The 125022-nt window shown below is 37.1% G+C and overlaps 1 protein-coding gene across 1 annotated transcript; it reads right to left on the bottom strand.

Annotated features, from left to right (window-relative positions):
* Positions 1-37171: 37171 nt before the first annotated feature.
* Positions 37172-121086, bottom strand: LOC135079845 (arrestin homolog). The gene is made up of 11 exons (XM_063974462.1): positions 120852-121086; positions 87359-87408; positions 85557-85721; positions 81781-81901; positions 80902-81049; positions 74663-74813; positions 54821-54882; positions 54257-54320; positions 43134-43242; positions 39652-39793; positions 37172-39087 (listed from the first exon to the last, which is right to left on the bottom strand). The coding sequence occupies exons 2-11, from the start codon at positions 87388-87390 to the stop codon at positions 38558-38560; spliced, it is 1524 nt and encodes a 507-aa protein (XP_063830532.1). The 5' UTR covers positions 87391-87408; positions 120852-121086; the 3' UTR covers positions 37172-38557.
* Positions 121087-125022: the final 3936 nt, after the last annotated feature.

The raw sequence follows: 125022 nt of genomic DNA, 5'->3' as shown, positions 1-125022 counted from the left end.
TGTATACAGGGTGTTAGGTAAATGGGTATATGAGCCGAGACCAGCCCATGTTAACATAGTCATATAAATACTATAGTGGTGTCAGAAAGTCTGGGAAAGGTACCATTATTGAGTAATCAGCTGATTCAGTTTTAGTCGCCAAATTGCGTCGTGACACCCCTGAAAATTAATAGTACGACAAACTAGCGTAGATAAAACAAATAACAGAATTCATTATAATTTTCTGCCTAAAAATTTGTCTCTGAGAGGCAAAAACCTTAAGCAATCCCCCAGGAAAATCAGTCCATCTAAAAAGATTTAGCACAAGTCAAATACTCCCTTACCTTATTTGATTCGATTTGGATTTTGGATAAGTAAAAGTAAACAAAGTGGTCAAGAATTTATTTTACTTCATTGACTGTAACTTACTTATTAAAATAAACTGAATAATCAGGACCGTTCATTGTGGACGTCATTCGGCTGAAATGAATGAACGAACGAATCATTAAACTTGATAACTTTGATTAAGGAAAATGAGACATTGTAGGTAATCATCTAAATTTTATCATCGTAAATCACGATATTGTGTACTAAAAATAAGACACCATTGAAAAAAAACCTTAGGCATTAAAGAAATGTGTCCAACGCACTGTTTTATCTTTGAAGGATAACGAAACGTCTTTTTTTGTTGAACAATGGGACCGGCACGTGTAGTGCGAGTGAGACGCAAGAAGTAACGCACGGCGGCTTTCACTTGCAAGAAAGAGTCGGAAGATCATCGCGGCGCAGGAGTAGGGATGTGTAAGGAGGTGACATTGAAGGCAAAAAATCGATTAAGATTTTTCACGTGTTCAATAATAAATCGTTGAAGGATTTTTTTTCTACAAACAATAAATTTAGGTGCCATTAATTCATTTCCAATCATTAATGGAGACGACATGTGGTTGGGGTTAAGTTTTCATTTCATGATTGACTAATGAAGGTCGAGTCGTCTGGGGTCAAAGTGTCGTAATTACAATCCAGGTGGTCAGTACAGTAGTCTTGCCGATTGTCTATCAATAGCCTATCGAAAGGCCACCCAATCACTCATACTATCGTTAATAAAATATCATATTTTCTAAGAAAAATAACAGCGTTTATCGCAAATTTTAATTTAGCTAAAACATTTCCAAAAGCATGGCAGATTACGGTTTTCTTAATTTACCAAATAAAACTGTGTTGTTTTTTTTTTTCAATGTCTTCTATCAATGCAATGGTATCGTTAAACTAATTTAGACCCATCGATAGTATGAGCGATTTCAGATAGGTAGGATCTATCAATTAATCGATAATTGATTTTAAGACATTCCTATTGATTACTCAGATGGTTTTCAAACAATTTGATATTTTAATCGATTTTTTGTAATATCAATATCGATTTTAGGGAAAAAATAATGACCTCGCACTAGTTGCACCGCGCATGCGCCATGCGGCCATGTTTATTTGTTTACATTATTTTGTCAGTAAATAATTTGCGTTCGTTGCGATGTTTTGTTGTTGACGTTCTGGATAATTAGATATTCAAATAGCTAAGTAATACAGTGAAATTATGGTGATGTGTGTTGAGTGGTGTTGGTGCAATAGGACTTTGTGTCTTCTTTAGTGTGATGAACGATTTATGTCCGGGAGACCTTCCGTTCCACGATGCCTTGTATCTTAATGTTTTCGCGGGTGGGTGAATCGACACCACCATACCACCGAAGGGAGACCCGGAGATCCCGTTCTTGAAAATAGGATTTCACTACAAGAACCTACCCGGTCACTTGAAAGCGTGGGAAGGTGAATAAGTGAGTGGATGGATGTGATAGATGTGTTGCGATTCGTTTTGTGAATTAGAGTGAAGTGTTACCCCCTGAATACCTTGGATTGGTTGCAGAGTCAATAAAAAGAGGTAAGTGAAGAATTGGTTCAAAAGTAATAATAAAAGTGGGCGGTGCCGACTCGCGTCAAAATTTGTGAATGAAATACCGTTTGACCAGGCCTCCGTCACTCGCCTATGCCGGCCGAGATAATTACCTACAGCGCGCGACAACTTCAAGTTGCAAATCAGTCATGGCCGCCACGCGCCTGTGAGCACACGCGTATTTCTACACGCTCGGTCGATCGTCATCACAATCAAGGTTTATTGTTATCCTTCTTTAATGGAAAATCGTAATATTTAGGAATAATAATTAACTGTAGTAATTTAAATAATTAATAAAAACTACACTTTTTAAATAATTTTGAATACTTATGACAAAAAACTGTAGCAAAAAAAATATTTTAGCTAATATAAACATTAACTTTACTTCACCGTGTCTATTTTCCGACACTACACCTTTTAAAACTGTTTGTCCAATTTTAAATTATCGCAAAACTGAAGTTTATTAATAGGTACTTTAGAGATGGTACGATTATACAAACACCACTAGATTAAAGTTTACCAATCGTAAATACAATAAATGCTTCTTAAAATTAAGTTTTTATTTATTTTACTTTGCTTATACAACCCTGACGCTTGAGCTGTGAGGTAGATCAATTCTGAACACAAAAAAATTGCGCTCTTGTGAGCGTAGTAGTAAGGTGCGATTTCGAATGCACCATGTGCGTTGGATATTTTGCATTATTATTATTACCGTTAAAATGTCGGCATCTGATCCTACACAAAGGAGTGCAATTTCTGTTGCTACTATTATGTATTCTGTGGTTTGACCACGTTTGACCTAGGAGGGAGTTGCGCGATCGTAGGGCTGTCCAAAAATTAAAATAATAATAATTTATTTAGTTTTGTATGGGAATATATTTTTTATTAAATATCACGATATCCACTTTTTGACACCACTATAGTATTTATATGAGTATGTTAACATGGGCTAGTCTCGGCTCATATACCCATTTACCTAACACCCTGTATAATGTACTCTATTAGTATTGAAAAGTGATATAAATTATAATTTATAGTACAATTCTACAAAATACATCGGCTGTCGCTTAGTGTACCCAGAGCTTAAAAGTGTAATTTTTTGTAAGAGTCGTTAATTATTCTTTAAAATTTTCTCCATAGGTTTAATGAACAAGTGCATTTATAACGAGCTTTTTTGTAACGTCACCCCTATTTTACGTTTTTCACAACTTTTTGTAGTAAAAAATTTTGATACCCTGGAAAAGCCCCAGGCAAAAACTAGTTAATATAAAATGAAACTTAATACACAAATTATCCTATTTAAATATTGAAGTTTTTTTTTATTTTTTATGCTAGACAAGGCAGGTATTTGACCGCAATCGCACCTGGTGTTAAGTGAGATGCAGTCTAGGGTGGTACATAAATCTGCCCTGTAAGTGCCTATTCAATCTCGCCTTAAAAACGCCCGGATTATAGTGTTCAGGAAAAACAGCAGCAGGCAGCGAATTCCAATCCCTAGCAGTTCGCATTATAAACGAGTCGTCGAAACGCTTAGTGGGAGCTGGTGGAATGTCGACAATGTAGGGATGGTACGCTAGCTATCATCTTACAGATGAAACAATTGATAGATTCTATTGTTCCTCGTAGCGCCCACGCGCCTTTTGATAACCCAAAATAAACATGGCGACTACAGCCCAGAACTTTTTTCAACTAACTTTCAATTACCGCCCATGCGCCTTTCAGAAGGCCATATTATTAAACTTTGTCTAGATTTTTGAAATTTCGCGGCTTAAAGAAATAATTTAATTCGATTTCTGAACGAAATATTAGGGAACAGTTTCCGGTATGCTACCATTGGCTGTCACAATTGACAGATGGGATTTTTTGAAAAATGGCCGGCGGTATGGACGGCTCACTAACACGTAGTTAGTAAATCGCATTTTTTTATGATAATCCGTGGTTGTCGAGTATGTTTTTATGCAAAAAGTTGCTAACGAATAGGTATTACTTAAATAGAGATAATTACTTTGCATTTTTAGGGCAGAAATTCTGCGAAATCTTGGTTTGAAATAATATGTACTTTGTGAAGGCGGTTGGGTCGAAGCTAGTACTAAAAATATCATAATATTTTTAGTTTGTGGCTTTGTGTTATATTGGTTTATGGAATATTACTAATATAAAAATGCAACTTATCTTTCACTAATAATTAATTTAATTAATTAATTATTTGTCGGCCGTTTGGTGTAGTAGTTCTAAAAGGGACTACTATGCCGAGAGGTCCCGGGTTCGATTCCCAGCCGGGCAGAAATTGAAATGATGAATTTTTAATTTCTGTGACGGGTCTGGGTGTTACTAGTATAATATGTATGTATTTAAAACGTATATAATGTAGTATATCCGTTAAGCGAGCACCCATAACACAAGCATATTAATTGCTTACTATGGGGCTAGATAGCGTTATGTGTGAAATTGTTCAAAAATATATTATATTTATTATTATTATTAATTTAATACTCTTTACACTACTAATTTTTTGTATTATTTAATTTTACATCACTTAATACTTCCTTTTAATCTAGTATTTGTGGCCCGATGGCCTTTGTAAAGAACAAAAGGTAGACAAATAATTGAATTTAAAAACACATGCTAATATAATCATAATTATACCCTGAAAGTTTCACTTCAAACCGGTAACTCTAACACATACGAATTTCAACTCAAAATCTTGGGCTGATAGGACTATAACTAGATGTCCTATAAGAAGAACGGTCGGGTCGTAGTTAAAGAGGATCCAAAAAATCCGTGGGCGCTACGAGGTTAAACTACTTTAACTATATTTTTCCCCGAGATAGCACGACTATTGTGTCTTTATTTTTAATTTGGTTACTCTCCTAAAACCATTTGAATATAGTAGGTACCGTTTTAATCCAATCTGGTTTTTGTTATTCTGCGATCATAAATCTAATATGGCGTCGAATATTGAGGCAATAACTCTCCTGGAGAATTTTTATTGTTTTCTTATTATCGGCAGGCGCCCCCGGCAAGACGTCGCGATGTTTTATACCAGCGGTCGGCAACCTTTTGCAAGGGCCACAATACCGGTAAAATAGTTTGGGTAGGTATTGCTTACACAAAAAAGTGACTTGCGGGACAGGAAAGTTCTTGAGTGGCGACCACGAGCCGGAAGACGTAGCGTGGGCAGGCCTCCCACTAGGTGGACTGACGATCTGGTGAAGGTCGCGGGAGGTGCCTGGATGCGAGCGGCGCAGGACAGGTCTTTGTGGAAATCTTTGGGGGAGGCCTTTGTCCAGCAGTGGACATCTTTCGGCTGAAACGAATGAAGTAAGACCGGACCGCGGGTTGCCGACCTCTGTTCTATACAAATTGGCTGGTGGTTGGGAAACTGAAGGTTGCAAGAACAACAGGTCCCTAGGCAATGTTTGCAATTGTTTGGAACTAACGATAACGGGGGATGGTAAGTCTTGATTCGCAGGTGGGACGTGGTGGGAGTGGCTTTTAGTATTAAGGCTTGGTTGCACCATCTTACTTTAACTTTGACAAACGTCAAAATTCTGTCAAACTCCATACAAAAAGCACCGGTTATCGCAGTGGCGTAGCGTGGCTTTTCGCCGCCCGGGGCCGTCCGGAAATCCGCCGCCCTTTATTTTAATTATAAATATTTTTTTTAAAGTTTAAATATTATATTGAATGGACTTCACGTACACTATTCACCTTATTTGTTGAAAGTCAAAATAAACTACCACGCACTGCTTCAGAAGGAAAATACATTAAAGAGAAGCAATTGCTTGAAACCCACAGGAAGTTTGATTTTCTTAAATAGCTCAGCTTTATTATGTAACACTAGGTGTATAACAATAAACAATAATAACAAGTATTAAAGTATTTATTTGTCAATTGAGAATAAATATTATCTTAAATTATACAGTGTGAGTCACGTTAAAGTGTACATATGAAATTAGGTGAAACTAGACCTATTTTTATCGGCAAAAAAGAGGTCAAAATTTTTTTTAGATTTTTTTTTAATTTTTTATAGAATTTTTTTTTCTTCCAATTACTTATTGTAAAGAAAACGTAATAACTTTTAAACTAAGAGGTATATCCTGATAAAATAAAAACAGTAATAATGCCAAATAACAGACAATACTAAAAAAGTACATAAAATACCCTTAAAATGCCAACAAATAATAAAAAATGACACTTTTTGAAAAAAAAAACCTGCTTTTAAATTCGTGTTTTTTTGGTTATTTGATAAATTTCTCCAAAAAATGCCCCTATAACAGGTAGTTTTTATTACTTTGTATTATTCTCTATCGTATTACCTTTGTAAAACCAAAAATCTCATGTCTCTATCCCTATCACAACGTTTGCAATGATCGTTTGAACTAAGCCTCTCCGGGCGCGCCATTCAACGCTTCGTTAACAACGAAACTGAAAATGGCAACCAACAACGTGTTGGTTATCAAGAAACATTTTTCAAAGTAAAAACAAAGTAATAGTAAAACAAGCAGTAAAAATCGCAAAGTAAAAGTAAAGTAGTTTCATCATCATCATCATCATCATCATCTCAGCCATAGGACGTCCACTGCTGAACATAGGCCTCCCCCAATGCTTTCCATGCAGCCCGGTTGGTAGCCTGCGTCCAGCGTCTTCCTGCTTCCTTTATGATGTCTTTACTTAACTTTACTTTTAATGTGACCTTTTTGGAAATTGTGGTATTGTGTGTTCATCGCGGGATGCGAGTATTCGCGGAGTACACAGGACAGGACATTATGGACATCCATAGGGAGAGAGGCCTTCGTTCAGCTAGCATTGGACTTTCTTTGACTAAAATGATGATAAGGCATACTTAAGTGCCACTTGTGGTCTAAACTGAATAAATATTTTTGATTTTGATTTTGATAATGATGATGTATCCTCTTGAATTAAATGTCTGACTTCTTTATTAATGCTTAATGTCTATGTAAAAGTATGCAAATAATTACTTAAACTCTCGCTATTTACCTACATAGCTACATTTTACACGTAGCTATGTAGGTAAATAGCGATATATACATATATAAATATCAATCTTCTTTAATTTGGTAAAGTAAAGTAGCGATTACTTCGTCGCAAACAATAAAAACAATAGAAACAGACAAGAAACGGAAACATTTTCACTTATTCCTTGAACAAAAACAGAACCAATTCATCTAGTTTTCTCAGACTGTTACATAAGTAGGCACGTCTAACAGAATGTTTGCCTTGGGAAAGTTAACCAGATGAGACTCATTTACTTGAAATGTGGTGGATGTAGGATATTAAAAACGTTACACAAGTTCATGACAAGATAGATCCATTTCACTTAGATGTTTGACAAGGGCTAAGGCACAATAAAATTATATTTAGTAGGCTGAGATGGCAGAGAGCTTACAGGAAGCAATTTACCAATGTCCCGAATGTATCTAGTGAGTAAATGAATCTCGTGGATGGTTACAAAATTAGAAAATCTTTCATTCGTTCGTTTTAGCCAAATAATGACGTCCACTGCTGGACAAAAGCCTCTCCCCCAAGGATTTTTATAGGTGCTTGTAGCAAAGTGGAGACAATATTTTGGTAATATAATGAGTGAATGATTGATATGACAAGTGACATGACGAGACTATTATGTAGAAGTTATAACAAACACCCTGACAGAGGTATTTTTAAAATAAGATACCTTTAAGATCCTTTTTAATCTTATTATATTATACTTTTGCCACACCAACGCCTCGAGACATTACGAAATCGACATGGAACATGATTCTACTCCATTATACTTTATTATTGAAGCTAAAGCTATAGTAAAAGCTGTAAGCTTCGGTTAATTGACGGAAAGCTCCATCTGCTACCTAATAAAGCTTTTAATATGACCCTGTCTAGACGGGAGAGCTTAAAATATAACTTGTCACCATCAATGCTAACGCTTTTATTTACGTCATATGTAATTAATCATTTTATTATTGATTATATTGGATAAACACACTAGCCTTCATACACGTTTATAGACCGCCATTTACTTTTACCATTATAGTCCTTTAAGTTTGGAAATGAAGTTTTGAAAGACAGTGTATTAGAAAGAAAGAAAGAAAGGAAGAAAGGAAAAAAGAAAACATGTTTATTCAGTATCACATCAATTACAACAATAAGCATTTGGATTACATGCGAGTACATCTATGCATATTGCATATGCATGCTAAGTATACATAGAATCTATAAAAGCGAAAGGTCACTGATTGACTGACTGACTGACTCACTCACTCATCACGAAATCTCAGAAACTACAAGTGCTAGGAGACTCAAATTTTGCATGGGAGTTCCTTTTAGAACATAGGTGGTAAGACGGGATTTTGCAAAATTCAACTCCTAAGGTAAAACGGGCTCCACGCGTACGAAGTCAAGTCAATGTTGACATTATTATATTAAACATCCTCAATCCCGGACCATAAGTTCGTTCGTTTGTCCCCTAAGGATTTCCATATTAATATTTTTTCTTGGACTAATAAATTATAATCATACCCACATAATACAATAATAACATGGACGTCCTTTCACCAGCTAAAAATAGAAAAGTACTAGGTATTACAAGTTGTTATTAACGAATCCTCTTACATGCGTAGGACGGCATTATTTAGATTTTAATAGGGTTACTTATACTATCAAAACAAAACGTGAATAATGTGGGTTTTAAAAACTTTCCATTTACATTTTTGTTCGTTTCAGCCAAATGACGTCCACTGATGGACCAAGGCCTGTTCCAAGGCTTTACATAACGACCGCTGCGCTGCCCGCATCCAGGTTCTTATAATAAAAGACCAAACCACAAAACAACTGTCTCAAAATAAGGGTTCAATTCTCAGGTGGAACAAACAAATTGGAAAGAGGTCCCAAAGTGTAAGTAATTGAATACTGAAATATGTCGCCTTAATTCTCTTTAAAACATTTATCTTACGTATGAGCCTATATTGTAGATAAAACCTTCCAACATTCAATTGAATTATTGCTTTATTGATTTTGCTCGAGAGTATTACGGTACATTTCATTTTGGGGTATTTCTGGGAGGATGATAAAATCACAAATACATTCTATGTAAACTGAACGAGCGAAATAAATTTGATATGTGACGCGAGCCAAGTCGAGCAATTTATTTGGTAAAATTGCTACAAAAGTATCGTAGCATCGCATATTGCTACGAAGTTGTCGTAGACTCGTAGCCCGCCAAGTTTTCGTAGTCTGCTACGAAAGTACGGAGCAATGCCATGCTCCGAAAGTACGCAGCATGGAACTTTGAAAATATTTTTATAACTCGACTACACTTGGAAGAGACATCCCTTTTATGTGCATTCTTAACTGTTTCAAACTATCAACAATTTTAAATGTTTTGGAAAACATATGCCCCTATATCCATGTACAGAATTTTAATAACCTGAGAAGGGTAATTTATTCTAAGGAGCCAGTTTGCCTAGAAAATGTCAAAGTAAGACATGAATCCTTGAAGCTTTAGGTTCGCAAGAGTTCTGAAAATCGAAGCATGGAATTGCACTTAAGGCTAAGCGCATTTTAAAAGATGCAGAAAAGCGCTTACTGCAAGTTATGGGTGGATGTCACCCATGTGAGTACAAATTTTTCAATTTCAGATAAGAAAGCGAGACGGCTTGAGCATGACATAGCATAACATAGACGTCGCTTGCCTCTCTAACTGATGTATCTGACATTTTTTTCGAAACTGAGTTATCTACACCATCTTAATCAATTTTGCAAGACGAATTGATCTGTCTAATCGCCTGAACATTTTGCTCAATATCAGTTACGTCAGTTAGAGAGGCAAGCGACGAAGAGTATGACAGTGAAATAAATAAAAATAAAGAAAAACTTTATTAACACAGTATTCATTGTAACAATTCAGGTCAATAATGAAAAAATAGTAAGTAGGTAACACTGTGCTAACAGGCTCCCTTCAGAATTTATTGTAACACGCTCGCAAGGGGTCTGTCAAGACGCTAATCTTCCACGGATGTCGGAAACTCTTGTCATCGGTACCCTTTCGAGGATTCGATTATTGTTCATTCTAAAACATTCGTTGTAACATCTGACTTCACAGGAAACTCTGTATAGCTTGTGAGTGTGGCTTTTGAGTTGAATGATGATTAGTTTTCACTCTATTAACATATTGGTAGTAACAATCGATTTCATATGACACTCAGGACAACTGTGAGCGTTACATTGCATAGCTTTAACCCTCCGTGTGGGTGGGGGTATGACATACCCCAATATACAAAGTGATAAAATTATAATTGAACATTTTTTAGGTGGAATTTAATATTTAATATTGATTATTTACGTATTCTAATTAGGTTTAAGAAAAGCTCTGAGCTGAAAATATGTATTATAACATTTTTACCATAAAAAAACAAAAAGACACAATTTTCGTTGTTCTTGTAATTTGGGAATCAGTTTCTTATGTATAATTTTTAATTAGTGCCTTTAATTATGACAACCGTTTTTATTTAACAAAGTACAAGATATTTACTTATAATTTAAAAGTAAATTAAAAACTGGAGGGTATAAATTTGTTTTGATCATTGGTTTTCAATTTACCACAATTCTGATGAAAGAAAATGAGTATGCTCAATGCATAAAATGGGAGCGTAACATTTTTATTTATTTATAAAATATGTTATTCCATTTCACTAGCCCATAAATTGTTCGTTCGTTCGTTCGTTTCAGCCAAATGACGTCCACTGCTGGACAAAGGCCAAGGTTTTCCACAATGAACGGTCCTGCGCTGCCCGCATCCAGGCTCTTCCCGCGACCTTTACCAGATCGTCGGTCCACTTAGTAGGAGGCCTGCCCACGCTACGTCTTCCAGCCCGTGGTCGCCACTCGAGAACTTTCCTGCCCCAACGGCCATCGTCTCTACGAGCTATGTGCCCCGCCCACTGCCACTTGATTTTAGCAATTCTGCGAGCTATGTCGGTTACTTTGGTTCTCCTGCGGATCTCCTCATTTTTGATTCGATCACGCAGGGAAACTCCGAGCATAGCCCGCTCCATCGCCCTTTGGGTGACCTTGAGCCTTTTTATGAGGCCCATAGTAAGCGACCACGTCTCAGATCCGTATACCATCACTGGCAACACGCATTGGTCAAATACTTTCGACTTGAGACACTGCGGTATTTCGGACGTGAGTATATGGCGAAGCTTCCCGAACGCTGCCCATCCGAGTTGGATTCGACGATTGACCTCTTTCTCGAAGTTGGACCTACCTAACTGGACTGTTTGTCCCAGGTATACATAATTATCAACAACTTCGAGTGTCTCTACACTCGAAGTTGTTGATAATTAAGAGACTCTTCTCCAACCTTCAGAGGAGTGGGTGCAACACGGACATTAGACATGATTTTTGTCTTGTCCATGTTCATTCTGAGGCCCACTTGTTGAGAGGCTCTACTGAGGCCATCGAGCATTGTGCCTAGATCCTCCAAGGTCTCAGCCATGACTACGATATCGTCCGCGAATCGAAGGTGGGTGATGTACTCGCCGTTGATATTTATGCCAAATCCGTTCCAGTCCAGAAGCTTGAAGACATCTTCCAGGGCGGTGGTAAACAGTTTTGGAGATATGACGTCTCCCTGTCTTACCCCTCGCTGCAACTGGATAGGTTTCGAGTCCCGATCCTGGAGGCGGACCGACATTGTGGCGTTTTTGTACAAACCCCTCAACACTTCGATATATCGATAGTCAATTTGGCACATTTGGAGAGACTGTAGCACTGCCCAGGTCTCGACCGAATCGAAGGCTTTCTCATAATCCACAAACGCCAGGCAAAGTGGCTGATTATACTCCTCGGTCTTCTGTATAATCTGCCTTAGCGTATGTATGTGGTCTATGGTACTAAAGCCTTTTCGGAAACCGGCTTGTTCGGGAGGCTGGAAGTCGTCGAGCCTGCGAGCGAGACGATTCGTAATGACTCTTGAAAACAGCTTGTAGACATGGCTCAGAAGTGAGATGGGTCTATAATTCTTCAACAAGGTTTTGTCACCTTTTTTGAAGAAGAGTACCACCACACTTCTGTGCCATGTCGTAGGCGTTTTTCCTTCGAGGATGACGGAATTGAACAGCTTCTGAAGAGCCCTTAGTACCGGCGTTCCGCTTGCCTTCAAAAGCTCAGCCGTGATTCCATCATCACCCGGTGCTTTGTTGTTCTTCAGCTGTTTGAGAGCCATTCTAATCTCGTACAGACTGACGTCCGGGATATCTTCGGTATAGTGTCGGGTCAGTCTAGCTCTTGGGTCTTCGGCTAGATTTGTGACAGGTGCGCGTACACTCGTGTATAATTGTCCGTAGAACTTCTCAACCTCTTCCAATATCTCCGGCCCCGACGAAATGGCTCTGCCATCCTCTGTCTTCAGCTTGGTCAGTTGACTTTGGCCAACAGACAGATCTCTTGCGAACACTTTAGAGCCCTTGTTTCGCTCAATCGCCTCTTTAATACGGTCTGTATTAAATTGGCGCAGGTCGCGAGTCAAAGACTTGGAGATCTGTCTGTTGAGGCGCCGATACTGAGCAGCATCTTCAGAGGACTGCATAACCAAGTTCCGTCTCTCTTCCATGAGTTGATTGGTGAGGTCAGAGATCTTTTTGGTTCCTTTTGAACGACGGGTTTTAAAGAACTTTAAATTGTATCACCGAGTATAAATTGTAGCCCATAAGTGTATGTTCACATACATCTTCGGATCTCAGTACTAAACTTCCACATTCGCACTAAAAGTCATCTCATTTGACTAAAAGTGCTTGAAAATTTCAGATACCGTGAAAATCACGAAAAATATTATTTGTATTGAATTTTATTCAATTAACAAAGCTAAAAATATATAAATTACACCAAAACTGTTAGATTATTTTTAAAACTTTTTAACAACGTCCCGTACCAGGTGGGGTGTGTGACACCCACACGCACTTTAAAGGCATGTAACTCAGTTGGTAGTCACCGCTGGACTGATTTTGCAACGCTGATAGAAGCAGCAGCGCCATAATTCCAGCTACTGAGAATTTCAAATTCAGCACTTGCAAATTTTTTAAATTATGGCGATTTTTAAACGACTGGGGTGTGTCAAACCCCACCTCGTACAGCGAGGGTTAACGTCGAATTAGGTACTTAGTTAAATTTAACATTCTTCGTCTTCGTTTCAGCCAAATGACGTCCACTGCTGGACAAAGGCCTCCCCCAAGGTTTTCCATAATGAACGGTCCTGCGCTGCCCGCATCCAGGCTCTTCCCGCGACCTTTACCAGATCGTCGGTCCACCTAGTAGGAGGCCTGCCCACGCTACGTCTTCCAGCCCGTGGTCGCCACTCGAGAACTTTCCTGCCCCAACGGCCATCGTCTCTACGAGCTATGTGCCCCGCCCACTGCCACTTGATTTTAGCAATTCTGCAAATTTAACATTACATCGTATGAACGTGACTTCCGCCCGTATTCACAAACGATGCTTGCTGAAGTGAAGCTGCAAATCGAACGCACAGCGTTGAATAGAGCTCTGTGATTGGTTCTTGTGTCACCCTGTGCGTCCACGCGCACTGTGAGGCCTCATAGTAAAATTTGTGAATACGGGCGTTAATACTAAAAAAAATCATTAAGAGAATAAACGAAACTCATAAAGTTACCAGGAAGGTGCCGGATGCAGGCCACTACCAACCGGGCGATATGGAAATCATTGGAGGAGGCCTATGTTCAGCAGTGGACGTCCTGTGGCTGAAATGATGATGGATAATGAAACGAAATATTATTAAGAGGTTTATTGTGCAGGTTTACAAAAGAGAACAATATAAAGGTGGCGCGACATAACGGTGCTGCCGAACGAATGCAATATTTGACGCTGCCTTTGAAACGGAATCGCTGTCTGCCCTTACTATTGGTGTACTCAGCTTTAAGTTCTTGCTTCTATTTTATGACGAATTTGAGTGAATGCAAAGCACAGAGCTAAATAAGTTGATCAAATGCTCACAGTAATGCTTATCAAGCAAAATGATAAAAAAGATTACATATCTGGTTGTTTGTATTTTAACGAATGCAAATGTGTTGTTTCACATTAGGAAGCTTGGTAAATGTTAGTAAAACGTTCGTTTTAAGTACCAACCTACCTATAATTAAGTTTTGGGGATTTTATGTAATATAACTGAGACGTCCGTTTTACGTTTCAACCGCTGAATCAAAATAATTAGTTCTGATGTCGCACGCTGCCTAGGTATACCTAGCGTTTAATAGGATACCATAGCCTAAGTATGCAAGTAAGTAACGTGCGTCATAAGAAACCACCACTATTACGAGATACGATATAAAGTAGCTCGTATAATATAGTTCAAAGTTCACACGAGCTAAGTCACGTGTAGAGCTTATTCAAATAAATCAATGGTAGAGGTCACGTTACTCTCACAAAGGCCAGTGTGAATGCATAAAGCGCCGCCGGGACGTCAGCATATTGCAATACTGGACCCGTATTATTAAACTACGCCCGTATGAATAACTTGAGAATGGATTCATGCTTGTAATTGGTATACATTTTTAAAGTCGCAATAAAGCTTGTAAGAATTAAAGTTTACATAATATTCGTTGAGATTGGTTGAATTTCGCAATATTGGAAAAGAGATAGTAGTATATTATTCAGTAGAGTAGTAGATACTTGAAGACGAACTTGTATGATTCAACATAGATTTTGCGTACCACATAGTATTAATGCATGTTGAGGACTAATACTGACGCATAGGGTAAAAACCGGATACTTTCTTCAGTGGGATACACTATGTTAGGCATAGAATTTAAATCAAACATTGTTTTTTGTCATATTCAGAATAATTTTGATTGAGTTAGCTATTTGATTTTTTAAAATGATAGCCAGAAGAATCATAAGGCTAGGTTGCACCATCGTACTTTAACTTTGACAAACGTCAAAAATCTGTCAAACTACATACAAAAAACACTGGTTATCGTTATACACTCGACAGCAAATAAATCGCACCACCCGCGACAAGCATTTTCAAACGTTAGCATCCCTACTTCCCACCAATATTGGCACCATTTAAAAGCCTAGTTCTAAACTTCATTTTATTAAAGGAAAGGTTTTTACCCTAAAAATGTGTCTTTACAAGGATCCAGAGTCACTTTTTCAAAAAATAGGTAGTTACGCTATAGCCATTTTTTATGACTATAAAACTGTTAAGTTGGGATTAATCGCTATCCATCTGTTAAAGAGGACACGTGTGATCGTTATTTGGTTTTATGACCATAAAATTTGGTCTAATTGATCCCAGAGGTGAGCCCAAAGTGAGGTCTTTTTTCAAGTCACATTTATGGTATATGTTAATCATTTATTAAGAAATTAAATGTGTTTTTCTTTAAGGATATTTATTGGGCTTTCAAATAACACCAATATTGTTGGGGCACCATTATTGTGTCAAAAGAAAATCTTTAAAGTTCGCGTCGCGGGTGGTGCGATTTATTTGCTGTCGAGTGTAGTTACGGTCAAATTAAAGTGGTGCAACTCGGCCTAAATATTGTTCTATCCTTTGTTACGTTAAAATAAAGGACAAATAAAACATATCTACCAAAACACGTACGATTCACGATACATTGCAGGGCTTTGATAATATAATGTTTTATGCGAGTCATACCCATGGGTGGGTAAAGGATTAAGATAAATTAGCCTGATAAAGTACCCCTTGTTTACCTGTGTACAATTTAGGGATGTTATGGATATGTAGTTTCGGTTATGGATACGGATACGGATACGGATACTGGAATAATATTATACCGGTTTCGGTTACGGTTACTGATATTTTTTTATTTCAGATATCCGAAAGTTTCGGTTACGGTTACGGATATCTGTGCTATAGAATGCAAATTGCAATAGTTGTCCAACACGGTTAATTCATGGCCGCACACTTTAAATCGAATAAAAAGTAATAAAAAAATAAAAATTGATACTAGATGGCATTATAAAGGTAAATCAGGCTTTTGTGCCTTTACATTAATGCTATACAAAAGACAATTTAAACTGCCTACATCCGAAACTATCCGAAACTTTTGAATCGTAACCGATTCAAAAGTTTCGGTTTCGGATATTTTTTTATTTCGGATATCCAAAAGTTCCGGTTACGGTTACGGATATCCATAAAATCCCTGGTACAATTATTGTGGAGAGCCCTTCCATTAGCTAGATAAAAATACACGTACATTAGCAATGTAATTTAGTATGACATCGTCATTTTTTATGTATTTTTTGTACGTATTTAGTACGTCAATATAAACCTCTAATGAGTTTATATCATAACAAGGTGGTATAAGTACCTAAATTATACTGTCACTTGGACAATTCTTATTAGACCCGATTCGACCAAACTTTTATCCGAGAATAACTCCTGGTATAACAGTTTCAGTAGGTGGGAAATATGACAAAATTGACGACTTATTTGAGATTAATATTTACTTTTGTTTGGTCGAATCCACCCTTAATAGAATAAGGCTGAGTTGCACCACCTAACTTTGACAGTAACTATAACGATAACCGGTGTATTTTGTATGGAGTTTGACAGATTTTTGTCGTTTGTCAAAGTTAAAGTAAGATGGTGCAACCCAGCCTAAGGCTGCGTTGCACCAACTTACTTTAACGTGCTTTAACTGTGACCGGTGTTTTTTGTTTGGAGTTTGTCAGACTTTAGATTTTTTTATAGTTTAAATACAATGGTGCAATGGATTGCACCATTTTATTTTTTAAGGCTGGAGTCTTAATGATCAATAATTAAAAAAATCTCTGGTCTATAAAGTTATTTATCATTTTTATAGTTTTCAGAAGTTGTAATTTTGAACGTTTGTTATCTCTGTATAATGTTGCTTGAAATAAATTTTAGAAACAAGTATTCCTGAGATCAAAGGGCCGAAATTAAATAGGAATATTTGCGTCCTTCAAGCATAATTTTGTTTTTAGTGTTGTTGTTGTTCGTTAAGGGATAGGCACAATAACAATTTTTATTGTAGCGTGTACGCAAGAAAATTGCAAGTAACTAAAAAAGTGTAGAGATTATTTCGGATACGAAGTTTTTGAAAGATTTATTCAATGGTTCACAATGTTTAAGAATTACTACTAAATTTTATTGTTCTTGAATTCAAGAGTAATTTCAAAAGCGAATAATATCCTGAGGGTTCTGTAGTTTACGAGAGTTTTTGAATAGTTTGCATCTACATACGTACGACGCTAACGCCCGTATTCACAAACATTACTATGAGGTCTCACAGTGCGCGTGGATGCACAGGGTGACACACGAACCAATCACAGAGCTTTATTCAACGCTGTGCGTTTGTTGCTTTACATAAGCAAGTATCGTTTGTGAATACGGGCGTTAGTAAATTAAGTGTCATTTGTGTCTTATATCGGCTTATTGTTGTGCTGTACGGAACCCTAAAACGCTGTTTTTAATTATTTATTATATTAGCTTTCGACTGTATTAATAACAAAGTATTATTAAGCTTTGTGTAATATCGCCTACAAAGACATTCTCAACAAATCACAAGGCATTTCCTACGTTGCCAAAGGTCCGAAACATCTCGTTTAATTCAATTTGTTACTTTCGGATGTGTTATCTTGACCACAGCCTGAACAGAACAGATTGCAGACATTGCCTTTGTGGTGCGTCTAGACTGGGTGAATGGACGCGGCAAACTCAAACTAGGGTGCCGCGCGAGCACGTTCGCCCAGGTGTGGACGCACAATGGTGCGTTCTAAACACTACGCCATGAATTTGCTATTGTAATGCAATAGAAAATTCATGGCTTAGTGTTTAGAAAGTAAAAAGAACAATTCTTTGTAAAGAACTGGGTAAACAAAATGTTATGGTACGGTTTATTCGCTGATGACCATGATGCACTAACTCAATTAACATAATATAAGGAAAAATTTTTACTAATCTCTACTAACAAACTATGGATAAAAGTCTGAAATAAATTATTTATTATTATTATTACGAGTATTTAAAAAGTGGAGTAGTTTTTTAGTATTTACCTTTTCGGAAAAATATGGACATTTTTGCTAAAAAGTAATATGTATATTTCCTCCTTTTCTATCTGAAATCTTCAGTACAATTTATGTACGGAAAACTGTCATAGAGACCAAAAACATATTGTGTTCGAATGAAGTGGGGAGGCTGATTTCTCTCTACTGTGGACTAGCCGAGTGAGGATTAATAAAATTCCATTAGGTATAAGTCTACAGGGAATGAAGAGGCTAATCTCATCTCCGACGAGTAGGTACACTAGTACAGTTGGAGTCGTAAATATTTATACCTTTATTAGGAAACAAGTACAGTCAGCGTCAAAAAGTTCGTGACACCCAAATGCCAAAGTAGCCAAAAAGATCACAACACGTCTTTGTTACAGTTGGAATAATGTTATATTGTCAACTTTTTGGCCACTATGGGTATTGGTACGAACTGTTTGACTTATCTCGTAGTAAATACAGGCTATTTTCCAACAAATGTATAGTCTGATGTGCGGTCGACTGTACAAAATGGATGAGTGTAAAAGAACGATCAATTTCAAATCGCTTGCTTGTATCTATGTACAGTCACATGCATATTAGACTACACATGTTTATTGCAATATAACACCTCTCACCACTAAATAAGACACCATAGTTTAGCTTGATTTGCCCTCATCTGTACTTAATTAAGTCAATTACTTTCGTAATTACAATTCTGTGGACATCTCAGTGTATGAGTTAAGAAATGTGTCCTTAGAGACAAAATTATGTTTCTGATATTATTTCGTACCTGAAATAGTCTGCAAACTGCGGTAACCTATGTACTAACTATAACCATTAATGTGGGGACTATTCCTATAAAGTTAAGTGCAAAACACTTTAACTGCAATAAGGTTGAAAACTCCAAATCTGCCTCTACCTCTGGCAAATCTAAAATAACCAAAATACGTGCGAAAATAGTAACTCTTATTGTACCTTTGCTGTGCAATATTCAACTCTATTCGATCCAAGGGGTTCGTGACTACACATAAAAAGGGCATTGTCAAGCTTTTTAATCGGCCGTCCCAAAGAGCCCTGAATGGATTCGCGCTAATACGATTTCAAGCGGTAATGTTGGACGTCGTATTTCACATAAAGAAGGTTCGTAAAACCACAACTGAGGTTTACACGGTAGGGATCCTTCTGAAAGACAAATCATCATCATCATTTCAGCCATAGGACGTCCACTGCTGAAAATAGGCCTCCCCCAATGACTTCCACATCGCACGGTTGGTAGCGGCCTGCATCCAGCGCCTTCCTGCTACCTTTATCAGGTCGTTGGTCTACCTTGTGTATGGACGTCTCATGCTGCGTTTTCCGAATGTTTATTACTAAATGTTCCTAAACCTACTGTTATGAGATATAAAGATATTCGATAAAGATGAAACAAATCAAGAAGATGAGTTCTTTATAATTAATGTTTCATGACCCAACATAAGCGGTGTTTCTTAGCGGTTCTATCAAAGAACTGTGATAGATCCATAAGATAAGACTGAGGAATTTCGCGATTCTAATTTTGCCAGAAAGCAAATGAAGTTTCATAGTCAACTCCGTTTAAGGTAAGTTCCAGCCTTGCTTTGTACTTCCTACAGACGTAGCGGTCCTTTTACATTTTACTACATTATGTCTAAAGCACTTTATATAGTTCTCCTTGGGTTTACGTCGGTTTTACCGTGCTCGCGGCCTTCGTCGCTATACAAACTTGTGATCTTTATTGAATTATATTTTTATGCTACGATAAATCCTAGTTTTAAATAGAGATTAGGGAAGCTTTGCGATGTGCCAGATAACCATAAAATGGACGTATCTACTTCACCTTGGCCTTATGGACTCCATTTAGCGCAAGTCTGGATATAATGCCTATATCTGGCTTCAAGACGATCTGGTGAGGGGCGCGAGAGGTGCCTGGATGCGAGCGGCGCAAGACCGGTCTTTGTTGAAATCCTTGAGGGAGGCCTTTGTCCAGCAGTGGACGTCTTTCGGCTGAAACGAACGAACGAACGTGGCTGCAAGTCGTAAGTATTGATTTCCAATTCCAAGGCATGCATTTAAAGGATAGTGTTATTAACGTAGCTTATTTTATGATGTGTAAATAACGATGTGTTAGCCAATTGTTTAATTTAAATTATTTTTGTTTTAATTACATTTTAGAAATGTAAAAATTTACTCTATGTGAGCTTTTAAAATGAGACAGCTGTAATTTGTAAACGTGTCAGATGGATTATTGTATCCTACATTTTTATGTTAGGCTGAAATATTTTGGACATAAAAACAAAAGGTAATTAGTTTTAGGCTATTATCTAATACTGAAAATTAAATTATAACTGCCTCACTAATCTCCAAATAATTACTTTGAATTTTTTTACTCACGTCACTATGACATTGACGAAGGGTGACGTGCTTTGGACGCGCACTATACAAAAACGGTTGTTAACGCTCATAGCAGACTTATCAACTAGGAAAGGGATCAACACTGTATCGCCCATCGCCTTTTGCGTGCGACAGCACGCGCCTCGCGATTTGAAATTGCGAGGCGAGGCGTTTACGTTACGGTGCGGATAAGTGTGCGTTGCAGTATGGAGTTTCATGCACAGAATACTCACCGCTTCGAGTTGATACGGTGACGATCCCTTTTCGGGTTGATAAATGTGCGTTGTCCTTTATACAAAGTGTTTGAAGCGGTTATTGTGCAGCCGCAATATCGCCTGTTTAGGACGCTTGCGGTTCGTGTAAAATTTACAAGCCCGCCGCAGACTGCGTGCGACCGTGTGTGCTAAAATAGCATTAGCAGCGACTTTGGGCAAGGGCGCTAAAATGCGATATGGGCTCATATTTCGAAACTGTATTGTTACAATTAAGACCTAAATGAATCAACGTGATGCAATAAAGATATCTATGACTATATTCACATTGATACGTGGTGGGCTTAAACTATAGTAGGTAACTAAGTCTGACTAACTTTGACAAACGTCAAAAATCTGTCAAACTCCATACAAAAAGCATCTGATAATGTTATTGTTACGGTTAAAAATAGGTGGTGCAACTCAACCTAAGAGCGTAGTGCAAGTAATGCAGAAATATTAGCTCTATCGATAGTTTCAGATATCGAAGAAATTATGTGACTAAAACAAAAAATATGTTTTCTTATTGTGCCTCCTTGTCGAGACACCCACTGTAGACAGTTCAACAAAGATCCCTCTGCAGATAAATGACTTATCTGGCACCATTTACGTTTTTTTTTTTTTTATGTGATAGGACGATAGGATAGCAGACGGATCACCTGACATACAAAAAGTTTTGTATTTTGAGAATACGTGCGACACCCACAGGACTTAAAAGTATTTTAGTGGATATAGCAAAAGGTGACTTACGGACAAATACAGCGAACTTTAGGCCTCCCCAACCCGTCTGGCCAGCGTGGGTAGTCTAGGCCAAACTTTCCATTTTCCTTCAGTAAATTAGGTTATGAAGAGTGTTTTCAATCAATAAACACTTTAGTAAACCGTTTGCTTTAGGCATATGACTTAATTTATTTTTTATGCAAAAAGTAATCTGTTAAAAAGACAGGGTGCTGTCAGCGGCGCATCTACATAATATAATCAGCTTGACGGGGACAGATTATGATGAATTTGAAGGAATATGGAGCGAGCAAACAGAGTAAGGCTTTAAATTGAATTTTCGGTACATAACAGAATGAAATTGTAAATAAATGTATTTAGAATGAAGTAGGAATGTTAGAAAAACAATTTACAGAGAGAGACGTTAGGGACAACAGCAAATTGCATCTCGGGCATTTTATAATGTTGTAATATGGTATTTTGAAACAGAAATTAATTGTGTCTATTACAAAACATATAACCTCCTCCTTTTTTGAAGTCGGTTAAAAAGCTAAACGCGCGACGAACACTGGTTTAAAATGACATTTTCCCTACTAAGGCTAGGTTGCACTATTTTAATTTATTTAATGGATTTGATTATGCTATTATTATTATTATTATATTGTAATTGATTATTTTAATGTGTTTGGACATGTATTTTGAAATTTGTTTATTATATTTTATTTTTATTTTATTCTGAAAATGTATGATGTTGGTAATCTAATTATTATTATTTGAATTATGGTAAAAGATTGGCACTACTATTATATTGGGTTAGCCTGTAACAATAGTAAATGTGTGTGTATGTAAATAAATAAATAAATAAAAATAAATAAATTTAACTTTAACAAACGTCAAAAGTCTGTCAAACTCCATACAAAAAACACCGGACTAGATTAAAGTCACGGTTAAACAAGGTGGTGCTACTCAGCCTCAATGTCAATTTAATTGAATGGTCAACGCTAGTTTAGCTTTTTGCATTTTATGGGGGTCTGACTGATGTGCTAGATTCTACATGACATGCTCCTACTACCATATTTTTATTGCAAAATCGCTCCAATGAGGGTTTTCGCGATTGAAAAACCCGCCAGATGGATTGCCATCTGCGATGCGTGCCAGACGCGAGGTCCAAATGCTGCATGATTGGTTATTTTTGACATGACATTGACAGATATGTCAAAATCCACCAATCACGCAGCATTTGGACCTCGCGTCTACGTATTGCCATCTGGCGGATTTTTCAATCGCGAAAACCCTCATTGCAACTACATATACATAATACCACCAGTGTTTACCTTCACGTCCCGTTATCTGTACATAAAATATCTCCCTTCACACATAAGCATGGTTTTATTTCACGTTTCCAAGGAAGCAGGGGGATGGAAAATGATTGAAACCGAGTCCCGGGGGTGATACGACAGGAAATAAAACCTTCACACGTGTATGGCAAAGTCAAACTCTGTTTTATACAGCGGTATAATAATCTTAAGTCAGTCAGTGTCTAAGGGATGGGAATTGTACGGGAGAGTGTTTTTGTAACGTGAAACGTCAGCAGAACTTCAGATGTGTTTCAGATTTGTATACAATACATGCTTATGTCGAGGCCATGGATGGATGAGCGTCGCTGTCGCTGGCGGCAGGGTCCTCTGGTTAGAGATGGGTTATACTAGGTAAATTTGATACTAGGTGCACCTATTCCAAGTATTTATTAATACTCGATCCAAATACCTGTTCCACCTAGTACGTAGTAATTTAGCATACTTGACGCGACTAGTGCGGACTAATCCAAGTAATATGACTTTAAAATACAATTTTCTTTGAAAAGATACAACCGTAGTATGAATAATGCAATTTGAAATTGAATAAAAATATAATTCCTCCCTTCATACTTCAACAGGCTTTGGACTGTCGACTTAAAAGTTGGCGTATTTAAAAGATATCAATTTCATAAAAATATTTACATACTTTTTTCTTATTTACATGAATATGGTTTGACTACGTTTGTGTGCGTTTGCTTCATCGCGCTCAAATTTGTTTGGTCAGACAGAGACGGAGTGAATCTCTACGTTCGCACATAAGCTTAGCGAGAAATACTAGGTGCGCGTAATACACGACTACGGATTACGCAATAATAACCTCTATTACTTTCAGGGTAGGGTCGGAAATCGTGTAATTTATAAAATACTAGGTGGATCAAGTATTTTTTAAAATGGAATAGGTGCCGCCTAGTACTGTAAAATACCTAGTGTGTGGATCTGTTCTAGTAAATACGTCTCATCTCTACCTCTGGTACAGGGTTCATGGCGTAGGTCTCAGGCAAAATGAAATCCACTCGTAGAAATTATTAAGCTCGGTATATTCACGAGAATAATTACAGTACAGCGTACTAGAGTTGTATCGGAACTGAGTGAACCAACGGTCTTGCTATAGGAACGTCCGACCCGAGTGATAGTTGAACACATACTGCACTAGCTCAACGATTCCCCCACCAACACGATTCCGTTCTCGTTTCGTCACTCAATTGACTCGATCGTAATAACGTTACGGCGTTCACTCACTTCCGGTACTACTTACATTAATCAATTTGAGAACATATTGCTAAATTATTGCAAAATTAAGAAAATAAATTATGAAGACTGCGACACATAATAATACGAGATGTAATCCCTCCCATGCTGCTCCCATACCTCAGGTACTGACTGAGTTAAGCATTAAACTTATAGAAACATACAGGATATAAAAGTATTACTACTGGGACTGGCAGGGAAGAACTAACAAAAGGTGTTATGTTTTTGATGGCTCCAAAAGTAGTAGTAAGTAGATGATGTAGGATTTATCGGACGTCCTCTGCTGAACATAGGCCTCCCCCAATGCTTTCCACGTTGATCGATTGGTAGCGGCCTGCGTCCAGTGCTTCCCTGCTACCTTTACGATGTACATGGATTTTAATTTGTTTTAATTTTGAACTTTTTTCCCAATTTAAAGTTGAAAGAAAGAGAGAAAATATTTTTATTTAGTCCAAATATGCTTAGACTACTTACAACAACAGTAAATTAAGATCTTGCTTTTCCAACAGTAAATTAAGGTCGATGTAATACGAAATCACAATTGGAGAAACTTGCAATTTGGTAGATTCGATACTTTACAAAGAGTATTGGCCATATTCTCTGTAGATTACGTAGCTCGTGGACCGATGACATCATAAAGGTAGCAGGGAAGCGCTGGACGCAGGCCGCTACCAATCGATCAACATGGAAAGCATTGGGGGAGGCCTATGTTCAGCAGTGGACGTCCTATGGCTGAAATGATGACGTAGCTCGAACATCCCACGCACGACACACCAGACAGCGCCAAAATGTGCATCATCTCAAAATGAAAAAGGATAGCACTCACAGGAATTGCCAGAACTTTCCGAGTTCACAAATCCTTATTATTTCCTAAGTAATCCCAAAAAGTAACTGAACAATGTCATAAGATAATGTCATAATGGCGCCGTCGATAAAGTTGCGAAGTGCTCGCCACGTCCCTTGGGATAGAGCTGCATGTGTCGATAAGTTCGGTACTCGATAGTCATGAAATATTCATATCGACAGTCGGCAAAATCGATAGAGGAACAAGGAATAGGAGATATTTCAGTAAGGGAAGAATAGAAAGGATTACAACTTAGATTATGAGAATAATATGATCAAGAAATTTCTACATTAGAGGAGGTGCTTTTCGGGTTTTCGGCTTTGAGTAAAATTCTTCTTCTTCCTCGTTCCCTCACTGATGGGGATCGCGACCACAGATAGTGTTCCGTAAAATTACCGCAAGTTTATTCTATTATTAAGTGTTAAAATACGCATTTGAACTTACCTTTGTGAAGAACGATCCTTCTCCATCCAGGTCTCGATTGAAAGTGATGAAACTGCTGGCCGGGCCGCTTTTATGATGATTTCGCTTCTCCACTTCAAACCAGCAAATATCAGGTAGCACTTTTTATAACATAAAATTGCTCGGACACATAGTATTAGCGTGGAATATTTTTCTCAGCTCCATAATTAATTAGTTAATGTCGATGTTACGGTCAAAGTGATAAATGTGAAAATTATGAATAATCGCCGGTTATTATGAATAATTACCGCATGTAAATGTGATTAATATGAGATCATAATTATATGTGTGTATAAAACTAAATAGGCGGCTTAAGGGTGGCCCAAGGGCCACCCCCGCCGCACCTTAACCTATTTTTCACTTTAAATCAAAACATTATGTTATAGCATCATGGAAAAGTAATATTATGCAAGAAACATTCCAAACTCATTATGCCAAATTATATTAATATGTGATATCAAAACGTTCAAAAGTTTGGCTGTACACGAGTACGTACACAAGATGTTGATCTCTTTTATGAAATTTGTTAGTACTAAGGTTGAATTATTAAATAATCACTGTTAAATGTGATTAATTTATCACTTTTACCGCGACTGTCGGTAATTATTCATAATAACCGGTTATTATAAATAATTTTCAATTAACCGTAACATCGACACCAGGGATGGATTAGCGTCGTTGTCACCAGCATCCACTCAGTATATTCACGAGAGATACAATACATAGCAATAGAGTTCTCTCGGTGCTGAGTGAACCAACGATCTCGTTTTATAAACGTCCGTCCCGATTGATAGTTGAGCACAGAATGACAGTATGGCACTGACTCAACGATTCCCCCACCAATGCGATTGCGTTTGCGTTTAGTCACTCATTTGACTCGAACTAATAAAGTTACTGCGTTCACTTACTTCCGGTACCTACTACACTAATCAATAGATCTTTTAACACGTTGAGTGCGAAACCAGGTCTATAGACCTTGTGTACGTCTCGCTTACCGTGCGGCTAAGAAAATTATAGTCTTCCTTGTCGTGCGAAAGGCATAACTTCAATTGGGTCCGGTGTAGGAAAGTGATGAATATATATCTATGATGTATTCTTAAAATAGAATCCAATGATGTACCTACCTTAATACCAGGTTTTTAGACCTGGTACCGCACGGAAGTAATAAAATGTCTTCACAATGCGAAACCAGGTCGAAGCGCCTTGTACCCTGCGCACCTGGTACCGCACCCCACGCTAGCTTCATGCAGCCAGTGTTGCCTCGCATTCGTAAGAAACGCACATATCGACATGGCGTCAAGAGAAACAAACAAAATCAAAACTGCAAATTGATTATAATTTAATTTGATACACGATTTATTGCTAATTTAAATAGTTTTTCGTGACAAATATTTGAAGTTGTAACTAAATGTTATTAAATAATATGTTTTCTTTAAATATAGCTTATTTAAGTATTTATGCACGTATGTCTTATTTGTAAAATATTTAGACTAAATGATTAAAATATCTTTGTTTGTTACTTTTTTAAATTTTTATTAAAACTTAATTAAAACTATCGATATTTGTATTTCACATCCCTAGAATACCCACCAGACTTCCCTACTTCAGTGCGGCACAGGGTGCATAAGCCTTGTATTTTGAATATAGCTATAATTTTTATACTAAACAAGTAATTCACGAACGCCTTCAGGTGTATGTCAATAAATGCATTATTATTAATATTCAAAGAAAAAAAACACAATATCTATTAACATGTAGCCAAAAATAAAATTAATATATCTTAAATATTACAAGGTCTTTAAGCCTTGTGCCGCCACAATGTAAGTTTTAATACCAGGTTTACCGACCTTGTACCGAAGGAATGGAAAGTATTAGAAAGTTACTGCCGCAGCAAAGGTGTTAATATTATCGCTTAATTATGAAAAAAAAATGACGAAAACTAAAATAATATTTTGACATAACGTTTACATACAAAGTTTTACAAATTCATTATTGTCATGTCTGATTTTTGTTCCAAAAAGTTTATTCAACTGTCGATGATAATATCGACAGTAGCACATCACTAAATGGGAGTAATTAAGTCGGGAGTCGTGCGCTGCCTTTAAAACGAAAGGTTTCATAACCGTTTTACTGCAATTCATACTTTACGGTCTTTTAATGACCTTAGGACCTCTGGCTGAGAATTGAAATAAGTCAATTGGTCTCTTTCTTGAGAAATATGAAATGTACGTTAAATTTTGTTAGACAAATTCTCTGAGCTCATCATCATCATCATCATCATGTCAGCCATAGGACGTCCACTGCTGAACATAGGCCTCCCCTAATGCTTTCCACATTGATCGATTGGTAGCGGCCTGCATCCAGCGCTTCCCTGCTACCTTTACGATGTCGTCGGTCCACCTTGTAGGTGGACGTCCCACGCTGCGCCTTCCGGTACGCGGCCTCCATTCCAGAACCCTGCTGCCCCATCGGCCGTCAGTTCTGCGCACTATGTGCCCTGCCCATTGCCACTTCAGCTTGCTAATCCGTCGGGCTATGTCAGCGACTTTAGTTCGTTTACGGATTTCCTCATTTCTGATTCGATCTCGCAAAGAAACACCAAGCATAGCCCTCTCCATAGCACGCTGTGCAACTTTGAGCTTCTGTATCAGGCCTATAGTGAGAGGCCACGTTTCCGAGCCATAAGTTATCACTGGTAACACACATTGATTGTAGACTTTCGTCTTCAGGCATTGGGGTATTTTGGACGAAAAGATGTTACGTAGTTTCCCGAACGCTGCCCAGCCGAGTTGGATTCGACGATTGACCTCCTTCTTGAAATTGGACCTACCTAGCTGGATCGTTTGTCCGAGGTAGACATACTTGTCGACAATCTCGAGAATTGAGCTCCCAACTGAAACTGGGTAGGGCGCAACATGGATATTCGACATAAGCTTCGTTTTGTCCATGTTCATCCTCAGGCCTACCTGTTGGGAAACTCGATTAAGGTCTTCGAGCATTGTGCCAAGATCTTCCAACGATTCTGCCATGACCACAATATCGTCGGCAAACCGAAGGTGAGTGATGTACTCGCCATTAATGTTTATGCCGAATCCTTTCCATTCCAGGAGCTTGAAAGCGTCCTCCAATGCAGCGGTGAACAGTTTCGGAGATATAATTTCGGACAAATTCTCTGAGCTATTTTTATAAAATGACACAAATTGGATAACGTTTTTTCATAGTCAACTCTTTTTTAACAAAACGGTATATTAATCATATTATTACTAAAATAGTCATTTGGCTAAAACGAACGAACTGAAACAGAAGCATAGCTCGTTGTGGTAAAAAAAGAGTTTGACTAAGTAGGTACTTTTTAACCAAATCTTTGCGGAAAAAGACAGGCAAATGCAAGCATAGGTCATAGTTTAGGTAATGAAATAAGCATACCTTTTACTAACAATAACTAAGTAAAAGTAAAGCAAGGCTTTTCCTGAAAACACTTGATAGGAGTTTTTTTTAAATGTACCAAAATTCTGTCCCATATTTTTCCTAGTAAATAAATAAACCCTTGTTTTATGATTAAAAGTAAGCACTTTTGAAATAAACAGTACCTACATCAAAATGTTTGAATGTTATTGAGTGCTATTTTTGAACACACAGCATTCATTAAAACGTCAGCAAACAACGACGCGTTACCGAATATTGGACATTTACAAATAAAAATGGCAGTCGACTTGCTGACAAATAACTCCCCCAAATGTAACTGGCAATTTTGCGAACAATTTAATCTCAGTAACATTGAAACTAAGGCTGAGTTGCGCCACCTAACTAGTCTAGTCTAGTGGTAAGACCACCTGCTTCAGACGCAGAGGTCCCGGGTTCGATTCCCAGTGGGGGCAGATTTTTCATTTCGGTTTGGTTGGTGGAAGGGCTTGTTCTAAGTCCGCCTGGCTAGCTACCACCATCTTACCTCAGTCTGTCGCCATAACAGCAATGTTAACAGCATTGTCGTGTTCCGGCAGTTAGACGTAAGCCAGTTCCTCCGTGGTTGAGGATTCCGGGTAAAGCTCACTTCCACATTCGGCCTGATCGTCACTTACCATCAGGTGAGATACAGGCCAAGAGCTACCTTTTTTATGTGACAGGAGTTGTGAATAAAAAAAAAAGATCGTTACTTTAACGTTAACCGGTGTTTTTTGTATGGAGATTGACAAATTTTTGACGTAATATGGTGCAACCCAGCCTTACTGTTTCTTGTGAATTTGTGACTGTCAGTATACCAAGTGTACATTAAAATAATATTTGTTTAGGACACTGAGATGGATAAAATCTAGGTCTAGTCTAGGCGCTCCGGATACCTTGTTACGATAGGCTGGGGTTTTTAGGTAGGTACTTAAAAACTACATAGGTTGTTTATGCCCTGGGAATACCCTAAATATTTGAAGTGTTTGAAGGTTTATGTTTTAAATATTTACCTTGTGTTACTTCGATAGTTATGTATAATGCAAGTTGATAAATAATAACGAGTGGACTGTATAAAATTAGAATCTATTCGATATAAATTTACAATGATAAGGAGACCGTTTAGTGCAAAGTCGTTGAAAAGAGTGCAGCTCACGAACCGAACATTGCTCGTTCGTTCGCTGAACGTTCGCCGCCCGCTCGCTTCTCCCTCTGGTCAAACCGCCCGCGGGCAATGTCTGTGCGTAGACAGTAGTAGACACCTTGTATTATCTTATAAAACAATACTTTTATTTACGCAATTTGTTTTAGAAAATCATTCACCAGTCATTGCCAAATGATGACGCAAGTCGTTACGGTAACATGTCATACACAACATCGATATAACCCACGTTGCCCACGCTTCAACGTCAATGTTACCCATTTTACCCATATTTGTGTTAATTAAAACGCCAATACAAGATGTATATGAATTAAAAATTCCGGTTCTAAGACAGTAAGCTATCCCCGGGACCACTTAAACTTCACTGGATCAACAGGGTGGGTTTCCTTAGAGCAATGCTGCTCAAGCTTTTGAAGAGTCGGGCCAAACGGTGGATTCAGTCGATAACGACGGGCCACTTACATTTCCTATTTCAGTTACTCTCAGGACGAGCGCAATAAAAACGCAATTGTTAAGATCAAACCATACTTGCGCGGGCCACTTAAAATTCTTGCGTGCCTGGGGTTAACCAGCCTTGCTTTAGAGGAAAAAAAATCAGCTCTAGTGATGTGAAAAAAGTGGGATTAGTCCCATCACTATTTCTATGCTTTTCCGTGTTGTCGCAAAACTATAAGATTAATAAAACTAATTTCGCGGTCGTGTGGGTCACGTGTCCTGATCGCTGGTTCCGCTCACGTGGGCAAGTTTCAAAGCAAACAAAATTATACGGAATCGAGTTATGCTCACAACTTAATTAGTTACGTATTTGTTGGGAAATATACGACTAGGTGTTTCTACAGTTGCGCTTGACAATGTATGAGAACGTACTACAACAATGTGCATATTTCTCACTAGGGGCCAACCGCGACTTTGTACGCGTGGATCCCGTTTTACCCCCTTAGGGGTTGAATTTTAAAAAACTTGATTAGTGAGCACCTACGTTATAAAAGGAAACCCCCATGCAAAATTTGAGACTCCTAGCACTTGTAGTTTCTGAGATTTCGTGATGAGTAAGTAAGTCAATCAGTCAGTCAGTGATCTTTCGCTTTTATAGATTTCATTAGAAACAATCTTGCTTTTATTTTGTAATAGAGATAGGACACCACCAATCAACTTATTGTTTTCCATGAGCTGTCAAAGCGCTATTTCTCCATAGAAGAATCATGAATATTATACTCCTGTGTTGTGACACTACACATCAACAGGGTTGGTTCTTTTAATTCAACTAAAAATGAACGAAAATGACTGATCTCACTCATAACTCTTAGTTTTCTATTAGTTAGGCATTTGTTATACTTAAATGGTGACAGTCTCCATTCTTGACTGAAAACTCAGTCTTTACTTAATTATTTAATTTATCTGTTCAGCGAAATTATTTCGCAGAATGCACTTTACATTCCATTTTAATTCATTTCCTTGAATAGTTGGATATTTCCAACCCCATTTCCACTCCCCGGAAAGCGTAAATCATAATTAAGCTGTAATTATTATTTTCCGGCAGACATTTTACCCGTTACCTGTAGGAAAGTCGGATTTTCGTTTTGTATTTTGTTTCGTTTCGGTTTGCCTTTGGGGTTTATTAAGACTTAAGTTTTTTTTCTCTCATTCTCTCCTAGATTCTTAAACCTATGTATTTAGTTGCAGATATCAGGTATCTTTTTGAAAATAATGCGTTTAGAGTTCGAGTTATTGTTGGTTGTGGAGCAACAATTATACTTTATTTTATTTTAATCTGTAACTTCCACTACATCATCATTTCAGCCATAGGACGTCCACTACTCAACATAGGCCTCCCCCAATGCTTTCCATGTTGATCGATTGGTAGCGGCCTGCGTCCTAACTTCCACTAACTGAAACTATATTTGACTTTCAGTTAACTCTATGAGTCGACGCGGGAGCTACGTTAGATTACAGACTCAAGATGCTGAGTTACCCGTAACCAGTAGAATTTACCCACTTCCTTGAAAACTATACAGAATCAAAATACCATACCATTAATCAAATAATAACACCATGCCCTATTATTACAACTACCTAGGACGTCATGGATTTTGATTGATTAATTTCATTGTTCAGCTTGATATTCCTTCGTCCGTTCCAATCCAGTAACTAATTTGACGAGTTTCAAATCGTGCGACCCAAATGCTGATGCGAAATAGCCGCGTGCAAATTACATGTCATTAACATCAATTTCAATTTTCCCCGGTTCGTGTTAGTCCCACAAAATGGCTGACGGGTCTGATTGATGGTTAACGCGTGAAATGTTTAGGCCGGCCTTAAAGATTAACAGAATTCAAAAATGTTCAATCAGTAATCGGAATAAAATGATTGTGCTCGAATTTCCCTTTTCAGTATCAAAAAGAATCATTTAAAAGAGATTATGATCTTTGCCAGTCAGGAGATACGACTATCTAATTATGGTACTCTTACAGGATATTGTGCTTACGGGACTATTCCCATCTCTCGTTCCCACCGCTGCAACTCCTGTGTAGCCAGGATCTACAGCTTGACCGCCAATAAAAACCTCACCAGTGAAGGTCAAGTTAGTCCCGGGGGAAAATTAAACTGTCATTGGATCCGCAACGAAATAGGAGGTGTTCGATATTGTCCTTCTAAAATGATAACGATTGTGCATAGCACATGCATGCAAGAATATTTAGAAACAGATTCCATGAATCTATGTCAATTGTTCGTATGCACCTTCGTCTCTGTGTGAAGTAGGGCTTACAGTTTCAAAGAATAACAAAGACATGAGACGAGTGCAACCTGCACTCGTCTCATGTCTTTGTTATTTGAAGACGTTTCAAGTAAGCTTTACACAATCAATTCTTTTTAACTAACTGTTTTTTCAGGAAGAACTACTCCAAAATTCCTTTTTTTAAATGGCAATTGAGTAAGCTTTAGATTTAGTCGATTGGTCAAAGAGATTGTAAAGTAAATTAAATAAATTCGCACGTAAGCGTTTATTTTTTAACTGATTGCAAAAAAAGAAAAAGAAGTTCAAAGCTCAAAGTTTCGACTTGGAACTTTCTATTTTGGTTGCAACGGCAACTGAGATTGCGGTACCACAAAAAGCTTAAAAGCTTTGTATCCGGAAGAGATTACGGTTAACCACAAAAGTTTTCTCTGTTTCTCCTGGATCTGAAACTTTCAACTGTCTTTGACTTTCTTTTAAGGTTTATTTGATCAATTAAATTCCGGCAGTTGATCTGAATTACCTACCTAGTATATTTTCTCGTACATACGCATAACTTAAACAAAATTGAATGATACAAAAAAATGCGTTTGATATTTTTACGATGAATTTGTTTGTTTTTGACAATTCAATTTGAAACGCGTTCATTTCAAACGCTCCATTGCAAAATATTTAGTGTTATGTTAGCTAGAGCCGACTTTGTTTTTTGTTTAGTTTCCATTTCAATTGTCAAATAAAACAGTCGTTTTGTTTCAGTAAAAACTGTTTCAGTGGTTTGTTTGATTTCAATTTAAATGAAACTTCCAACCATTTTAAAATACAAAAATGTGTAGGTACCTACATAGTTCTTTGCATCGGCCATCTCTTATTCATACTAACTTTGTGACCACGGCCTTAAAGCATAAATTCTTTACTGACTCTCAGAATTCAAATTTTGCATCCAACAGCTGCAGCATCCAACATATTTCAAATATTTGGTGCAAATATTGGACGGATTTACCCAACTCTAGAAATTTCATCTATCAAAAGCGAAGTAAAATAACATAAATAAGAAGTTGCACAACAATTCACTCAGGTACCGAAAATATCTCAGCTGTGGGACCGGGTAACTTCGCCGGTAAACTCTGGAGGAGTTGGCCCAACTTTGTTCTTTAAGCTAAGTGGGGTAGCCATGCCTAATTGATATTTGGGATTGAGTTCCGTTTACGGGACGACTCCAACTTCTCGTTCCCACCGCTGCAACTCGTGTGTAGCCAGGATCTACAGTTTGACTGCCAATGAAAACCCAACCAGTGAAGGTCAAGTCTCGGAGGAAAGTTAAACTGTCTTTGGACCCGTAACGAAATTAATCAAAAAATATTTTTTGTTTCTCTTTCACTAATCTATTTTGGGAAAAAAAAACAGGAGAATTGACAAGTACCTTCGAATTTAAGGTAGTTTTAAAAATGGAGTAAGAATATAATAAGTAAAAGATAATCATTACTTTTTACATTTGAAAAACATGTTAGATTTCTATTGATTTTCCTGTAAAATCATTTATAACTTGTCATAACATTAATCTGGACTTCAAACAATGTTTGACCTAGTTACAATGAATTAAACTACTCAGACTGAGACGACCTACTAAATCTACTTTGAAAAGTTGGAGTATAAAGGTCAATACCTTACTGAAGAGAAACTTCAAAGTTTGGGGCTCAGCCTTATCTGCTCAGATATTCGACCTACGAATGCCTTTTTTATTTGACTTAGCTCAAACTTCAGCTTAGCGACTGTTTCTTAAGTAGGGTCCTAGTAACACTGCGATTGGTTTCGATCCATTGTGATACAAACACCTCCAAGTTCTGCATCTATTATACAGGATGGCCTAAACATTTTTGCAAATAGCAACGCTTGATTTCTCGAAAACGTCTATCTTATTTCAACTAGGTTTTTTCCCAAGTGCCGCGCCTCTGCCATTTAACCGCCTCGTGGTACCTATATCTTTTTTACAAGCACCTTATGCCCGTTTTCACCATCAATCCCTAATTTTTAAGTGAAAAGAAAATTTATGTTTTGTGTTACCATAGGGGTCACTTAAAAAGTAGGGATTGATGGTAAAAAGAGGCATTACTTAGTCTCTTTATAAATGATAAAATCACAACGCTTGGTGGCCCTACATCCAGCTATTTTAACTTTTGGAGATCAGTGACGCTAATCTGCACTTTCCAATTTGTTGCAAGCAGCACTTGCTTTAAGCCCGCACTATACTTGCCATAGTTAGCTCATCTTGAGATCCTGCAGTTAGTTGTTGTCTCAGACAGACTTTCATGTTACTTACCAGTTAGTAGTACTTTAGATTTTGTGTTGTATAAGGTAGATGAAGTATATGTACTTATTCTGTGGTAGGGGTACAAGTTTGAATGTAATTACTTACCTATATTTGTACTTTTACGGGGCGAATTGTTTGTTAATTGTTAATACTAAAGTAAAATATTGTTATTATCATTTCAGCCTATGGCAGCTGAACGAAAGCTACTCTCAAGAAGCTTTACAAAGGCTCAATAGAATGGCGAAATTCAATGACTGGTCAGGTTTTTCTTTAGGTACGCTTTTGTTGACCTAATAGAAAAACTGTTTTAATATGTATGAGCTTTACCTAGTCTAGGATTGAAAATAAATAAATACGGGATTATTCCCAGTATTCCTAAAGGCCAAATTTTGAAATCTGAAACCAATTGAGTCTGAAACAAAATACCTATAGACTAGATAAATCTAAGTCTAAACAAAAGAATGTTTACATAAATACTTACTATTTTCTGGAATGATATTAATATTCATAGTTCTTAGGACCAAATTCAAAAGTCGGGATAGTTTAGGAAAGGGGAAAAATATACAATCAAGATAAATCAATCCATAAACAATTTTGAGCTTTATTTACATTATATACAGACACTGAAATCGTAGTATTTTTAAGTGTTAGATAATATTTTGATAATTGAAATCCGGTGAATTTCGATTGACAATAAAATGTATTACTTATCTTAATAATAACTTTAAAATATACCGAATCTGTTTGATAAAACCAGAAGTGCTATTGGATTAAAAAGTAACAAGACAATCCATCATGGCGAATTACTTCCCTATATTATATTAAAATCTAATACATTTACGGTGAAACAAAACTACGTTATAAAACATTACGATAATTGCACATGCTAGTACAAACTTGTCTACCTACGAACCTAACACTTTAGATTTTAATAAGCGTAATATCCATTCAGGCTTTATTTGGCAAAGGCCGTATCTTAAGACACAAGCGAGTGGTGTACCTTAGAGATTCATCACTAAGGGCTACTTTAGATACGCATTTTTTTTAAAGATCAAACCAAAATTGAAGTGAAGTGACCGACGACATCATAAAGGTAGCAGGGAAGCGCTGGACGCAGGCCGCTACCAATCGATGAACATGGAAAGCATTCAAATTGGGGGAGGCCTATGTTCAGCAGTGGACGTCCTATGGCTGAAATGATGATGATGAAGCCAAAATTACACAGCTAGCGTCTAAGCCAGTCGTGGTCAAAGCTTGAGGTATGGGAGCGGTACGGGAGGATGTTTTTGGGACGTCAAACGTCAGCGAGACTTCAAATGTGCTTCAGCCCCCCTAGACAAAACGCACTTTTTGATCGAATCGAAAATCGAATCCGTCAAAACTCCATACAAAAAAGGGGCTTTTCGACCACTTTTCGACTGGTTTGCGAATATAATAAATTTGCACTTTGTCTAGACCCACTGTTGTTTGCTCTGTCACGTCATATTATGACAATTTCGCCCCTCTCGTGCCGCTCCCATACCTCCACTGACTGAGTTAGTGTTTATAGCACGACGTTAAAACGCAGCGTTTTAACACTTTGACGCACGCTAAGAACGCGTTCTGTAACTGTTTGATAAAGCTTCGTTTTGATATACATATAAGCTTTCACGTGCGGTACATTTCACGTTCAATAAATAGCGAATAAGTACGCGTGTATTTGAGGCGTTCATTCTCTCTTGCTGCTCGCCCAAGTCACATATCCCTGTTATGACAAAAGATAAGTACGCCGTACGTGTCGATTATTTTATATTTTGCGACAAAAAATGTCTTGCCTGCTTTTCTTAGAATGTCAGTCATATTGATTTAGTTAGCGTCATTTTAAATGTAGGTATCAATCGCATGTATGATACATAGAATCTCTAAAGTACACCATCGCACAAAATCTTACTTACAAATTGTTCAAACGTTTACTTTGGAACTTAGCAGTTGACATCACCACTAAAAAATAAGACCCCACTTTTAATATGTTATCATCAAAATATGATTGCCCATAGACTCCGTAAAGGTAAGGTCGTTTTCTTGCTGCCTTTTAATATACTAGATATTTGTTAAAGTAAAAGTCTACTATTACGGAGGGATGAGTGTGAGTTTATATCAAACGTCCTCACTAGCGAGCGCGTGAAAAAAATGTATGAAAATTTTAGTTCTTGAACGTTCCCGTAGCGTAGTGGCGCTGTGCAATCCGTGCGCTCACTAGTGAGCGCGTTTGATGTAAGCTCACAGTACACTCAGCCCTCTGTTAATTGATAAGTATTGGAGTTGGAATAAGGTAATGATTCGTTTTTAAAATTGTTGGTGTCAACTGCCAAACTCGCCTAATTGTATCATCAAATACAATTGCTTAGTAAATGCAAAAGTAATTTTACACGTGGCAATCACTTACACTACTTGACTAGTCGCAATTCGTTCTTCAGACAATTTTGTATTGACTAAATTACATAATTATATTTATGTACAAAGATATTGATAAAAACGCTAGATAATTTACCAAATTTATACTTCTTTACATACCTGAACCGTCAATAATTCATATCACGATTGCTAATTTTAACTATAATATAAAATCTTTTTTGTCTAATATGTTATCAATTTATCATTCACATATATAAAATTGCTGTTAATATTTAATACTTTACGAATTTTGACTCTTCCAAGATTTGAACCAGTAACATACTCGTAGTAACCACTGATTTTGTAGCCAGGTTGACGGCGAAGTAATATTTATCATATTATTTCATTGCGGCAAAAATATTCCAATGTAAAAAAATTAAGACTGAAAATTTTAGCATCGTTAAAATAACAGATCATTTAATTTCATTTCACAATAATAAGTTAGTATTTTGAATGAATAATAGCATTAGCATTGCAGAAAATAACTGAAAATTTTTTTTCAAACCTGAACCTCAAACAAACTGAAGGTTTCTCATTATGCGCCGAGAGCCACTTGTGTTTTTCTCGCGGAGAATCTTTTTGTTTAGTATGAAAACAATATCCAGTATGATTCTAGTAAGACCTAAAAATCACAAACGAAAGAAAATATATTTTTACAGTAATGTTATTCTAGTTTGTTTCAAAATTTCATGCAACTATTACTGACTTCGACTTCGTTTACTAACTCACATAATTCATATAGAAGCTTACTGTATTCAGTGTGATTTGATCAAACATTGAAAATAAATGGAGTGGCTAGTTTTTGATCTAGATTTTTTATTGCAGCTACTGTTTATTTAGGTTATTTGAATTACAGTAATATTATCAAAAATATCTGAATTTTGTAGTTGGATTTATTTATTATTTGGACCTGTACGAAAGCCTCGGGCATTTGGAATATAAATAAATACTGGTATTGCTTGGTGAAAATAGTGATAAAAATCTATAAAACGTATTCTACCTACGTCGTGCTTATTACAAAACTGTTAAATATTTAAAATATCTACTTACGTTTCATACAAAACTACGACTGCCGTCTTCTGTCTATACAACAAACAGCTCTCTTTAAATTCTCAGCAAAACCAATCTTGGGGCTTTGGACCACAGTTTTATCTATCTCTACAACTGGCGTCTTTGGTACATCAGTCTTTTGGCCGCCATCTCCCACGTTCCCTTCCTCGTCGGATCACGTATCTGAACCTTGATACTTCACGATAAGGTCCAATTCAGCTTCACTGGGCTTGGCGGCTCGCACTTCGGTGCCTTCGAATTTTTTGGGCCTTTCCATCTTGTTTTCTATATTGACCAGAACATCAGCCACGCATCTATGGTCTTCGGGCGATTTGACTTCTGCATCGTCACCGAATGCTGTTTCTTTGTCGCCGTTGTTGTTTTGCTTGTCTTTTTCTGTCTCTCCTTTGCTGTCTTCCTCTTCGCTGTTTTCTTTTCCTTCTAAAATCATCTTTGGGGTTGACTCTTCGATGACGCTGTCAGTAGGCGCTTCGTTGATGCAGGAGTGAGTGAGCGTGAAGGGCAGTTTGAGAGACACTTCGCCGCCCATAGCACTGAGTGTCAGTTTGACTTTGACGTAGTAAGACACGTAGATCGCGAACACGTTGCGGTCTTCGGGACTGTTGTTGCAGACAACAGTGGAAGCTAGACTCGCGCCAGATTTTGAGTAGGAGTCTTCTAAGGCAATCCAGTTTTTAGTCACTCCTGGGAACAAATTCATTTTTGAGATTTTGTTAATAAACAGATTTCCCAACAATCTTTGATACGTAAACGTCTTATGTTTAGAAGGTTAGTATTATTGTTTTGGCACCTTCTTTAAAGTGATGTGCACACATAAGTGAAAGATTAAATCGAAATAGAAAGTGTAACTTTGGTTTTACTCTAAGTGTCTGCTTAGCTTACTCGTACAGTGACATACCACGCTAGTAGTGTTAAGAGTAGGCGCACACCGTTGATTTTTAGTTGGCCGATAGTTGTGCCCGATTTCAAATTGTATGAAGAATTGGCCAAATCGAATCGGCGTAGTGTGCGCACTCCCATACATGCCCATACTGATCAACAGCCCGACTAAACTATTGGCCGACGAAAAATCAACGGTGTGCGCCTACTCTTAGAGTCTTCTGTGCTACGTGTGTTACGTCTGGGAATCAACCTCAGTTGTTACAGCTCTCATGTTAGAAAAAGTGATGTACCTACCTACAACTACATAGGTACATATTTTTAAAATTTGATATTTATTATTACTTTATTAATCTAGAAGCGTCTTACCTCTATGCGGCGTGAGTGTGTAAGTATCGGTGAGGGTCTGGCCAGGCAGCACGGGGGTTCCCCCGCACTTGACCACCGCCACCACATTCTTGAACTTGCCGTTGGAGAACATGCACACGTCCACGTGTTGGACCACTAGTGTCTAAAGAAGAAAGAAGAATACTGTAAGATTAAAACGTACGAGTCTTCTACGAGTTAAGGTCATAGACTTATCAACTCGGAAAGGGATCAACACCGTATCACATTTCGCGCGCTGTCCTGTCAACCGCGAGGTAAAGCGTTTACGTTATGGTGCGGATAAGTGTGCGTTGCAGTATGGAGTTTCATACAAAGAATACTGATCGCCTTGAGTTGATACGGTTACGATAACTTTCTTCTTTTCTCCTTGAGCTTTTATTTATTCACATTTTTGGTTCTTCAGTTGACTGAAGATGTAAGAAAACACTTGCAAGGTGAAGTTAGATTATTCTTCGAAGACGAAGACGAGGCAAGCGGTCAGAGTTTTTTTTAAAATTATTTTGAGTTTCCCCTTTTTTACCAAGCAATGTTTTGAACATTAGATAAAGCCATTTTTGTTCATAGTTAAGTACACTGTACATGTGCTGTAAAATTACCAACATATCATAGTATACCATGAATGAACTATGAACGTCCATGACCTCAGGTGAATGCCCGGTCCGGTATGTTCATATAGGTAGGTACTTAATTTGTCCTTATTATTCAACCTTTTATCAAAATTAGCGCGAATCCCTAGTCGTCTTCATCATCATGAAACTAATTACATTACTACAATTTAAGTATAGAAGTAATGTATGTATTTGAAATGAAATACAAACACTGAATATGAAGATGAGAATATGCATAAAATATGTTGAAATACTGCATTTTTCACAATTTCCATAATGCTTATGAATTTAATACAATAATGTGAGTGTCCACCGCTTACCTCGTCTTGAAGAACTGATAAATTATGTATGAAAGTAATAATATTAATGTGAAGTACTCAACGAAATTAACAGTTTAATGTATTACTTAGACTATTTTTTTATGTTATGGTTATGATACACGCGCAGATGGTAAGTAATTAGCTTTGTCCCTAAACACTTGTTGCTTAAAGTTCATAATGCGATGACAGTGTTGTTTTTCATTATGACGATCGCTTTATTAGTCCAACGCTGTAAAAAATAATGTGCAAAAAATATTTCAAGGTTAAATTTTTTGCATTGTTGCGTTACGTGGATTTGAAGCACTAGCAGCTTTGCTTTTTCTTTTATTTTTTGGTGCTTTTGACAGAAAATATGAAAAACACCTGATTTGATGCCGTTAAAAAGTAAAAAGGAGTTCGGAGTTTGAAAAGTTTTTCTGCGTAGATTTAGTTTTAAGTTTTAATATGGATTCATATTTACGAGAACAAGACCTAAGGGAAACATTATTATAAACTTTGCCTTTAAATCTCAAACAAATAATGCTACCCAATTAAAATAGGTAACCTTAGAACAAACTTCTGAGATTAGAAACATAAATCGTCTTCGTAAGTTGAATTTCGGAATAAATATTATTGTTTTGGAAGATTCTTCATTCATTAATTTTGTCTATTACAACGGCGGAGTAATTAGAAGTTGGAGTGTAATTTTTGATTTAATATTTTGATTAGATTATTGAGAGGTCTATATAAAATCAAAGATGGAATATTTGAATTGCGAACCGTTAATTTTTGGATCGACTATGAATGATAATTTTGTAACTAACGACGAGTCTCAGCTTAACGTGGTTCAATGTATTTTATTTATACTTTTGCACATAAAACTGTACAGTGACGGATTTAATGCCAGGTGGCATTCTCTGCCATTCAAAGTAGTACCTACCTAGATACACAATATTTTCCAGTGTGATGCATATTTAAACACATAAAACTTCCTCTCTTTGTCTGTCTATTGCTGAAAACTGAAAAAAAATCCGTTGAGTAGGTACCTAGTAGAATTTTCAGTGGTGGCTGCTTTTGTCAACTGTCAGAATGTATGGGAATAAAACTGGCCTCACTGGCTAAGATTGACGGTGCCTCACTTTTTTGTGCTTACTATCCATCTCAGCTTTAGTAACCTAGGATTATGAGCATGTAAAGATAATTTCCAAAACCATAATAGACATCGTTTACAATTATCACTGCTATCATGATTGGTGACAAACAAACAAGATAAACCAATGGAGATAGCTCATTAATTACACGGTCCATTCCAGCTCCCATCGCCTCTTATCAAGCCTAATTGATGCTGCCATAATCTCATCTTGCCCCTAATAGCTTTAAAGCAGCCACATTTGCTTGAGTCGGGACAGACAATAATCTGATTTCGTGTGATATTAGAGCGATTAGCGAGTTAGCCACTGTAAGGAGTATGTATTACGCCCGTATTCACAAACGATGCTTGCTTAAGTGAAGCAGCAAATTGAACGCACAGCGTTGAATAGAGCTTTGTGATTGGTTCGTGTGTCACCCTGTGTGTCCACGTGCACTGTGAGATCTCATAGTAATGTTTGTCAATACGGGCGTTAGATTGAGTGGTCTGAGGGCTTAGTGTGAGTTCACATCAAACGTCGTCACTAGAGAGCGCATTAAAAATATATGAAGATTGTAGTCCTTGAAAGTTTCCGCTAGAGGCGCTGTACAATCCGTCATACATTATATCACTTTTTTACGCAGTCGACAATGCGTTTGACGTAAACTCACACTACGCCCTCTGGTTTCAGAATTGAGATTTTGTTTTGAGCGTTCAAAAATGAAAAGTTCATAATTTTTCATCCTTGAGTAGACGATGAGCAAGCTTAAGCTGGAAATCTCAATTTAGAAACGGCCTATTTTGTATATTGTTTAGATCAAGAGTGTACAGGAAATTAGCAGTGACTCTCTGGTACGATAATTTAGTTAGCAGAACTTGAGAAACACATTATTTTAGATCGTGAGGAATTTCATTAGATAAGTAATAATTAGTGTGCTTCGTCCGAATTATGAAATCGATTCCACTCTATAAAAAACATGAAACTGATGAAATGTAACTAAGTAGATAGAGTTTGTTACTACAAAAGCTTGGAAGACTGGAAAATGAAGATTTTTGCTGAAAAGAAATGTGAAAAACCATAAATTCAATTTATGCCCTATTTTAAATTCTACTTTTATTTTTTGGAGTGATCTTGTTTTCTTTCTTGTTACACCCAAATATTACAAAAATTATAAAATAAACTATACAGGGTGTTTGACAGAAGGTTAGACAGGCGGAAATGACCTTACCTATACACCCACGAAGTTTTTCTAACCTTTCGCCAAACACCCTGTATACTTAGGGTGGGTTGCACCATCTTAATTTAACTTTGACAAACGTCAAAAATCTGTGAAACTCCATACAAAAAGCACCGGTTATCGTCATAGTTACCGTCAAAGGTAGGTGGTGCAACTCAGCCTTAGGCAGTAATGTACCCAATGTACTGACCTTAATGCGCCGCACCGTTTTGGACGAGTTGTTGGCCACCACCACGCTAACGCCGATCGATTCCCCGTGCGAGTACGTCGCCTTGTCCAGCCACGCTTCCAACTCCACCCTGTAGATTAGATTTTATGATTATTACTTGTTTTTGAAACATAGTTATTACTAACTAGCTTTCCGCCCGCGGCTTCGCCCGCGTGGAATTTTGTCTGTCACAGAAAAACAATATCGCGCGCGTATTTGCTCACCGTTTAGACCTACCCTGGACTACGACGAACATTTTAAGACCAAAATCAGCTCAATCGGCCCAGCCGATCTCGAGTTTTAATCAGACTAACGAACATCAATTTATTTTTATTTATATACAGGGTGTTAGGTAAATGGGTATATGAGCCGACACTAGCCCATGTTAACATGGTCATATAAATGGTATGGTGAAGTCAGAAAGGACAGTGCTAATCCATGTATGGAAGTTGGACCAAGTGCTGCCCAGAATGAAACGATAGTGCATTTTGTTCCTCAGGCCAATACTAATTTGTAAACCGAAGCGCACTGAAATCTATCCCTGGAGTTAGGAGAAAAAAAGATTTTTGTTTTGAATTATTTACATAAAAAATATCATCGATGTATACGTACTACGCATAAGATTTCGCAATTGTGGCATTCAATAACACTTGCTACGTTGAACTTAACCATACTGCATCCGTACACCTTACTTTAGTACGACTTCGACATTCTTTATAAGCGATCAAGCGCTGTTGCAGTAGTTTGGTTACTTGACAAAAAATAATTATTTCCAAAATGGAGCAAGAAGTTTTAGCTTACAATAACTTCAATAATCGATTGTAATACACCAATAAATTGATTTTTTGCAAGTATAGAAAACTAAAACTTCTTGCTTCATTTTGGAAATAATGAATTTTTTCAACTTACCAAACAATTAAAACAGTGCTAGATCGTTTACAAAGAATGTCTAAATCGCACTAAAGTAACGTGTACGGATGCATTATGGTTAAGTTCAACATAGCGAGTGTTATTTAATGCCATAATCGCGAAATCTAATGCGTAGTACGTATACATCGATGATATTTTGTATGTAAATAATTCAAAACAAAACTCTTTTTTTCTCTTAACTCCAGGGATAGAATTCAGTGCGCTTCAGTTTACACATTAGTATAGGCTTGAGGAACAAAATGCACTATAGGTTGATTCTGGGCAACACTTGGTCCAGACCCTGGCACTATCCTTTGATATCATAATTATTATTTTATTTTTTTTCATACAAAATAAATTTTATAAAATCCGACTTGTATGAAAATTAAAATAATTAAAATGAAGATATCAATTTTCTGACTTCACCATACCATTTATATGACCATGTTAACATGGGCTAGTGTCGGCTCATATACCCATTTACCTAACACCCTGTAGATAGATATAGATTTAATACTTAGCTTAGGGTCTACACATTAAACAGAGAACGAGCAGCAGCGCTCTCTGAAAAACATCAATCCTGCCTGCCAAGCGTGGAGATTATGGCAAAACCGTCCACTAAAGTGGAGGAGGCTCATAGTCCAGCAGTGGACAGTAAAGGGTTGTTGATGATGATTATGATGATGAATATAATACTTATCATTAATATACTAAAATAAACGTCAATAGCCCAATGGTGTTCGTGTCGGACTGGCCGAATCAAGATCCGAGGAACGCTGGTTCGAATCCCGCCGCTGGACTATTATGGTGAACCCACTCGTAGCACAAGCATTTAAAAGCTGATGAGTTTAAGGGACTATCAGTAATTTGTGTCAACACACCACACATACTACCTGGCTGATGAAAGAGATAAATTCATGATTAAATACCGAGTCAAAGCTTTAGAACATTTAACTTTATAACATTGTCTACAGAAATGGTTTTCGTTGAGCATATTTCTCGGTGAATTGTAAAATGTATCACGTTATCAGAAAATTGACCAAGTTTTATCTACAGTGACAATCTGATTTTGGTTAGTCGACCAGCACATCAGACTTTATATTTTTGTTGCAAAATCACATCTAATACAAGCACATAAGATTCAATGTGTTTAGGTACTTTGAAGCGCTGTCGTCCGTACACACAACAAACTTTGGGTCGGTGTAAATTTGCGGCCATTTGTAATATTTCGGAACTTTCGGGATGTTAAAAGCTCTAAATCTATTGACTTTAGTTTTAATGAGAATAAATTTTGTAAAACAAAACAATTGGTTGTGATTATGATAATAACATGTTAAAGTAAGTCGAATGTGATCATTTGTTTTTAATTGATTGGGCAGTTTTGGGTCATGCCAGATAGTAAATGGCCAAGTTGTACCTACTTAAATAAATTAAGCATTGAAATAAACCTAAGATCAACTATAATTAAATAACCTGTTTTTGAAGTTTCAATCAATAGTGTTTTTCATTCATTTAGTTAGCCAATGCATTCTACTTTATAAAAGTCCCAAGTAGAAAAAAATTTGTCTCATCCTCCACACAATTTAGTACGTTAAATGAAGCGTTATATTCCCTAAGCGTCCACTTAGGGGGCCTCGTACTTTAATCAGGGGAACGAAAAGGTGAAGCAAAGCGAAATTATTAGAACAAAGGGCAAAACAGAGAAATTGAATCTTCTCGCCCAAAGAACAAAACAAGTAATCAAGAGAATAATCATAAGACTTTATTAAGTTTGATCTGTGTTTGATGAAATATGACCAGTTTTTTGTCTTCTCATTATTTTGATATTAAACTTTAACTACTAGAGTACTCGTGAGTGCTTCGTGACTGTTTTGAAGTAAAATTCATCACCATCATCATTTTAGCCACAGGACGTCCACTGCTGAATATAGGCCTCCCCCAATAATTTCCAGATTAATCGGTTGGTTCCTGCATTTTCGATTTTGTGTCTATTATACCTATCAAATACCTACTTTCATTGTAAACCCGCATTACATCCAATATTCAAGATTCCTGCTTTTCATTGTCTTCTGCTGCGACCTAGTCACCTCACCATACATCTTCGAGCCGGATTACGAATGTCGAGCGGAATAAAATTCCGCTTGGCGAGCACGAGCAAAACACGCAGCGGCGAGGTGAATTCAAGGGCGTAGCAGACAGCGAACGTGGCAGCGATCCGTGGCAATTTGAAACGGGAATATTTCAAACTTCAACAACGGTGACGTCTACAGTGGCGATTATTCAAGACAATCCGTGGCGCCAGTACCGGATTATTTCATCAAAACCCTGAAAAGGGGCCTGCAGTTCATATTCGTGAGTTCGTTCCAATCACAAGCGCATTTCCTCTCCTCACTTTCACTTTCTAAATCAGTGCAGTGATTATTTTACCTGTCCAAGTATCATTCTAACAATTATCAATTCAATATTTTTAAAGTAAATTACCTACCTCTGACATTTTATCGTAATAATATTTGCACAAAGTAACGTTCCTTTAATATTCTAAACAGATAGTGCCTACGTATTTACTAAATTATATTGCATTCCAAACTTTCAGAGGCACTTAAACATTTGATTTGCTTCCATTTCTACCAAGCACCAAATCGAGATTGTTGTTTTTGCATTATAATCAGGTGAATTTTGTGTACATTACAGTTATATTGTCCCGAGCGTGGCGGAACGCTCGAGCCCGCGCATGCTGGCGTGGCTGCCGGCGCTCGGCAGTCCAAAGGTCACAGCCGCGCTCGCGGTGGCTCAAGCACGTGGCGCGTGCCGTGCACGCTTCGCATAGCTTCTACACGCTTCTTTCACTTCATTTTCATTTTAAGTATCATTCCAAAGGCTTCTCTCTTTATTTGTTTTTTTCTTCACGCCTTTTTTATAAAGGAAATAATTTTTTTTTTCTTCACTAGCTGGCGAAACATTGGTAAAATTCTCTTCTAACCTTTCTTCATTTGCACAGTTGCCTTTATTATTTACATAATGGAAGATTTAAAATCATTAAAACGCACTAGAGCATCTCAGAAATCAAAGTTAACTATTTTCAAATCTTATCTTGAACCACTTCTTGCTTGCAAAGACTTAAATGCCTTACAAATTCACGAAACAAACATTCGCTTAGCGAAAATCCAAGCATTATACGATGAGTTCGATAGCATTCAAACTCAAATAGAAAATGCAATCGAAATTCCAGGTGACGAGTTTGCCGAACGCGAGACCTTCGAACGAGCTTACTTTGGTGCCATCGCAGCGGCTCAGGAGCTGCTGAGCAGACACGCGACGGTCGGGCCTGTTTCTGGGGCTGACTTCGCGTCGGTGCCAGGCTCGGAGGTGGCAAGTGCTGTACCAAACATTAAGTTACCAACAATTAACTTACCTATTTTCACTGGACGCTATCAGGACTGGTTAGAATTTCACGAAACATACACATCACTAATCCACACAAACTCATCAATACCAAACATACACAAATTTCATTATTTACGAGCATCTTTAAGGGATAACGCTGCTCTTATTATTCAATCTTTAGATTTTTCATCAGAAAATTATAATGTTGCTTGGGATCTCTTGTGCGACCGTTACAATAACAATCGCATTTTAATTAATAATCATGTTCAAGCTCTGTTCAACATTGACTTTGTTACTAAAGAATCTGCAAGGGCCTTACGTAACATCATAGATATCGTAAACAAGAATCTACGATCCCTAAAAACATTAAAGGTACCTACAGACCATTGGGACATTCTAGTCATACACATTGTATCTAACAAGTTAGACCCAGCAACAGTACGCGATTGGGAAGTTCATCGTAATACAATAAAAGAGTTACCAACTTTGTCTGATTTTAACAATTTCTTAAAAAATCGGGCTGACTTGTTGGAAACTATGGACGAAAAACACTCACACTCACAACCGTTACGACGACACAGTGACGTCACACATGTTAGGCCAAAAACATTCATAGCGAATCAAGACACTACAAAACAAACACAAATTCCATGCCCTATTTGCAAAGGTTCTCATTCAATTTATCACTGTATGAAATTCAAATTATTACCAATTGAAAGACGTATAGACAGGGTTAAACAATTAAAACTTTGCACAAATTGCTTGCGTTCAGGGCATGATGAGAAACGATGCAAATATGGGACATGTAAAAGGTGTTCGCGTAGACACAACACTATGTTACACATAGATAACAAACAGGCCACAATCCCTCAGCCACATTCACAAACAGAATGTGTAGTACTTCCTGCAATGCAAAAACAAAGGGAGACCGAATCATTTTCACAAAACAATCAATTAGACACAAATAATATTACACTTTCAACAATGCATTCAGGTCAGGTTTTATTATCCACAGTCCAAATTCATATCACAGATAAATTTGGCAATTTACACAAAATTCGTGCCCTTTTAGATAATGGCAGCACGTCTAATTTCATCACAGAAAACTTACAAAGACAACTCAACATTCCATGCTATTCAACTTCAATATCCGTTCAAGGATTAAATAGTCAATGTTCCAAAATTACTAAGAGATGCGACGTAAATATTTCGTCCCTCACAAACAGCGGTTACACAGCAAATGTAAATTGCTTTGTTGTGCCGCAAATAACACAATTAACTCCTTCTAATTTCATCAACATAGATCATTTCAATATTCCCCCTCACATCCACCTCGCGGACCCTCAATTCAACACTCCGTCTGAGGTGCAGATGTTGCTGGGCGCAGACCTGTTTTGGCAGGTTTTGTCAAACAATCGAATACTATTAGGTAAAAACATGCCAACCATAGCTGAAACAATGCTTGGGTGGATAGTCTCTGGCCAAGTCAGAGGCAAACGCTTTCAAAACACAGTCAATTGCAATTTCATTCAAGACACTGAGCTCGAAACAAAGCTTAACAATTTTTTTGCGTTAGAGTCAGTTGGCACTACTCAACAATCCCCTTCTGTGGGTGAGAGTCAATGTGAATCAATTTTCACCAAAACCACTGTCCGTCAACCAGACGGCAGGTTCATGGTTACCATACCATTAAAGGAATCTCCTAACTGTCTAGGAGACTCCGCCGAGCAAGCTCTTTCCAGATTTCATGCATTAGAACACAAATTCAAACGAAATCCCACATTCAAACAAAATTACGTAGCTTTCATGAATGAATACATTTCTCTAGGTCACATGTCAGAAAACACAAATCCAAACAACACTGAAGTTTCATATTTCTTACCACATCATGGGGTTTTGCGAGAGGATAGCACAACAACAAAACTGAGGACTGTTTTTGATGCCTCTGCAGTTACAAGTACTGGCAAGTCATTTAATGATATTCAGCACATAGGTCCTACTATACAAGAGGATTTAGTTAGCATACTAATTCGATTCCGCCAGCATAAGTTTGTTGTAACTGCAGACATAGAAAAAATGTACAGACAAATTTTAGTTTCTGAAAGCCAACGCTGTTTACAACAGATCTTTTGGCGCTCAGATCAGTCACAAGAGGTTAAACAATACAAATTAAATACCGTTACCTACGGTACAGCTTCTGCGCCATATTTGGCATGCAGATGTTTAGTGCAACTTGGCCGCGACTGCATAGATCAAAATATAAGCAAAACAATCCTATCAGACTTCTATGTAGACGATTTAGTCACTGGTCATTCTGATGAATCATCATTAGTTCAAATATGCAAAGGAATAATTAAAGAATTAAATGGCGCTCAATTTAACTTACGCAAGTGGCATACAAACAGTCAGCTGGTACATAACGAAATTGTAGGCAAAGACAGCAACGAAGACTTAGTAAATCTGAGCAAAAACGAGTACACAAAAACATTAGGCTTACAGTGGGCTACCAGTAAAGACTCGTTGTTATTTCCACTATCACTAACAGATGTACACAAAACAAAAATAAACAAACGCACAATTTTATCATCAATCGCTCAAATTTTTGACCCATTAGGTCTAATTAACCCCTGTATGCTGCAGGCTAAACTTATATTACAAAATCTTTGGGCCAAGAATATTTCATGGGACGAACCATTGTCTCAAGAAATTAAATCTCAGTGGAACTGCTTTATACAACACCTACCTGAATTAAATAAAATTGAAATACCACGCAATGTTTTGAGCGATAAACCTATTAGAATTGAATTACATATCTTTTCAGATGCTTCAATTAAGGCATACTCTGCTTGCGTATACATACGCTCAATTTCAAACAATGGTGTTGTCGCATTTCATTTATTGTTAGCTAAGAGCAGAGTGGCCCCACTCAAACAGAAACTAACAATGCCTAGACTGGAACTTTGTGGGGCTCTTCTAGCTACTCACTTAGCAAAAAAGACTGAAAGTTCCCTGAATTTAACTTTAGATTCCAAATATTTTTGGTGTGATTCAACCATTGTGCTAGGTTGGATTAAGACATGTAACAAAGATAAACTGAAGTTGTTTGTTTATAACAGAATTACTCAAATTACAGAAAACTCAGAACCCTCCTCCTGGCACTACATTCCCACAAGTCTCAACCCTGCAGACATAGGCTCCAGGGGATTAAATGCAGCTCAGCTCAAAACTTCGACTTTGTGGTGGGGAGGTCCACAGTTCCTTCAGGAAGTGAAGTTTATCACACCCACACAACCTCAAGACATACACATCGAGAACTCACAAGAAACAAAGTTTCAATGTCATTTATGTGCCAGTGAAAGCCACGAAAATACTTTCACGAGTAGTTTTTCAAATTACAGAAAATTACAACGTATTACAGCTCTGATACAACGGTTTATAAATAATTGTAAACATCCAAATAATAAAATCACGGGCCCATTAATGACATTTGAACTTGAACACGCCACGCACACACTTTGTCGAATAGTGCAGCAAGACACGTTTTGTAAACAATATTCATTTCTTAAAAACAATAAACCACTTCCTGCCAAAGATAAACTACTAAGTTTAAATCCATTTATCGATGAGGCAGACCTCATAAGAGTTGGCGGAAGATTAAATAATTCAAATTATGACACAAATACAAAACATCCAATTTTATTACACGCTTCTCACAATGTTACAAGGTTACTTGTTCAACACTATCACACACTTTTATTACATGCAGGTCCACAGTTGTTATTAGCAAACTTAAGACATAAATTTTGGATTATTAACGGACGTAATCTAACGAGAAAAATAACACGTGATTGTTTAAAATGTTGCAGATTTTCAGGTAAAACTTACCAACCAATCATGAGTAGCCTGCCTGCAGAGAGACTGCATTCAGACTATCCATTTAGTAACACAGCTGTGGACTATGCGGGGCCAGTTCTTATAGCCGACAGAAAGGGCAGAGGTTGTAAACTTAAAAAAGCATACATATGTGTATTTGTCTGTTTGGCAGTTCGTGCAGTTCACATCGAGCTTGTCACCGACCTGAGTACACAAGGCTTTCTGTCAGCACTCAACAGATTCATAGCCCGCAGAGGCAGGCCCGCTGTAATATTTTCAGACAATGGCACAAACTTCGTAGGCGCTTATAACGAAATTTCTAAATTTTTAAAAAATAACTCTAATAGTATAATTACATATTCAGCTGAGAAGGGAATTATTTTCAAGTTTTGCCCAGCATATAGTCCCCACTTCAATGGCTTAGCCGAGGGATCAGTAAAATCAATAAAATATCACTTAAAGAGAGTATTATCACTAACTCATCTTGATTATGAAGAACTCAACTCAGTATTGGTAGAAATTGAAGCAATATTAAATTCAAGGCCTCTCACTCCTCTCTCTAATGATCCTTCAGATCTAATCCCTTTAACTCCGGCGCATTTTTTGATTGGACGAACAGTAACGATGTTGCCTGCTCCCCAGGTACAAGATGCTCACATCAACACTCTCTCAAGATATGCAAGAACACAATCGCTGAAGCACCACTTTTGGAACCGCTATTATATGGAGTATATTTCAGAATTACAGAAGCGAAGTAAATGGCGCAGAGATGGCGGTCAACCACAAATAGGAGAGATGGTTCTGATCAAAGATGACCGCCTGCCCCCCAACCGATGGCTGCTGGGTCGAGTCACTGCTGTCATCCCCGGCGCCGATGGTGTCAACCGTGTGGCCGACGTCTACACTTCATCAGGAACAATGAGGAGAGCCTACAACAGGCTCTGCCCTTTACCAACATTGGAACCAGACGTTCCAAGGGCGGCAGTATGTTAAGGCGTCTGTGTCAGCGCGCACGCACACAGACGCACCGCCGCGACCGGTTCGAGGAGCCCAAGCTGCAGAGCGGCGCGGCGCTGCCCGCCCCCCATTCGGGTCTCAGAGCGCGACGCGGGCGCGTCGATTTTGTGTCTATTATACCTATCAAATACCTACTTTCATTGTAAACCCGCATTACATCCAATATTCAAGATTCCTGCGTTTCATTGCCTTCTGCTGCGACCTACTCACCTCACCATACAATCTCAGTATATCAACATGAAAATATCATCCCTATAAACTTCAGATAGCTTGGACTTTCTCATACGACCCCTTACTAATACATATTTAAATTGGTTTCGCGGCTTAGCCGTGGCATTAGTTTGGATTTTTCTACACGAATATAATACGTTATTTTTAAACATAATTGAAGTTAACAGAGAAAAGAACGGTCTACAAGATAAAACAAATAAATACAAATTGATAGCACCAAAGGCGGCCAAAACAAATGAAACTCTTGTACGTGACAAACGTTCGCCGAATTCTTGCAAATTAATTTACAACGTTCGTAAGAGTTGAAATGGGTTGAAGACGACTTGACAGAAACGGAGTGAGATTTTGTTCTAACTTTTATTCAAGTATTAACCTTAAAATACATTTTGTATTTTAATTCTATCGTGTAATTTTCAACACAATTAAAAAGCTTTTGATTGCTGGTGTAATTGCACCTTTAGCATTTAATAGACTTTTGGCTACTTAGTTTTATATCATCAATGTATTTTTACTCGACTGCGCCAGAAGGAGAGTTATTTATATTACATTGAAACCTTTCTCGAAGTAATTACATAGTACCCAGAACAAGATGTATTATTTATTAAATATTCATATTTTCTCGGTAAATAAGCATTCACGAGGTTTCTTTTAATAAATAAGCATAAAATTAGATCACAAAAAACCTTTACACCTAGCGATATTGACTTAGCAGTAATATAGGAAGGTAGGTACGTAAGTAACAATAACTCAAAATATTACTTTAAAAAAATTAAGCTATTTTATGAACTCGAGATATTGAATCGATCCGTTGGAATTTGTAATTTGAATTTCAAACACTCCATAATCTGTAATCACACGACAGTTCCAGGATCCTACATTACTGGATTCCTCAAAACTGGATTGCCGTGAGAACGAGCCCTAATAATACGATTTTACACTAGGGATGTAGTATGTAAAGTACCTAAGTTATTCGACCTCAATTCCAAGATTGCAAAATTCGGCTACACCCGGCTGTGATCCGGATAGAAGGTAAGGTAAGGATAAGCCACTCAATCACTGACACGGCGGCTGAACCAACATCATCACTGTCTAAAAACGCAAAAATCCACGCCAATCCCTTAATGCTTCGCCTCAACGTGCGGGGTTTTGTACGGATTAGTGAAGTGATTTCATTTTGTTCCCTACAAGTTCGAAAAATCTGAACCTTTATTCACTCTTTTCTATCTGTGTTGGTACAATATCCTCCAAAATAATCCTATTTTATTGCTGTAAAAAGTTTTCAGGAGAACAGGAGTATGTACTACCAAGTCATGAGTATAATCTAGATTTTATTATTGACTAATAAAATATTTCGAATAAATAAAAAAATACACTGTGTGTTGCGTCGCATGGGTATCGAAAAAAGAGCTAAAGGAAAAATAGGATGTTTTAATTTTATGATCTGTGAATTGTGGACCTTTTATGAAAAGTCGTGGTATGTAAATGGTCCTAATAAACAAAGGAGAATAAGAAATGAACCTACCTTTCATCGGAGAGCGGGAAGGGCTTTTCCATTGCTTATGGGGAATGAAATAAATCAGATAAAAGCGAGATAGGCTGTTTTGGAGTTGATGAATTCTGGACCTTTTATGTAAAGTCGTGGTATGTAAATGGTCCTAATAAACAAAGGAGAATAACAAATGAACTTTTACCTTCCATCGGAGAGCAGAAAGGGCTTTTCCACTGCTGCCCTCGGAGGCGCCGGCTCGACGTTTTCTGAAACAAGTAGTATTCCAATAATTTACCTCCTATTTGAGTTTGAACAAGAAAAACATAACCCTCCTTTTGCCGCAGTCGGGTAAAAAGCGGGTTTATTTGACTAATTCGTAACTTATTTGCTACGTTTCGTTAAAAAACAACACGAACTGAACGCGGTTTTATTAATACATCTAAATTGAAATCGCGTAGCAGATATCTGGGATTTGGAATCTGCGGGAGTTTTGGAATTGAATAAAATAATAACTGGTTTACTGGATATTGCGTAGGTACAGAAGTTTCGTTCTGTTATTTATCAGGTAAAAGTTTGATTGTTACAAAAAGGGCCCTATTCCGTGTGGGTTTCATTTTCATTCCATTTTCCATCGACTGTACGGTCGGTGTCAAATAAAGCTTAACACTTCTTACGTAGTTGTAATAGATAAGTTCTAAACAACAAAAATACACAGTCTTATTTGAAACAGATCCGATATTTTGATAAAAAAATATATAAAACTCACCAATTTCAGCGCTTTTCGTTCGACAATTCTCATCAGTTTCCAATTTCGATTTGTTTTTGAGCCTGCAACAAAAACATTGAGTATTTTAATAAATCATCTACTAAATCACATTTGAAATGAAACCTTATTACGTTGATTTATGGCATGAATTACACTTTTTACTGAGTCTTTCATTCAAACTTATTTGATAATATAACCGGAAATCATTTTCATTTCCTCTGTGTCACGCCATTTTATGTGTAGGCAGGTGATTGGAGTAATACTCGCATATTTTACCTTTAAAGCTTTACTTTTAGCAGCTTTTATGAAAGCTGTAAATCAGTTTTCCTCGTAAATTTTACGAAATTAAAATATGTAGTATGTTTTTGCTGTAGATTGTTTCAGGATTTACTCCTGCTTTAGCTAAAGCTTTAGGAGTAAAGCTTCTTTCGGTGGAAGAAACTTCTATAATTTTATATTGCTTTTTTTATGCTTCTATATTATATTAAAAGCTCCAAAAACATGTTAACCCTTGGTACTTAACATGTTTTTGGAGCTTTTAATATCTTAAAATAAATAAGTACCGAACTATCCTTTAGTCATTTAATCAATTATGTCAATTAAATTAATGAAACAAAACAATCTAAAATGATTCATTTCATTGACAAAATTAAAAGAGCCGTTTAGTTTGTAGCATATCGGAGGCTGAAGAACGGTGAATTTGAAACTTTTGACGTCAGAATCTAACGCAGTTTTAGTAAAACCTATCCGCAGTTCGACCATCCGAAGCTTGTACCGACGACAGCACATCATACATCATCGTATATCTTCTGCAGTTGTAAATAGGTGCGAATATGCAACAAAAAGGTTGTGCGATTTACTGTACAAACCGCGCGTTCCGCTGCAAACGCAATTATTTCGTGCCCGCCTTTGTGAAAAGCGAATTGAACGTTTGTTTTAACCGCTTCAGCGTACTATCAAAAGAACAATTGGACTATGAGTTAACGATTTCACTTTAATAAAGGTAGAGTTTAATAATAGAATAGTGCTTTGCTGCCTCTTTATTATTGTTACATTTAAATGTTGATACAAAATTCCACCGCCGCTCGACTATTGTGGTGAGCCCACTCGTAACACAAGTAATTATTTTGCTTACCACGAGGGGCTAACGAGACAATTAGTAATTTGTATTAAAAAAAAGTTGATGAGCTGAGCACGCTCAAGCCAAAAATATATCAGAACCGGGCCTTAGTCAAATTCGCTAACTGATGTTAGATATTTTTTTATGCAAGACAAGGCAGTTTGACCGCAATCGCACCTGATGTTAAGTGAGATGCAGTCTAGGATGGTACATCTCTGCCCTGTAAGTGCCTATTCACTCTCGCCTTGAAAAGGCCCGGATTATAGTGTACAGAAAAGATAGCAGCAGGCAACGAATTCCAGTCCCTAAAGGCATTATAAAAGATATACCCTTTGCCTTACAAGACGTAGTTAAGGGACAGTGACGTTTTGACAGCTCACAAAAAGTATACCACTAGAGGTGATTACCCTATTGACTGGTCCAGTCCAAGTTTCCTAACTCAAGAACAAGCCCCAACAGGACAAAAGATGTTCAAGAGTTAACCTTCCCAACTTCAAAGCGAACTTGGAGTGCTTGTGGCCCACAATAGGCGCTCGACAAAACTTTTGCCACCGTAATTAGACTAATTAGCAGGATTTAGAGCTAGAGTGATTTGTGTTGTGGTGGGACTTAGAGATAATGATAAAAGTTGTCTTTACGGTGCCTTGTATGTAATTAAGATAAACGATTGTGGATTACTGTTGAGAGAAATCGCGGTATTATGTAAGCCACAAACAAATCTATGATAATTAACTTTAATTTAAAATAGTAAGACACGGGTCTTAACGCGACGTTTATTAATGAGTTACATTATGTACTCACGGCTTGACTTTTCGGCTGCGATGCTGCAGCCGTGGTCACAAGCAGACTAGCGGTTCGCGGCGTCGTCCGTTCTTACTATTTTAATTGAAATGGAACGTGAAAGTTTAAAATCTTATAATAACTTTCATGCTTATTTCTTTTATTATTTTATAAACGTTCTTTTCCTGCTGCCATGAAAAAACAAGAGGTGATCGTATTAATTTCTTGTTGAATGGTGGAGGCTTGTTCCAGCAAGAGACTGCTAGAAGCTGAATGATGATACTCTGATATCTCTCTCTTTTTTACCTCGATAATACTATTTTGTTGTGTTCCGGCAGTTAGAGGTAAGATAGCCAGTTCCTCCGTGCTTGAGGATTCCGGGTGAAGCTCGCTTCCACCTTCGGCCTGATCGTCACTTACCATCAGGTGAGATACAGGCCAAGAGCTTCCTAGTTGTGGATAAAAAAAATCTATTACAAACAAGAGAGCAAACACTCGTGAGTTTAACGTACGACCTTGGTTCGTACCTACTCGTATAATGAAACGACTGTCAACTAGATTTAGACTCAACACAATTCAAGCCTTGATTAGTACAATTTAAATATTTACAATCACAGGCTGAATTCTGTTCCTAATGTAGAGTCGCATATAAGCGTCGTTTCATTCCAGGCTAAAATATTTAATCGCAAATTTCAAACGCAAAGGTTTAGGTAAGTCTAAATAAGACGTCCACCTACAAGGTGGACCGACGACATCATAAAGGTAGCAGGAAAGCGCTGGACGCAGGCCGCTACCAACCGGGTAACATGGAAAGTATTGGTGGAGGCCTATGTTCAGCAGTGGACGTCCTATGGCTGAGATGGTGATAATGATGATGATGAAATAGGAACGGGCTAAGACACATGAATTACGGTAAACACTGTGGCATCTTAAAATAAGAGCTATTTTGCAGCAAAAATGTCTGATGTGTTGTCGGACTGTACAATAAAAACTGTTTGCTATGTTCTCGTATTTACAGACTCCGTGTGAGCAAACACAAAGTGATCGTTTAATAAATTTGTCGCCATTTTCTATAGTCCCCTTCATTGCTTATATTTTGTCTGTAGAAACTTTCACAGCCTAAAGTGAACAGCTACTTCAACTTTAGTAGTTTTCAGGCGTTGTCTAGCATTTTCATACCTACTGTTATTAGTAATTTTGATTAAATAAGCCTGACTTACTAATTTTGGGCTAGATATCATATTTTCCTTTGTAAATATTGTTCTATGATATTTTTTATGTAGTATGGGCTTACTCTTGATAGCAGTTTCACTCAGGGGGTGCATTTATGCGTCATTTGACATTATGATGGAATAAGAAATGTTTTAACTGTCACACTAATATCCTAGGCCCGAAGTTAACATAGCTTGTAATGTAGCGATTAAAGTTCTGCCTATCAGTAAGCATCTTCTTGGTCTCTTATTGCAGGCTTAAATCTACAAAACTAACCAAAATAACCTTTACTTCATCAGGTTTCTAAGAAAAAAACTCAATTTAAGACTGTTACTCCCCAATCTATTTTTATCCTACTCCTTTACAAATGTACATACTGATCTATCTACCCTGTGGCCACAATCAGCGTGTGGGTGTTTACAAACACGCCAAAGTCAAACAGGACTTCTCTGCTCCCTCGGGTCGTCGAACCGGCACTACGCTGGGCTTGATTAAACGCCGGACCCGAGGGAACGGTCGAGGATTTGCGCCAAGATATTGTGGTTCTAGCATTATTAAATGGCTTGTTGAGGGTCCTGTATATTCTATTTTATGATATCATGGATGCTAGCTAGTACAGCTTCTGACTGTGACTTTACATAGGTACGTGAATTTTATAAAGAATTCGAAATAAAAAAAACGCTATTTCATAGTACATATGGGACTATTATGATGCGGGCAGCGCAGGACCCTTCATAGTGGAAAACCTTGGAGGAGGCCTTTGTCCAGCAGTGGACGTCATTCGGCTGAAACGAACGAACGAACGAAGGGACTATTAGTTGGGTGTAGTATACTGTTCCCTCGTGTGTAGCCAGGATCTACAGCTTGACCGCCAATAAAAACCTAACCAGTAAAGGGTAAGTTTCTTATTTCTTAATTCTGATGTTTGAAGACTTACTTACTTCTATATCAAATCGTATAATATTATAGCCAAACTGAATAATATGATTTTGTTAGTAGTGAAAATGAATCTTATTAGTCTCTTTTTATGCACTTTATTTAGTACATACTAAGGCTTAATGAAAAATCTTTGGAACAACCACGAGCGTGCTCTTATCTCGCGTTCCGTTTTGTCAAAAGTTGTACGGAATCCTAAAAGGATTCTTTATAAAGCAATAGATATTAATATGATTTTATTAGCAAAACGCTTTGAGAAGCGTCTTTGGTAACATTTTCTAGGAATAGCCCGCGATTCTATTTGCTATTTTACAAAGATTCTACAATGTGAAAGATGCTAATAATAATGCATTCCAACGAAATGCATGTCGATAACTTCAGAGAATTTAATAAAGAAGCGTCGTTTATCTATTTCTCGTAAAGGCAAAATGTTACTTTGAAGAGCATAAAGTACTAACGTGCGTCATGCAGATAACTGCATACTTGAATGCAAGGCTGATTTTTATTATATTTGATTACTTTATCGACGATAATAAAAATCGATGGCTAATGGCAATTTGATTGGGTAAAGCTTTTAAAGTTACTTATCAACTCGATATTATCATAATATGTTTTGTTCGATAAATACAGGTGTAATGGTACACGTAGACACACAAAAAGTTATGCCCGTTTTGACCACCATTCCGTAATTTTTAAGTGACTCCTATGAAAACAAAATTCCTGTGTGTTATAGGGGTCACTTAAAACTTAGGGATCGTTGGTGAAAACGGGCCATGATTGTATTTCAGCTACAAAACCATCCCTTTTAGGATCTAACAGGGTTTCTTTACACCTTAACATTCTTATTTACTTCGGGAATAAGGTATTACGGCATTTATTTTTGTCAGTTCTTCTTGTACATCATTTATGGAACAGTGCCTCGGAAAGCTTTGTAAAACACCCTTCAGCTAGGTGGAGTAACGATTTGCAAAAGTTCGCTGAGCAAAAGTTGGATTGCATTGTAGTTAGACCTGTCATCCGCTTCGCACTGGAGGGAAGTCGAACCTTACTTCGAACTCCTCCTATGTTCTTCTGATTAATTTCGTTGCGAATCCAATGACAGTTTAACTTTCCTCTGGACAAACTCGACCTTCACTGGTTGGGTTTTTATTGGCGGTCAAGGTAGATCCTGGCTACGCAGGATTTGCAGCGGTGGGAACGAGAGGATGAACTTGGATGGGAAGACAAGCCGAAAGACAAAGAAAAATGAAAAATATTCCAAATTCAGGGAGGCTTACATCCAGCAGTGGATTGTTACAAGCCAGTGATGATGGTGAAAGTTTAAAATACTAGCTTGAAACAAATGACATGAAGACATTAAATTGTAAGGCTGGGTTGCACCATCTTACTTTAACTTTGACAAACGTCAAAAATCTGTCAAATTCCATACAAAAAGCACCGGTTATCGCCATAGTTACGGTCAAAGTTAGGTGGTGCAACTCAGCCTAAGTATACATGAGAATACAGAAGAAAGAAGAAGGTGGACCGACGACCTCATAAAGGTAGCAGGAAGGCGCTGGATGCAGGCCGCCACCAACCGGCCATTGTGGAAATCATTGGGGGAGGTCTATGTTCAGCAGTGGATGTCCTATGGCTGAAGTGATGATGATGATGATAACATAAGAATACGTTAACGTGAAATTCATCTCGAAAAGGGCAAAGTTTGTGTTGATTTGATATTTCATCTGGTAGATTTAGTCCATAAATTGAAGTACGAAAGTTATCAGAAAGCAATCGAAAGTAAGTAAGTATATCTCTGGAGAGCGAATGTCACTTATTTATATACGACCTCGCTAGGTGTTGGTTTGTTTAGGACGCGCGCAAATGTAATTTACTTTGCTAAGGTTGAAACTTTCGTTATTTATGTTACTTAGAAAGGCTGAGTTGCACCACCTAACTTTGACCGTAACTATGACAATAACCGGTGTTTTTTGTATGGAGTTTGACAGATTTTTGACATTTGACAAAGTTTAAGTAAGATGGTACAACCCAGCCTTAGAGGTTCATTGTCAAAGCAAAAGGGGCGTACGTGGGGCATACGCGGGGTGTGTATGAGACTGGTGCGTTCCGTGGTCTCTTGGCCATAATAACATGAGTACGCATAAACTAAAGTAGGTATGACTAATAGGAATTAACCATTAACTACTTTTAATCAATTTAATGCAGACATAAACTACTTTTACTGCCGGTTAACAACACACATAAGGCTTAGCACGCAACGGAAAGCTTGGTATCGTTGAAATAAAATCTAAAATTTGGTAGTACGCAGAAAATTATTTTTTATTCCTGTACATTGCAATGTTATTTTCATGTGAATTTTCACTAATCAAACATGGCATTCCTTTTGCTCGCTGGAATGAACTGAAACAATTTGATTATGTTACGATTCAATTTTAGACTAGCCCATTAATAAATTGAAATCTATACTAATATTAGAAAGCTGAATAGTTTGTTTGCTTGGACCCGCTAATCTCAAGAACTATACTGATATTTGAAAAAATCCAAGTAAAGAAAAACGTTGCATAAATGGGAAATATTATTCAAACTATTTTCACGCGTATGAAGTCGCGGGCACAGCTAAGTACTTACGCCCGTATTCACAAATATTACTAGACGCACAGGGTCACACACGAACCAATGACAGAGCTCTATTCAACTGTAGCAAGCATCGTTTGTGAATATGCGTGTTAGTCACACTATAAAATTGCTATAGGTAAGGATAATTTGTTTGGCTTCAAACGAACATAAAGTACGTTTGTTAATCGATTCCATACCCCGCTTTGAAAATGTTCTGAGCTGCCAAGTGCGTGAACGCCATTAAAACTTGCTGGCTCTTTTTTCCTCTTTACTTGGCAAGTGGATACGGATTTCTTAATACATTATTTACACCAATTTCTTCATTTACGGCTTTGACCTTGACCGTGTTAGTTAGTCCTGGCAACGACATTGGATATCTGACTGTGAAATTTGGGGCTTCGCCAAATACGATCTTACTTTATTCCTTAGTTAGTACTTAACAATAGCTTTTGATATGACAATATCTCTTATTTGGATGATTAAACGTGAATACAACAATAACAAGGTCTGTAGAATATAATCTAGATTGTTGCGTAACACGACAACACAATAAGTTGATGTCGTCGGGTTTGGGGGTTTGAATCCCGCGAGTGTTTTGAACATGGGAATTTATACTTATTAGTCACGGAGGTATGTATTTTAATATACTTATCTAACACTAAATTAGTAAATTTTAGGATGTTTATTTCGTTATCTAATCGTGTTGCTTTGGAGGTAAAGTATTTAAGTGTCTATATCCGTAGTCTGATACCCATAGCTTACAAAGCTTTGATTAGTTCGGGACTAGATGGCGCAGTTTTAATTGTTGAAGGATAATTATTTATTATTATCTGTAAAGTAGGCAGATTTATTACTAAAAAACACCCAGTCATCTAACTCGTATTCTATCAACTATATCGTAACTATGTTAGTATTTTATTCATAACTAGGGGCCGCCCACGACTTCGTACGCGTGGATTCCGATTTACCCCCTTCATCTATCTTGCGTTGTTTAGATTTTTTCATACAAATGTTTTTCCCGCTAACTCCCGTTCCCGTGGGAATTTTGCAATATCCTGTTGTAACTAAGCTTTAAGTTTACTAAGGTACCTGCATGCCAAATTTCAAGCGTCTAACTTAAGCGGTTGAGATTTTTCATACAAAAGGATTTTCCCGCTAATTCCCTTTCCCGTGGGAATTCCTAAGTATACTATAACCTGCCCAGGAGTATGAAAAATAATTGTACCAAGTTTCGTTAAAATCCGTCGAGTAGTTTTTGTTTCTATAAGGAACATACAGACAGACAGACAGACAGACAGACAAACATTTTACTGATTGCATTTTTGGCATCAGTATCGATCACTAATCACCCCCTGATAGTTATTTTGAAAATATATTTCATGTACAGAATTGACCTCTCTACAGATTTGTTATAAGTATAGACAAGGCAAGAATCAAGTTTAGCACGGTAATACTATCATACAGTATTGTAACTTCATATAAACGGACGAGACGCGAGCTTTCCTTCGAAATTCAAATCTCGGTATGCGCTCGACATGCAAAAGTCGGGGGTGTCGCGAATGTGCCACAGTAATAAACGGACGATGTGTTTTTAAACAGTAAGCGTTCTTTTTTTTATAAAAATAATTACCTATTTATACAGGTTGTTAGGTACATGGGTTTATAAGCCGACACTAGCCACATGCATATAAATGGTATGGTAAACATCATTTTTTTTTTAGTTTTCATACAAAATAAAATTTATAAAATCAGATTTGTTTATAAATTTAAATTACATATTAAAATGATAATATCAATTTTCTGGTTTCACCATACCATTTATATGCACATGTTAAAATGGGCTAGTGTCGGCTTATAAACTAATTTACCTAACACCCTGTATAATAATCAAGCATTTTGTACACCTCAGTCGAGAGCGAGACGCATACATTTTACGGTCGTAAAATAAGATTTGTTACTAAATCTTAACACAAATATATTTTTTTAATTAAATCTACTAATCACAAAACAACATGCATTTTTATGCTATTTCATTCACAAAGTATTTTGTTTGTCAAAATAAAATAATTACAATTACAAACTACATTCACAAAACTAGATAGAAATTCAAAGTAGGGAGATGTAATTAGAATGGATACTGCAGGTGAGCAACCCTATCGCATGTTGTCATACCGTGACGTTCTGCGCGGCTGTTGACATTTATTTCAAAAATATGGCTGAGTTGGAATACTGTATAGATAGTATTACCGTGAGTTTAGTCTTTGCAGCAGCACAATGAAAACTACAGAACTCTTTCCCAAGTGGAAAGACTTGTGTCGTTTTCTTGTATGGAAAAGATAATACGAGTACTTGTCAGGTACTTCTTTCAGTAACTCCATTATACCTCTGACGTCATTAGTACTATGTCTCGGAATTTCCTGACGTCATGAGTATGTTGAAGAGTATCGCCGGCAACTTATTGAGTAAGTTAGTTCACTTTAACATTGTTTTGGTATTAGTTGGAGGAAATGAGCCTTCCTCATTACAGCGCCGGAAGTCGTGTGATGGAGGCAATAGAATCTTGTGTAATAGTAATAGAGATTTGTCTTGAAAGCTTTTTATTATGGGAATTAGTTTAAATGGAGTAAAAGCTCAGAAAAATGAAGAAAGTGCGCTTTTACCCTAGAATGGAAGTAAGAACTGAACTTATATGGTTGTACGGTAAATAATATGTTATTGAAAAATCTACACCTTGCATTATTGAAAATATCTTAATGAATAGAGTTATGAAAGAGGCTCTTTGATAAGTAGAACTCTTTTCTCGCTTTAGAAAATAATATGCACTTACCTACGACAGTTTTTCATTCTTCTCTGAAACTTCTGAACATTTGCTTGGTTTGTACTGTTCTCATATTAGGTATCTACATATTTTATGTGTTAAATGATCTATATGCTATTTCTATAAATATAACTCTTCTTTACTCTTTAGCTTTAAAAAGTAATTATACGCTTACGCCTAAAGTTTCATACTTCAATTACTTGGTAAAAGCACTTTGCCAAATAAAGGGTACGAAATGAACACAAAGCGGTTCGCTAACTCTATTTATGGAACAGGGACTAGACATCGCTTACTATTTATTATTAGTCTTCTCTGAACAATAATAAGATTTGGGTATTTTCAAGGCTAAAGTGAAAAGGCACCTATTTATTTGTACGAGTACATAGCTAGTTTGTACTGCCCTACACAAGTACTTGCCTTTATATATTTTAAACGTCGAGAGGGTAAATATTTGTATAGCGTTATACAAGTTTTTGTTCCAAAAATCCCGTGAGAGTGATTACTTCAGATAAATAAAGACTACAGCACAAAATATAACAGAAGACAAACTCCATACTAAACGCGCTCGAGCCACGCACACATAGACATCGCTCTAGCAAGACTGTCTTGGACGAATGCGAGCGCGACGTGGCGCGACAGACGTTCGCCACACGTTCGCTGTGGTTCGCTTGAGTCACGCGCCGGTCAACCGCCTGTGATATTATTTTGTTTTGCGAAATTGACGAAAATTAGTGAACAGAAAAAGTCGTATTATAATTGTTCGGTATTTGGTTGCTTACTCATCATTAAATACCGAATTTTCATTTTTTAAATTACCAGTTGATTTGGGGAAGTACCTAAGTAAGTTATTTATTTGAATTTCAATTGAAATTGAAAGCCAACTCAATTATTAGGAATATCGAATTGTTTTAGAGAGGTTTTAGGAATTATTGGATAACTAGCTTTTGCCCGCGGCTTCACCCGCGTGAAATTTAGTTTGTCACAGATCGTCATAAATTATAGCCTATATGTTATTCAGGGTTATAAACAATAATACTGTAAAGTTACATCAAAATCCGTTCAGTAGTTTTTACATGAAAGAGCAACAAACATCCAGACATCCAAACTTTCGCATTTATAATATTAGTTGGATAATAGTGTCAACCACTCAACTAAATACCACTTCCTTCTCGTGTATTTGTTTGCAAACTATTACAATAATAACGTACTAAATATAAATAAGTATACGTGGATATCTGTTATTGTCTTTCTTGCATAGTATTAAGAGTAACATTTTTCTATCATAACGAAATAAACGCAACACATGACAAGACAACCCTAGCGCGACGCCCGAGCGTGCGAGCGAGAGAGGTATGCAAAGCGAGGTACATACATGAGTTTACCTTCTGTTATATTTTGTGACTACAGGATTAAAATACATATATTTGAATGTTCTGTTTGTGCTGAAATAATAATTATGTCATGCTTATAAATAATAAATCAGGGTTTCACTTTAAATGCATAACATAATGATTTATACATTTAGATACAGGGACTTTAGTTACTAAATCATCGTGCTAGATAATTCAAGATCACTAATTTTCAGAACTCAATGAATTAGAATACCAGTTGGGCAACGCATTAAGCTGTCAAAACAAGCCATAAATCAAACTATCAGCTCAAGTGATGAGTGGACTTTGGCTACTATCAATTATACGCAGCACAATCACAGGGTCCGATTCTAAAAATATTATCGTCAGTTTCTGATTAAAATTACTACTACTACAACTTCTGTTGTAAAGTAGTAGTACGTTAAGAATGTCACTTACTATAGAGATTTATAGAAAAGATATTAAGCTAAATACTGAGATATTTAGCTTGTTGAAGTAGCTATTTGAAATCAATTTATTTACATTTAAAGTTATTTACATGATTACAGAAGCTGGACTAAAAGTTAAAACTCATACACAAACATGCTTAATTCGCCTTAACGACTCCCTTTAACGGCTGACGATCTGTCAAAACGAATAATGTTCTCGCTCAGTTTCTAAACTCTATTTTTACTTATCCAATGTTTTGACAGGTATCATGTTGTCCATCAGTTGTTCAAAGGAGAGCAAAATATTCCCGGAATCGGTCCCTACAGAAACAAAACATGTTACGAAACGTCTATTGAGGCCTATGATTAGATATCCATGCTAATATTATAAAGCTGGATTGTTTGTTTGTTTGGTTGGTGGAACGCGCTAATCTCGGGAATTACTGGTCCGATTTGAAAAAATATATTTTTGTGTTGGATAGTCTATTATATCGAGGTAGCTCTCCTTACAGATTATACAGTGTGTTATTTTTAAACTTACTTTATCAAACAAAACAAAAACTATAACTTTCCGACCTAAGTAAAAATACTTATTTGAAAAATATTATCTTTCCATACAAATTATCATCAGCAATCAGTCATTTAGTATAGGAAAGTATTTTTTTGAGAATTTGATATAAATTGGTCCTGTAAGTAGTAATGTTTGAATAGTAAAAGCGACTCTTTTTGTTTGCTCAAATATAAAAACATCCTGTATAACATCAGGCTAACACCAAAAGAAGTGGAGTTTAAATGAAAAATGTTGCAAAAACGGGAAAATTTTAACGCGCATGAAGTCGCGGGCACAGCTATGTTTAGATATTTATTGTAATCAGTGTGGCCTCGGCAGCTTTCGTCAGTGTTTACTATTAGACGGGTTTACGGGTAAAACGGAGTTATTATTAATCAGCTTCAGAATTCATATCAATCATTTTGTAGCCGATGTTTGAATAGGTTGCTGGAGAACGTTTTAATTTTCAGTGAAAATTATTAGATTGGTTAAGTTTGTCATCAATTGTATCGATGGCTAATGCTCAGATATTCTTAAATTTTAGGGAAAAGAGTTTGATAGACTAACGCCGGTTTTCACCATCAATCCCTAATTTTTAAGTGACCCCTATAGTAACACATATTAACAGGAATTTTGTTTTAATAGGTGTCACTAAAAAGTGTGGTGAAAACGGGCATAAACCTTAATTGTGCTAACAATTAAGAAAGGCAAGACTAAAGTAGAGTCACTAAGCCTTAACAGTAAAGGCACACAGCAACAGCAACAGCAGCAGCAGCAAACGACGTACCTAACACCCGTAATCACAAACATTACTATGAGGTCTCACAGTGCGCGTGGACGCACAGGATGACACACGAACCAATCACAGAAATACATTCAACGCTGTGCGTTCGGTTTGCTGCTTCACGTAAGCAAGCATCGTTTGTGAATACGGGCGTAAGTATCGTCGCCAAAGTGCGGATTTCTATGATATGATAAGTCGTCTGAAAGTACAAGTATTTTATAAAAATACATGGAAAATAGTGTGTCGCGACGACACGCTGCTGCTATGTAGAATCGACTACGAACTAGCATCTAAGGTATGTTTTTTGTAAAGTGGGTGTAAATATTTTGAGAACTTTGAAAGTATGCAAATAGTGGGTCTGTTTATTTGTTTATCTTCTACCTCTCTTTGTTTATTTCATATTGAGATTTTGCTTCGATTTTCTGCCGTAATTCTGGTCCACCGTTTCGCAAGTGTTCACCTGAGTGAGTCCACCAACAGAAACATGTACACAACTTGAATGTTGACCTTATTCTATGCACATTTTGAGCGACTTTTGCAGTGCAACTCAGATGTGCTTTTGTGAAAGTTCAGCCGAGCACTGTAGCGTAAGAATCTTGCATTTGGATAAACTCATATGCATTTATCAAAAGCAGTTAAGGTTTCTAGATTTAAATGGTACCTACCATAAGAGAAGCTTTGGGATAGTGGAAAAGTTTATACGGTCACTGATTGCTGCTGTTAATCCCAGTGGAAGTAACTTTTGGTGTGACATAATGTTTGTCCCAATGAACACAGAACCGAGTCGCGTCTGAGTCGAGTCCCTAACAAATTAACCGCGGAAGCCTTACTTAAATCGATCATGTACTTCATACACCCCCATTAGCTTCTAAATGAAGCTATTATTGTCCTATTAAAAGTATAATTAACCAAAAAGGACTTTTAGTTACCAAGCGTAATGTTTAACGTTGTTCTAACAAAGACGCTTTGGGCTTCCGTAATTTGGTACCTCAGTAAAATTGCTTAAGTTATTCGAGTCAAAACTTTTAAATTAATCACCGCGATGAATTTTTGTATTATAACGTAATATCCCGGGGCCTCGACCTTTAAAAGTTCGTTGTCATGTTTGTGTCATTTATTTTTATTTATGCATAAACAAGGCTTTGTTGTAGCTCGTTTTTCTTTCAGATTAGCGTTTATCTCGTGTTGTAAAGTCGACATTTGGCTCTAAATTTTGCGATAAAATAAATTGAAAGCCCGTACACGCGTTCATTCCAGTGCGTCTATTGGTATGTTATTCCAATTTTTTAAAAGTGTTTCCTTTAGCATCATGAAAGAAACATATTGAATGATTCTGAGAAATGCCGGCAGATCCTAAGTCAACTTTTTCAGTCAGAAAATACAAGGGCGAGTTAGGCAGGTACAAATGTAAAGTCTTGTAATTGAAATATTTAACCCTAATCACAGTTAATATTTTTATAAGAGAACGGCGTGCTAACTATGAAATATTAAAAGACATTAAATTACTATCATTGTGGTCGAACTAACGATATTAATAAAGCTTAACTAGGTCGTTGTAAACTTTCAATAACTATTATTATAAGCCAACCACAACTTACATATTATTGTTTATCAAGGGAAAGTACACGGAAAGGCAATTTAGTGGTAATAAAAAGGGTAACTCTAGGCATTTGAAACTAAGTGAAACATTGACCCAGATAATCCAATGTTAAGTAAGCTCCAAGGCAAAAGCTTTTCGATAATAATGTTTACTTAGAAATGTGTAAATAGCTCTGCTAACTTCATATATGTACTTATGTACAAACGACAGCATTTCATACTAAAATCTGTAGCAGAGGTGTGATTTTGGACAAATATCATAATCCTACTAATATTATAAATGCGAAAGTTTGGATGTTTGGATGTTTGGATGTCTGGATGTCTGGATGTTTGACTCTTTCACGCAAAAACTACTGAATGGATTTTGATGAAACTTTACAGTATTATTCTTTATAACCCTGAATAACATATAGGCTATAATTTATGACGATCTGTGACAAACTAAATTTCACGTGGGTGAAGCCGCGGGTAAAAGCTAGTATTATCATAATATCATAATTATAATCATGTGTATCTCTTTAATTTTCTAGAACTCTACTTAGCATTGGATCAGGTACCTACCAGATTGATTTTTTTTAGCTTTTTTTGTAACTTTTTAAAGACTATTGATTTGTGATAATAATATTCCACTTTTAGCTCTCCAGGTTAACTGACCGTTTGTGTTACGAGTGGGACATCACAATAGTCCAGCCCGGGTCAAACGGAAATCACACTAGCGACCCAATACCGGAACTCTCAATCGTCTCAACCAGCCCAACGGTTTCGGAATCGGAAAATGTTAGGTTTAAACATTTTCCGATTATACTGGGAATTTGGGACACGTTCTTTACAAGCTACTGAAAATAAATTGAATTTATTTACTAACGGAGTCCTTTATGTGTCAAACTTAAGTGGCAGTGGGTGGGGCACATAGTAGAGGTGATGGCTGTTAGGGTAAAAAAGGGTCTCGAGTGGCGACCACGGGACGTAAGACGTAGTGTGGGCAGATGAAGTACCTGGATGCAGGCAGCGCAGGACCGTTGGTTGTGAAAATACTTTCAGATGAGGCCTATTTTTTTATGCAGAACAAGGAAGGTATTTGACCGCAATCGCACCTGATGTTAAGCCTAGGCGCAGACTACCGATTTTTAGTTGACCGATAGTTGGGTCGGGCTGTTAATCAGTATGGAGATAAATGAAAGTGCACACATTACACCGATTTGGTATCAGCCGATTCTACATACAAATTAAGTAGGGCCCAACTATCGGCCAACTAAAAGTCGGTGGTTTGCGCCTAGGTTTAGTGAGATACAGTCCTTTTAACAGCAGTGGACGTCATTAGGCTGTAGTAAGGTTTATAATAATGAAGAAAAAAGGGCGCTATTTCCTAATATCCTCTCATGAATCGTACCAACCCGGTAGTATTCAGCGGAGTAGGATAATCTGAATTATTTATGCTCTGGCGAGCGTGCAGGCACCGCGGTCGCCCTAAAAGGCCATTCCGAAATAACACACGTGTGTGAGGAATGCCCGCTGGTGTACAGGGTGTTGTTTTAATATTTATGAAACCCTCAATAAGGGACAGGGAATAATAAAATTTTTTGAAAATCAAGATTTACAAATCAAATATTTGAATGTTTATTTGTGTGGAATAAATTAATTTGTATAAATTATGCTCAAGGAACTTTTACATATCCTTGTGCAAACATACAAGATAAACATGTTTAGCGTTAATAGTTGCGTCTCAAACTAAAATTTTAATAACTTGGAACATTTGACAAGAACTAAGAAGAAGCACCGATAAACGTTTTCACTCTTGGACAGTTAGACTTGGACAATTTTGTGGGTAATTAGTGAACTTTGGGTAAAGACAATGGTTGACAGTAAACATACGCTTATTAAAATGTAATTTACGTCTTGATCACACCCTATATTGTCAAGGGTCTGACCCAGGGAAAATAAAATGATGAACCCAAGGTAGGTCTAAAGATTATTGTATTTTCGAGTAATGAGAATTGCTCCCACTCCTGCATACCAACTACCAAGTCATTTGGTTTCAATATTGACTTCCTGGGAATTTCTTTTTAAACTTTCATCACTAACACATAAAATGTTAATAGTGTGGTTACCTTTTACTTAAAAAATACACGATGAAAATCCCAACATATTCAGTTTATAAAGTAGTAGAGTAGAAGTAGTGTAGAAACAGTGGAGAAGTAGGTACCTAGTAGAGTAGAAAGAAACAAAATAGTCGATACTGATTTACGAATCTTTTGAGATATTAATGCCCGTTCTCACCATCAATCCCTAATTTTTAAGTGACTACTATGAAAACACAATTCCTATTATGTGTTACCCTATGGTACTATTTTTATTATTACCCTATGGGTCACTTAAAAAAATAGGCATTGATGGCGAAAACGGGCATTAAGTACCTACCTATGTGTAAGGGATTTGGAACATCCAATAAAACTGGGTAACAAGATTCAAATAAATGGGGTACCTATCTGATATTCAAACAATATTTCTGTTTGTATGTTATTTGCTTCAAAACCGGCACCCATGTCTTGCCTCGAGGTGAATCTTCCTTTTCATCTGTAAACACGCTCTAGCATTTCTTCGCTTCTATCCCTTACTAATTCAACACGCTTAAATATTGTATTAGATAAGCAGGAAACGTGCGTGAAAACTCAAAGGTCACGCCTTGACTTAACGTCCACTATTTCGGTCTACTTTGACATATTAACGCGCTTCCTCTATTGTTTACGTGTATCAGGTATACGTAGTGTCGTAGGTAAAGATAGGAGTGAAAGCAGAAATCAATCACTCTTCTAAATAACTGCCATCGATTACTAACCAACTCTGTGATCTAATGGTAAGATCAACTGACTAAGGCTGGGTTGCACCATCTTACATTACCTTTGAAGAACGTCAAAAATCTGTCAAACTCCATACAAAAAACGGTTATCGGTAAATTTACAGTCAAAGTTAGGTGGTGCAACTCAGCCTAAGACCCGGACCCAGAGGTTCCGGGCTCGATCCCCAGTGTGGTCAACATTTTCTACTCGGTTAGTTGGTGATAGGTAGTGGTAGTAAATCGTTCTAAGTTCACCTGGTTAGTTACTACCACCCTACCTAAGTCTGTCGCCATAACAAAGAACGTTATCAGCATTGTTATTTCAGCAGTTAGAGGTATGATAGCTAGTTCCTCTGTGGTTGAGGATTCCAGATGAAGATCACGTCCACTTTCGGCTTGATCACAATTCACGTTAGCTGAGATACGGACCAAGGGCTTTATCGTTGTGAATAAAAAAAATACTTGCCACAAAAGCGAATGGACATAGATATCCCTAGCATTAAAAACTGACAAGTTTATGAGAAACTTCAAGAAGCTCGTAAAGCCCTGAAAGTCAAGAATTAACTAATAGACATTAGACATACAAAGCTCTCAGGAGATGAAACGGGTCTAAGATTTCTATATGTATTCTACACTAAAGTTTGGGCATTACCAACTCACAAGAGATTCAACTTGTAGTAGTTAGCTTATTTTAAATGTTATAAATGTTACTAACGACAACCAAGTTATATTTAGTCATGGCCAGTAAAAGAAAATCCCATCAAAAACAATACTTGTCAAAAAAACCAAGTCTCGCAACTCAGTTGTTCTACGGTAAAAAGTTGTGAGATCCATGTAATACCAAGTCCAGGCCAGGAAATCTTTAACGTTTTACATAAATTATTGACTTGGCCATCGCACTAAATAATTTAATTTACACGTGTTTTCATGCGATGGCCAAGTCAATATATTTATGTAAAACGTTAAAGATTTCCTGGCCTGGACTTGGTATTACATGGATCTCACAACTTTTTACCGTAGAACAACTGAGTTGCGAGACTTGGTTTTTTTGACAAGTATTGTTTTTGATGGGATCTCATTTCTTTTTGTATTTTGTAGACAGCAGTTATGTATCTAGAAAACTGGACCGAAATTGAAAAATTTTACTCGACTTGGCGGTTGCACTACCGTGCCCCCAAATATCATTTCTTTTTGTATTTTGTAGACAGCAATTATTATGTTTATGTATCTAGAAAACTGGACCGAAATTGAAAAATTTACTCGACTTGGCGGTTGCACTACTGTGCCCCCAAATATTTTAGTTTTTCCTTGATTCATACACCAAACACTACTTATATTCCAAATTTGAAGCTTCTAGGTCTGCTAGAAGTGCCTTAGAATTTTGATGATCGGTGAGTCAGTGAGTCAGTGAGTGACAAAATTAAGTAACTTTGACCCGTTATAATTCTTAAACTACTGGTTCAAATTGAATGAAATTTTAAATATACCGTGTCTTTACAATGCCTGCATAGCTAATGAAAATTCAGCCTTCTAGTTTTATCCACAACGAAGTTACAGGCGGTCGAAAATGGCCTGAATTGCTTCGAGAAAAGGATGGTACGGCCGTGCCGCTTTTTTGCTCGACTTGGTGGGGGCACTGCCGTGCCCCCAGATGTAATGAATACTAATACGAAAGTACAAACAAAGGCCCCGACTTATTAAGAACAAGTTCAACAAGTATTCCTATGTAGTCTTTTGACTTCTAAAAATATATTCAATCATTAAGCATTCAAATAAAAATATACATTTTCAGAGGAATTCCGTAGGAAGCGTCTATTCCTGTCGATATAACGAAGGCTATTTTCGTACGTATCTTATGATTTTCACCACACTGAACCATCTTTTAAGTTTCCTATAAATCCTGTTGAAAATCGCAAACGGATTCTAGGAACTGGATAATGTCGTAATTAATCCAAGACTCCAAGTAAGTATTCGCTCTTTGTGATGAAAACTCTGATGTTCTGATATTGATGTAATAAAGGAGATGAAATTTATGAAGCAGTCGGAGTCGAATTACTCAGCTTTCATTCAAAGTCGTTACAAATGGGTATAATTTCAGGGAAATCCGTTGTAATAAAGACAAATGAAATTAAGACTGTTGTTGATAATTTCCGTTGTTTGCATTCGGTGCTTTTGACGTGGTATAGTATAATACATAATTTGTACATTTGTGTAGATATTTTTAGAGCTACTCGTACCTACTTAGTATCTGTTTTGGAATATGAAAATTGATTTTGAAAATGTCCTACACAGAGTGTAAGGGACTGGCAAAAAACAGACTGTTTATTTCAGTAAAATTTCCTGGAAATACTCAAAATTTTCTTTCGATTCTTTTTCATCTGTATAGTTTATCAATTCGAATAGTCTTTGAAAATATGCCTGAATACGTATTTGTTAAACTTACACACTATACAGCCCAACGGAAATTTACTTTACTTATCTTGTTGAGATTGATACCCCGTTTCTAATTTGACCTTCTATTTAACTGTGAACTTTATTTATATGAAACTAGCGGCCGCCCACGACTTCGAACGCGTGGATCCCGTTTTACCCCCTTAGGGGTGGAGTTTCGTAAAAATCCTTTCTTAGCGGATGCCTACGTCATAAAATCTACCTGCATGCCTTTCAGCTCGGTCCGCCCAGTGGTTTGGGCTGTGCGTTGATAGATCACTATGTCAGTCAGTCAGTTTGTCAGTCAGTCACCTTTGAGTTTAGAAGTCAGTTTGTCAGAAACTTTGGATTAGTCTGACTTACCTGAGAACGTTGTGGTGCGCCAGCGCACTTAGCGTGTGGTGTGGCGAATGCGTCAGAGGGAGCGTCGCCGCCGGCCGACCTGGGCCCTGCAGGACCCGGATGCCCATCCTGACTGTGTTACGCCGAGACACCTTCTCATCTGCTCTTTCTGCTGTGGGGCAAAGAAATATTGAAATTTTGATTCTGATATCACTTTATCACTTTTAAGGTATCAATAGGACTTTTCTCTACTAACTTATTATTTTTGGGAAATCGAGAAGATAAACTGCTACACAGCGCAGGACTGTTCATTGTGGAAAGCCTTGAGGGAGGCCTTTGTCAGGCAATGGACGTCATTTAACTGAAACGAACAAACGAACGAAACCACTAAAAAGATCGTTTAAATATAATATGATTCCAATGGTAAATAGAAAGTAGATAATTAATTGCTTAATTGACAGGACATTAGTTACTAATTTTGACCTACTTTCAAACCATGTTACTTAAACCTCTTTAACATTCGATTTTTAAACATCCATAAAAATAATAAAATGCCTAAAATGTATGTCCAATTCCAATCCCATGCCGTAACCTCAATCCGTATTTATCTATAGGGAAAATGTGAATTAACTTGAAATGAAATTTTCGGTATTTAAATTCGGCATTTAAATTTTAAAGTGTTGACCAGTGTGTAAGCGACTACGTCCGAGAATAAGCTGGTCTAAGATCCTCTCAAGTCCCGACAATCCCTTAGGACTCCTCTGGTACCTAGTTATTCCACGTTGTTCCGGACTAGCAAATGGCAAGGAACGGAACAACACGATCCGGTCGATCCCTATAGGGATTGGAAGTCTTACTAATTCTCTCGAGGTACATGAAGAGAGAAGATTCGCACAATTTGCTGCATCTTTACCTCAAAACTGTTAATTTACAGATTCTTAGCGTATGTAAATAATATTATTCGTATTTTTTTAAAGATTTGTAATCTACTAGGAGTGGGTTTGGCACATAGCTAGGCTGGCGGTAGACAGGGATCGACTTAACTTTCATCGAATCTTAATTCGGCAGTCTTAAGCTTACACCTCACAGTCTTAGGCTAAGAACTCATGGTGCGATTTTCACCCGCGCCCGCGGCGGTTGCGGGCCCGCAGCTTCTGTAGAATGCAGATACTTATGTAAAAACTAATGCCAGAACTCACGACGCGGTTTTCGCCCGCAGGTTCGCGGGTGCGGTTGTAATCGGGTTCCGCGCGGGCGAATACCGCCCGATCGGCGGGCGACCATTTTGTACCAGTGACTTAGCACGTGAGTTCTTAGAATAACAGCGTCGTGAGTTTTGAAATAAAACCGCAGATCCATAACCGCCGCGGGCGCGGGTGAAAATCGCGCCGTGAGTTCTTAGCCTTAGGCCGACACCCTTAAGGTTTAGCCAAACTGACGCGATAAGTCGACGTGCTTCAATGGCGATCTGACTTAAAAGCATTGACCTTGGTACTATTACTTATTCTGTGGCATAAATCGCCATCGCTCCACGCCGGCTGATCGCGTTGGTTTGGCTGAACCTTTAGGATACAATACTTGCGTCTCATAAATTTAGATTGTTAGTCACTTTGGGACTTAAATCTAGTCCTTATTTGTCCATTGATCTCTGCTCAATTCATCATTATGTCGACAAGACAATAAATTGAAATACCCGCAGTAAGACAACCCAATTCAAGGTAAAGCTTTATTTTGTTCAGAAGAGGTCGGAAAGCTCAGGCAGCAAACTTTGGAGCTTTAAGTATTGACAGAGCTTATGAATCAGCCGTTTTGAATGAAAGACAAACGAGATGTTTAAGAAGGGAATTTGACTCAGGAACTCGAGAACAATGAGTTGTGGGATATTTGACTCAATATCTTTTTAATAACTTATGCAAAGAGTATGTTTCTAATGTTAACATCTTTGTTCAAATATCTTCTATCTTCTTCTTCTATATAAATAAAAATGAATTGCTGTTCGTTAGTCTGATTAAAACTCCAGAACGGCTGGGCCGATTGAGCTGATTTTGGTTTTAAAATGTTTGTCGTAGTCCAGGGTAGGTCTAAACGGTGAGCAAATAAGGAAAAATTGCGATGGTTTATTTATTGCCTTTAAGGCGGAACAGAGTTCGCGGGGTCAGCTAGTAAGAAATAGAGTCTATTTATTATAATCGTCAGCAATTAAGTATACTTAAGTAGAAAATATCAAATAGCTTAATTAAGGTCGTATATTTTAGTCCAAACCAATTAGCAATGTCTGTGTAGACACATCGGATTACGAATAAAATCCTCCCTTTCATTGCTATTTGGTTCATTATGAGGGAAAATAAGATATTTATATGACGGATCGATGTGTACGTAATGGATGACAAATTAGTTATGTACTTTCGTGCAAAATAAATTGTTTTTCTTTTTAAAGTGTTTAAATTTGTGTGTGATCATAATATGAGTTTTTTTTATCCACAACGAGGAAACTCTTGGCCTGTATCTCAGTAAGTGACGATCAGGCCGAAAATGGAAGCGAGCTTCACCCGGAATCCTCAACCACGGAGGAACTGGCTATCTTACCTCTAACTGCCGGAACACAATAATGCTGTTAACATTGTTGTTTATTTCCAACCTTTACAGGACCGTAGACATTGAATTTTGAAATGCGATACGAAATCTTAAACGTAAACAGGGTAATTTAAGCCAATCAGGCGTAGTAAACTACTACTCGTAAATCCATAGCTATAAAAACGGTATTTCTCTAACACAAAACAAACAGTTTCAAGGACAGTTCTATGCTTGTAAACCTGTATTTTGGTGGAACATACTCAATCACAGATATGGATTAGAGTAGATACAGCAAGTTGCTCGTCAAAGCGTGCCATTCCGATATGTCCAAATGGACATACATGGTCGAGTGATGTTCATGTAATCCGATTACAACAATCGGTTACGATAATTTTACGAGAACAGTAGTACGAACACGGTAGAAAGAAGAAATTATTTACGGATTGAGAATTGTAATTAACAGCACAAGTAACAAATAAATCAAGAAGTTAGGTCAGTGATCGCAGTATAAGTCTATGTATACGACGGCACTGGATTTTGTCGTTTAGAAATATCTTCAAAACTAGGTACTATGAAAGAAAACGTATTGGCAAAACTACGCATTTTTACATTTATTAAATATAAAAAGCTTGAGTTAGTCTTTATTTTATGAAACTAGGTCAGGTACTAGAATATTTAAAAGTATGAAATTAGGTAAGTAGGTATGAATTACTAGTAGTACTATTTAACATAATGGAATAACGATCATTACTTTCTTAAACATCAGGCACAACAAAAATATTATTTGCAAATTAATAAGAAAATTAATAATGTAGAATAACGTCTACCGCTACAAAATTATTTCAATCCACAGTCAGACTAGCTATAAATTTAACAAAATATCAGTTTTATCGGAATTAATTAATTTTCGAATCGAGTCACACGATATCTTTCGATGACTTTGCGAATGCAGTACGATGATACGATTACTTTTACGTTGAGGCAATCACTAAAATTCGCTAAAATGACACTAATGACGTTTAAAAAGTGGCACGCTCGGCTTCATACAATTTTTGACACATGCTGCATCTATCCATATCTGTGTACTCAATCCTGTATAGAGTTTACAACCAGTGGGCCCACTAGCAACGTTATCCGTAGTTTTGAATGTTGCCATCTCTTTCACGTAAAGCGAGATGTGAACATGAGCGAAAGTGACAGATAGATCGGAACCTCCGTAAACGGTATTAGAGAAAAGCCCTGCCGTGAGCAAAATACCCTTCCCAGTCCCACGTTCATGTTTCCGAATGTACAAACGACGGCATAATAAGGTAAACACTGTGGGTTCTTAAGAAGTTGGAATAGGAGCGAATTTGCAACAAAAGTTTGTGGTCTGAAGTGCCGTTACAAAGGCTTTGAAAGCTCTGAATAGACAGCTTTTGGGCTGCGAAATCGCTCCATCATATATCGCATCTACAAACCGGGGTAGATTGTAATCAAGAGTCCATTTGGATAATATTGAAGGTAAAATGTATGTTATTGTTAAGTCCCAAGGACGTAAGGCTGTTGAATTCAGAAAAATCACAAACATTGACACTGCTGAAGCTTTACCTCAATAATAATAGCATAATATAAAAACTCATAAAACTCATTTTATTTTTGCAAGTAGGCTTTTAAACAGTACTTTTACACGTCCCAGTAACAACCCTACTACTTCGGTACAATAAAAGGGCCAGGGATATTTTTTTCCCAGGTAAAGTAAGTATACAGGTGTCCCAAAATTTGCACGTCACACTGACACCGGAGGTAAATGAGCTTAAGACGCATCTAACATGTATAAAGTTTTATGGTATGACCAATTTTATTTATTCATTTCCATAGATTAAGTTTGATGAGTTTTGACATACAATATGACTCATATTAGTAATTTTTAAAAATGGACTTATGAAACTTTTCTATGGACATACTAAGCTTGTTTGATGCGTCTTAGACTCAGCTACCTCCAGTGTCAGTGTGACGTGCTAATTTTGGGACACCCTGATATTACGGCTTGATAGATATGCGCAGGATAATGCCCTTATTGTAAAAGTTGGACTCATGAATAAAGATAAGGTTTAAAGCCTAACAAAACCAGTATAGGCCCTAGATATTTTAAACCAGCTTTATCTTCAGATTCCAGACTAAAAATTTAAACCACAGTATAATAAAAGTACTTTGAAACTAAGACAATCACCAGATTTAACAAAATTGAAGCCGTTTATAAGGCTTAAGTACAGTTTGAATCAAGTTTTGAATTTCGTTTAAGAGAAACCTTATTGAAGAACTCTGTAATTGCCAATGTAACTTATTTGTAAAGAAAGACATTTTAGCGGGCAAAGTTGTCATTCAAGTTTAATTTGCTCGTATACAATAGTGAGAAATTAACTGCAATCTGTGAAAATGTATCTGAACTGTCTAGGCTTTTTCAGGCAGGCAGGGTCACAACAAACGAATAAGAAGTTTTGCCCCAAGTAAAATAAACGACAACGAAATTTTGCGTGCGTTAAAAAGAAATACAGAGAAAAAAGGCGTTCGGAAATTTTTATACAAGAAAATAAAAATATTGGAAAATGCATCTAATAAATCTAATGAACATTATTTTAAAGTTTAAACTACAGGTCTAGTATATAGCTGAGGTAGTGCCTGAGGTAGGTACCTACTCGTATAAGAGCGGCATGGTAGGGGTGACATACGAAGTGACAGAACTTACAAGTATGAAGCACATCAGGGAAGGGTACTCGCTGAAAATCAGCGTCGGGACTTTCACATAAGTCCCGAGTATCGCTGAGCGGGCGCCTTTTTGGCTCGGGATCTTTACTGGTCTGGCTGGATTATTTTACTGTTTTTTATTTTATTATTTTTTTCTTTTTTTTCTTCTTTATGTACCTTTTTACACTTGTAATTGTCATTTTTTGTCCCGTGCCAAATAAAGATTTATTATTATTATTTATTTTTTGCATCTTTCCTCCACCTTTTTTATTATTATTACATCTAATTCTAACGTCTTGCTGACGTTTGACGTCACAAAATAACCCTCCCGTGCCGCTCTCATACCTCAGGCACTGTTATGCGCCAACCCTGTAGATTTTAACGCGCGTTTAACACCCGTATTCGCAAACGATGCTTGCTTAAGTAAAGCAGCAACTCTATGCGAAGTCGAATGCACAGCGTTGAATAGAGCACTGTCGAACTATTCACAAACGATGCTTGCTTAAGTGAAGTAGAAAATCGAACGCATAGCGTTGAATAGAGCTCTGTGATTGGTGCGTGTGTCACCCTCTACGTCCACGCGCACTGTGAGACCTCATAATAATGTTTGTGAATACGGGCGTGTGATTGGTTCATGTGTGTCACTGTGCCACTAAAGTATTGTCTATGAATAGATTTTTGGGACCCTGTGCGTCCACGTGCACTGTGACACCTCATAGTAATGTTTGTGAATACGGGTGTAAGTTTTATTTGTAAGGGGTAAGATTATAACCAGAGTAGATACAAATGAGTAGGTCATCTTCATAGAAACGCACCGAGCGCGGTTTGTATGTGACCGAATTTTGTCAGTGTTTGCGTGCGCGCCGCATACGTATATTGACGTGCTCACATACAAACCGCGCTCGGTGCGTTTCTATGAAGATGACCTACTCATTTGTATTTACTCTGTTTTAACTTACCAATGAAAGCCCGAACATCGTAAGACGTCCCGATGGGCGCGCCGTGGTATTGCTTGGCTGGCACCAGCTGCACGCTGGGAGGCGCCAGTGGTGTGAGCTCCAGATGGAACGGGAATGTGTTGGCTCCTAACCTCTTTATTAGAGCATCCTGAGAAAAATTATCATCATTATCTTCTGTCTATAAAATACTTACTGCTATAGGATCATCATTAGCATTTCCAAGACAAGTATTAGAAATGGGTGTTTACCAATTAGAATGCCACAGTGAGCTCTGGACAAAAAACAACAGCATTGTTATACATTATAAATGAACCAAGAAACTACTTTAAAACATTTTCAGAGTGCTTATTAGCGCGAATAACCTTATTTTGTAGGCTCGCACTCCTTGTGCATAATTACAGTTAAAAAGATTGTATGCGTGTTTCAAGAGGTGTCTGGGTTTGGCCAGCCTTGGCGTATTTTTTCGTGCGTTTGATTTTTTGAATCGCGTAAATTTGCGCGTGTAAGCACACGAGCGTAAACTGCGTTGAATAATGCTAATTTGAAAGAGCCCTTAGCATCGAAAATCGGTTATTTAACATTTTTTGTTTAGGCGATAATCAACATGCACCATGTTCTAATTTTTAGAGTATATTATTATCTAACATACGTTTGCGCAGTCCCATAGCCCCATAAACGGGACTATCTCCACCTCTCGTTCCCACCGCTGTAACTCCTGTGTAGACAGCTTGACCGCCAATAAAAACCTAACCAGTGAAGGTCAAGTTTGTCCCGGGGGAAAGTTAAACAGTCATTGGACTCGCAACGAAATTAATCAGAAGAACATAGGAGGAGTTCAAAGTTAAGGTTCCATAGCCCCATAAAGGGTTTCGTCTTTACCTGTAAGGGTGTGTTGGGTTCCCTTTCGTGGTTGCAGTGTACAGGCCATATCTGTGCCAGGCTCATGATGGCTTCGTTGCAGAACTTGAGGCCCATGACTTCTTCATCTTCTCTGCCATACCTGTGAAACATGGACGTTTGTAATACAATTTTGTAATTTTAAATGTTAAAATTGAGTATTTGTATGAAAAGTACTACAAAACTAGGGACTGAAAATCTCTGCCTGCTGATATCATCTTTCCCGAACTTTAGGCCTGGGCTTCTTCAAAGCGAGAGTAAATAGGTTTTTACTGGGCATGTATGTTGTACCACGCCAAAATTAAAAGTTAATATTTTAGTATTTTTGGTTTAAAACTTGCTGTAAGTTTATATTTTTTTGGTTTTTTTACCTGACTCATAAAAAAAACATTTATTTTTAAAGAAGGCTTTTAAAAAGCACATTTACACGTCCCAGTATTTACCCTGCCACTGCTTCGGGACAATAAATGGGCCAGTGCTGAGAAGAAGCTGCGACTACCGATAACATCCATATTTTTGTTTATCACGCGGAGAAATATACTGACTATAAAAATACTGTTATTATACGGCAATAAATAGCCATAGAAACATAACAGTTAATACATTACATAATGAACTCATAAGATTTTACTCTTTACACAGAAACAGTGGTTCTGTCTACGCCAATTAGCAATTCCTGCATTTGCAAATTATCTCATCAGTTGATATCAAGTTTAACTCTATGTAAATATGTAATTAGTCTAATATCAAGTTCAACTGGGAATATCTAATTGGTTCGACGGTGCCAATCACAATAATGTTCCACGTTTGCATTTCTGGATGTGTTTATTTAATCATGCTATGATCAGCTCTTTGATTCAGGGGTTAGAGTTCTCTCTTGCTAACATGGTTTTGGTTTGCAGCTGTGAAAGATTGGTGTTAATAAAATCACTTAAAGCATCCATTAGTTCTGCGACCAGTACGTACGTACGATAGTCTTAGCAATACTTTTCATTCATATTCATAAGTAATTACCGTTATTAGAGTCGAGTTGTGTGTTTTCTGAACAAAACAAAGAATACTTAACCGATTTTGACGAAAAAGTGACTTTGAGTCCCGAGAAAGGACACAGGATAGTTTTTATCCCGGTTTTCGCGCGCGTTGGTTTTTCTATGACATACAAAATTTGAAGCGGGTGAAGCCGCGGGCAAAAGCTAGTGTCTATCTATTAAAGAATCTGCAATGGCTATGGGCAAGGTTGAATCAGTCGAAGGCAACGGCTAACGGGGCCACGGGGCGCCTTTTGCTGACATAATGAAGACAACGTAATAACACGATAGCTGTGTTTTCCTCGTATAAAAATACTCGAGAATATTTATGAATATTAGCTTTTATCAATACGCGCTAAGAAGCCTTAAACATTAGGTACTTTATAAGCAACAAAATATTACCATATACCTTTGTAAGAATTTATAGTGTTCTTTTAGTGAGTTTCTCATTGAATTGCAAATATTATGTAGGTACTATGAAGGTATTACGTACCTTCATAGTACCTACATAATATTAAAGAAAAAAGTAGAGTATAGAAAGCTTAGTATGAAAATTAGATAGTTTAGTATACGTGATAAAATCTTATAACTCTAGTTCGTGAATATAGACTTGCTGATTTGGCAGAAATTAGGGCTTTTGCGCAGTATATTAGGTAAAAGGTCAAGGAGAAAAAATATTGTAGTTATGTAAGTAAGTAAGTATTGCCAAGCAACACTATACTAAATTGTTACTTTTTTATCTGTAAACTATGAGTATGTTGACAGGCCAACCATAATTACAAACAGAAATAGGTTATTTTTAAACTGTCATCATATCATGGGATTCTGCAAAAAAAAAACTGCCCTGCAATGGGTATGATACTAAAAATCTAGGAGTATTTTTGAGATGATCCAAAGATCCAAGAACTCCAATAACATTTGTGGCACTTTGCTTGAGTTTGAGTTGAGTTTGGAGAATCGTTTCGTAACAGGTAAAGACAAAAGCTGTAAACTCCGAAGAAGCAACCCTGAAACGTCGAGCGTTTATCAAATGGGTGTGCTCTAGTATTGACGTAACAACGCGATAAGACGAGCTGCATTCAAATTATCTCTGCTTTATCAGAGCTAATAGAGAAACGAGAGGGAAGAGCTTTTGATTTATACTGTTTACTACGAATTTAGTAGCGTTTACTACGTAGTTCAGTGGCGCTTTCGTAAGTATTCTTTCAGGTTAAATAACCAAACGAACATTAAATGAAACATTGATGTTTGACTTGGAAATTAGGAGTCGCCATTCTGAAAATATAGGGTGTGTGATAAAAAATGCTTTACGAGCAGTATGATACCACTGTCCACTAGTTTTTATGAGATTGATAAGATTATCAATTAAAGGTACAGATAAAATCGTCAGTTGTCAATTATTACCAAACCTAATTAGTATGATTACATAATGACTTAGGTACCTAGATAATGAAACTAATGAACCTATACGGGATAATAATTATAACTAAAATATAAATCCAAGTATATTACTTATTTGAAATCGTGTCTGTTTCTCAAAATAACAAGCCAAATAATTACTTCTGAACATAACCCAACCTCATTAACAAAAGAGTCTAATATATCGGTAACATAATTATTATTATAACACTAAAATTACTCTGTAGAGTATTAATAATTCAAATTAAATTAACTTTTAACTGGCTCTAAGCGGCCATTATGCAGTGCGAAATGGATAAACGTTTCCTTCGTCCAAATGAATATAAATGACTATTTGGGAACGTATTCCGTTTTGGGAGGTAACGGTCAGGGCCTAAATAAAGAGTGACTTTTGAGGGTTAAAATAGAAAAGGTTCGCGATACGCTTCTAAATGCGGCCCTGGTGCCAATTTAACCCTGAGTGTAATGAGAGACTGATTTATACAGTAATTTCTTTCCCTCTGTATGTTTTTTGTTTAGGTATAATTTTAGATACTAATACATATTATAATGTTATAATGGGGTATTTTTAGTGAAAAATTGTTGACTAGCTAGCTAGCTAGTCAACAATTTCAGCTAGCTTTCCGCCCGCGGCTTCGCCCGCGTGGAATTTTGTCTGTCACAGAAAAACTTTATCGCGCGCGTCCCTGTTTCAAAAACCGGGATAAAAACTATCCTATGTTCTTTCCCGGGACTCAAACTATCTCTATGCCAAATTTCATCAAAATCGGTTGCGAGGTTTAAGCGGGAAAGCGTAACAGACAGACAGACAGACAGACAGACAGACAGACAGACAGACAGAGTTACTTTCGCATTTATAATATTAGTTGGGATGGGATAATGGGGTATTTTTAGTGAAAAATTGTTGACTAGTTTTTTGTCCATATTTAGTGGATTTAATATGTAGAGAAAAAATTGGTATTTTATAAAGATGACTTGCTTGACTAACAAGTGCTATTTAAAACATTATAATCAATCGTGCTCACTAACTTTGTAGTCCTGTTCACTGACCACCAAGCGAGACCATCGTCATGTCCACGTACCAAGTAATAGTTGAACTATTTATTTGGAACGTCAATATGCTCAGAATTTGACTTGCAACCATCTAACTATCTAAGGCTGGGTTGCACCATCTTACTTTAACTTTGACAAACGTCAAAAATCTGTCAAACTCCAAACAAAAAGCACTGGTTATCGTTATAGTTGTGACCGTTAAAATTAGGTGGTGCAACTCAGCCGTAATAGTTTTGTCGTAAAGTTTGTAAACAGTACCTGAATGTCAAAGTAACTTGTCCATAGAGCTTCTTGTTCACCAGGTCTTCGGGGTCTACGTGCAGCACACCCTGTATTTTGTCTATGGCTCCGTTCTCCACTATCAGGTCTCTGGACGCCAGGTAGAGGGTTAACTTGTTGTTTGGCGACGATTTTTTGAACACCCTGTATGAAAAAAAGATAATTAATATCAACGTGAACTCTCTATATGGCAACAGTATCAAATTAAATAGTGTTTTCGTAGGTGGACCGACGACCTGATAAAGGTGGCAGGAAGGCGCTGGATACAGGCCGCTAGCAACCGTGCGATGTGGAAGTCATTGGGGGGGAGGCTTATGTTTAGCAGTGGATGTCCTGTGGCTGAAAGATGATGATGATGATGTTTTCAATTTTATAACAGTGTTAATAAATAATTACCTACCACATTATATTGGCAACAATATCTCTACCTAGGTATATCCTAAAAAGCACAACTTTCCAAAAGTTCAACATAAATTATTTCTAATACCTTACTTTATTATCTTCAACTTTATAGTTCAAAGTTTCTGCCACATCAATATAGATGAATGGGGAATAAATTCAGGTAAAACAAATAACACACGTTATGTCCAACCCACGTTATGAACTGTTTTGAAGTACTTTCATAATAATATTATTTACTATGTACAATGGGAAATAAATCTCTATAGATACCAATTACCTGCTAACAAAATTCATAATCGTGAAAGTAAGAGAATGGATGGAATGGAAGTTTGACTTCATGCACAAACTACTAGATGGATTTTGATGATACTTTGCTATTTTTTAGATTATTAGCTTATAGTAGGTACATTACATGTATAAGCTAATAATACTTTAAGCTAATAATCTACAGAATAGCAAAGTATATTATGATTCCTGCAAGAATCATTGCGGGCAATTCGATTTATGACGTCACATTATTTGAACCTTGTCGTTATTATGCACGTCTTTGTCATTAAATAAAGAATAAGAAGAAGGAAATAGTCACTTCCAAACTAACCGAAAAACACATAAAATACTTTTATAGAACTTTCTAACCCTACCCAATTTAACCGTGCAATACATTAGTACATACGAATCAACAGTACCTACACACGATTTCGCACACGGACGGACGATTTTTTACAATGACAATAAACTCCAAAGCTGTCGACGCAGACCCATATGCAAATGTGATGGTTGTTTTAAATGGTATTTATTTACTCCCATGGGGTGCGTCATCATTAAAAGTAATGGCGATGGTTGGAAGGGAAAACAATGAAAACGGGTGTTGTTATGGAATTCGTTTTAACTTATGCTGTTTATTTCTACTTTTGAAAAGGCTTTCTAAACTGTGCTATTATAATGTAAAAATTAAGTTTGTTTTTATTTATCATTTTTACGAATTAGCTTTATTCGTCTTAAATATTTAATCGATAAATTTTTATTAGCCTATTTATTTGGATGGTTTCGAATACATGTTGAGGATTTGATAGGTCTATACGAAAGAGAATTCTATTTGTATCAATTCTGATAATTAATTTGTCACATAATTAGAGCGTGTGATTGTAAATTTGTATATTTTTTGGAATCAAAGATTTTAATAATCTTCGCGTTCATAAAATTAAATGGCAAAAATATGAACGTGATTCAAAATTGCTGTTTTTTATGAAGACTCATAAAAATACTACCCACAAACTACTATCTACAATGTTCAACCATCAAATAAATTGGCCAATGTACATTAATTGCACTAAAATTACCCTGCCGATTCTAATTCGAACTCTAACATCAAGACTTACCGTTGAGAATTGAGCGCACTGTCCGTCGTCATCGCGCTCCTCCTGACCTCCTGTGGACAAGTGCAAGTGTTTTAAACGGGGATAATTGAAGTGATTCATAATGTACTGTGGTCTGAAACGGTGCGAATATTAAATAAATGCAGGAAGATAAGCAATATTGGATTAATTTATTAAAATACAGCACACGATGCGTTGCGGCGGCGGTGATTTAAATCCTTTCATCCACGAAGGCGCGCCCCAACATTCTTCCGCTAATGTTTGAGTGTTATCGGTACACGCTAAATCATCCATGACATGAGTGCACACGCACACTACAATAATGACGCTCGGATTGCTCGTGCTTCACTCGACCAAAAATTGGTGGGGCGCGTCATCGTGGATGAAACGATCTACGAGTATAGGACTTATAAATAACAGCCAAAGCACGACGCGGTGCGACGCGAGAGCGGTGTCGCAGCGTGGCGTCGTCTTACATAGAAATATCAGTGGCGGGCACACGAGCGGTGCAGCGTCGCGCGATAAGTACGGCGAAATCTTTGCGGGACATCGTGTGCTTTGGCTCTAGGTAGATAACTGACCTTAAAGGATATTTTGTTTCACATTTGAGCAAGGAGTTAAAATGTTAAATGGGACACATAATGAGGAATTCCCGGTCATATCAATTTCTCCACGTTAATATACACCATTATTTCACATTTAAAGACTGTCACGAAAAACTAAATATCATTATGTATAAATTGAAACTAAATTAAAAAAAAACTGCTAAACGTCATGTTAAAATCTATCCCGCCAAAAGTCCAGAAATTAAAATTTTCTTTCGTCCCTACTTAGACGTTCGAAATTCAAATAACTTTTTTTTCTGTAGTTCGTGAGTGCGGGCAAAATTTTCATGACCAACCAGATTATTGTTTTTTTTTCTACTTTGACATAATTATTTATTTTCAAAGAGGTTTACTTTTACCAATTTTAACGTTCTGAATTTACCCGATTCGAACAATTCGTGTACGAAATTGTTAAAATCGTGTTCAAAACTCACTCTGCCTCTTTCAAACAACCAGCCCGTATATGTAAAAACATCTTATTCGAGGCTGTCAAAAAGTAAAACATGAGTGCTTTGTTCCCGAACGTTCTTGAAAAGTTTTCTTACTTCATCATGCAGGGCCCGCGTCCCTGAGCCATCAGAATATAAGGAAACACTTGACGTTAGGAGTTCGTTGTTTTCAAGGGCAATAAGACAATAAAGATATTTATCTAAAGGAACCTACTTATAAGTTTTACGCTTTCTATGGATCTGATAAACTTTCTGCTATAAAACTGGTATTTAATCTGTCTTTATACTAGTAACAACGCCCGCAACTTTCTCTACATTTCGTAATACCACCTTAGAATACCAATTTCTTTTTTCAAGGTTTCATCTGGGTAATAAATATCTAATACTTTACCACAGAAACAATACAAAAGTTTCAACTGAACCTTTATGAGCCTTGAAACTTATAACTTTTTAACAAACTTCAAAATACAATTTGGGAAGTTCGCCTTTTTGTGGGAAGTGGACTGTAAAGACGATAGCATTTCGTAAACACAGTGGCATCTTACGCCCGTATTCACAAACATTACTATGAGGTCTCACAGTGCGCATGGTGACACACGAACTAATCAAATAAGAGCTCTATTCAACGCTGTGCGTTTGATTTGCTGCTTCACTTAAGCAAGCATCGTTTGTAAATACGCGCGTCAATAACACTTCAGTTCTTACTGAAACGGTAATATTTGTAACGGAATGTAAACAGTTGTAACCAAACCAATAAAGAATAGGACTTTATACTGCAATTAGTTTGGAAAACATTTCAGCAGACTCAAAAACATTCATTTCGCGTCACCGACTTATTTTTGCTTTTAGGTTATCTGTTGGATATATTTAGCATGTAAGGTTACGTGACGGTTTAATATTAAAAATAACGGATACTGATCTAATTTATGATTTTATTGGTTAATCTATAAAACTCGATTTGATGTCGCTTTTGATATTTCACAGCATCCCGCTGCATATTACGGAACCAGCGCAAAATTTTTTTGGGGTTTCTTATTATACCCAAAATGAACAAAAAAATTCTTCTTTCTCAACCTAACTTTGAAATAGTGTAAACATCCCTATGTTATTTTATTGTACTTAGGTACAGTCAGCGTCAGATAGTTCGTGACGCCCAAAGTGGCCAAAAGTCCACAACACAACCGTATTCCATTTGTAACAAAGACGTGTTGCGAACTTTTTGGCTGCTCTAGGTGTCACAAACTACACTCGTCGTCAAATAAATCGCACCTCCCGCGACAAGCACTTTTAAACGTATGCATCCCCACTTCCCACCAATATTGGCACTACTTAAAAGCCTAGTTCTAAACTTGATTTCATTACAGGAAAGGTTTTTACCCCAAAAATGTGTCTTTAGAAGGATCCAGAGTCACTTCTTCAAAAAATAGGTAGTTACGCTTGAGCCAACTTTTATGGCTATAAAACTGTTAAGTTGGGATTAATCGCTATCCATCGGTTAAAGAGGACACGTGAGATCATTTTTGGTTTTATAACCATAAAAATTGGTCTAATTGATCCCAGAGGTGAGCCCAAAGTGAGGTCTTTTTTCAAGTCACATTTATGGTATATGTTAATCATTTATTAAGAAATTGAATGTGTTTTTCTTTAAGGATATTTATTGGGCTTTCAAATAACACCAATATTGTAGGGGCACCATGATTGTGTCAGAAAAAAATCTTTAAAGTTCGCGTCGCGGAAGGTGCGATTTATTTGATGTTGAGTATATTTGACACTGACTGTACTACATTATACTCATTCATCATCACCGTTTAATGGATGTTCAGTTCACCTTTTAAATTACCTTTGGGGAGCCAAGCTCGATTTTCCGCTTTTTTCATCTACTTGCCTTCATTCGACCGACAATTTCTTCTGAATATTTAAAGACTCGTTTTTCAGTGCCACCTTAAAGTGGCTTTAATCTACGGAACCTTTCACGGTGCGCTCAAATTCTTTTAAAACAATTTATTTTTGTTTACTTTAAATTTGCTTTCAGTGTCTTTGGGACCGGCATTTGAATTAAAAATGCCAGAATGTTTCTTTTTTATCTTTTTCCCTAAAATCTTCAGGATAAGAATTAAAAACATCAGATAATTTATTTTTAAGCTTAGCACGGCTCGGGAAATAAACAAATCTATCGAATTTCCACTACTACGTAATATAAAGGTAGGTATTTAATTATTTCCTCAATTGTTTTCCAGTTGTTTAATTTGCTGAACCAAGACAATTAAATGCTTGCTTCGTTGTTTCCTTTAGAAAATTAATTAAAACCAATTCGAATAGGTAAAGCTCCAATTTATTCGACTATTGCAGTTTTAACAGCAATCAAGGAAACATTTATTATAATTTTAATTGTGTGACCTTGTAGATAATTATTTTGTTCTTACTGAAAATAGGTACCCATTTTTCGTACATACTCGTACCTCTTATCTGTAAAATTTGGTTTTGGAAAGCACTAAAAAGATTATTGCATTGGGATTTAAATTCGCAGAAAAACATTGCACTAGCTGCCATAATTATATTTTAATCCACGTTCCGATCCACAAAATCTCTTAATCCTAAAACCGGTTATGGTTCAAAATGTTAGCTTCAGTTTTAAAATATTCTGCGTAAAACGAAAGTAGTATTAAAAAATGTTTTGGTAGCAACATCTTAAATACTTAACTCAAAAACAAGTATCGGGAGTAAAATATGAATCATAAAAATTACTAATACCTACTTACTTTTCACGCAAAAGGTCCTATTGTGTTTCCCAAATAAAATCAAATATTGTAGTAGCTGCCACAATCATGTTGTATCCATTAATCATCACATCAGGTCATTCGGGTGGTGATGCTTGATATTCACATGTTTGTCCCTTAGTTACTTTAATTTTACTTTTAATTCAACTCAAAAGCAAATGAAGTAGGTATGAGACATCATTATATTTCAAACCACAAACCCACTACAAAAAAGTAAGTCCTAAAAATAATTTCAAATAAACACTGTAAAGTTCTTTAGCCATTACTCCGGGGTTTTTCTGCGGATACATAAAGTCCGTAAATAAACCCAATCGCGCTAAATCTTTTCATGTTGACACAGGCGGCACGCTCTAGTTACCGTAGTATAAACAATACAAAACGCTTTTATTTTTATTTTACCGCAGCTAAAACAAAATAGACAGCTCACTTCGGTAAAGTTGGTTGAGCACATCTACGAGTATTTACAAAGCTGAAGAGTTTGTTTGTTTGCTTGAACGCGCTAATCTCAGGAACTATTAGTTCGATTTGAAAAAATATTTTTGTGTTGGATAGCCCATTTATAGCAGTAAAGAAAAAAGTTGCGAAAACGGGATAAAATATTCAAACATATGTATATTTTCACGCGTACGAAGTCGCGGGCACAGCTAGTGTTGATATAAGAGTCGTGTTTAAATTCCACTTCAATGTTTTCACAATAAACCAATTTGTTGTGACTTTCCAATTTTATTGTGGGACTATAAACTTAAAAACCCTAAATGAATTTTTACTGCGCCTTTTCAATGTGTCTGGAAAAGGTACTAAAGTAATACGATTGAAGTTAAGTGCACAGCGAAGCGTTTACAACAGATAGGTACATTTTATTGGAAAGAGGAGTTCATGTGAGTATAATTTTCAAAAATACTTTTCAGACAGAGACCGCAAGGTGGACAGACGACAACATAAAGGTTGCAGACAAATGGCTCTATGCAGGCCGTTAGCAATCGACCAATGTGGAAATCATTGGGGGAGGCCTATGTTCAGCAGTCGACGTCCTGTGTTTGAAATAATGATGATGATTTGAGACAAAAATCTATTCAACTAGAGAAGTGTATACAGGGTGTTAGGTAAATGGGTATATGAGCCGACACTAGCCCATGTTAACATGGGCATATAAATGGTATGGTGAAGTCAGAATTTTGATATCATCATTTTGATTTTGAGTCAGAATTTTGATAACATATACCCATTTACCTAACACCCTGTATATATTCCGATTTAAATGTGGTAAATACACAAGTTATATAAAATAGGTGGCTGTTCTCCCTGAACTATCCTCACTCATAATCTAGGCTGCTCCGCGGCGTCTATTTATTTATAGCCCCTTTATTAAGATAAAAAGTTCGACTCCCCTCATAAAAAACTTCAGTCGTTTAGATTTAAAAACTTTTATCTTCCATTCCCAGTCCAAATTCAGTGGATTGTAAGTGTTCGTTTAAAGAAACGCATTTTTATTGCTTTGTGTTTTTTAAAGAACCCATAGAGACAAATAACGTAGTTTCTATAAATGCATCACCATACCTATCGAAGAATTTTTTTTAGTCTCAAATTGAAATTTCCGGAGTTCGGTAACGAATCAGCAGATGAGACCTATCGTAGGTATGTACTTAGTAGTGAATAACATACTGACACATTATGAAATGCAAAAGCACATCAGTTAACAATTAAAAAGACCGTTACATCTTCAAAACTGTAACACGTGAACCTTTCTTTTCAAATCAACTTCTATATTTTAGTAAGTCGGCCTTTTTCAGGACACTCGCTATAGCGAATACACAATGAAGTAAAGTTTTTAACGTAGCTAAATATTTGATTAACAGTCCTCAGTCACGATAAATACCAACGAGTGTCGACTCAACGCAACGCAACGCAATGTTTATTTTCATTTAGTCATTTTCATTTCATTTAGTATTTACTGCAGGAGCACGACCCTCTCTTATTCACCAGTGGGCTGAGTGTGAGTTTACATCAAACGCGTTCACTTTAAAAAATGTATGATAATGTTAGTTTTTGAACGTTTCCCGCTAGGGGCGCTGTGCAATCCGTCATACATTTAATGTAATTTTTTGAAACTCACACTAGGCCCTCAGAGGCAAATTCACTGGCCAAAGCGTAGGCCAAATCCCCCAATGTTTATTTATTTACGTTCAATTCGCTATAAGTCTTGGTGATAATTAAAATGTGTGATCACTTAAGCTGTTTGCCCTTGTAAAACGCTTCTGTAACCGTAGGATCAATCACTTGAATGTATTTGTTTGTGTTTGCGGTACAAACGCGTAAATCCGTTTAATGTCGTCTTGGTACGCAGCTTTATCGTGTAAATGGTTTTGTAAGTGGTACCTAGATCTAAAATAAACTTTGGTGTACCATCAAAATCAGTCTTCAAGTTTTAGTACTTAATAGTGTTTTTACAGGGGGAAGGTAATTGAAATTAATGCCTTACCGAAAAAAAGAGAAAGAAATGTTTTGAATTTGAAGTAAATATAAAATATACAAGTAGGTATATTTCGATTAATAATAAGGAATAGATTGACACATCTTTTAGAGTCTAAACGTTACAGACGAAAATATTTTCGTGAGTGTATGAAGCTTTTCAGTTAAATACAATAGAGTGCGAAAAAGTACGAGTTTTTATTTTAGTAGGTATATTAATCGCATTTTGATTCAAAATAGCATTCAAAACTATTTATAATGTTTAGTATCGTGTGTACAAAGAATGAATTTATTGAGTATTGAATTTGTTAATATCGGATAAGAAACATGAAAGTGGTAAGTCACTCACGATACCTATACAAAGCTTACAGGTACAAGTTCTGAAAGCTCATTAAAGCTCGCCAGCTGATTGGTGTGTCAAGCACCGTGCCAAGAGCAGCTTGCAAATGAGGTGACTCACGTCTCCGGTATCTCACAGAAGCTTTGTCACTGCATCTTCAATATGAGAATATACGTATCTACTTAGCATACAAAATTGTACTAAGTAACACAAATCAAGTACGCCTATCGTCAAAAAGATAGAAGTCTGCTATGAAAAATGAGAATACATTAAATACTTTTTAAAAAGGTTACATTAAAATTGGATAACTTTTCCTGACAGCCCGCCTGAAATTTGGTCAGTCACAGAAGATTCACAAACGATGCTTGCTTAAATGAAGCCGCAAATTGAATGCACAGCCTTGAATAGAGCTTTGTGATTGGTTCGTGTGTCACCCTGTGCGTCCACGCGCACTGTGAGACCTCATAGTAATGTTTGTGAATACGGGCGCATGAAAATCTATCTTCTATCTATCTATATAAATAAAAATGAATTGATGTTCGTTAGTCTGATTAAAACTCGAGAACGGCTGGGCCGATTGAGCTGATTTTGGTTTTAAAATGTTTGTCGTTGTCCAGGGTAGGTCTAAACGGTGAGCAAATAAGGAAAAATTGCGATGGCTTATTTATTGCCTTTAAGGCGGAACACAGTTCGCCGGGTCAGCTAGTATAAATTAAAAACATCTTAAAAAGGTTACAATAAAGTTGAAATTCGGTCAGTAAGTATCGCATGTATTTGTGTAGCGCTTCAGGCCCCACGAATCGAGACACTATTGTTACGTGGTTTAATGCGACCGCTTGGGGTTTGGTGGTCTAAAATAATTACAGTATTGGTTGTATGGGGTAGGAACGAAGGCACAATAGTACAAATGAGCGAGCCTCTAGTCTGAGGCAGAGCTGTGGACGAATGTCCGAGCTAGGACAATAACTCGCGGCTCCGTTTTTTTGGGCACTGGTGGACACCGTCGGGTTTTAGCGGGTAGGCCCCGCCTTTAGTGAACAAGGCGTAGAGAGTCGTCCCACATAACCCACTTGCCGTCCCCATCGACCAGTGGGTATATACGCAAAGCATTTCCCGACGTAAAAAAAAGTATAAATGACTCAGCCAGGACTTTCAAGATCAAATTACTTTCTTTATGAGCAATAAATCTATCTCTGAGTTCCAGGATATTATGTTAAAATAGCAACCTTAATACTGCTCAGTGTTCTGATTTTTCGAGAAAAAATATACATTGAGATTGTAAAGAATTAGTTTGTGGCAGCTCGTGTGTAAAAAGTCACAATAAAAATCTATTTTTAACCAACCTACCGAAGTTCAGTAAGTATTTACATTAATCTCCTGCACCGCAGAATATCGGGATATCTGGAAGTAAACCAACACTTTCTGTCCGCCTATAAAACTAATTTATGTTTACAGCTATGACCTGAGGCTATGAAAATAGTTCGGAGTGGGTAAATCAAGTGGAACGCGCAGATTTGTATGGAATTTATGGAAACTGAAAAAGTGAAAATATATGGGAAATTATTTCCCGTGACACGTGTTTCGGAAACAACATAAAATACTCGTAAATACAGTTTAATAATGTTCATAATTATTCCAGATTTATTCATGTTTAAGTTTGGATTCTCGAGTTTTGTGTTTTATGCCTATTACGAGTACATTGTAAGCAGTTTTTTGCAAGTTGGCTTACGCCCGTATTCACAAACATTACGTTATGAAGTCGCGCAGTGCGCGTGGACGCACAGGGACACACGCGAACCAATCATAGAGCTCTATTCAACGCTGTGCGTTCGATTTGCTGCTTTACTTAAGCAAGCATCGTTTGTGACTATGGGCGTTTAATAGAAAGGCTTGTATGTAAGTTGCTGACATAACATTGTCATAGTTGACATTGAAGTTAGAATTAATTTATCGGTGTCTATATTACATATAGGAACAAACATACCGTACTATGTTTGATATGGCGGGACACTGAACCCATTATTATGATTCTGGCATTAGTCCAAAAGAAATAATTTATGTGTCGCCACAAAAATTAAAACACTATTACAGAAATGTAATCGTAAATCCGAAAACTATTGTAAGTATGCGAATTATTTTTATGATGCTTTGAATTTTGTAATGATTTATTTTCGGTTAATGACTTTATTTTTCAGGCAACTAGGATACTTGCTTTTAAATGTAGAATTTACCTCAAATTATAGGAAAGACCTAACAACATGTACTTACTTACTTTGACGTACAACGATTTCGTAGATTTTTCTTCGAATAAAGTTTTTCCTTAAAAGGGGATAATAGGAGCATAATATCATCATTATCATATTTTTACCTGCTGATAAATTCTAAGGTGTAGAACATTTCGATAATTATTTTAATACAATTTCGGATGCTCAGAAGTTTTCTCGCCTTAGAATAACTTTAAATACATTCGTGACAAACTTCAAAAGGATGGACTTATTAATGAATATCATATTCACATATCAACGAGCGCAGTCTATTCAATAAATTATCGTAGCACTGCTCTCTGCTATTGATATTTAATTTTCTGTGCGCTGTGATATGTGCTGTCAAATGGAAATGTAACACGCTGTGTTACAAAGCGAAAATTGTCACATGTTGTTAACAAGAACGAAATGTTGCTGTGTATAAAATACTCCACTTTTCCTGAAAAATGTTGACAATGAAATGTTACATTTGTTGACTGTAAATTGAATATTCTGGGACCAAATTGAACAGTACATTTTTATGCACAGTTGGTACTAGTATATTTTTGGGGATGGCCTTGTCCATTTACATCGTTTAATTGAAAAAGCAAGATATATTTGATATTTGAATATAATATTTTTATCAATTAAGGCTAAACTAATCATCACAGGTGTATCTTTCTTTTGTTTTTTTTTTACCAAATATCAGCTGAGGTTGCCAGTTCAAATTCTGCTGAAGACGAACTCTAAGTAAATACCTAGATAAGTATTCAGATAGTTAATTTATTGGTTTAGTTGGTTGGAAAATACAAATATTTTTCCCTTACAAATAGTTCTTGATTCTTCAAAAGATGTAACCATACGTATAAAGAGTATTCAATATAAATATAAAATATAATACTAATATCTTAAGCTTTTTATTAAAAGGGATGAAATCGCTTTAGACATTATGAAAAGGACCGAGATGAATACTAGAAATAAGAAATCCGTTGATATATTATTCCCGACAAATGTAAAGAATTAGTTTTATATTAACCAGAACTCAAACATTGTAAGAAATATAATATTCTTGAAATGAGATTGAAACGCTTTTTGAACATATGACTAATATTAGTATGTTTTGAAAACTTCAAAGTAACAGTCACAGTTCTATTCATCATCATGAGGTAATTTAGTCTACAAGACCCTCTCTAGGTACTTTTCCACAGGTAAATGGAGGACCGACGATGTGAAGGACCAGGATGCGGGCAGCGCAAGACCGGTCGTTATAGACATCCTTGGGGGAGACCTTTGTCCAGCATTGGACGTCATCTGGCTGGAACGAGAGAAATGGAGGAGTCATGTTTAAAATTATTTCGCTACACTCCCCACGCTAGCTTTAAATTCAGTTCAGTTTAGGCTATACTCCTCAAACCGGCTAGACGTATTGATCAATGAAATGAGATGTCATTTATTCAATTTAGACCAACAGTTGACAAAATAAATTAATGATAGACATTTCACATTTACATCTTTTGGGCAGTTTTGGAGCCACGATAGCCAATCGGTGAAGGGGTCACCCGAGGAATACGGGTTTGAACCCCGCCGCCAATCGACTATTTTGGTAGCCCACTCGTTCCAAAAAAAAGTTAGTCTATAAATAACCTCATAAAAACTTAGCCTAGATACGTTACCTAATAGTTTATATTATAATAAATCTATATTAACTCTAATCTACTTTGACAAAAGTAAATAGAAATTCCAATCAAATTAAGCGTCCTACGTAGAAACTGCTCGTCATCCTGACTACTGCACTAAGATTAATGGATAGTTTGCCCGAGACGACTGGCCTTGAGTTCTAGACCTGTCAATATCACTTAGCTGAAGCTTACGTCTCTCTGATCCCCCTGGCCTTATTGTATTCGAAAGTAAATAGAAAATTCGCCAATACAATTATAGTATAAGCGGCCTGACGAATGAGTAAGTGTTAGAAATTATAATTTTATCAATAGTACTTAGCTTACTTATGACCTTTTTAACATTCAATATCTTTTATGAATAAACCAATGAAAATTCTGTTATTTTGTATTGAGGTGTTGAAGAAGCTCAATTTTTTTATTAGCAATTTAGCATATTGAGAGAAATGTATAGCTGGTCTAATTTGCTGTTGACTGTACCTACTTTTTCAGTCTTTCAATCATCAGTCTTCTTCTACCTTACCTTCCTCAAATCACACTGTCATGTCCTGAGCAGTTGTAATAGATTTGTTTAAGCAACCAAAATGCGGCAAAACCAAACCAAAACCAAAAGCGAAAAAATCGGAAAACGCACCGTGAGATGTCCATCTACAATGTGGACCGACGATATCACAAAGGAGGTAGGAAGGCACTGGATGCAGGCCCCAAGCAACCGGTCATTATGGAAGTCATTGACGGAGGCCTATGCTCAGCAGTGGATGTGCTATGGCTGAAATGATGAACCAAAATGTGTAGTCTGTTACGCTGATGACTTATCTAGTTTAGAATATCACACGTGCTTCTCTCATATACGACAAGGATGTGTCAGAATTAGCAAAGTGCACTATTAATAACGGATAAGCTCGTACTTTGGGAGAAACCATTTATTATGTGAATACAGAATTTAGTGCTTCTAAATATTCTAGCGCAGACTGGCAGACGCTAAATCATAGTCCACACAAATCCGTGTCCCTTGAGAACATGTTACAGCATTAAACAACATGTCTGAATTATAATACGCGGTTACATAATAATATCTTTACTTATTTTGACTCCCGTATTCACAAACATTACTATGAGGTCTCACAGTGCGCGTGGACGCACAGGGTGACACACGAACCAATTACAGAGCTCTACATAGAACTGGTTTTTAATGGAATTGGAAGATGGCTGACCAAAAACTTTTTACTTAAGCGCAAAGCTTTCACGTAACTAACTGAAAAACATTTTTATTTATTCCCCACGTTCCTGGTCCAGTTTAAAAACAAGAGGAGAACCGATGTTAAACGTCGGTTTTAAAACAACACGCCGAAGCGCTAACTCCATAAAACTATTATTAGAATACTGAACTTCAAGAACTTACGGAAATGAGTTAAACTAGACTGTAGTTGAAAGTATAGTTGTGTAGAATCGATAGTAGATTATAAACTTCAGATTGGAAATTAGGCTTTAGCTACTGTATTTTTAAATACCATCATCAGGTCATTAAGTCTCCATTCTTCACTACAGGGACACAAATCTCTCCAATTTACAAAAAAAATTAATAGAGGATTTGCCTTGCACTCCTTACGTCTCCTTGTTCGAGGGGCCTGATGTTCGCATAATTTAACGACATCCACGGGAAGAGCTTGGGCCTATTCTACATTGCCAGAACTACATTTACCTACTGGTTATAAAAACTACCACTATATGTAGAGATAATTATTAGGGACGTGATTGCTACCATGTACTCCGTGATCATGGCGCTTGCAACAGTGCCGAAATATCGGAAACTCGAAATTAAGGTACATGGTAGCAATCCCGTCAATAAAAGTATTATGTTAGTGACCATGAAAGTTTAAAACAATATACTTACAACTATAGAGGTTCTAACTAGCTAGGGGTCATGATCAGGATTTAAGATTAATTAATACAAGAAAAAGCTCTTATAAAGAACAATGTTCAAGTATAATGTATCGTATTTAGATATTTGTTTCAGCTCGCTTCTCCGGGCGGAAAGAATGAAAGAATGAAAGAAAAAGTTTTATTTGATGCAAACAACATCCTGAATGCATTCAAATAAAGCTCATTGCAATGCAAAAACGTACAAGCAGCGCAATCAGCTAGCTAGTTTAGATGCAATCCTTTTAGATTTTGTTCAGCATACAGTTGAGATTCAACTTGATTCTTTTTATTTAATTAAATTGTTTCTGCTTTAATACTAATTTCTACAGCCACAGCGACAAATATTTTCATTACAACGGGTCTTATTCAGAATGCACATCGCAAAATGTGCACTTTTCCATACTAATATTATAAAAACAAACTCTTCGCCTCTTACCCTTATCGAAATGTGCGCATTTTGCGAAGTGCACATTGTGCGCATTCTCCGAAGGAACCCTGATCACATCCCTAAGCAGGCTCTGGATTGGAACCCCCAAGGAAAACGCAAACGTGGTCGCCACAAGCAAACTTGGCGGCGCACTGTAGCAGACGAGACGAAGAAAATTGGCAAGACCTGGAGCGAGATCAAGCGCGAAGCTCAAGACCGAACGCGATGGAGGACTGTTGTGGACGCCCTCTGCCCCATCTAGGGGACATAGGACCTTAAGTCATGTAAGTAAGTCAGACATTCTGCTTCAAACCCGTTACAACAACAAGTCAGGTGGCTGTTTAAATATTTCGTGGATACAGAAACTAATATTATCACACTAATAATAGAGTTACAACCGTTATTGGCTTCGTAAACTAATTACGTTCTACATAAGTTCAAACAAACTCAGTTATAACTTTAAAATAACTCAAAGTTTTGATTTAAACCGAGTAGAGACGTCTCGAAACTTTAGTTTGTCCTTCATGATATAACTAAATAATTGCTTGAAGTTTATCAGAAAACACCTCTGGGATACATCAATAAGGTTAAATTTTAGAGGTACGTAATTCAACTTAGGGGAGTAAGTATAATCGGTACCTTGATGAACTTCTATAATGATGACTATACTTACTTTGAAAATACTTACATTATATTGCTTAAGAAAAGGAATCAGTTAATATTAACATGTAGATTTATTCAAATAAGTTTCCCCCGGCAACAGCGATGCCTCACATCCTTATAACTACACAACATGTAAATACGCAGTAACTCCAATCTTCTGTAATTATATCAACATGTCTTTATGGAACGCAAAACAACTCTATTTCTACATAATTAAATTTTTGCGCCAAAGCCACTTTGGCAAAGGCATAATATCATTTCTGAAGGAAATCGCTGTTAATTTTGATTTTGAATCTCTCCAAAGTATGGTTATAAACAAGAGCGTGTCAGTGCTTTAGCAGTAGGTAAATGATCCCTCACACATACATTTATTACGTACTTATTTACAATGACATAGACAATGACGTCACGTTTTCAACCATTAACAGAATTTGATGTAAATTAGTGTAATTAGACTTTCTTCCATGGAATCCTTGACGAAAGAAAATGCAAACAATTTTCCTACGCATACTAAAACAGCTAGTAGTTCCTAATAAAATCTTGTTTATGGCCCAATTTCATGCCCTACCGCTTGATCACAATCTCACGCAAACTTTGTAATGATCTTAGTTAGTATACGAGTATTAATAGAAGAAAAGAACTAGTCCAGAAGAAACCACATTTCTAAACATATTATGGTTTTGAAGCAAGTAAAAAAAAGCCACTTTTAAAAAAATCCGATATTCGATCGGCGCAGTTTATTATTGCAAAAGTTTCATCCTCAAACAGACAATCAGGCAAGTTACAAATAACTTCATTATTTTGAACTTTATTGTTTTGTGCTAAGGTCCAAAAACAATAATATAGGATCCAATTACAGGTTTATACGGAAAACGATAAGTAAGTAGTGGCTCTGCTGTGTTACATCTCTACTATGCCAAATATTCATAATGATCATCTAACGAACGTATTGTTTTGAGTCTTATTGCTACGAAATCATAATCTTTTTAGTCACGTGCATCCAATTGGTAGCCATTTTGAATTCTAGTCAGGCGGCTGGTTTTATTCGTTGAAACTAAATTCGGGAGATTTCAATTGATTCCTTGTAGTGGATACTTATTCTATTCTATGAGCTGATTGTTCATCGGTAAAGGACAAGTAAGTGATTGAACTGTAGAATACATTTTAAGGACGTCGCACATTTATCAACCCAGAAAGGAATCGTAACCGTATCAACTCGAGGCGGTCAGTATTCTTTGTATGAAACTCTATACTGCAACGCAACTTATACGCACCGTAATAAACGCCTCGCCTCGCAATTGACAGCTCGCGAAAGGCGTTGATAAGTCTGCTATGAGCTTTGAAAGGCTTTGTCCATTTTGGCGTTTGTTGCCATAAGTATTGCTCATGGCCAGGGATTGCTTAACTGACTCTATTGCCGTTGTGGGTGGGACCCGCTGAAAGTAGAGATTTTTTTATGCATAACTTTGCAGGTATTTGACCGTAATCGCACCTAGTGTTAAGTGAGATGCAGTCTAGGATGCTACATAACTGCCCTGTAAGTGCCTCTTCACTATCGCCTTGAAAAGGCCTGGATTATAGTTTTCGGGAAAGACAGCTGCAGGCATCGAATTCCAGTCCCTAGCTGTTCATAAAATTGATCACAGTAAATGTCTGATCAAAATGATCATTTAAATTAAGGAATTAAAGAATGAATTCTATTTAAGAAATTAAGTATCATACCTACTAAGAGATATTATATTCATAATAATAAGTAAGTAATTAACACATTTTAACTGGCCACAAGCAAGAAGTAGACTATTAACCACACAAATACAAACCTCATGATTCAATAAATTATTCCTCAGTCTAAATATTTACTGCATTTCCATGTTTGCTTTCAACTCATGTTCAAAGTATATTTTCTAGGAAGCAAGCTTTAGTTAAATATCAAGATTCCGGGAACCGATTTAATGTAACAGAGGGAATTAACGGGACTTTTCACAATCACACACCAGGAAAAAGTGAGTAGCATTCAGGGAATAAAACACTCGTGTAAAACTAAAGAAAATACACAGAAACAGTATAAGTACATATAGTAAAGTTACTTTGAAAGAAAGAAAGAAAAAAGAAGAAAGAAAGAAATTAATTTTATTTGGCAACAAATATATGGCTGAGTTACACCACCTAACTTTAACTGTAACTATAACGATAACCGGTGCTTTTTGTATGGAGTTTGACAGATTTTTGACGTTTGTTTAAGTTAAAGTAAGATGGTGCAACCCAGCCGTACTCAATTTAAAACAAAACACATACCTACTAATTAAAATTAGTTTTTCAGTAATTTTGCATCCTTTTTATACTTCACGCAATCATAACATCATGACAATGTGAGTTCGAGACTTGATGACGTCAGAGGTCCTATTGTCATACAAAATCTATGGGAAAGACATGTTTTTACAACTAATATAAAGTATGTCTGTTGAATAAAGTGAAACTCTAATTCATAATATATTGACGTAGAAAATATGGCACTTTTAACATAAAATATCTGGGGGCACGGCAGTGCCCCCACCAAGTCGAGCAAAAAAGCGGCACGGCCGTACCATCCTTTTCTCGAAGCAATTCAGGCCATTTTCGACCGCCTGTAACTTCGTTGTGGATAAAACTAGAAGGCTGAATTTTCATTAGCTATGCAGGCATTGTAAAGACACGGTGTATTTAAAATTTCATTCAACTTGAACCAGTAGTTTAAGAATTATAACGGGTCAAAGTTACTTAATTTTGTCACTCACTGACTCACTGACTCACCGATCATCAAAACTCTAAGGCACTTCTAGCTATATTGACTTGGCCATCGCATGAAAACACGTGTAAATTAAATTATTTAGTGCGATGGCCAAGTCAATAATTTATGTAAAACGTTAAAGATTTCCTGGCCTGGACTTGGTATTACATGGATCTCACAACTTTTTACCGTAGAACAACTGAGTTGCGAGACTTGGTTTTTTTGACAAGTCTTGTATTGTTTTTGATGAGATTAGATTATTCAAATAGGTAAATATTATAACTTTAAAAGTTATTAAGGTTGAAGGTTGTCTAGCCTGTACGCGTGTAAATTTTAGAAGAGTAGACCCTTAATTTTCCGATCCTAGGTATGTATTACCTATTTTCCGTTCATACAAGACTCTTAATAAGTAGGTTACTAAATTTCCGCCAGCGGCTTCGCCCGCATGAATTTTTGTCTGTCACAGAAAAGTTTATCGTTCAAACAACCGGGATAGAAACTATCCTATGGCCTTTCCCGAGACTCAAATTTTATGCTAAATTTCATCAGAATCGGTTTAGTGGTTTAGGCATAAAGCGACACAGACAGACTGACAGAGTTACTTTCGCATAGAACTGCGTCCAGAAAAGGGATCTCCATTCTCATAGAATCTAATGGTATTCTGTATTCTCATTTACTATTCGCGTACCATTTATTGAGGACTAAACACATTTTGTAGATGACGTCATTGTATTGAATGTCCCCCATTTCGCCGTACAGTCCACCATGAGTACATAGCCTTAATTCAACGGAATAGGGTCCATATTGATCTATAATTTGGAGGTCTATTGTACACCCTACTTTTATTGGAGGAGGCACTCAATGAGAGAGTGCCTGGTATTTACGCAAGATAAAATAATGGAGAGCTTATTTGTATAGGAATAAGAGTTATCAGATATGTAGGTTTTGAGTGGTTTGAAATAAGAGAAAGATAAAATACTCAATTTCCCTTTGTTAAGACGATAATATCTTTTAATGCAAATTACAGACTGTGACGTAAAATTATGAAACGAATGTAAATAGGTATTTCTTTACGTTTAGAGGAACTAAAGAATCTTAAGTAGGTAAGGTAGGTAGGTAAGTAATATTCAATACTCAAATTTATTTCTTCCACAATGTTACTATCCATAATAATAGATGTTATTTTGTAACAAAAGTGTAAGGCTGCGAAGTGTTACAAAAATAATTAGGTACTAAGTCTTCCTATACATAGAAAAAAATGTTTGCTGTCTCGAAAACGTTATTTTAGTCGTAGTAATAGCAATTTGTTCTTCAAGCGGAACATAAAAAAACATTAGCTCTTTTTATTAATCTTATTATATTAAAGTCCATTTCTCTAAGAGGCTAGATATTTTCCAATCTATATCACATGAAATAAAAGAAACATTTTGTCCTTTTCTTTTTAGCGCTAGTTTCTATCGTCTGCTTTGAGCGTGAGTTTTCCCAATTTTTCTCCACATGACCAATTATGAGATTGCAATTCGCTTCGGATTAATTGGTTAATATACATCACCCTACATCCTAAAGGGGCGGAGCAGTAAAGAAAAATGTTGCAATAACGGAAAATAATATCCAAACTATTTAACGCATACGAAGTCGCGGGCACAGCTAGTCTCTTTTATAAAACAAGTCTTTCTAGAATCTAGATAAATGAGATATTAGATAAAATCTCGCGCGTCACCGTATCTCCTGGGAAATTGAAAGGTTCCTTTAAAATTCAATAATGCACTATGAGAGGTACGAGGCATACTGATGAGCAGCGTAAATGTATCACGTAGGGAACATTGAACTAAGCTGGATCGTATCAGCAAGGTCAGGTTTAAAGGTTAAAGGTATACAGGATTACCTATATTTAATTATTTGTGTTGTTTTATTTAAACCTGTAGGTAGGTATTAATTCTCAAGAGCATACACAAAGTTAAAGTCTACAAAAGGTAACATTTTAATTGTGTATGATTTCCACTTAACATTTTTTAACCACGTTTTTATTTAAAAGCAATTGCGAAATCAAATCTGTCATGAAAAATACTTTAACGTGTCAACCATGCTCCTACTCAATAGGTGGTAACATGCTGTATAATTATTTTGTTGTGATTTTCTCTAGAAACTTTTTGATCATATGGCTTTATCAAACTTAAAATGTAAGCCTATACATAGCGTACAAATCAAGTACCTACATAGAAAATCAGCTGAAACTATGCATGTCCCATTGAGAATAGAACTCAGAACTTCGGAGTTGAAAGAGTCTCCTGGATCAAAAATTCCTACAAGTAGGTACACGAGAATATAACACATTTTTGTTATGACGTTTATTTTGTAAACTCGTTAAACTTTATAAATACCTATCAGATAAGCCGCTTGTATCTTTATTATCTTCGGCAATACCCATTAAGCTTATTTCCAATTTATTTACACCCACAGCGACCTTTAGCTTTGTAAATTATTCAGCCCCATCGAAAACCATTAATTAAGTAAAATAATGGAAATTTAATAAATGGGTAAATACAATTTGGTAGGTACGTGTAATACAAGGTTTTTATAAATCTGTATTCTGTGAGTTGAAAACTTGTACAAAACTTGATGAGACTGAACGAGTAAGTTATCCATATTATATTATGATATTAAGATCTCCTAAGGCATTTACGATAAATATTATAATACATTTTACTGCGTACATTATGATAATGTAAAATGACGTCATGTTATTAGAATAAATTACGCAAATTACCTATACTATAAAAATAACCCCAAGTGAGAGCAGCTACTTATGACGTCACTTTACTCACTTTTATTTAATTTCTCAATTTTGTCACGTTGTAGATGGTAATAGCTTCTATTCTATATAACGTTCGTAAAAAAATGGTCTAGGTTTAGAAGATTAAGCCGGATCCAGATGGGTGTAACGCGTAATGTAATCCACCGTGTAAAGTAATGGAAATAGTATGCGCAGCACTTTACATGTAATGCTCGAGTGCCGTCCATGCGTAGAATTCGTGTTACATTACACGTAACCTTACATTACACATTACATCCGTCAGGACTCGGCTTTGGAATTTACTATCACCCTGTATACTTGCACTCCAACATCAAAACACCCAGTGAAATCTATTCATTTCTATTTGAAATGCGACACCAGATTGGGAGAGTTTAATGTCTAACGATGATTCATGCGACCACTTAAAGTACTGCCACGATCAGAAGTGGGAAAATATGATTTTTTATTAAAAGTGGAACCCTAAAAAAACAATATGAGTGTCCTTTACCTTGTGGCATACGAAATCAAGGAGATAAGCGTGCTAGGAACATGGAGAATAAGCTTTTGTGCCAGGTGAGAGCCAGAATAAAAAATAAAAAAACTGATTTTTGATGAATTAATTTTGAGTAGAACAAGAACATACATTAACAAATAAGCTAAAGTCAGTCATAAACACACAGTTAGTCGGTTTTTTTTTGTTTAAACTTATAGAAACCGGTAGCAAACCGAAATCTTCTACATTTCTCGATCCTCTTTGGAGACACATGAAAAACTGCCACTCTAAAATCCTTCCACGCATCTTCTCTTCCAAATATCTTTAAAGGGGACTTTACTTTTGTATCAGACTGTACTGCACGTTATTCGTTCAATTTAACACTTCAACAAGCATTATCCACTCAAATTATTCGGCATCATGGGCAATTTAAACTGCGGTTTCTGTTTTTTGAACTGTACATAATATGGATAAGTCTATTTTGTGGTTAATTTAACCTAATTATAATCATAAAGCAGAATAACTCATTCAAGTTACTAAATAATCGATAAATAATAGGATCGAGGAATAGGATTTGTTATCTAAATAAATGTCAAAGGTAAGTATTTTACAATAATAAAAGTGAGTGCTGCGGTTTCCTTGTTACTTAGTCGAACCCAGAACTGCCACCTCCATCAGTGTAACTGATTAACCACTAAACTACACATCTAAGGGTGGATTCGACCAAACAAGATTAAATATTAATCTCAAAATAAACTTGTCATTTTAACATATTATTTCCCATACTGAAAATGTCAATGTGCCGGTTATACCAGGAGTTATTCTTGAGATAAAAGTTTGGTCGAAACGGGCCTAAACAAACTAAGGCTTAACTGTTTAGTACTGGCAATTCATAAATTTCGATTTAAATTCAATTTTAACTCAATGCTGACGTAATATCGGTGACAAAAGGACCAACCTAACCTTGCGCCCTTAGGCACACTCAAAGGGTCCTTCCAAGGGACCAGAGGATGGGGTCCTTCACAGGGCCATACCTCGAATACGGGTCAAGGTGAGGCAACGTTGACAGAAATTTGATACTTGGAACATAAGTTGTTGGTAAGGTAAAATTTTGACCTTGACATTTTGTTTGGCTGAAAAGGTAGGAAAACCATTCCCCTTATTTATGTTGTGTAAACACTTTCCAAAAATTCTTATTGTACTTAAAATGAATACCTTCATCTATGTATTTTTCATAATACATATCTCACGTCAGCAATAAACGCGACATGACGCTACAAAATGCGACTAATGTTTAAGTTATGTCGTGTATCGTCAGCATCGTCGCGTAATATTTAATAAAGAATCTCAATAGATCACCAATCGTGTCGCGCTACGTAACGATATTATTATATTGATACTTACTTGTAATAAATATTCACATTGTGCACGGTCCAAAAATTGTCTCTCTATTCATTTCGATAAGCCCTCAACGAATTCAGTACTGTTCTATGATTTTAATTCTACTTCACTGATCAACATGAAAAGGTCGTCCATTTCATTTGAACTAAAGACTCTCCATTCGATTTCCAAACTCAACCTGCATTGAAATAAGAAAGTTTAAAGCATCTGAAAATAGGACGCGAGACTTATCGGTGGATCTGCTCAAGCAGTCGCATTGTGCTCGTCTCGCTCGAGTTGCGATCTAGTTTAAATCGACGATCGAGAAAGAATCGGGACTTGAACGATTTCGAGTTCTCGATACGAGCTGCCCTATATTCTGAGATGACAAGGTATTATGATGTACGAGTACATTTGCACATTTGGCTAGTGCATTTGGTTACTAATAGTTATTCTGGGAAATTCGTTCGATACAAGCTTAAATAAATCGATACAAGGTGATTTCAGATAGTACACAGTTCCCGAAAGATACCTGCGTATCGCAAAAAATATTTCATTCTTTGAACATTAAACATTTTCATATCTGAAGCATAAAATAAATGATCAGATTTTATTTTCACCCTTTCAAAGTTATCTGCGGCTAACTGTATGCCAAAATGCTTGCTTCTAAGATCTTTAACAATATTGAACAAACAAAAATACATAGGTACCTACCTACTGCTAAATTATTTTTAATGACAAAAAACCCAACCCTAAGCGTACAAACCATAGGGAAAGACGATTACTTATTTAAACAGCCAAACTGAGAGCGTATAAAGATCGCGCTAAGTACCACTTACTTCCAGCGGCAGACACAACCAAGGAATATTCTGGAAGAAAACTCTAATAATGGCGCACAAAACGGAATTACTAGATAAAAAGGAATATTTCCTTTTGGAACCTTTTTAAGGCGCTGAGTTCTTTTTTAAGGTGACTAGGACGCATTGGTGGAAGGTTAAGTTATATACAGACGACAGTACATCGTCACAGCATAAATGACGGCATGTAACGCGGCAACGCTATTTTATAACGTTATCGCGCGCGAACAACGCAACGTTAGTGTTATCACGCTACGTCATCTAATAGCGAATCACGCGGAAGTATGGTGCCGCGCCCTTTCCTCGGCCAATCGGCGCGAGGCAGTCCCCCCGCGCGTCTCGCGACTCACGCGGAAGCTTCGAGAAGTTTCCTTCTTCCCGGTGCGCGACGCCAACGTGAACGGTCGATTTTGAGCTAGCCTATTTTATATGTGGAAATATGTAAATTCCCATGATTGTTTGCCACGAAAAGTTTGTTTAGTCGTAAGCTTATGTTTCAATAAATGATTATTGTGAAACCACGATTAAAATGACGCCCAACTCGAGGCCTTAACCTACGAACAGTACCGGCAAAGTACCTACCGTGAGTGCAGCAACGCGTCGAAACCTGTTTTTACCGGCGTGAAAACAGTGCAATCTCGAACTGTAACTAGTGACGATGGCTTCCGCGACGCGATCCAAGTGTGGGGTCGCAGGCAACCGCGACGACCACGACGACCACTCGGCGGCAACGGCGTCGGCAGCCGCGGGCGACCAGGGGGTCGCTCAGCACGGCGCCGACCGGCAAGCGACAGCGGCTCCGACCGCGCCCGGCGGCAGCGCCGCGGGCCCGTTCATGACCGAGTCGCAGGTGTCCTCCCTCCTGTCGGCCTTCGCACGGTCCCAACAGGAGGCCAACCGCATCCTCTTCGAGAACCTACTGACGACGCTGAGCACCACGAGCACGACGAGCACGGGGCCGGCAGTACCGCCCCAGTCGCCACCGATGTCGACATCCGAGTCGCAGTTCCGAGGCGGGTCGTTCGCAAAATGCACGGCACGCTTCGATGGGCGAGCGGACGACGCCGACAAGTTGGAAGCATTTCTGGACGCCGTCACTACATACAAGGAGTGCCTGAGCGTGAGCGACGAGCACGCGCTGCGCGGCCTCCCCATCCTGCTGGTGGATGATGCAGCTGTGTGGTGGCGAGGGGTCAAGAACTCCGTCTACACTTGGGACGACGCGGTCGCGCGCCTACGAGGCATGTACGGCGCCGCACGACCGGCCTACAAAAACCTTCGCGAAATATTCGCGCAAGAGCAAGGACAGCAACGATGCGACGTGTTTATCTCCAAGACGAGAGCGTTGATAGCTAAACTTCCATACGAACTGAACGAGTGTGTACAGATTGACATTGTTTACGGTCTACTTGACCGACGAGTGCGTAAACGCGTAACCCGCGAAAGTGTTGTGTCGTTAGACGTGTTGGTGGATAGGGCCCGCGATATCGAGGAGTCTATCGCCGAGGTAACGCAAGGGGACGCAGGTAAAGGTCCACGCGGCACCACAAGTACCTATTCCATCGAGAAAACCGTAAGTAGTTCTCCGCTAACTGTTAACACACCTACACACTCGCCTTCTAGTTCAAATGACGCAAAAACACAGGGACGTAATCGTTTATGTTGTTCTTTTTGTAACGTATTTGGTCATCAAGTAGATAATTGTCGTAACCGTGAGCGAAATAACAAAACTTCCACGAGCAAAGACAACCCCGAACGTAATAATAATAGTTCGCGTAATAATAGTACAATACGGTGTTATGGATGTGGCCAGCAAGGCGTAATCAAATCGAAGTGTGAGACGTGTAGTCCGAAGTCTCAATCGGAACTTCACACTTTAGGGTCCCGTCGTACTTTTTACAATAATTGTAAACCCCCCGTAACATTATTATCATCACGTAACAAGACGAAAACTCGTCGTAACTCATCACGTAAAATTCCCATGATACAGGGTGAAAACGGGAATGTTTTTACAATACAGGGTGAAACCGGGAATTTTTGTGGGAAAACATGTAAACCCGGGAATATTAATTCAGCACGGTATGGTAACCGTAGTTCACCTGTAACACAGGGTGGCAACCGGAATTTTTCGGACACACAGGGTGGCAACCGGAACTTTTCGGGCATATTACAGGGTGGCAAATGCGACTTTTCTGGGATGCAGGGTAACGCATCCGAAATGTGTCACAGTGGTAATCGTGTGCAAGATAGATGTGAAATGCCTATCACACCCGATGTTTTACGCAATTTTCGAGAAATTGCCGATTTTGAGGCGAAAGCCAGTTTTTTAGGTACTAGTGAGTTCAATTCCGCCCAGGTGGAGGGCGAGCCTCACGATTTATGTTTCCTCCCTGGTCTGACTCTTTATACAGCGGGAGTTGACTTCGACCAGTTTAAGCCGATGATCAGAATCCAGATATTGGGTCATAGCGGTGTTGCTGTCATGGACACAGGGGCTACGGACTGCCTAGCCAGTGCGATGTTGTACCGGAAGTTGGTGGCAGGTGGCGTACGCTTCACGGAGACGCAACGATTGATCGGGTTAGCAGATGGAACACGACAGGTACACGACGTCCTTATAGGTGATGTCACTGTCGTCCTGCAAGGTCGAAAGATATTTACGACATTCCTGGTGATCCCTGGGGCCGATACAAGGACGCTTCTAGGACGTGACTTCATCAGAGACGCAGGTATTGTCATTGACATCCAGCAGGCAGCGTGGAGTTTTGCCGACACACCAGACTGGCGGTACGCTTTTGTACAGGATCGTGTACTTACCCCTACCGCCGACGCCGAGCTGAAGCGTGTCGAGGAGACCACGAAGCTGAAGCTGAGGTCTGAGAGCAGTTGTTATTGCCTCGGGGTAGCTTTGAAGCAGGGGGAGGGGCCGGACGAGCGACTTGTTGAGTACCCTAGCCGCCTCCGAGCTGCCACCGAGAGGAAATACGCCGACGAAGGTCGTCGGCCGCCGCCCGACTATAAGGTGGGCGATTTGGTCTTGTTGAAGACCCAGGGTTTGAACGACACTGATCGAGGCCAAACCCCTAAATTTATCCCTAGGCGTGACGGCCCGTATAAGGTATCGAGGGTCTTGAGTGACAGCACTTACCCCCTGAAGGGAGATACTGGAGCGAAGTTAGGGAAGTGTTATGCCTCACAACTTACTCCATTTGTTGGTCACATCCATCCGCCTGTCAAGGAGAAGCGTAGGCGAAGTAGGCCGCGTAACTTTTAAGCTAGTCCAGACCGCGTTGCGTCGTCTGAACTAGAGGGGGAGGTTGTAACGCGGCAACGCTATTTTATAACGTTATCGCGCGCGAACAACGCAACGTTAGTGTTATCACGCTACGTCATCTAATAGCGAATCACGCGGAAGTATGGTGCCGCGCCCTTTCCTCGGCCAATCGGCGCGAGGCAGTCCCCCCGCGCGTCTCGCGACTCACGCGGAAGCTTCGAGAAGTTTCCTTCTTCCCGGTGCGCGACGCCAACGTGAACGGTCGATTTTGAGCTAGCCTATTTTATATGTGGAAATATGTAAATTCCCATGATTGTTTGCCACGAAAAGTTTGTTTAGTCGTAAGCTTATGTTTCAATAAATGATTATTGTGAAACCACGATTAAAGGCATTTATTTCATTTTATTGTTTACTAGCTGACCCGTAACTCTGTTCCGCCTTAAAAGCAATAAATAAGCCATCGCAATTTTTATTGTTTGCTCACCGTTTAGACCTACCCTGGACTACGACAAACATTTTAAAACCAAAATCAGCTCTATAGCAGCCGTTCTCTAGTTTTTATCAGACTAACGAACAGCAATTCATTTTTATTTATAAAGAAGAAGATAGATTTGAAAACTCAACAGCTTTGTATAGACAAAGCTGTTGAGTATTATAACAAACATATAGCAGAAGAATCCACAACATAACCTATTGTCCTTAGCCAATGACAGTCATCCTTTACACTGTCTTTAAGTTTTATTATTTTAAAATGTGATTAATGTAATACATGCTGGCTACCTATAACTTACCTATTTGTTTATTAAATTAAATCCAAGATTTGATTTTCCAGGATTCCCAGGAATCATAACTAAACAAATGAATCACGAAAGGGATTCGAGACTCCCGAAGTTTCCCATCCAACTTTATTGAAACTAATTCCTCGGACTGAAACTCGAAGGCCGCGATTTGCTTTAACTTACCATTTCCTTACACTCTATCGTCTACTTCTCTTGGGTCAGAAATTGGGAATCTAATGCCCGTTTTCACCATCAATCTCTAATTTTTAAGTGACCCCTATGGTAACACATAACAGGCATTTTGTTTTCATAGATGTCACTTAAAAATTGGAGATTGATGGTGAAAACGGGCAAATTAATTTCGTTGCGGGTATATGGACACTTCAAACTCCTCCTATGTTCATCTGATTAATTTCGCTGCGGGTACATTGACACTTCGAACTCCTCCGTTTCTTCTGATTAATTTCGTTGCTGGTCCAATGACAGTTTATCTTTCCCCCCGGGACAAACTTGAACTTCACTGGTTGGGTTTTTATTGGAGGTTAAGCTGTAGATCCTGGCTACACAGGAGTTCCAGAGGTAAGGAAATAGAGGTGGTGGGAATAATCCCGTAACATTGACACTGAATTCAGGACAAACTAAATCGTCGCAAGTGGGAGGCGACAATTATTTTTGGACAGGCGTAGAAATTTGAACCTCTGATTATCATCCATAAAACACCATTTGCGTTGAATAGTCTGACATTTACGGTTGCTATGCGTGTTAGATAGCACACGAACTAAAAGCTAACACGCCCCTAATGGAATCTTTTGTTATCTTTATCAATCAGTATGTATACTAATAAGGAAAGTAGAACCCGATCTAATCCGGTTTATCTGTTTTGGATTATGTTGGATAAATTTTGTGTAAATGAAAATGACATTTCAATCCAAACCTGTTCACTTATTCGAGTCCTGGCAACACTTTCATAAAACATGATTGATATTTTAATAATAGTAGGTTAATCACCAAATGTCCGTTCCTGAGGGAATAATAATGATTAAAATAAATGATGTTTAAACTTTAAATACAAAGTGACAACCTGACAATGTAATTTAATATGTATGAATTTTAATTTTCGCTCATTAAAACTGGTACTCATGAACCACAGTGTAAGTGAAGTAGTAGATTGCCTTTTCCAGAACACACAGACTTACCTAATTAGTGACGTAGTATCAACGCGCGTACGTAACCACCACCACTAAAACGATTGCCTTCGGTGAATTAAACATCCCTAAACCTATAATCCATAGAGGAAAATCCATATTTGCTGTGTAAAACCAGGATACTACATATAATTAATAGAAAAAATTAATGTAAAGCTTCACATGTTTCCTGATAAGACTACTACGTATTTAACAAGCTTTTATTTAGTTTCACCTGTCCGACGTTTGTCATCAAATCTTGCAAATTAATGACTCATGCACTTCCCGGTTACCGATTGAGCCAATTATTTAAAAAGCTAGATTTCTAAGGCTGGGTTGTACCATCTTAATTAAACTTTGACAAACGTCAAAAATCTGTCAAACTCCATACCAAAAGCACCGATTATCGTTATAGTTACCGTTAAAGTTAGGTGGTGCAACTCAGCCTAAGACTACTATTTAATTTTTTCACTGTGAAGTGTGAACGAACATCTTTGTGGCAGGACGAAAATAACCCGGTCATTATTTAGGTAATGGCTCTGGCCTAGATCTCGCGGACAGGTGTCACTCCAGCTCTGAAGATCTAGATTTATGAGTACCACATGCTATTTAGGTGTTCCCGACAGTTCTGAGTGTGGGATCCATTGAGAGGATGTTTGCTGGAAGAGTCAAGGATGGACTGACCGCGAAGTTAGATACCTGAGTAATAAATAATACAAAGATCTTATCAGATCGACATTATTCTTAGAAGTTTGCACGATTTCGTTATCTTTTCCTGATAATTCAACGTACTTTTGTCTAAATTTCAGTGTGGATAATATGTATTGTAAATGAAGACTCTAAGTATAGTCGAACATGGTAAAAAAAAATTCTTAGCCAGAAAATATAGTAAAAAGAATTAAAAAAAAGATAAAGACATGACACGATATTAATAATGCAAAAGGACTAATAACCGCCTTTGCTTTTTAATTAATGGACTATTGCCCGATTTCACCATCAGTCCCTAATTTTTAAGTGATCCCTATGGAAACAAAATTCCTGTTATGTGGTAAAATAGGGGTCACTTAAAAATTAGGGGTTGATGGTGAAAACAGGTATAAGAGTGGTACGAGGGTGGTGAACATAGTACACTATTTAAATGTTTACTTGTTTCATATTTTGTTTTCACTCTCATTTGGTTCGTCTTTTACCCGACTTAAAAAAGATGTATCTCAATTCGAGTGTACCTATGCTTTTCAATTTTCAACTTACATTTTAGTCAGTGAAAAACATAAGGCTTCAAAATTACACATTTTGCCTAGGTATTTCGCTGTAACATGAAATGTAAGCTCTTTGTTTTCCACAAATAAAATAACAAAATAAACAAGTATTTTCTGCGAATACTCGTAGAAGTTTCCTAAAGCTTCTCTAAATATAGATTTTGACAACTTACCTGAAATTAGTATTATTAGGTAAGTACGTGTATTTCATTTGTTACTTACTTATTAATTCTATTCTGTTATTAATTGAATTCCTATTTTAGACCAACCACAGATTTGATTAAAATTGTAAGTGTAAACATATACACTACATACTTTTGCGTCGTTTAATATACGTAGCCCTTAAATACTTCAAGGTATATGGTCTACCTCAGTACCTAACCTCTCATATCTTGCCAGAACAAAGTTATACAGACGACGGCACTTCAACCTAAACACTGAACTCTTACGTAGTTGTAATAGGTGTGATTTTCCAATAAAAATATCAAGCCTAGTGTGCAGTACTGTTCATATTTGGGGACATAGTCACGTCTCTAAGGCATCGATTAATCATCAAAGGGAACCTTTAGGGCGCTAAGCGGGTCCCTTGATAGAATTTGGACGACAGACTGGTATCAAAAATGTATTGCGGTAACTATACCCGATTTGGGAAGGTTATTGAATGGTTTTTGCGGATACTCTACCTTCCTAGTTTTATCTTGAGTGACGAACGAGTACCTACAATTTTATATTGGTAGGTTATGACTAATACCCTTTTTTCTTCCACGTTCTCTGTAGTTCTTTCGTTGTCGTGTCTGATCATATTATTTTTATTTTTCCATGCTCATTAAACTACCATTTAAAGGTAGTTACTTTTTAAATCGGAGTAAAGCAACTACATGCCGAGAGGTCCCGGGTTCGATTCCCGGCCGGGCAGAAATTGAAATGATGAATTTTAATTTCTGTGACGGGTCTGGGTGTGACTATGTATAATATTTATGTATTTAAAAAAAGTATATAAGTAGTATATCCGTTAAGATAGCACCCATAACACAAGCATTAAGTTGCTTACTTTGGGGCTAGCTGGCGCTGTGTGAAATTGTCCAAAGAAAGATTTATTTATATGTTGGAAAAATATAAACACCAAGATTGATGAAGACAGTTAAACTTCCTTTCATCTCTACCAAAACCGCTAAACCACCTTCTTAAATAAACCTTTTCACTGCTATAATAAGATTAATTAAACAAACGTAATTAATACCAGCCGCACAAAAGAACTTTTCAAGACGGAGACAATGGAAATCGCGAAGCTAAGGCTGCAATAAGAAAATGTAGCGTGGCAAAGCTACCTATTTTATCTAACTACAACATAAAAAAGTAACAGTAGCTCTGCTTGTGAGATAATTAGATTAATTAAACCGTCTCTACGAGTATGTTTTAGTGGTAAGACCACCTGATACAGACTTAGAGGTCCCTGATTCAATTCTCAGTGGGGACAAAATTTTCTGCTCGGTTTGGTTGGTGGTAGGGCTTTTGCTAAGTGCACCTGGATAGCTACCACCATCTTACCTAAGTCTATCGCAAAAACAACAATGTAAACAGCATTATTGTGTTCCGGCAGTTAGAGGTAAGATAGCTAAGCTAGTTCCTCTGTGGTTGAGGATTCCGGGTGAAGCTCGCTTCCACCTTTCCACTAGGTGAGATGCTGTTTAAGGGTTTCCTTGTCATGAATAAACAAAAAGCTTTAATGTTTGAATACGTATAGGGTAAATACATACATATTTTATGGTAATTAAAACTAATCAGTAGATAAGCATTTCCCAGAGGCCTGAGTCGGGAAAGGGTTTGGGACAACGATAACATGAAGGACCCCATAGTTCGAGATACCATGGTATTGGGATAGTGTACACCTAACCTAGATGTTATTATCTTGCGCCAACTTATTAATTTTCATCAGATGGTATTGCAGAAAAAATATTTTTTCGCTTCACCACTTGCTTCCTTTTGAACGTATTAAATCATTCAGAAGAAAATTTTTTAATACAGAAAAAAACGCATTCAAACCTACTGTTCGTTTCTATTTTACATTATGACAATCTGACACAAACGATGTCCGAGCTATAAATAAATGAGCAGTGTAGTTCTTTTGAACAGTATCGATTTCCAATCACACAGCCGCATCGATATTAAAACTAACATAGCCAAATGACCGGTCATTTGAGTTATGTTTGGTGGACGTGGAAAGATTAAAAGGAAAAGAGGAAAGGAAAAAACAAAGAGAATAACACCCGTATTCACCACCAATGCTTGCTCAAGTGAAGCTGCAAAACGAACGCACAGCGATGAATAGATCTCTATGATTGGTTTGTGTGTCACCCTCGCACTATGATCTTTTAGTAATATTTGTGAATACGGGCGTAAGAATGAATTATTATATTTAAGAAATTGTTGAATAGAGCTCTGTGATTGGTTCGTGTGTGACCCTGTGTGTCCACGCGCACGCACTGTCATACCTCATAGTAATATTTGTGAATACTGGCGTAAGAAAAGAAGGACAAAAAAAGGAATTACAAATAGTGTGTCATGTCATGACTCATGGCGAAAAAAATATACATTCTGTTCATAGTTAGGACTTAGGATGGCTAATTAAATTGTAGATAAATGTTTGTAAACGTTAAATGAAATATTAAGGACCACTAGACTGATGAAAATGTGACTATTTAAAAGCAGTTTTAGTCAGCACACAGGATAAAAAGCTTGTAAAGTTATTAAAAGGGGACAATTGTGACTATTTTTCTTTCACTTCTTATTGTCACTGGTTCACTTTATGACCAGAAGCAGTGACAGTGTTATTATTAATTATCTTGTATTGGAATGTGTATATCGAGGAAAAACAAAACGCTGATGAAACTAATGAAACTTAACGTTAACACTAACAATTAATAAATCAAAGTTGTTTTCGTGAAATTGTCAGTTAGGAAGTTCGAAAAGAATCATTAATTTTGTCGTTTTTCCGATAAACTGATAAAAGGGGTCATCAGCTTAATAATGTCCATAGTTTGTTTAGGAACAATAACAAAAGATCTATCAATTTTATTCTGTACTTGACATGCAGTAGACTGTAAATATAAATATAAATATAATTTCCAGAAATGCTCCATTTGCCAAGATTTCAGAGTAATTCGTGTGTAACGAAGATCAAATAACTTTTTACGAAAGCTTCTTTAACTAGATAAAAAGAACTTCCTAATTGCGACATCCAAAATTCAAAGCAAGAAATCAATAATGTATGTGCTCATCAGATAGGGGAGACCGAGGAGATTGTAACTTGTAAAGGTTCGGCCAAACCAACGCGATCACACGCGATCAGCCAGCGTGCAGCGATGGCGATCAATGCATTTAAGTCTGATCGCGTTGGTTTGGCCGAACCTTAAAGGTTCAGCCAAACCAACGCGTGCAGATCGTGTCGGCGCGGCGATGGCGAATATTACGCGTGCATAGGTTAATGACAGGAAGCGCGACCAATGACAGGATGCTTAACATGTGAGTTGTCACAAAGCCGACTTCTCGGCGCCTATGACAGTTAGCGAGTTGACAATTTTGCGCACTGTGCTGGAGTGTCGAAAGAGCAACGAATTCGTGAAGTTGCTAGCTTAGTCTTAAGTATTTTTTTACAACCCACCTCTGTTTTAACTCTCCTTGGTCTCCCCTACATATTTGTTCCAAAATCGTAAGCAACTGCATAAGATCGGTTCATAAAGGCAGTATGTGCACATAAACATTGCCTTCGTTAAAAAGGAATATTAGACTGAGGTAGGTACAGCACGGAATCGTTTTTCTTATCAGAAAATTAACTTGATTTCCGCCAGCCATGACCTAAGTAATGCCGACCTAGGAAGTATTTTAACCGACTTCAAAAAAAGAGGAGGTTCTCAATTCAGTTGGTACTTTTTTGAGTCATTTCTATTGTTTCTTTAGTCGAATTGCAGTTTTAATTTTCTTAATCAGTTGGAATGTTTCTCCTTTCACATCTATTACTAATAGGCAATAATTTTGCATAAATTACTGACGGAGTTTGATGAAACTTCACAAAGTTCTAGCTTCAAAGGTCTGTAATAATAGCACATAGGCTATAATAATTAATAATAGATGAACTAAGAAAAAGTTATTTACATTGAGTTTTATTTTATTTATTGCACTGCGTGTGTTTATGCGTATCAATTACTATTTATTTGATTATTATTATTAATTACTAATTTTATTTAGTATACAATGTGTGACCGTACTAGTTACTACTAGTACTTATATCTATTTTCAAGTGTGGTATAATAGCGATATAAGAGAAATCTTTTATTCTATTGATATTATAAACCGGACGGGAACGATTTTTTAATTTACACCTTGAGTGACCTTCAAATACAGTCTTTTATTTGAAGATATTGTTAAATATAGGTACCTAATTGATAAAATTTTGAAGATGGTGACAAATTCATTTGAGTTGTTAGCAATAAAACAACACTCAGAAAGTTCCCAATGCTTTATGTTTGAACATTATACACATTATCATAATGCTTATTGTCAAAGTCGTAAAATTCAGATGTCTTTGCAAGATTTTCACTCATTTGCATTTTAAGTCAGCGCTGGTTTAACTGGCTCTTAAGATACAGAAATATCCCTAAATACTGAGAGATAAGGGCTTGCTAAACTGCAGACCTACTTTTAGGAAATAAGTAAGTAAGTACTTAAACTTTACAAAACTAACAGTTGTTAATCAACTGTTATTATGAACTATAAAACCTGATTAAAAGCTAATCTGAAATAAAGCCTTTGTCTAAACTCATAAAATGAAAAGGTTGATTTCATGATGCTGATACATAGAGACGAGCTGGTGTTTCAGTCAAAATAATTATTACATGGCGGATTATTAATTATGTAGGTACGTTTTGTAAGAAATTCAGACAATAATTACGAAAAAAATAATAATGTAGGATTACTTTTTTATTATTTCAGGAAGATTTACGAAATTAAAAAATATATAAACGTTTAATTCAGAGTGATGCGAATAATATGTTGTTCTTATTTCTAATTATTAATTAACAAGCGACGATTATAATTTATAACAATTTATTTCTCGGTGAATTAAAAAATAACTGCTCACCTTTCTCCGAATTAAAAATTAAACTGCAAATTCACTGCACAGTGCACACAAAACGTTATTCCAAAATCAATTTAAAAACAAACATCACACGTCATCATAAAAAAAATCCACAGAAAAAAAACTCCCGCCAAAACTGTCACAGATAATAAACTTTTTTTATTTTCAAAGGATTTGCGTTCCGATTTCAAAAATTCGAACTCGCGCGCTAAGACCGAGCGCAGACGATCGCACGGTGCGCCACGTAAAGCCCGACTGGGCCCGAACGAAACTGAAGACTGAAACTTTCGTATGCAACAAGTATGTAGTTACCTGTATGTTTGTGTGCCGTATTTTGTGGCCAGTTATTAGTTTTTAGAACCAATTAGTACAGCTTTTTAGCTCCTATAGAACACAGTTCTAGTTTATTTATACACATTGTGTGTACCTGCTTAGTACATCAAAATATCATATAATTTGGTAGATTCCAGTAAATAGCTATACTGAAACTTATTGAAATGTAGCGTGTGAACATCATCATTTTGTCTCTTGTTCTGTCTTTAGTTTCTAAAAATAAATATAAAAGGGAGTTCTCAGTTAACATACAGAAAAATGGTTACCAATTCTCGTCTTTTAAAGTGACATAAAATGACTTTATCCTTTTACTACGCGCTTGTCATAAAATCTACTTTGTTACATTTGAGTTATCTGAGTAAGATTGTGGAAGAAAAGTCTCACAGTCAAGAATAAAGAGTTATTGTCCTTCACGCTCGGTAGAGCTGAACGAAAAACATAGAAATTGTGACATTTACGAAAATTTACTAATAAGGGACAATCGCAGTTTCAATTGACCAAGTCACTCCACTATCAGTGTTCGTCGAACGTGACACCGCGCCAGCCTACTTAGCTGATTTTTTTAGTACATCTGACGATATTTTTGTGGAAAAAGCGCTACTATTACAACGATATACGATGCCACGCAGGACCGGTCTTTGTTGAAATCCTTGGGGGAGGCCTTTGTCCAGCTTTAGACGTCTTGTTGCGGCTGAAACGAACGAACGAACGAACAATGCCACGGTGTTTGCTTGATGTGCCGTCTTCTGTACTTTGGTTAAAAGAAAACTACCTTCATACTTAATTTATTTACTCGTATAAATTAACGTACATTCTCAGCTCAATACTCTTCTCAAGTTAAAAAGTTATTCTTTTTTCGCAAGTAACGTTTTTTAAATGATGAAGGTATTGTCACTCAAAGTAACCTACCGCGTTACCTTTTGTGTCCTTTGAGCTCCAACGCCTGCACAAGGGAAAGCCTATAGGCCCCAGGGGAATACAATTGGGGTCAGTTTTGGAAGGGGTCACTGTAGAGCCGTTGACACGAACGAAATGGAAGTAAAGGCATAAATTTCCTAATCTAAAAGTTACATCCACTTAAAAGTTAATGTTATTAACAGCAATGTGAATGATAGATATTAAGTAGCACATACTTTTTTATTGCTCTTTTTAGGGCCCTTCAATTACTTAAATGTGTGTTGGAATTTGTTTATTTTGGACTTGGACTTTATTTCTTATTACTTCAATGCTCAGAGTCACAGAATTCTTTCAATTGTGCTGAAATGGTATTCTTTGAATATGGAGTAATTTCCCTTTTATTGTGTATTCTAGCATTCTTTCTTGCTTAGAAAAGTTTCTAGTATTTTATCCTATGTCGCATATTATGAATGAATAATAAATGCATTTGTAAAAATATTATATTGACATAACTGTACCGTGAAATCTTACTTTAGTTGATTATGTGCTTTTGACGAAATTTTGTTCCTAGTTACTTTGTTGCTTACAAAGATATTATGCCAATTTGTTTTCGTGACATTTACTTTGTAATACCAGAAAAATATACCACAGAAATGTATCATTCTAAACATTTTAACTTTGTCTGTATACAGAAAGTTTGTTTTTGTATCAATTGATGTTTTTTGAGTTGACGTGTTGGAAACTGCTGTTCATATTTAGATATTTTTCCAACAGTTACAAAACAATAAAGCTTTTTTGTTTCCCTCGAAGCCGATTTTGATAACAAAACAGTAGATACAGATTTTTTCGCCGATTGTCAATTTTTTATTTGAATTAAAATGAACGAACAAAAGAGAAGACGATCTTTTATCGTAAACTATTATAATACTTTTACAATATAAGCGTTTTCAATTTTCAAGATCTTAGGTTCTACTTATTCCATAAATTGGTTTCCTCCTCCTCTACCATAAATATTAATGAAAAATTACAGTAAAAAGAAGCTAAAATATTATAAAGTTTGAAATATTACCAATTTTTCAAGGAATACGACGTGCTTTTATTTCGGGACCTAGACGTTGGGAATTTCAATAGCGGTCTAGACATCGAGTAGTATTTCATTTAATATTGAACCTGGACTGAAACTGGTTACGTGTAAAAGGACAATGTTTTGGAATTGAAAATCTGGTGATCATAACAATGTTTATGGAAAAGTGGCGTACATTCCTATTATTACCTATCAGGCAATAAAGATTTAGTCATGAGACTTTTTTATTAAGCGCGTTAATATTTGTCTTCAGAAATTGTTAATGAAAATCTGGCCATTAAATCGAACTGCAAAAAAAACATACATATTTCTTTCTTTTTTGAGTGGAAGAGCTTTTAATTAATTTTACAATAATTCCTTGGAGAGTTCTAATAGTATAATTCCGTTTAGTTTAAAAAAAAATCAAAATAAAAATAAAATGTTTTATTTCTTTTATACTGTAGCATTTGTCCTCTGTAGTTCCCTTTATAAAAGACCATACCACTCACAATATTGTTGCATAAATCTTAACTCAATCTCAAAAGCACGCTTAAACTTTTTACGGGCCCGTACATCAGCAGTAGTGGTCCCAAGGCGCCATTTTCTCCAAATGAACCGTTCTACACAGTTTACACTTTTTAATAAAAAAGTTTTACTCGTCAACAACTCGGGGGACAAACCGACCTACATACAGCTTATTTGACGTTTTGTTTTTTCCAAAACCCAGAATGAAGTATGGACTTTGCTCCAAAAAGGTCGGTTTAGAAAGGCTAGACTGGGCTTCGCGAGCCTTTAGCCTGAGGCGGAGCTACGGACGAATGTCCAACCAGGACAATAACTCGCGGCTCCGTTTCTTTGGGCTCTGGTGGTAACCGTCGGGTTTTAGTGGGTAGGCCCCGCCTTTAGTGGGTAGGCGGGGAGAGTCCCACATAACCCACTGGCCGTCCCCATAGACCAGTGGGTATGCGCAAAGCATTTCCCGACGAAAAAAAGGGCTTCACCCGCGTGAAATTTAGTTTGTCACAGATCGTCATAAATTATAGCCTAATGTTATTCTGGGTTATAAACAATAATACTGTAAAGTTTCATCAAAATCCGTTCAGTAGTTTTAGCGTGAAGAGCAACAAACATCCATCCAGACATCCAAACTTTCGCATTTATAATATTAGTAGGCTAGGATTTCGCAGATTTTCTTAAAAAACATTTTAAAGAAGGGATTAGAGTATTTTATCCGTTGTTATCCGTCGGTGAAATAAAATATATTTAGATCAGACGGTTTTCTAGGTAGCTGACTCTATTTTGGAATTATAAAAATAAGTAGATTACGGTACGGTTTTAGTTTTAATTAATCAGGCACATAGCTAGATGTAAGTAAGTAGGTTGTTTATTAAGTAGCTCTACTTAATTGAAAGCAATATGTTACTGAGTGGTGTAGATAATAAGTCAAAGTAGACAGGCATATTAAACAGCAATTATATCACGTTTGTTGCTTGTTAACAAGTTACGTCCTTTAAGCTAAGCTGGATAATAATATAGCTTATTACCTTTGTATAGAACTACTAGAGTTTCCAGGCCAACTAACTCTCCCTAAGTACTTGGGCAAACAGCCATGTTAGCAAGTAACTAGTAAGCCCCTAGTTCACAAGTCACTAGCAATTCACATCTTCATCAACCTTTAATCATTCACAATAAAACTTTCCCTTCTACGCCCTGTGGTATGAAATAGAAAATGAGGTAAACCTAAATAGCAATGTTATAAAAAGTGTGTAAGTTAAATACTTATTGATATTCTTACCACAGAAAAAACTCTTTATGTAACAGTAACACTGGCGAAAATTTAAATAAGATTATTTTTCTTAATAAAACAAAACAACAAAAATG

This window comes from Ostrinia nubilalis, chromosome 2 (assembly GCF_963855985.1).
Source record: "Ostrinia nubilalis chromosome 2, ilOstNubi1.1, whole genome shotgun sequence".
Taxonomy (NCBI): domain Eukaryota; kingdom Metazoa; phylum Arthropoda; class Insecta; order Lepidoptera; family Crambidae; genus Ostrinia; species Ostrinia nubilalis.
Note: the sequence above shows the minus strand (reverse complement) of the source record. Positions and strands in the feature narration are given on the sequence as shown.

What these genes read in the sequence shown, in the direction of transcription:
- LOC135079845 (XM_063974462.1), bottom strand. Translation starts at nt 87,390, where the DNA reads ATGACGACGGACAGTGCGCTCAATTCTCAACG. An exon ending in AACCCAACACACCCTTACAG is followed by an intron (nt 81,050 to 81,780) that starts GTAAAGACGAAA and finishes AATTTTTCTCAG; the next exon opens with GATGCTCTAATAAAGAGGTT. An exon ending in CACACTCACGCCGCATAGAG is followed by an intron (nt 39,088 to 39,651) that starts GTAAGACGCTTC and finishes ATTTGTTCCCAG; the next exon opens with GAGTGACTAAAAACTGGATT.